The sequence below is a fragment of the Sander lucioperca genome, chromosome 7 (assembly GCF_008315115.2).
Source record: "Sander lucioperca isolate FBNREF2018 chromosome 7, SLUC_FBN_1.2, whole genome shotgun sequence".
NCBI lineage: Eukaryota > Metazoa > Chordata > Actinopteri > Perciformes > Percidae > Sander > Sander lucioperca.
Window position 1 is genome coordinate 32,221,362 of NC_050179.1, and position 103,705 is coordinate 32,325,066.

Sequence of the window (103,705 nt, forward strand, 5' to 3'; positions counted from 1 at the left end):
CTGTTTCTACTTTCAACAAATCAAATGTGAACTATTTCTCACATTTTTCACCTTCAGCTGCAAAGTGTGTGTGTCTGTGTGTGTGTGTGTGTGTGTGTGTGTGTGTGTGTGTGTGTGTGTGTGTGTGTGTGTGTGTGTGTGTGTGTGTGAGAGTGTGAGTGAGGCCAAAATCCACAATTCAACATTTGGTCCAAGTACTTTATGGCAAGCACCTCTTAAATTCAGACTTCCAGTACAGGCTTGTTGGCTGAGGATGTTCATTCCAGCATCCACTCTGCTCCAAAGCGAGCAGATCTTTACTGTATGACCCTGGTGATGAGTTGAGAAAAGTTTTTTCTATTACATTTTTTTTTCACCTGCTGAGACTGTCTGTTGCTCTCCGGTCTTTACAGACTTTTGCTTCTTATAGGTGAGAGGAGAAACCTAACACATACAGTATTTGACACAGGAGGAATTTAGCATTAAACATCATTTCATTCATTCATTCATTCGTCATTTCATAGTGGCACAACTGTCTGAGAACTTAATCTAGAAATGTAAACTTGAATTCTCATTGACTAACCAGTCTGGAATCACTCAGACAACAATGTAATCACTGTGAAAGGGCCGATAATCAGGACTGGGAGTGCTGGTGTACCAAAGAATTCCAGGGGAGTGTGATCACAGCCAGACTGGCGTTGAAAGCCCATATCTGTGGCTTAGTGGGGCACCAAAGTCCCACAAGGCCATTTGGAGGGTTGGAGGTGGATGTGGTATTTTTGTAAACCAGTGGGTCTCAATATTTTCAGCCAGAAAGAAGTTCAAGCCCTTTTGTTTAAACACATAGCCGGTGACAAAAGCATCTTCAAAAGCAAGCCCATAACATGCAACGAAATCAGCAAATTAATCAAAAAGAAAAATGAAAGGAAAGATACACATTTAACACATCTTAAAGTCATACAGCCATATTTGTAGTTCTTTGAGGCTTGGACCCAGCAGTGCTTCAAGCTAAAGGCTAATGCTAACATGGCAATTAAAGACAATGCATTTTAGTTTACCGTTTTAGCATGCTAACATCTGCCAATTAACGCTAAACACAAAGTGTAGCTCAGGCTGATGGGAAAGTCATTAGCTTTGCAGGTATTTTATACACAAACCAAAGTATTGGACAAAAATCCAATTTTGATGCGAAAATGGCACGAGGGGAAAAGTTAAAGGATCACCAAAGTTATTATGATTCATCCTGAAGGGGGCTGCAGAATGCACAGTGCTTGAATATGAACCAAATTCAGTATTAAGCCATACAATTACTGTCAAGATGTCATTAACTTTGTGATGGTGCTAGAGGAAAGGTCAGGGCACCGCCAAAGTCAGTAGGATTCATTATCTGGGAACCATGAATGCCTGTGCAAAACTTTGTGCCAATCCATCGAGTAGATGTTGAGATATTCTTGCATTGCCAGACCTTCCTCCACAGGAGTCTGGCTAGTCCACACAGCATTCCAGGATAGGAGAAAAACGTGCTCTGGTTTATTGGCATTTCTTTAAACCAATTACAATCGTTACGGGCGGAGCTGAGCGCTGCATGGAGCCCTGGTGCCTCTGCAAAATAGCCTCGGGAAGGAACTTGTTTTGGTGGAACGTGTACGTTCAAAGGTTGTTTTAGTCGATAGTCTAGCTAGCTGTCTGGATTTACCCTGCAGAGATCTGAGGAGCAGTTAACCATAGTCCTCATAAATCCACCTGAGTTTAGAATGCCAACACAAAGAAAGCGGAAGGCGACGGACATCCTGCCGAAAAGAGTGACATCTGGTGGAATTTCCGGCAGCACCAGAGCAATCACAGAATTGGAACGTCGTGGATATAGACTAATGTTGAGATATTTCCCAGGATAAGGGAAAAATCTGACCTGCTGGTGGTCCATCCATACAGAAAAAGTCAGGGATTCACCAAAGTCAGTTGGACTCATCCTCTGGGGATCATGAATGTATGCATAAAACTCCATGACAATTAATAGTTGTTTATATATTTTTAGTCTGGTCCAAAGTGGTGGACCGAGAGACCGACAGACCGACATTGCTACGCCTACAGAGCAACACCGCGGCTTCAAAAAACAGCTTGCATATATCATCTGACCAAAAACCACACCCTGACCTCACCCTGATGTTCCTACCTGCAGGTTTAACCCTTTTGTTGTCTTCCCGTCCACCATGAACTTGTTGTCATTCCGGGTCAAAATTGAAAATTAACTTTTTTTTCTGACGTTTCATTCGCTTTTTCTGATGCTTTTTTTTTATTCATGGTCAATAAACCTATTTTAAATGACATTATACCTAATTTTTTAGTTAAAAAAAGCAGAAATGATATAATATTTTGACTAATAGTAGTAATAGAATCAGACGATGTTGAGTGAATCACAGACTGGTTTATGTCAAAGTTTGGTCAGGATACTGTTTTAAAACCTTTTTTTTTAATAAAAACACCCAAAATTCAATGAAAGTAATTCATTTTACCTGCGAAGACTGTTGTATGGGTTCCTACAACATACATGCATGCATCCAAGTTATTTTGGGGCAATGTGGTTGAAAGAAACCCATATTTCTAAAATCGAAAACTTTGAAAACGGGTCAAATTTGACCCCAGGACAGCGCTTTAGCTCAGCTGTGCAAACCGTCATCCATCTGCGTTACTGCTGTCCGCATTTCAACACAACAGCTATTGAACTGGCACAAAGCAGACTACACCAGATACTGTCAGGAGGTGTGGAGATACAGTCTCACTCGTCCCCATCGTGCTGCCTCCTTCCACTTTCATGCACTGCCAAGAAGACATTTCTCACACTGATACTCAGATAGCTGGAGAACAGAGAGGGACACAATCACTCACCGTGGTATAACCAAAATGATACTTGCACACAAAGGTTGTGCTGCTTTTTTTTTTTTTTTTTTTATCTTAACACTTCATCATTCTGCATCTTTAATACCTCAACCTTTTCAGTGTCTTTTGAGTCTCCTGGTTGATTATTGTCCAAGTGAGAACCGTGTAATGAGTATCCGAGGTGACTAACCAGTGGCTGGGGGTGAGTCACAGAGCGGCCCCCTTTTCAGAAGCAGAGAAACTGAGTTCTCAATGCCCTTTTTGGGTCCCCAGAGGTGATGAGTGGCTCCAGTGTTGACACAATGGCGGGACTGCAGGCCATTCAAGTTCGAAGGCAGATTACAGGGCATTTAAAACCTCTTGGTTTGATCCCTCAGCGTGCCTCATCCTCCCAAAGCTGAAGCAGCACAATTATACAGCCACTGGTGCCGTCGGAGGGGCCTCACTAAGAAGGGACCTGAAAACCCTGTGATCATTCTGGGCTTCATCAATCATAATTTAAGTTTCTATGTGAAAAGCACAAGATATGTTTAGCATAGTGAGAGGCAACTGAGAAACAAATACTATGATCTCCTTTAAGTCCCTTCTTAAGACTTTCCTGATTTTTTTTTTTGTAGCTTGAACCTCCTTTGAACTGTCTTTTGAAATGTTTTTCCTTTTCATACCTACATTGTACATGTTTTTACACACCAGATACTTTGTATGTGTTTGTTTTTTTGAAAATCCTGATGTCGCTGGTCTGTTTTTATTTTTGCAGTTTTGTGAAGCACTTTGGAACGTTGATTTTGAAAAAGGCTCTATAGATAAAGATGTATTATTATTATTATTAGTAGTATTATTATTATTATTATTATAAATAAGGGCACTGAAAAGATTGGACATGTTTCAGATCTGTAATGATAGATACGGTAATAGCACATGGATTAAAGAGAAGGTGAAGATGGACAGAGTCAGGCTTGTTTAAGACACTGTATAGTACCGATGTGACCCCACCTTAACAAACACAGGGATACAGCGTTGGCATCACATGAAGACTGATTCTTGTAAAAGAGGTATGAATTACAGTCTTGGAGGGAGAGGGGAAGGCCACAGCATTGGGGAAGTACGTAGCCGTCAGGAAGCAATTTAGTTTGAAGGGTTCATTTTGTAGCTCAATGAGGGTGTAACTTAACATTACCTCACAAATCTAGCTGTGAATAACAACCTCGTTAGAAAAACACAAAGAAAAAGGTTGCTGTGATGTACCTGTAGGCATTTTAGTAATGTTAAAGTAGAGATGGAAGGTCTAATGAGGTATTACAGAACTGTCTTGTTTTCAGCGTTATAGTCTCTACTCCTGGGGTAGATGTAAGTACATTACTCAATTTCTATTTTAAATTTTTCCATTTTATGCGACTTCATGATTCTATGCATTGCTTTTACTAAGTAAGCAAAGTATGCAGGTGTTGTAAAATGGAGAATTGTATTCTCATTGGTATTACTACTGTACTATTACCCGAGTAAATGATCTGAAAGGTATGGAGCCCCTAAGGGGACATGACATGACTTTTTTTCTTTTCTTGTGCTTATAAGAAACTTTCTGGTGCGCACGATGTACTTTCTGGTTGCGTTTTCAGGAAGATGAATACCTCCTCCTCGACAGCCATTCTGACTGCTACTCAGATTGGTTCATATGTCCCTTTAGGGCAGGGGTATCAAACTCGCGGCCCGGGGGCCAATTGAGGCCCGCGGGATGATATTTTGTGATATTTTACTTGACATCAAAGTTTAGTTTCTGTTGTTCTGAAACGCACCTTTTTGCTGAGTCGTTGCGTGTGCCACACTTGCCACGCTTTTATTTTATTTTTTCACTTACGGGCTACCATAGCTAGTCTCGTGACAGCTTCCTGTGGCATTTGTTGTCAACGGTTGTCAAGCTAGCCAACCGTGAAGTACCTGGGGAAGTATCAACGTTGGTCACTTGGTTGAAACGTGTTCCTGGGTGACGGAAAATATATGCCTTCACCCAGTTCCAGTCATGTCTCTCTCAAAACGTGCCGTGAAGAGAAAGGTTGGTGACGAGCACAGGCAATTTCAGTGAAAGTGGGAGACTTTTTTCTATCGAGCACAGGGGCACCTCTATATGTCTCATATGCACAGAGAAAGTTGTGGTGTACAAGGAATATAACATCAGACATCATTACTCAACTAGACATGCTGAGGAGTATACAAAATACCAGGGAGATGAGAGAAAGAACCGGGTCGCCAAGCTTAAAAAATGCCTATTGAGGCAACAAGATTTATTTAAGAAAGCAAACAAAGAATACTTTTGTTGAATACTTGACGCGGCCCAGCCTGACCCACACTCTGCCTCGAGCGGCCCCCAGGTAAATTGAATTTGAGACCCCTGCTTTAGGGGCTCCGTATAAAGGTTCCTCCACAACTGAAGGCAACAAATACTGATGTTGACGTCCAGCTTAGAATTAGGTTTTTGTGTTTCTGCACCTAGAAGTGTCATACTGCATGGATCAGGAAGATGCAACGAACAAGACTTCTAGAACAGTCCTTTTAACCTACCAGACTTCCTTAAACCTTGTGTTATCTTTCCGTCGACCATGCAACTTTTTGTTTTTATGGGTCACAATTTAAAATGAGGGCGCCTGGTAGCTCACCTGGTAGAGAGGGTGCCCATATGCAGGGGTTCGACTCCAACCCGCGGCCCTTTGCTGCATGTCATCCCCCCTCTCTCTCACCCCTTTCATAGCTGTCCTATAAATAAAGGCCTAAAATGCCCAAAAAATAATCTTACATTTTTTTTTTTTTTTATTAAATTAAAACTTGTTTTTTGTCACTTATTCTGATGTCTGTTGATTTTTCCTGCACTTGCTTTTTGACATTTTTTGTTGTTTTTCCCCACGTTTTTGAACCTTTTTTCAACGTTCTTTCATAATTTTTTTGTCTTCAAATACTATAAAATTCAATAAAGCACCCAAATTCAATAAAAGTAGTGAACGGATCATTTATTTTCCATGTGAAGAGCGTTGAATGGAACCATTCACCTTATTGTTTTGAACAATTTGGGTAAAGTAAAACCCAAATTTCTGATATAGAAACATATTGAAAATGGGTCATATTTGACCCGAAGACAACAGGAGGGTTAAAATGAATTATTTGAACCTCCTAAAGCTAACAGTCATTTTACCATCTGTGATAATATTTAACAAGACTCTCTTTCTGTCTCACCCTCCCTCTGTCTCAGTGTGGCTAAGGTCTTGTTGTATTGAGTATTAAGTTACATGTTGTCTTTTTTTGCTGGCAGCGTGAAAGGGAATGAGTCACAGTGAAACTGATCTCATTCCTCTTACGAGCACAAAAAGTATTTTTTCTTTTTCTTTTTTAAACAAAAAGTCTTAGCTCGCCATCTAGTGGTGAAAAACGTGGCATACACACTGTGACAGCATCTGGTAATCACAGGGGCTTCCCCAGATTTTTGTGATGACAAGAAAACATACTTATACCCTAGGGCATAATTTCCATTGGGGACAGGGGGGACATGCCCTCCCCACTTTTCAAAATCCCGTTTGTGTCCCCCCCACACTTTCAAATGAGTTTGATGTTATTTTATTTATAAGTCTCGGTGATTGGCCCCTATTTTTAGCAATAAAGAAATTAAGACATCTTTTTCTTATACATAGTTTAGTACTTTTCTTTCAGGCATAATTTATTATTATGGTCAACTTCATTATTTCCTGGATTTTGTATCACCATAGTCCCCTATAAATGTATGTAGAAATGCAGGAAATGGGATTCAAATCGAAAAAAATAATTCTGCCGGACGACCCCCAGACCCCCTGTTTTGTGCCCCCCCAACCCCTATTTCTCAAACCAAAGTTACACCCTTGCTTATATAGGAAATCTAAAGATGGTCAGAAGTTTAGAAGGTTTTAAGCAGGCACTGAAAAAATGGCTCAAATGCCAATCTTAGTATGTTTTTTTATTACTGTATTGTGTTGATGGATCTATTTAATATATGTGCGGATGTGATGATTAATGCTTGATCTGCTGCCACTTGCCCCCCCCCCCCAAGGGACCATAATGGACATCCTTGACATGACTTTGTTTTTTTAATTTTCTTTATGGTGCAAAGCTGTATCGTATCTTATAACGAAAGGGTCAAATAAAATCAATCAATCAATATTTTCTTCATGGATGGAAGAGGAATGCTTTCTTTCAATAACTCTCGTCTATTGCATCTAATGCCGAGGTGCACTTGAGCAAAGCACCAAAACTCAGGTGTAAATGTGAAGGATTACGTTAACATGAAAAGATATTGCTGTAAAAAACATGCACGCTTAGTCAGGTTGAATTAGATAAAAAAGAAGCTTAATACAGATATGTTTAATATTAAATGAAAATCACTTCAATGTGCTTATTTGTGCTGACAGGACTGGTGCTGGCATATAGAGTAAGAAGGTTTTTCTGACTTGACACACATTAACATTAAAGACTGCACAATTTACAACACTAGATAACACCAAGTTTCAAGTTTATTTCATTTATATAGAACTTTAAAACCAAACAAGTGTTGCACCAAACAAAAGTTAAAAACCATGCAATCAGATACAAACAGAAATAAAAACAATTATGAAATCATGAAAGACTGGAGCCCTGCGTGCTCTGTGACTCTATTAGAATAACAAATGACTAAATGCTACAAATGAGAAGCCAACCGAAGAAAGTGTTCCTTGTTTTCTATCCAGTTGTTTTCATATTTTATCATTGTTTTCAATTGGATTCATGTTTCTTGACTGCTGCTGTACGTGCTTTTATCTTTCAATTTATTTATTGATCCCCAGGAGGAAGGTTTTGCATTACTGTACACCAGCACAAGAAAAAGACCAGAATGATAGATAAGAGAAAACATTTAGGAATAACAAATAAATGGCGTTAGAAAGCTGTACAGTAGGCTACACACTACCTTAGACCAGTGTAGGCCTACATGAATCAAATGTCGGTGCAAAACAATGCAGTGTCGGTGCAATAGTGCAGTTATTAACTTTGCAATATACACATCATTTGATTAATTACTGAATCATGCGAATGCATGATCTTTATTTGAACTATACAGAGCTACCTACCACCACTACTACTGCAGCTGCAGTCACTAAAAACACACACACACACACACACACACACACACACACACACACACACACACACACACACACAGTGACAGAGCATCAATCAAAACCATGAATGCTGAGCTGCTGAACCAAACTGGGAATCCACCCATGCGGTGACGTCACTGGGCTCTGACAAGCTGGTGGTGCCGGAAGAAAAGATGGCGGATCATGAGGAGCAGCTATCCGACGAGGAGAAGGTAAGAAGCCAATTTAATCACTAGATAAACTGATGCGGGGGGACGTTAACGCTCGAAATTTCGAGTTGCATTTTGAGTCTGTCTCTCCGTGCGTCCTGGCGTCGACCGGCTTGATTAAATGCGGAGAAAACCCAGGCCTCAGCAGAACCGCTGCTGCTTCTGCTCTTATTATTTTTAGCTCAACTTCCGCTCATTTGCAAATTCTGAAACGGAGGCTCCTTGTACGGTCCTGACTCAAAATAGGAACCGTGTACATTATAAATCCACCTAGCATTACCTCCCACACCTTTCTCGTTCGGTGGACATGTCGTTTCCCCCCCAGTGTCTCTGGTTGCTTGTGTTATGGAAGTTTTCACACACCTAAGATCGCTAGCTTGTTAGTTTAGCATAGCCACAGCCTGCTAGCTAGACTTACTAACACGCCCTTTTCGCTGTTTGATACCGCTTTTCTGTCGTTACACAAAAAAAAAATTGGAAGTGCTGGATTGTCAGATTATATTATGCAGAGCAGGATTTCATTCGCCGTGTGACAGCTACCATAGGTATTCTACACGCTAGCTTGCTAGCCACTGTACCTCTGATAAGTAACGTTAGCGTTTCACAGACAGTAAAAAGATGTGGGAACTATGAGCTCCAGTTGATCAACGACATGATGAAAACGACCCAACAATTAACGTTACAGTTTACAATCTGTATTCATATGTGCTCTTCCCATTTATCTAAAGCTATAACGGTCTCACGCCAACATTTATTTATTTTAAAAACTGTGTAACCGAAAACTGTTATGCAAACTCGGTAGTCAAGCTCGTACTGTTAGCAGGGTTTGTACCCCATTACACCACAGCTAGTGTCTGGCAGTACTAGCACTGTTCATTTTCTCATTTCCTTAAAAGAGCACAGACACAGCCAATACCCTGAGACAGCACGAGTGCTCAGCAGCATGTGTCTGCAGGAATCCTACTTGCATTTCATTTTTATAAATGGGTTGATTTATCTTTGCAATCTCTATTCATTGCACACTTTAGTCTCTCTGTTAAGCTTGGTTTGTCTTTTGGTTATGTACATTGGAAGCAGCTTTGAGAGAGGCGAATCAGTGTGTTAACTGCTGCTTGGATTTGTCATTGTTGGTCCGACTTTGTAGGCATACTTTAGACATCTCCATGAGCTGGGATTGCCTGTGATGTGTATTTAACATTTTTGAAAAAGGTTTTGTTAATTAAACGAGTCAACGATTACATACAAAAAAAGTCAGTAAATGGATAAATAGTAAAAAAACAAGTCATGGTTGCGGGCTTCTTGTCATTCTTAATGGGTTTACGTTTAAACATGTGTGCCTGATACCCTGTGTCGTGTCTTTTCTCACCTCAAAGCCAAAATTCCTATCAAGCTTGTTGCTATCACAGTAAACCATTATGTGCGTTCTTCTTGATAACTGGATATGCTGGTTATGTAATACACCATTCAGAGTCGTAACAAGGCCTGGCTTTATTTTCTTCTGTTCCACAGCAGCCTGAGTCACAAGTTTGTTAAAAGTTCAGGCAGCTCATTGACCCGCCGGTGTGACAGCGTCATGTTCATCAACACACAGGCATCAGCTGTTAGCGAAGCATTCAATTACAGGGCTAGGGTGTGTAGGCGAGCGACTGTGGCCACCTTGTGATTTTGTTATGTACTAGCTTCACCATAAATACAGTTTTCAGGTATGTGCTTCATTTTTTGTGCGAAGCTGTGGTTAAACTATTAGCAACTTTAGATGTTGGTGCTGTGAAAAGAGTGGGAGCTCTTTTCATCTCCCCACCACATTGGTTTCCACATTTGTCAAGCCACTACTTTCACTTTTTGACCAGACAATGTGATTTTGTTGAGCTGAAAGAATAAAAGTTGGTGACCTGGCAGGCTGACTGGTAGAGAAACAGGCACAGCCAATACGCAGTATTTAGCTGGAGGAAGCTGTTTATTTCCGTCTCTGAATATGATTGGTGCCGGACCAAGTGGGCTACGTTATGCGTCCATCCACTCTGTGTTGTGCTGTCAAAAGCAGAGTATTTCCATGCACACACTGCAGTTAGGTTTTGTACTTTTGAAGGCTGTCCCTACAGTGCACTAACTCTGAGCAATCAGCCATCTGCTCTGGCCCCCTCAGCCTTTATTGAGAAGCTCAGAGGGAGGAAATGAGCGTTTTCATCTGCCTAACACTGACAGTCGGTAATAGCTTGCAAAGTTCACTGCTAGTCGATTTTAAATACCTATTTCACTGGCTAGCCATGATTTGTAGAATAAAAGAAAAACTCCAAATAATGTCTACTAGTGACTAGTAGAGTGGCTAAAACCACCAGCCACAGCCAGCATCTCCTGGCACTCAGCTGTTGGTACTTTCTCACATTGAATGACACATCTGCAAACTTGTTTTTTTATTTAATTTTGTTTTTAAAGATTATTTATTGGGCTTTTTATGGCCTTTACTTGACAGGATAGCTTTAAAGACAGGAAAGGGGAGGGGGGGGGTTGCGACATGCAGCAAAGGGTTTTGTGTCGGATTCAAACTCACACTCTACTGGGTGAACAGGAGGTTTTCCTTGGTAGGAAGCCTAACTTGCTATGATGTGACAGTGACATCATTTTGAAAAAGAAATCAGCTTAGAGACACTGTTTTGATGGGTAGACTTTGATTTGGTAGCAAGATTATGTCTATCGAATACAATAAACGTCTTTTGAGTTTGTCTCCGTGAACGACTTCCTAAAGGTGTCCCAGGGGAGTGAGACATGTCTTGCCCTGTTGCTGCTGCGGCTGTCAGCGTCACTTTGCTATTCCAGAAAAAGACCCGAAAGCTCCCTGATGGGGAATTGCCGAAAAAGTCTCTTCCATTTGTAAATGATTAAACATCTGTGAGTCACAGATACCAAGTACTGCTCACAGTCTTTTTGAGTCATTTGGGCACTGGCCTGCCAGCTTCCTGATTACAGCAACGAAACCACACGTGGGTTTTGACAGGAAGCTGCCATGTGAAACAATGATCTGGTACATGGCAGAGTGATTGACAGAGAAGACAGACCCCGCTACCCACAACCTAGTTTTATAAACAAGTCAGCTGCCAACCTGGTTTCACTGTAACTTTCACCTCCATTGAGTAGCCTACACTATAGATATTTATATCTATGGTCTAAACTATCTTCACACAGGAGGTACATTTTTGCTGGCCTTTTTTGAAGTTGCTATATATGAGCAAAACCGAGGTGTCTGCAAAAAGTGGTTTGGTCAGAATCCATATCCATATATGAAAAGGCAATTACTCGAGAGGGGAAGATAGTATATTTATACTCTTAAGTTCTCCCCAAGTGTTATCGATGTGATGCCGCTGTTCGTTTCATACTCGTGCTGATGTGATCCGTCTTAAAGTGTAACTCTCGCCAAAATGCAACCTAGGGTCTTTTTGTGAATGTACTCGGGTACATTCACAAAAAGACCCTAGGTTGCATTTTGGCGAGAGTTACGCTTTAAGGCTGTTTTATGCTTCTGCATCGCCGCGAACCCCTCTCCGAAACCTCTGCCGTAGCTCGACACGCACCTCCCAAAAAAAATGTAACTTTGCGTCGAGCCAACGCAGAACGCCGAAAGGGTCGCGATGTTGTTTTAAGCCCCAAACGTCGTCTTCCAGGCAGCGCTGCCTGGAAGTCACTAGGATTAGAGGTTAGGGTTAAAGGGGTGGTTCAGAATTTTGGACATAGGACCTCATGTCCAAGTTAGCCAGTGTGTTATTTATCAGTGGAGACAGTTTTCAACACTTTTCATCCAGTCCTTCCAGTTGTTCACTGGTGCTAGGCTAGCTCAAGTCAACAGTATCTGCTAGCCTGCCATTAAATACAGTCTTACCCACTCCACAGTACACCTGAGGCAAATAAATTATAACGCCTAGTAGTAGCCTAGTACATTGGTATTGAAGCATTGGATTGGAAACTAAGGACTAGGCAACATGGATCACTTGTTGATCACCAGCACTGTCTGGGAGGGAGCAGGAATTAGCATATGTGAGTGTTTTTGTGATTCAGACTGTTTATTTTATTGAGGTGTGTTGACAGTAATGCTGAAATACCTGTGGTAAAGGCAGTTGCTGAGGAGAGAGTTTAAAAAAAATTATTTGCAGCACGCAAACTCAGTAAAGCATTTGAAAGTGTCCTGCAAACGTTAAAGAGCAGAGTTGGTCGTTTTCACTGGAAAACAAACAGCCAACTGGCTCTCTGAATAGCACCGCGGCAGGTAAAGTTTGCATAACAAGTCAGTTCACTTATTTAACTGTCAGAGAGGAAGGTAACTTGACACAGTGAGCATAGTGACACCAGGGAAATTGGCTTGATTCTTACCAGGGGCACCACTGTAAATAATGCATGTCGTCACGATACAGTAAGGCATTATAGATGAAAGCATCCACTAAATCCCATGTATAGAATAAAGCCTGTCTATATATTTAAGCTATGCATCTGATCTGTACAAAGATAGGATGGCAGAAACAAACTGGTCTAATACTACAACCTTTAGAGATATATCACCTTTCATGCAAAATTACAATACAGAGTGGTTAACTTAACACAATAAAGTAAAGAAATAAAAATGTAATACATCCTTTTTGTGATGGGAGATAGAAAAATTCAAGAGGTGTATTGTCATATGCACAGTAAAGACAACTTACACCATGCAGTGAAAAGCTTGCTTTGCCAGTCTTCCTTACACAACGAATAAAAAGAGGAGAGTCATACAATGAAGCTAAAAACAAAAAAGTTGTAATAAAAAGTTTGAAAAGAGATTTAAAAAAAAAAAGAGATAAAAACAGGATAAAGTGCACTGTGCCTAGAAAATATGTTCTAGTATAGCCCAACTTGCTTAATGACTCAGACAGTTACACTTGAGACCACAGCGGCCTCATTTGATTTGGGGGTTTTCTCAGATTTTCCAGTTTTTAAAGGTTTATTGCTCTCTGGGCAAGAAGGGTAATAAAAAAAAAAAAAACAAACCCTCAGACAGTAGTATAAAAGTATAATACTTTTAAAAAACGAAATAATGGTGCAATCCCTCATTTAAGTCGGGAGCCGTCAGAAACTCAACAGCTCGATATGCGTACCTGAGCTTGGCTTGTGTACAGCTGTGTTAGACCATAGGGATATAGCACAGTTAAATTCTGAAAACGCTGTGGCATCTTCCTTTAACTGAAGAATGCATAGACAGAGCAGAGGAGCGCTGTCTGTACGTGCCTGCAGAAGTGCAAGAGATCTGGAGACAATGGAAAAAAAACACTGTCTAAACACTCAGGTAGAGAACAGAGCCCTGGTGCCCTGTTTAAGTGCCCTATACAATGATAAATGTTGATGTGTAAAGACCAGTGGCTTTCCACCGGAGTGTCTGCATACTGGAGGTGGTAATGCAAGCCAGTGATATTCCTTATATTGCATAGCTGGCTGCTTGGGGTAAAATGACACTACTTTTTTCCCAGCACAGTGTTAGGATAAGTCGTTAGGGTTTAGGCTGAAGGTGACAAAATTTGAAAATGTCTGACCTTTGCAACTAATATCAAAAAAGACAGTAGCAGACAGCAATGCAGAGTTTTTTCACTGGCGCAGCTCTATACCTAAAAACTTTCGCATCAATTGACAGGAAAAAAAGATGATAAAATGATCTCTATCACGTATTACCAAGAAAATCTGAAGTCTCCACAAGTTAACATTAATGCTTGACCGAGATAAACTAAAACTGGTGGCTGCCTGGAAGGAAAGAAATCTAGGCCTATCTGAAAATCATGTGTGATTTGCAGTCTACGTGATTTGTAGTTAATCATGTGCTGTAACTTGCTTAATCAATGGTATGATATGTGAACCTGCAGCTAAGGCAGTAGAGCAGACCATTGTATGGGTGAAAATGAAGAACGGTGCTGGTATAAAAAGTGCCCCAGAAAGTCATTACGCTGTATAACATGGTGTCACAATTATTATAAAAGTCATGATCTTTACTTTTAGGAACTCCCCCCCCCCACCCCCCTTCAATAAAACTTCTGCTTCTGACATTATTAATGCCTAACATCACAGCCCTTATTTATTCAATATAATCTTGAGCCGACCATCTGCCACCTCCTCATTTTGATTAGCAGAGGAATATTTCTAGTTAGCCTACGGCTGCCTAGACGGTTCTCCTCCTCTCTCTGCTATCCCGCTGTGGTTTTATTCATAAATGATTGCACCCACACCCCAGCCGCATCAGACAGGTTTTCCTCTAAACTTGGCCCTGATTCTGCTGTAGCATTTCAAGGATCCAGAACCCTCTTTTTCCTTTCTATCTATGACATTGAAATGGATGCATGGCAGGGAAGGGGATCAATCCCAGGGAGATGATGAAGCTTAAAACGCCCGCGGGGCAAAAATATTACTTCAGTTTACTCCTGCTGTGTTTTTTGTACTATTATTATTTTCACGGCTCTGGATTGGCATGATAAGGCGATTTTGATGCCAGGATTAGTTTTAAGTGTGGTTTCGGTGCCAGTGGGTGTCATTTTGGGATTAAAAAAGGGTGCTCCCTAAGAGGTGGGATTGTGAGGTTGGTGTTGGGATGGTGCAGTGGGGGTGTCTGTCTTCTGGGTAATATGAGCATGAATATACAGTGAGCAAGTTGAAAGAAAAGAGACCAGCTGGTGTCTAGGCCAAGAGGGCACAAAGACACACGGATCCCACTGTGTGTGTGTGTGTGTGTGTGTGTGTGTGTGTGTGTGTGTTACCTCCAGTCTTATTGTTCCAGCTCCTTGATGACTGCATGCCAGCTCTAGAATCCACCCTCTCTTAGAAAGATAACGGAAGAGATAAAAAAGACCTTATTTCCAGCTAAAGAAAGACTTTGTCCAAGATCATGATGACGATGACTATAAGTGAGTCAAATTTAGATAACACTCACACACAAAATCACACACAGAAGCAATTGTCGGCCTCGCTTGCTGTCTCTCTGTTCCTGTGAAATGACCGGACTACAGTCAGTCCTTCCGTTTCCCTCAACTGCACAAACTTAAGCCCACTTCAGACGTTAGTGATATTGAGATACTTGCTACGGTTATATTTCAAGTGATGAATCGGCGAAAACACGTTTTTATTTCTTTGATTCACTGCTTTGTTCTAACGCTGCTGGGCGCTCCCTCTCTTCAGTTGCTCTCTATCTTGCTTGGCCATATAACCGTTATATGGTCAAGTTATATTATAACGTTACCGTGCAATCGGGCGGTCGTTGAGGCTCTGTCTAAAACTCTGCCATTTCAACCAGCTGTTAGTGACATAGAAATAAAATGGATCATGGATCATGTTATTTCTATAGTTTACAGCTGACCTTACCGGCTGACTTCTCTATTGGCTGTTGAAACAGGAGACGTCCCTTACGTTCTAAAACCAGCTTCTGCAACTTGAACTGCTGAGTCGCAGCGAAACCATCAGCTGGCTTGAGTCGAGCCGAGACGGGCCGGTTCAGACCGCTGCAACTTTTCCCTGCGACGTTCTAAAACGGTTTTGTCTCGTCGTGACTCTTCTGAACTGGGCTTTAAGCTGTGTGGATGTTCATATGTGTTTATGCAGCAGCCTAACGGTGCAATTTTCCAAAGCTGCAGCCTGCACCCTCCATAAAATATGGTTCATAATTTCTCTTCAGGGACAGATTTTCTGTGAAAATTGCAAAACTCATCAGTTCACTTGAAAGTCCCAGATATTGATATTAGACTTTAACTACTAGCACTAAAACAACACAATGGCTTTGGCTTAAAAAAAAAAAAAAAATCCCAGAGCCTGAAGTTACATCCTCAAAAAGCTTATTTTGTCTGACCAACAGTGAATAACTCAAAGCCAGGGGTGTAACGGAACACAAAATGACATTCTGGCTATAATGTGGATGAGAAGGAATTTCATACCATATGTGTTTTAAAACCTGCTTAAAAATGTTTTGGCGCTCAATACATTGATTGGCATTTGCTTAGTCAGGCTACTTGGGGAAGTTTGTCTCAGGGTTGAAGCACCAAGAACTTTGAGTTTAGTTAATAAAATTCCCCACAGAGACTCTTTGCCTTGAAGTCGACCCTTCATGTAGCACGTTAGCAGTCAGTGCTCAAGGCTAAAACTGGGTCTCAGAGCTCAGAAGTGTCCCAGTAGCCCGTGTCCCAGCGTAGCAGACTGCCACTGGAAGGAATCCTTAACCTCGCAGCTCAATGTTCAATTTGCTGCTCTATAGTAATTACCTCTGCAAAGGAGACCATGACTTTGGTTTGTCTGCAAGCTAAGATTCATATATAAGACTTTGATATACGTTTGCTCTAAATGTATTAGTTTGGGGTTTCTCAGAAACTGCCCAAGTACAACATTTATTCATCTATTTTCTTTGTCTCTGGGAAGGGAAGTAGTGCATGAAGCAGATATCTTCTTCCTGTCTGCACAGTAGGTTTGTGGTTTCACCACTCGCTGTACCATCTTGCTGTCCAGCAATATCTTACAATCACCAGAGCACTAGAGTTATATTTATTCCATCGATCCATAACAGTACAGAAGAAAAATGGTTAGAGGCAAACTTCTCAAACCTTGTTTGTGTCTAGCCTCACTGTAAACAAACAGGGATGATGTTTAACGTGTATCACCTGCAAAAGAAAAAGGTAGAGAAGTGAATGTACTTGTTTTTTATTTGTTTCATTCTTCCAATCTGCTATAGGAGGATGTAGGCTGTTGTCTCAGTGCATTCGTAGAACTGGTCTGATGTAGCCTACTTAGAAGAAGAGGAAGCATTAACTAGCTTTCAACAGTCAATGCTTTACTCATGAGCCGCTAATGGAGTATCCGTCTCGTCCTCCTCCTGTCAGGGACTCATTTTGAACCACATCGCACTCCCTTGGCTTCATCTCATCTCCTCTCCATGCACCCTAAAACAGTTAGCTGTCAGAGATGTGATTGTAAAACCATCCCTGTCCATTCCTTCACAGTCTTTACTGCTCTCTCCCTAGCTGTCGGCCCTACACAATTCATTCTGCAAGCTCACAAAGTGGTTCACAGTAGGATGGAAATATCTGTGGTCAGCACTCTTTAAGCCTAAGCCAATGTTTTAGGTTTTCAATGTCTTGAAATCAGATTTTATCCCAAACACTCAAACCATTTGCCATTCATTTTAGTTAGTGCTGTATCATCGCATTAATGTCATAGTTAACTCACAATTAATCGTACCTTTTATCTATTCTAAATGTCCCTCGATTTCTTTTTGTCCAATTATTTTTTCTCATTTTAATGCTCTTATCAACATGGAAAAGTGGATCGGCTTGCTTTGTGCTTTTGTCGCCTGGCTTTGACGACGGGGTGGAGAATTGGCATCAGCTGTGTGCTCGGCCATCAAGTGGTATTTCAGACTGGACGTGCTGCGATGATGGCTCAGTTCACAACGACAAAACACACAGATCAATTTGGTCTTGTCAACGGAACCATTTGGCAACTTTTTAAAAGTAAACTTTCCATTCAGAATCTTATCAGCATCCATTTCGGCGTCTCGCGCTCGCCATCCACTCAAAACATAACATTAGCCTACTACTCTTTGGCCGGCTCGCAAGCCCAAACAAGTGTGTGCGGCGTGCCTGTTGTTTTGTTTCCGGTCTAGCTAGATCCGGTGTGGTGTTGTAGTTTTTCTAACGTTACTAGTTGTTGCAACAGCACGTGAAAAAAAAAAACTACAAAGTTTGCTAGGCCAAAAAGAACGTTAGTCTCGCGATTTAAAAAAAAAAAAAAAAAAATGTACGCTGTTAAAATGGGTTTGCGTTAATAACGCGTTTAACGGACAGCACTCATTTTAGTGGTTTACCCAGACATTTGTTCTTGTCTTGTCAGGGTGGAAATAAATATCTAAAATGTCACAGTAGCCTGCTCAGATTTCCTCCACAACCTTCCGTGTCTCGACTCAGGTGAATTGGAAACTGGATTTCCCGTAGGTGTGACTGTATTTGTGTGTGTGTGTGTGTGTGTGTGTAATACGCTGGCTACCTGTAAAGGGCGTAGCCTCCTTCCCGCTCCAACCCGCGACCCTGAATACAATAATAGATGGAATAAGAGGTTCAGAAATGGGATTTGTGGATAGCATTACAGTATTACATTACATTGAAACAGCCAGACAAGACACAGAAAAAGCACAAGTGTAATGTTGTTATTTCTGACTCTCAGACCCAATGTCTAGCAGTAGTTACAGTGGTCCTGCTGAACGTACGCCCTATTAATAGACTTTATTGAAACCAGATCTGGCCATAGAGAGGGTTCAAACTTGTGTCAGATATTTGGACTAGTTATGGTGCTCTCAGTTTATCTTGTCATTTACACACCCTTATAAATGGCAGTTCTAATAGTTATTAACTGTTCCATATGTCTATTACCACGCTATACTTTTATTACCGGATTCTGTGGTGTTTACAGCCCAAGCTGGACTATTGACATGTATAGACAGGTTGATGGCGATCAAGATATATTTATTGTTTGAATCAGTTCAGTTCAGAGCTTGAGAAAGCCGGCATTCCTACTGGGATTAAGACAACCAGACCTCAACAGATGACAGTTTTTAAATCGGTTTTCTGGATTTAAAAATAGCAAGGGCTTACTGCACATTTTACTTATTTGCCCTTTTCCCTTAAGTACACATGTTGTTTTTGAGTTATAATCTCAGCCATCAGGGCCTGTTCCAGGAAGCAGCTGAATAAAACCCAGAAGAAGAATTTAAACTGATAACAGATAACTTTGGTTCACAAATGCGTGGACCTGCTTCCTGGAACGGGTCCCTGGAGGGCCTGGGAGACGCGCTCTCTCCGTACGGAAAGTCTGTTTACACTTCCTTCAAGTGTAATGAGGGAGACCCAATGCAAATTAGTCTTCCCGCGGGGATGTCAAGTCACAAACACGCTAACACAATTTTCCACCAGCTGTGGAAAATTGTTCGTATGTGTTGCGCGCACTCACACAAAGGCACACACCTCCCTTGTTCTGCGAATTTTCGATTGTTCAACATAAGTGGGTCATGATGATCTCATGACAGAGGATCAGACACATGCAGAGACTTTGATCTCAACATCACACACACACACACACACACACACACATACACATAGACATAGACACACACACAAACACGCACATGTTCCTCCCCGAGTGCCTTCCTTTCTCTCAGCATCGCTCATTAGCAAGAATCAATCTGTAGCTCTGCACGAGAGCCAGAGCACTTGTATACACACACTGCTAATAAGGGCCCAGGGGACGAACAGACACACACACACTCATATGAACACCTTCCCTGATGCACCACCTTGTAAGTCTGGGGAGGGGGGGGGGGGCTGAGTCACCGTACCCTGCCAGTGATAGAGAGGGGTAGAGACATAAAGACGAAGGGTGAGAGAAAGTGTGTACTAGAGTCCTCAGCACATTTTTGTGTCCTTATATGGTTGTAAACCATGCGGGGAAGGGAGGGGCCGTTGTCTCGCTGTCAGTTCGACATGTGACCTGGAAACAGGAAGTGTTGTAGTGCAGAAGAGAAGTGAGAAAGAGGAAAAGTTACTGCTGCTCAGACGCGCTTTATACGGAAAGAGACATTAAAACCGCCCCACTCCCCCCCCCCTCCAAACCAGTGACACAGTAACATTACCCCCTCTGTTGGCCGCAGCGTATATACATATATTCAGTGTTCACAATGTGTTTTAGGCACCACATTACTGTCCTTACAGTGGGCTAAATCTCCAGCAGACTTTAAAAGGAGTCAAAACTTTATTTCATCATTGAAAACAGAAATAGTGGTAAATTGTGTATTGCAAACTGTCAAAAAATGAAGAAAAATAATACATGGTGTCTCAGATTTTGGACAGTGTGCAATAGAGATTGATTCATCATGTTATGGTTTTCTTCCAGTCTTAACCTGGACCTTGTTTTTTTGTCTGCAGGTACGCATAGCAGCTAACTTTGTCATCCACGCCCCGCCAGGAGAGTTCAACGAAGTTTTCAATGGTGAGTTTCTCTTCCTCTATATAATGTACAAGTTAAATAAACGCTCGTAAAAAGAAATACTGGCAATGCAAAATGTGACGTTAGGCTACGTTCAGACTGCAGGCAAAAGTGGCCCAAATCCGATTTTGTGTGAACAACCAAGGTGGATTTGATGCGACTTTTAATAACCCTCGCTGCGCGCTCTCTCCCCGCGGGGAGGGGTGGGGCCCCCTGCTCCCAGTGCAGCTGTCAACCGGGGGCGGACTGTCCTCAGTGCGCCCCAACCACGTCGCAGAGTTTAACGCGCGCGCGAGTCAGAGGGTCGCCCCGTGGCGCAATGAAAGTGAGGGCCGGCGCGTGCCGGCTGATGTGGGATCCCGGTCCCTCGGGGTCGGGCGCACCACCGGCCCGTCTCGCCCACACTGTCGGGGAGGTGGAGCGTGAGCGAGGGCGAAGCCAGAGGAAACTCTGGTGGAGGCCCGTAGCGGTCCTGACGTGCAAATCGGTCGTCCGGTCACACAGACCTCTGTAGTGAATTTTCAGCCATAACCCCACAAAAGGCCAAAATATCAATTTGTCTCTCTTTCTCTTCATTCTTCTCCTCCTCAGCACCTGCTCATTAATGTTATGGCTGCCATTACACAAACATTTTGAAATAAAAAGCGAAAATGCTTACTTACTCCATAACCTCCCTAACTTGAGTGCAACAGCGTGCTGCGTCTGATGTCATTGTTATTGTTCTTTTGCGCATGCGGGTCATTTCAAAACCGCAAACGGTTCACACTGGAATCTGATATAGGCCACATTTTAAAAGGTAATGAGAACAGCCTAACAAAAAATCGGATCTGAGCAAAAAAAATCTGAATTAGGCATTAAGACTACGTGTGAACGTAGCCTTATTGCTCAGAACTGGCTCTGTTTAGATGTCCTGGTTGTCCCCTTAGGCCAGGGGAAAACAAAGGTCCAGCTGGGGACCTACATCACTCCTCTTCTTCCCCTCATCACCTTTTACCTCTCCACTGTCCATCATCTAATTACAGGCAAAAATGGCCAAAGTATACACATAAAAGAACTGGCTCTGCTTGAATATATTGTATGATTCATTGATTTTAGCAAGATATATATTAAGATGTATTGGTCAGGAAAGCACTGACTTATATACAATACAGTATTACAGCATGCATTGATCTCATTTGAAACTAAAGTATACATTTTTTTTCATTTTAAAATTGCTTGTTAGTCTGCAGTTTATTGTTGTGAAACTAGGCATTTTGTCACAATGCTCTCTCTAAAATTGTTTTTGCAATTGCTAAACAGGAGCTGAAATGGGAAATTGTTTCTGTTCATGTGCCGCTTTTCATTTGGCTGAAGCCACCTAGAAAGCAAAATGAGACTAAGGGCCCTGACACACCAACCTGATTATCAGCCGTCGGACAGTCTAGCGAGGTCGGTGACTCGAGTCTGTTCGGTGTGTTCCGTGCCTTCGTCCGTCCGAGGAGCTGTCGGCCTTCATTTTGGCCGACCTGACATGCTCAGTCGGAGACAGGGCAGTCGGGACTCACCCGGAAATGGCGAGCGGATGAGCCTCTCAAAATCTTTTAAACTGACCTTTGTCGATCTGAAATGAAGACGGATTCAGCGACTGCATGGCCTATTTCTCGCTTAAAATGTTTTCGGTGAACTATTTTAGTACAATATGAGATCGTATTCTGAACAAGCCGCCATGACAGTCTGGCTGTGAATTTCCAGAGAAAAAAGCCCCACGTGACGCGTTCATCCAATCAGCTGCCGGTTTTCATTTTCTGGGAAACAATACAGAGAAGCGCCGCCTGCTGCTATGGAGACGTATTACGTTTCGCGCACGCGCAGAGCGTACGCCCAAGTCGGCGTCGCCTCAGTGTGTTTTGAGGCATTTTTTCAGACGGCGGAGACCTGACTGATCAGTCCGACTGGCTTTTCTGCTGACGGTCGGCCGTCTGGTTGGTGTGTAACATCTCTGAGATGTTTTGGCCAAATTGTAGCTCACCCTGCAGCGCCAACGGTGACACCACACTGTCAAAGTAGTGCCCCCTTGAGAGAGAGTGCGTGTATGTGTTTGGCATCGTTAAAGCCTCGTACTGCCTCGATGAATGTCGTCACCTCGGAGGAGCGCCGGCAGGCTGTCTGTCTGCCTCTTATCACAGCCTGACAGCCACACAAACACTCTAAAATACAGGCCCCTCTTGCCACTTTGTCCCCTTTCATCTCTGTGTTTTTACAGCCTTTTCCACGGAGCTAATTTACCATGTCTGCTTCACTCCCCAGGCATAAATGTTGCAATGACTGACTGCAGGCAGCTTTGTCTTTTGTGTTGGTGTGTGTGTCATGTTCTCTCCTCTCCGTCTTCCTTTCCTCTCATAATCTCACCCTTTTTTTCCTCTTCAGATGTGCGATTGCTGCTCAACAATGACAATCTTCTCAGGGAAGGTGCAGCGCAGTAAGTCTCCCGTCGTGCACTATTTCCAGCTTTTGAAAAGTGTCTTTACAATTTGCAAAAAGACTTAATACTCTGAAGGGAAACATGGGTCACAGTTCAACAACCAAACCCCCTGTCATTCTGCGTATGGGTTTGCGTTTTTTTCTCCTTCCCAATTAATAGTGCAATATTTCATCTCTTAAACACAGCTGGTTGTCAGTTGTACCTAATGTTTGTGCCAGCTTTGTTTACTTTTCAAAATTTGATCTGGCAGTCAATGAAAATTCAAGAAAACAATTCTCACAGTCTTCAGATGTAGACTTAGCATGGCTTCAGTCTACGTCCATATTGCCCAAACACCGTCAGCATATACAGTGTCCTATAGACAAACATCTTTAAATCGAGAGTAGTAAGTATGTTTACATGAGGTACTAACTTTGGAGTGTATGAAGTAATATTTTGTCTCTCTCTCTCTCTCTGCAGTGCATTTGCACAGTACAACCTGGACCAGTTTACCCCGGTGAAAATCGAGGGCTACGAAGAACAGGTGACATTATAGTTCATCTTTGACCTGAGGTGATGGTGGCAGTTTAGAGGCTAAATGAAATGGGATGACATCATAGGTCCTATAAAGTGTGATTATTCATTTAAATAATTATTATTATAACTCCCAACACATAATTTCAGTCATGGTTGTTTATTGCTATAGTTGATAGTACAGTACAGAAAAGTGTAACTAGCTGAGATAAATGTGCAGTTTATAAACATTATCCATATGGGTTTACCGCTCACGTGTGTAGCAATACAAAACCATTACGGCTATAGTGTTTCTTTGTACTCATTCAGCAATAGTGCAGTACCACAACATGAAAAATAAACTATAGAAAAGTAAAACTAAGTCAGTTTTAGACCATTGCAGTTAATCTGAAATTCAACAAAAGTAAGGTATTTTTCCTCACAGAGCAGTATAGAATTACAATTGCTATACAGTCGTGTGGCCGGGTTGGCTCAGTGGGTAGAGCAGGCGCACATATACTGAGAGGTTTATGCCTCGACGCAGAGGTCCAGGGTTTGAATCTGACCTGTGACGATTTCCTGCATGTCTTCCCCCTCTCTCTCTCCTCCCTTTCTCACCTAGCTGTCCTGTCAAATAAAGGCGGAAAAGCCCAAAAAATAATAAAAAATAAAATAAAATTGCAATACAGTGTATAACACATTTCATATAATACTGCTTTGCAAATGTTAAAATGGTGGATAGGAGAGCCAATAGCATCATAAAGGGACCTGGAAACAGGAAAAGCAACAAGATAATTCAGTCTTCATTATTATTATTATTATTGCACTAATATTTTGGTCCCGTTGGCATTAAAGCAGACATGGTGGGGATTGGATTAAAGGATCAAACAAGTCCCAGTGGGCTTCCCCTTACTTTCATGGGAAACACACACAAACACGTCTGCCACTGTCTGTGCAGGTTGAACATGGTGGTGAACGAATGTGTCTGTGTGTTAGCTTCAGTAATGATTGCAGTGTCTTATGTAAAGATGTCATCATGTCCCTCTGCTCCCGCATGACGGGTTGAAATTCCCGAAAGTCTGATAAACACAACAGGCTGAGGATAGTGTGGAGATGAAAGATGGAAAGTTCTAGCTGACCTGTGTTTCTGTCTTCCTTTCGTCTTCATCCCCCCCCCTTTTTATTTTTTTGTTTTTCTCATTGCAACCCTTTAATCTCCTGCCTTCTGCTCTTGTTATTCATGTTTTTTTTGTTACTTCTCTTCTCCCTGTTGTTCATTGTCCTTTGTCTATTTGTTTACTTTTTTCTTCCTGCCTGCCTGCATGCCTGTCTGTCTTTCTTTCTGGCTTGCTCTATTCCATTTATCCATTCCCCTTTTTCTTCTGATACCTCCTCTCTTGCTCTTCAACTCACTCTCCTTTTTCTTGCTCATTTTCTTGACTTCTTTCTCACTCTCTCTTCAACTCACTCTCCTTTTTCTTTCTCATTTTCTTGACTTCTTTCTCACTCTCTCTTCATTCCTCCCAGGTCTTAATCACAGAGCATGGCGACCTCGGGAACGGCCGGGTCCTGGACCCCAAGAACAAGATCTCATTCAAGTTTGACCACCTGAGGAAGGAGGCCAGCGACCCGCGGCCCCATGACGTCGACGGCTCCCTGGAAGGCTGGAGGAGTGCTGTGGACTCGGCCGTCAGGGCCTACGTCAAGGAGCACTATCCCAGCGGCGTCTGCACCGTACGTCCCAGCCTGCCCCATAACCACAGTTGCAACCTTGTTACATTTTTCATTTGGTTCGGTTTGCTTTCACACTGCACTTGTTCAAACTCACCAAACACTGTAACACACGTCGCGCGATCGAGACGGTCGCTGGTCTATTGGACAGAATATCCAAAACTCGCCGACACCTCTGGTCTCAAAAATACCAAATTTATAACGTCTTGGGTTTTCTGGTTTTGCTTTAGTGTTTCTAATATTTTAGAAGAAGATGGACAATGAGTAGCTGACAGCGAGCGCAGTTGCTAGTAGCCAAGGAGGACACGGAGGATTAAAAAACATGACGGGCTCTTAAGAAGAGGTCATTATCTTCATTTGAGTTTCTGCACGGGAAAGTCACCGGACGCCACAATCTTCTGAACATAGCCATACTGAGAAATACAGAGAGAGTTGTGTGGAGCTGATAGTCTTAATTAGCTTTGTAGCAACTCATTTGGCAACGGCGTGAATGTAACGTTCATTAATATCAAAAAGTTACACACTAAAGCTTTAATTTATCTCCAGGGTGTTCACAGTGAGCAAAGACAAAAAGTCACCAAGTACTTATTTCAACCCGCCAAGTACAGCACAGGAAGTAAAGTTAGGCCAGTATTTTGAAATGGTTGCAGTCTGCTCTATAAAGCTTCTTTTGTGCTACTAATTTATTTATGCAAAGGGAGCAGTACAGTTCTGCTGCAGACACAAAAAGAGTTGTCTGTGAATTTGTTGTGTGTGGTTTGTCAAATGTCACGTTGTGTATATTATAGTCTGTCTATTGCAGGTCAGCATGAGCTTAATTTTGTAGCTGTTAACCGCAAACCACTGACGCATTGCATTGCTTCCGTGCCGGTGTGAAGTGGAACTTAAAAATGCTTTGAGGAGGAAAGCTCCTTGCATGTGAAATCAGAATATGTGTTTCTTCTCCCTTCAGATTTACGGGAAAACCATCGATGGACATCAAACCATCATCGTGTGCATCGAGTGCCATCAGTTTCAACCAAAAAACTTCTGGTATGTTTCAGACAGTTACTTAATATTCAATTTGATTTTACATTTTGCACGACTGGGATTTGTGACATCTGATTTATAATTTGTTTTGTTCTATGGGGAAACCTATTATTCACACAAAGTAGTACACTGTGTGATTCCAGAAGAGCCTCTCCAGTTCTAGGATGGAGTAAAGATGACAGCCTAGATTGTCGCTTTTACTTAAAAGCAAGATTTTCGGGTGCCCAGGTAGCTCAGTTGGTAGAGCGCGCGCGGTCATATATAGAGGTTTACTCCTCGACGCAGCGGCCGCGGGTTTGACTCCGACCTGCGGCCCTTTGCCGCATGTCGCTCCCCCCTCTCTCTCCCCTTTCATTTCTTCAGCTGTCCTGTCAAGATAAAGATTTTTTTTTTCAGAAATACCAACAGAGCTTGTAGAATTCCCAGCGATGGTTTCTGTATCAAAACTTAATTTTAAAAAGATGTTGAAATACTGAATAAGCTTAAAAAGCCTGAAATGCTGTTTGATATGTACAAGATGTTTTAAAGATAATACTTTTAATCGCCACTTAACTCTAGAGCGTTAGACTGTCGGCATCTCATAAGCGTTGTTGAGCTGTTTCTGATCGGGTTAATCTAATTGGATGAGAATGCACCAATCCTCTTTGCTGCTGGGTTTTACTGGGTTTATGTTGGCTGTAATGATCCCACAGCTCGTGTGTGTGTGTGTGTGTGTGTGTGTGTGTGTGTGTGTGTGTGTGTGTGTGTACTAGAGTTTAGATTCTCAGCACGAGCCCGACTGGACCTCGGGTCGGGCTCGGGCCGTTATTTTCCGCCACATCCTCCAGCCGGGCCCTTGATCAAGCAATTTTTTTTTTTTTTTATCCATTACCTTATTATCCTATTTGGCTGGGGAGAAAGCTATGCCATAATCAGAAATATTATAAATATATATATATATATAGGCTATATAAAAGTAACAAATGTGTACAAAAGTTAGGCTGCAGTTACAAAATGCAGCATGTGTCATGCGCGGAGTCTCCTCCTCTCGCACGCATCACACCGGGAGCTTGAAGATGTAAAGAAAAAAAGAAAAACAGGAGAATTAACTTTGAGCAAGTGTGGAGGAAAGTCGGAGGTATGGAAGCAGTTTAAACAAGTCGTGGGCAGTGACAACAATATGTTGTTCATCATTGTTTCTTTTTTTTTTACGTTTCTTCATTCAGATCCACTTGCGATCCGTTCCATTCTAAACAAACAGCGCAGTTTACAGGCTTCGTCCTTGTTGTATTATTCTAAACAGATTTCTGTAGTTCAAACAACTCTGAATTGTAGTTGAACGTCAGTTATAACGGCCCACGTATTAAAAAATTGTCGGGTTTAAATCGGGCTCGGGCTCATAATTACAGTTAATGTGTCGGGCCGGGCTGGTCTCGGACGCAACGTGCTCGGGCAGGTTCGGGCTTGATTTTTTGGGCCGATCTAAGCTCTAGTGTGTACTACCATGAGGAACCTGTTGGGGCAGATCTGTTATAAGATGAGGAAATATAACTGAAATTAAAGTGCTCATAATATACTTTCTTTCCCTTTCCTTTATTGTGTTATATATCTTTTTTGTGCATGTTATAGGTTTACAAAGTGAAAAAGCTCAAAGTCCACCCCAAAGGGACTTACCATCTCCAACAGAAAACACTGTTCACAAACTGCTCCAAACAGCTCTGTTGTAGTCCAGCCTTTACTTCAGAGACAAACGTGGTCACTTTGTAACACACATTATAATGCTCACCTAGCTGCTAGCGTGGCACATCTCAGACCAAGCTAGTTAGAACAAGGCCCCAAGAGCTCAGTTGTATTGCCATGTCCAGGAGACAGTGCAGAATTAAAACGTTACGTATGAAAGACTAATTTGTTAACATTTAAATAACTTACCACTCTGAAACGTCTTGCTTCAGCAAAGCTGGTTCGGGTTGTTCTGCCTGTGTTTCGGAATCGCACCCGCGGGTTTGTTTTGGATCACACTAGCTTGCTTGTCAGGCCCCGCCCAACTCTGCTTCTGACTGGCTAGTAGTCCTTACCTAGCTACTGCGCATGTGTGACTCCCAACAAAGATGGAACAGAAGTGAGATGCCTCACTCTGTAGCTAAAACAGAGAGCTCAACACACAGGGTGAAAAGAGGAGCTGCAGCAATGTGCAGTACAATAAAAATATGGTGTTTTTTGAAAATTAAACCATGTAAACCTATTCTGATATAACCTCTAAATACAATTATGAACCTGAACATGAGCATAATATGAGCACTTTAAGACACTATATTTTTCCTCTTCAATTTTTGATTCAAGGTGTATAATGTGCAGGGTTTTCCCTACCATTATAAGTTAAAAACAGTTTTTTTTTTTTTTTTTGCATCAAACTAACTAAAAGACTTTTCTCAGATCTAATGATTGTAGTTGGACTTCTTTAGCAAGTTTTGTCCTTAAGTTTTTTGAGTGTTATTATTATCTGCTCTAGCTTTTCCAACGTTTTAGACAACGATATAATAATATATATAATATAATAACGATCCAAAGCTATGTCAAATTGCATTTTTTTTTTTTTATTGAAAAACATCACTTTTTTTTAAGGAAAGACCCCTAAACTCATCTGCCAAATATGCGCACCTAAAACCAGTTACACACCGGGCCGATAATCGGCCGTTGGACAGTCTGGCGAAGTCAGTGACTCGAGTCTGTTCGGTGTGTTCCGTGCCGTCGTCCGTTGGAGGAGCTGTCGGCCGACCTGATGTGTTCAGTCGGAGACAGGGCAGTCGGGACTCACCCGGAAATGATGAGCGTGACTAAGCCTCTCAAAATCTGACGAAAATCTTTTAAACTGACCTTTGTCGATCTGAAATGAAGACACATTCAACAACTGCATGGCGGAAGCAGCAGCCAGATCCATGTGACGCGTTCGTCCAATCAGCTGCTGTTTTTCTTTTTTTTTGGGCCACAATACAGATTAGCGCCGCCTGCTGTTATGGAGACGTATCACGTCTCGTCGCTTTGGTGTGTTTTTTTTTTGACCAACTCGGGGAGACTGATCAGTCAAACTACCTTTTCTGCCAACGGTCGGCCGGCTGGTTGGTCTGTAAATGCCTTAAGTCTTCGACAAACCCAGGGAAAACACATTGTGCACATAAAAAACAAGAATATCTAACAGCTGGAATTCAAATATGAAATCAAAAATGTGTTACTTGAATTCAACCATTTTATGGGATCAGATTTGGTGTCATACAATGACATTATGAAACAAAACAAAAAACGGCTATTCTTGAAACATTAATACATGATAAAAGTCTCTTTCATATCAGATGATGCTAGCTGCAAGCAGGCATTTAATAATAGTCACATGATGCTAATGTATTAGTTCCAGGACAGGGATATTCTCTAGGTTAACTTAAGAGGGAATGAATGAGTTCACCATGAGAAGCGCTTTAGAAATGTCTGAATTGATGCTAATACTGCCTTTGTGTTATGTGATGATGATGACTATGGATTAGTGACAAATTAAAGGAAGGTGGATGAGTAAGGTGTTGGGCCAAAATGTAATAGATGCTCTAATTGTCTGGAACTCTGCTGGAGGATTGAAACACATTTATTCCAAAAGATATTCCTTCTTTGGGGTTTTGCTGATGGTGGTAGAGACTATGTTTGTCCATGTAGTTAGTGTGAAGGCCAGAACTTATGATTCATACCATTTTCATGCTCTTCAAACCATTCAGTGAACCCCTTATGTCTTCTATGGATGCATCTGGTTTGGTTTCTTTACTCATTTATTCAGGTTTTTTCTTTTAATTTGTCATCTGTCTGTATATTACAATAGATACGTTTAAGAAAATCTAAGTAGCATCAACTTAACTGATAATGTTGAATATACCATGATATATGAGAACACCCTGTTTCTTATCTCTCTTTGGATCTTTACAAAACTCAAGATAACGTCTCGCTTCTAGATCTTCTCAACTGACAAAAGCGTGGTAAATATGTGTTTCCTGCAGCAGACATGTAGCTTATTAGCAAGGCGAAGTTCAGCACAGTTGCAGGTTCAGTTGGGGTAGTTTTTTTTTTTTTGACAACTTCTCTAATTTTTGTCACATTGTCATACGTTATGGTATTAGAATATGCAAAGAGTGGTTAAAGTCTGGTTGTCCTCCTCTTTGCACAGGAACGGACGCTGGAGGTCAGAATGGAAATTTACTGTCTCCCCCTCCTCCACTCAAGTGGCAGGAATCATGAAAATCCAGGTATTTTGGTTCAATTCTTCCACTCTTTAAAGAGGTGTGTGTGTGTGTGTGTGTGTGTGTGTGTGGGGTACTGCGTAGCTGTGGTTCGAAACCATTCCCTATCACGGAAATGCACTATATAGCGTGTTCACCATTTTGTAGTGGTGTTCGAATTCTCCGGGTTAATTTCATTCACTATATAGTCCACTATAAAAACCCACAATGCACAGCTAAGTTGAGTGTACATACGATATACCCTTCATTTTACTCCCGTGTACCACAATGCAACGCAGTCGTGTTTTCCCGGAGGAGGAGAAGAAGGAGCAGAAGCACCCTGTGAAAACTGAAAAGGAAAAATGGAGCATGCCTTAATTTCTCAACAGTGGAAATGTAACATGCAGCATGCATACAACCTTTTTACTATCCTCCTGAGTGCTCGGTTTGTTTCAGGAACGTATAAGAGGTATTTTTGTTTTGTACGTGATGCTGGGCGCGCACGCTTCCGTTACACAAATATATAGTTCACTATTTAATAAACACTATATGGAATAGTGAATGAGGGAATGGTTTCGAACTGTGTGTGTGTTTGTGTGTGTGTGTGTGTGTTCAGATTACATACATGCTTTACTATCAAGTGTTTTCAACACATCGTCAGTCCACACCTACAGTAACTCACAAAAGTGAGTACACCCCTCACCTTTTTGTAGATATTTCATTATATCTTTTCGTGGGGCAACACTGAAGAAATGACACGTTGCTACAATGTAAAGTAGTGAGTGTACAGCTTGTATAACAGTGTAAATGTGCTGTCCCCTCAAAAATAACTCAACACACAGCCATTAATGTCTAAACCGCTGGCAACAAAAGTGAGTACACCCCTAAGTGAAAATGTCCCAATTGGGCCCAATTGGCCATTTTCCCTCCCTGATGTCATGTGAGTCGTTAGTGTTACAAGGTCTCAGGTGTGAATGGGGAGCAGGTGTGTTAAATTTGGTGTTATCGCTCTCACACTCTCTCATACTGGTCACTGGAAGTTCAACATGCACCTCATGGCAAAGAACTCTCTGAGGATCTGAAAAAAACAGGACAGGTTCCACTCAGAACAGGCCTCGCCATGGTCGACCAAAGAAGTTGAGTGTGCGTGCTCAGCATCATATCCAGAGGTCGTCTTTGGGAAATAGACGTACCAGTGCTGCCAGCATTGCTGCCGAGTTTGAAGGGGTGGGGGGGTCAGCCTGTCAGTGCTCAGACCATACGCCGCACACTGCATCACATTGGTCTACATGGCTGTCGTCCCAGAAGGAAGCCTCTTCTAAAGATGATGCACAAGAAAGCCCGCAAACAGTTTGCTGAAGACAAGCAGACTAAGGACATGGATTACTGGAACCATGTCCTGTGGTCTGATGAGACCAAGATAAACTAATTTGGTTCAGATGGTGTCAAGCGTGTGTGGCGGCAACCAGGTGAGGAGTACAAAGACAAGTGTCTCTTGCCTACAGTCAAACATGGTGGTGGGAGTGTCATGGTCTGGGGCTGCATGAGTGCTGCCGGCACTGGGGAGCTACAGTTCATTGAGGGAACCATGAACGCCAACATGTAGTGTGACATACTGAAACAGAGCGCGATCCCCTCCCTTCGGAGACTGGGCCGCAGGGCAGTATTCCAACATGATAACGACCCCAAACACACTTTCAAGACGACCACTGCCTTACTGATGGACTGGCCAAGCATGTCTCCAGACCTAAACCCTATTGAGCATCTGTGGGGCATCCTCAAACGGAAGGTGGAGCAGCACAAGGTCTCTAACATCCACCAGCTCCGTGATGTCGTCATTGAGGAGTGGAAGAGGATTCCTGTGGCAACCTGTGAAGCTCTGGTGAACTCCATGCCCAAGAGGGTTAAGGCAGTGCTGGAAAATAATGGTGGCCAAACAAAATATTGACACTCTGGGTCCCAATTGGGACATTTTCACTTAGGGGTGTACTCACTTTTGTTGTCAGCGGTTTAGACATTAATGGCTGTGTGTTGAGTTATTTTGAGGGCACAGCACATTTACACTGTTATACAAGCTGTACACTTACTACTTTACATTGTAGCAATGTGTCATTTCTTCAGTGTTGTCCCACGAAAAGATATAATGAAATATTTACAAAAATGAGAGGGGTGCACTCACTTTTGTGAGATACTGTAGATAAAAAAGCTTGTTCATTTTGGTCAATTTAGGATCATATTTGTCACACTCTTTTTACACATTGCCGGGGGTTACAGGTACATAATTCGCCAGTCTGTTTGTCACCTTGATATTATTGCTTTAGTATCTTCTGGAGTGTTTTTTTATAGACCTCTTGGGATTTCGTTGTCACCCACACCGCTTGTATTGCTCCTTTTCTACATTTAATTTTTATTGTTTTAGATTTGCAGAATGAATTTTATGTACCCAATAAAGAGAAACTAACACTTTAATTGTTCCAGGTCCATTACTATGAAGATGGCAACGTTCAGCTGGTGAGCCACAAAGAGGTCCAGGAGTCCATGTCAATTTCTGTGAGTATAACTGAACACGTTTTTTGTACGTGCACCCAGACAGACGAGGAAATGTGACGTGCTGTGACCAGAGCTCAAACTACAGAGACCCTGACCTCAAATATAGGCTACAGCAGTCCGCAAATTCCATTCAAGTCATCTCAGATATGACTGATAACATCTCAGATATTGAACATATTTTTACTATAGGTTTTGTTCATTCATGGTGACTGTACGTCTATAATCAAATCCATCCCAATTCTGGTTTTACTTCAAAATGCTGTGTTTTATTTTTATTAATTGTGTGTCTTATCATCTTTTAGAGTGAGGCTTCAACTGCAAAGGAGTTTGTTAAGATCATGGAGGCTGCAGAGAATGACTATCAGGTACGTAAAGATGAAAATCAGATATTCTGTGAAAAATGCGGATAACAGGCTGGTTGTTGCGGGAAAATACATCGATGTACATGAAAAGGATTAAAGGTTCTCACTCTTTCACACACTGAAACTTTGTTTTACTGATTTATCAGTTTTTGTACGACGTGCAATTGGCTTAAAATGAGACCTTGTGAAGAGCTCATGTTGTACTCTTGTCAGGATCAAATAATAAAATCCTTTTATTTTCACACTGAAAACATCCATCACAGGATGTTCCTCATGATGTCAAGTTTTTAGGCTAAGACGAATCGAAAGCTGAGTCATACTAAGGAATTTGGATGTTGTATTTAAATAGAGGAGCACGTTCATGGCCATCCATTCATTTGAAGGAAAAAAAGGATACATAAATTGTGATATTTTTTAATCTTATCTTAAAAACCAAACCAAAAAAAAGTTATTAAAGTGCTCATTATGCTCATTTTCAGGTTCATAAGTGTATTTAGAGGTTATATCAGAATAGGTTTACATGGTTTAATTTTCAAAAAACATCATATTTTTGTTGTACTGCACATTGCTGCAGCTCCTCTTTTCACCCTGTGTGTTGAGCGCTCTGTTTTAGCTACAGAGTGAGACATCACACTTCTGTTCCATCTTTGTTGGGAGTCACACATGCGCAGTAGCTAGGTAAGGACTACTAGCCAGTCAGAAGCAGAGTATGAGGGCGTGTCATGCTAGCAGCTAGGTGAGCATTATAACGTGTGTTACAAAGTGACCACGTTTGTCTCTGAAGTAAAGGCTGGACTACAATAGAGCTGTTTGGAGCAGTTTGTGAACAGTGTTTTCTGTTGGAGATGGTAAGTCCCTTTGGGGTGGACTTTGGGCTTTTTCACTTTAGAAGCCTATTGCATGCACAAAAAAAGATATAACACAATAAAGGGAAGGGGAAAAAGCCAGAAAGCATAAAATGAGCACTTTAATGTTTTAGTTCATCATGGTTTCCATGTTGATTACACAACAACCAGACTTTTCACTTGAAATTATAATTAAAATGCATTTAAATGATTTCTTAAATCTATTTTACTGATTATAATTCTCAACCTTCCTCTCTCCATCTTTGTGTGATTCCTTCCAGACGGCCATAAACGAGAATTACCAGACCATGTCGGACACTACCTTCAAAGCCTTACGCCGCCAACTTCCTGTGACGCGCACCAAAATCGATTGGAACAAGATCCTGAGCTACAAGATTGGCAAGGAGATGCAGAATGCTTAAAAACCGCAAAGAACATAACAGACAACGCCCTCCCCCTCCTCCTCCCAAACAACGTTGCATGACTGGATAGTTGTATCGTCTTTGTACAGAAATTAGAGAAACTGGGACAAAGAAAGGTTTTTGGTCTCACAGCCAGATGTCACGTTACACATTGGATGTCTACTTTTATTGATGTTATTTTGTTTTTATACAGACACTGTTAACTCCTCTGTATATTGTATCTATGATATGACGATAATCGCATTTGGAGAGATATAACTTGAGGAAATATTAACAAGACATAGGAAAAGGGGGCGAACACTTGTATGCAAAAACATCCTTATAAAATACAATATCACGTGTGCAATATTTATTGTTAGTGAGACCACGCCTTTTTATTTGACCTGCTGAAAAACGGTTTGAATTTGCGGTGATGATGGTAAAACAAATTAATTTTTGGGAGAATTTTGTCTGCATTTACAAAAGAGCTCAGATATTTTGGCTGTAAAGAATGACTCCCTTCACGGTTAATGTCCCGATATGGTCAATGGAAGGGGAAAAAAAAAAACAAAAAACTTCTTTGTGTTCATTGAATGGTATCTTTGGTACAAACAGTCACCACTGTCAGCCTCTCAATGTTCTTGTTCCCTCATTTTGGTACTTCCCTCACAGTTTGTCCTGTATGTGAGAGATCTCAAGCTCGCAGCGCTCCTGGCTAAATTGCCTTTTTGACTTGATATCGTCTGAACTCTCACTCAACGCAGTGAGTTCTGTGACCACTTAACAAGCTTAATTAACAAGTCATCAGTCGCTAAGTAATGTGCATAATGTCCAATTTACAATAAAATCAAAACGTATCACATTCTCCTCCAGTGCTTATTTTTATTTTTAAAAAAAAACAGAACCTGTCTGTATTATATAACAAGGCACATTGTAATATATACCTGTATGAAACATCCTGTCTGTCAGTTTGGTGATTTATTTCCATGAGATTAATTGTAATTCAGTCACAATTATGTTGCATTAAATGACAAATTTTCTATTTACTGACTCACTCATAATTTCTGATACCCTTATGATGCAGAAATGAAAAAAAAAAATTCAAACTCAAGGTGTAATATGAAACACTTTAAGTTAGGGTTATTTCACTGAATTTTGTCCAAAAAAAAACTGCATCCAGCAGATAAATTTTAGTTTGATATGACTGACGTCTGTGTACTCTGCAATCCTTAGATGTACAGTCTCTCGTTGCGCTAATATCAATGAAGGGCATCAACAGTGAAATCAAAATATAGATCATATGATGGAGGACGCTTTGACTCGTATAATTTAACACCGAATTACGCTTTTGCAAAAGCATGTATCAGGAGTGCTCATAATTAGCAAGTAGAACCTTCTAAAAATACCTGGATGAAAAACTTTTAGAAAACAAGACTTCCTCTGTGTGGTTTTATGTTTTCATTTATAGAGTCAAAGGATGATGAGAACACTACATGTAAATTAGTGCTGATCCCTGTTTTTAAAGCTATGAACTGCAGATTTGGGGTTTTATTAATGATTAAGACATTTTAAAGGCATTATAGTGCCATTGCTTTTAAAATAAGTGATGGCATTAGTTGTATCATAAATCCAACTGATGAAATATCAAAACAATTCATAACTGTGGTATGACATGTTTTGACATGACATGGCACTCTTTATCTGCAATAGCAAACATTTTTTTGATGCATCATTGAGGTTTATTAAAATATTTCCCCTGTGTGACGAAGAAGAGGGTCAGCAGGTGTTGGTCTGCGGTTTACTCTAAAGTACAGAAAAACAACGCATGCGCAGTAGGAGATGACAGTTACACATTGACAGTTGACCACTCGCTCGTCTCGCAATCTTAACCTGCGTGCATTTATGTATTTTTCGTTTATTATATAGCAAAACTATATCATTATTATTATTATTATATGATCCGTTTTGAGTGGCTGCATATTGAACTTGCCTTGACAGGAAATTCAGCGACATCTTGAGGCGGCGGGAGCTAACTGTCCAGGTTAGCGAGCCGGTGGCTAACTGGTAACTGTGAAGCTAACGTTAGCTAGCCAGCCCCGTTTGCAGACACGTCTACACACACTGTCCGCTGCTGCTGGATACTAGACACATGTTGAACTGGTGGTGGAAGAAATGCTAGCTACGAATAAGGATTTAACTGGCTTTCGCACGTACAGAAATTGAGGTAAGCTCATACACACACGTTGCTTTAACGATTCCCTAGACGCTGCCATTCACTAGTGCCTCCTCTTTAGAAAAAAAAGTTTGTTTCATGTTTTGCAAACGTTAGCCAAATATTGTTAGCAGTTAGCTAGCAGGATCAGTGGCTACCATTTAGCCAAGTTTAAATGGAAATCCTCATGCATTGCAAACATGCGTGGCTAATGTGAAATGCACAGTGGAGCATCAGTAAGATGTTCCGAGCTACCCTGTAGTTTTAGTTTTCCTTGCCAAGCACCATAAGCCAACTCAAGAGAGCAGAGCGTTGTATTGTTTTTAACGGTCTCCTTCATGAGTCAATGCAATATCTCTTATCTGGTATACTACAGCGTTTACAATGTCAACCGTGTCCCGGTGTTAGTACTTCATGCTGTCGGTTTGCCAAGTTTTCTCAGTTCTAACCGGAGAGTAAACCCCCTCTATAGGGTAGCATTTTTAAGCAATCTTTAACAAAAATATAAGCCCTTACTTAGATCCCAAGTTTACCACTGCTTGTTAGCCTTGTGGACCTCAAGTGTTTACCACTGCTGGGCATTCAATGTCGGCTCAGTGGTCTAGTTGGCATTATGTGTCGCCTTGCTCTCACAGCAGCAAGTGATGAGTCTCCTGTGACTGTGTGGTGCTGAGCAGCAGATGGAAGAATGTGCTCTTTCAGAAAGCCAGTTGGCTCGAACTAGAGAGGACAGGAGAGCACACATAGGCTACTTGAGAAGTCTTAATGGTAGTGTATGTATGTGTTGGAACTGAACAGTCATAACCAAAAGCATACACTAGGCGTTGGAGGTTTATGTGTCAGGTTTAATGTGGCATTCGTGCTGCTGACTCTCACCGTGTCCCTTCTTGCACAGGAAGAGTGTTAATGTACAGTGTGTATACTGCCGGCGCCTTCTGAATTGGCAGTTTGACAAACAACAGACCTTCTACATAAGTCTGGGAGAGCATGGGAGATGATTTTTTTTTAAATCATTTCTATACCTTCAAAAGTTACTAGAAATTGCTCCAAACCTTGATACATATTGCTGTGTTCTTGAGTTATGATTATATTACCTAATCTTTTAACATCTTACACCCTTATTATCATTAGCCATTTCCAAGCAATAGAAGTCTTTGGAGGAAAAACATACCATTTCTTAGCCCTGGAATTATAATAACCCCTATTATTTTGTGTATTACTTCTTGATTATGGCTAAAATTGTACTTTTTTTTAATTTGGTAAATATTGTGACTACTCTTTTATCACAGTTATTCTTTTTTTTAAATCCTTACCCCTAAACTGTGCTTATGGCATCCTATAAAACCATCTTAATTCTGTCAACCAGGCAGAGACTGACATTACTTTCTGCTGAGTATATAATAGATATAATAGATGTGGGGAAAAACATCAGCTGATCACCCAATACACATGCTGAAATGTTTCGGAGGCAGTTATATGTTAATGTCTTGATTAAATTTGTTGTCAAACCTTTCAAATAGTACGTTTTACTAAAAGATTCCTTCTTCAGTTTACGGTAAATTGCAAACTTCATCCATTGTAGTCGTACGTTTTGAATGAATGAGGTATTTTAGATGGTAGAAATGTCTTTTGAGAGGCCAATTTTCTGGTGAGTCAAAATGTCAATTATTGACACTATGTACAACAACATCCGATTTTCATAATCAAATGAACCCTTGGTTACTGCTGTGCTGATATGCCCCATTTTGCATTTCTGAACTGTGTAATGCGTATGTAGATTAGGATGGACGAATATGCATTATTAGATATACTGCGATATTTCCATGCTGCCACATCATTAGAGCAAAATGGAGTTTTCGACCTTGGCTGTGTATAGTTTCAGCATTTGCAACCCAAATCAGCTTTGACTAATGGCGTGCAGGTAATCACTTTCTGCTGCAAATGTTATCACCGGTAATTTCATAGTGAAATGCTGGGTGGACCTGAAAAGCCACAGCTACGTCTGGATCCTGTCCCGGCTGACCTTACGTTACAGATCTTAAACTGAGAGTGTTACATTCATGACATACTTTCACTTCCTCTTCCTCATTAACGCCAGTATATATTACAATTTTCTTTTCTTTGTTCCCCTTTACTTGATCTATGAACTGCAGGATCCCCCCCTCAAAACTATTAGCTGTTTATTACGTCAGCCCCTTTCTCCTAACTTGCCTCCTCCATTTTTAATTAAGTTAGTAGTTTCTTGCATTTCCCAAAATGACTTTTGGCATCCCCCAGATAACTTGCCTGGTCCTGTTGCAGGAATACACACCTTACGTGGCAATAGCTTTAATAACAGTAGAAGAGAGACCTCTTGTAATTAATATCTTCCTATGTGGTTGTTGAATATCAGTGTAAAATGTTTTTTGATGAGGTCCACAGGGAGACTGAGCCCTGAGGACAACATTTGACAGTGATGAATTACTCACTAACTTCAGTCAAATTACAATGGAAGAGTGCTGTTCATTAGGCCTGCAGCGACGCGTCGATGATGTCGACGCATTGACGTCAAAATTACGTCGACGTCGTATTTTTGCGTCGACGCTTCGCCACACACATATGTGGGAGACCAAAACATTGCAGGAAACAGCAACCTCCTCACAGAATTCCCAACAAAGCCCTGCAAAAAGCCCCATGAAAAGAAGAAGTCCTAAAAAAACAGCTCGCCCTTAATCATCGAGGGTATGGGAATACTTAAAATATAGTCCCAAGTACTAACGTTAGCTAAATTAATTTCATGTTTGTGTAGTGTGTTGTGTAGCCTGCGCACTTAGGTGGTGCTAGCTAACTATCTTAGCTCTCTGTGCAGTTTGTTCGTGCTAGGTTAGTAGCTAACGTTAACGTTAGCTAGCTACTGGCGCCTAGGCAGCTGTGTTTAGCTAACGTTAGTTATCATCTAATGTTGGCTTGAATGGTAGCTAGCTTACAGCTGCAGAACACAGCTATCTATAGTAGCTAACGTTAGCTAACGTGAACGTTAGCTACTAACCTAGCACGAACAAACTGCACAGAGAGCTAAGATGCGTTGGTTAGCCTAGCACCACCAAAGTGCACAGCTGCATTAGCATGTAAACCTACAGAATAGCAGTTAAGAGAGTCAGTTTGATTATGCATCAGGTTTTATGTTGGGACTGTTATATTGTGTTAAACAATCCAAGGAATGTCTGTACTGTGCACTGCACAGTGTTTTTCTTTTTTGCACTACAACTTGATTTTTTTGAACAAGAGAGTTATGTTGGTACTGTAAAAGAGTAAACAGGCTGGCCTTTCATTTTGTATAACAGTAAAATAATTATTTTATTTTGTGTAAAGCAGAAGATTTTTTGCTGTGCAAAATTGTTTAATAAAATATATTATTAAGAATTTTTTGGTATTTATTTGAGATACATTATGGTTTTTATTAATCGAGCAACAGAAAAATAATCGTTATATTAATCGTCCAATTAGTCGTTAGATTAGTCGACTAATCGATAAAATAATCGCCCGATTAATTGTTTAATAAATAATCGTTTACCCCCAGCTCTACTGTTCATTGACAACAGTTTAGCGTTTAACGCCACAGTTCCCTCCAGGCTCGTTACAAAGCTCAAGGACCTGGGATCAAACACCTCACTGTGCATGTGGATTCTTGACTTCCTGACAGTCAGGGTGATGGTGTGCGGACACACCTCTTCCACCCTCTTTCTTAACACCGGAGCACCCCAGGGCTGTGTTTTGAGCCCCCTGCTGTACTTCCTGTACACACACACACACCACTGTGTAGCCACTTTCAACTCCAACAACATCATCTAGTTTGCCGACGACACAGCTGTGGTGGGCCTGATCACAGACAGCAAATGTAGAGGACCTGACCCGCTGGTGTCATGGCAACAAACTACTCATGGATGTCAGCAAGACTAAAGAGATGATAGTGGGATTTTGGAAGAAGCAGGGAAGGACCTACACCCTTCTTAATATCAACGGGTCTCGGTGAAGAGGGTGGACAGCTTCGAGTACCTTGGTGTCCACAACACCGAGGGTCTGGCCTGGGCGCCGCATACTGACTCAGTGGTGAGAAAGGCTAGAAGTGCAAAAAGATTCCAACATTGTCAGTCTGGGATGGGTCAGTGACGCTTCTACATAAAGTACATGATCATCACAAGGAATGGTCTTTCAAAAATACACAAATAACCCAGGAAACTATAGGCATACTTTTTTGACATGTCACAGTGTAGTATGACAAATATTTCCACACTGACTGAAGTGTTACAATCCAATCCCAAATCAAGGTGCAGTACACAAGTCTAAAAATGAAAGGACATAAGGAAACCCTCTGAGTTAGCTTGAGAGATACAGTATGACACACACAGAGAGACACAGCACATATTCACCACAAAGCCAGATCAGACTGGTCAGGAACCTTTATTTAGAACCTGTGCACTGCTTTGGTAACATGATCTCAGCCAGAAATGTTTGCCCTACCTTCGACAGGCCAGGCTGCCCTGCCTGGAAAAAAAAAAGTCATAATGAAACTCTGTTTTTCATCCACTTTCTGTCTGCATTCAATCATCTGTACCCATTGAGAACATCCACATCAGAAGGCCTGGATCACCCTTTAGACATTTGCACCTTGAAGCACCCAAAGTGGTAATTCAAAGCAAACACTCCAAAGCCCTCACAGCTGGCTCCCTAATATCTGACCCACCATGCCTGTAAGGGCTCTAGCCAAGTGAGTGAAAGGCCGAAGAATGCTATGTAGGCACCCTGACTGTACAGAATGTCAAAGACACTCTGCTGGTTAAGTTCAGTGACGAGGTGAATCCAGGTAAAAGCCTGTGTAAATGTCTTCCCCTCACTAAATCTAAAGCAGTTGTGAAGAATGAGAGCAATAAGGATAAGCTTGGAGACTTAGAAACTTATAAGAAGTATGCCATTTTGGCGCGTTATCAAGACGCATAATCGTTTTTTAGCGTGTTTATCAATGCCGTTTGGCCTCCATTGACCTACATTACATGTGAATTATCGCTGTAGCGAGTAGTATGAAAGGACGGAGGTTGGTTGGGGTGGCGGATGGGTAAAACACAGGGCTTTTATTTATATATATATATATATATATATATATATATATATATATATATATATATATATATATAGATATAGATGGATATATATAGATATATATCTATATAGATATATATCTTCTTTTTTTTTAAATAAAGCCTTCCCCAATGTTCTTTTCCTAAACCCAACCGTTTATTGTTTTCCTAAGTGTGTGACGTTGGTCACCATTGTGGTTTTGTCGTTTTTTTTAGTGTTACTAAAGCCTTGTTCTTTCCCTAAACCGCCCTAAACCACACACGGCGACGCCACGTGGTGTGTATGGCGGTTTAGGGTGGTATGTATGTTTACATCCGCTGTATACACCGTAGACATACACATGGATAGCTCAAAATGCGCACAGATCACACATACATTTGGCTTTAGGAAAGTGGCATGTATGTTTACGCAAAGTCACGATGCGATGTTGGATGTAGACTGTGCAAAAGGGGCTGTAGCTAAGTAAGTGGAATATTTCTTATAGTTGGTACCATCAGAGTCATCTGAGCGTGTTGTGTTTTTAGTAAATGGAAACAGACCAGCTAATTTGATTTTGTTTTCCTTAAAATTGAATGCCTTGTGAAATAGACCAACTCATCAACAATGCCCACAATGCAGTCAACAAGTGTTTTTACGCAGTAGATTTTAGTCTTATAAGCAGTTCAAGAAACTAGCCTCTGTCTGCAGGACATAGTTGTTTTTTATTAGAACAGATGAGACTTCCAGAAGATAAGATACAGAAGATGATGACTTGCTACCAAATTGGCCAGCAGCGTACATCTTACACTTATCATTCACAGAAACATTTGTGGTTGTGGCAATGTCTTTCACAGTTTTTAAGTTACTATGGGACTTTTGACAAAGAAGCCGGGGATCGGCTGTTCTGTACCTGAAAATGAAATAATGAAAGCATAACCTTTTGTAGTCCCGCTACAGCAGAACACTGACTTCAAGTGATGGCCCTAGTAACCAATAGGAAAACAAAGTCTGCGCAATGGTTGGTTACATCATGCCAAATAGATTAGTTAATCAAACAAAGCAAACAGCCACGGCCAGGTGGTTATTTCACCACCCTGTCTTCCTCATCCTGGTTTTCTACTTTGCATACAAAGACAGTTTGATAAATTACCTTTCCAGTTGCCTGTATTTCAATGCATTTATGATTCTCCAGATTTGACTGCCTGCACCAATTTGAATCGATACAAAAACTATGACAAAAATGAACCTGGCTAAAACCAGACACAGTCTGCTTGAAGCACTCATCAGGTATGTTCTGTTACATTTATCACAATTAGGACCAATTAAGTTTTCTAATAGATTACATCTTTGACTTGTATTTTCTGTGCTGTGGCTGGTGGTTTTACACTTTCTGTTTGCTTCAGGTACTGTCTCCATCCTCTGTCAAACTTAGTCTCGTAGTCACAATATAGGACATTGTAAAGGCCTTTTGGTGTATGTAATTTCATGTCTATCTGTAGGGAAATCCTACTACACTTCTAGTCCAGAATGGTTGGCATTCCCTCGGGCTCTATGCACTTTAACGTGAGCAACGCTGCAGTCCAATATACTGGTCCAGTACATCACGAGTCTTTTGGTTCAATATGTTGTTCATAGTAGAACAGAGGGAATATACAGAAGGAAAAGGGAAGGGTACATTATACCGTTAAAATAGCAAAATGCAGCACAACATTTACTCAAGAAAAAATCGGTCAATCAGTTAGTAGTAGTTAGATAGTATCGCAACAGGCAGAGAAAAGTATTTCTGACTGCGAGTGTGAGCATCAAAACTCTAGTTGTGCAAGTGGAACTGGTTAGTGGCAGCAGGGAAGCACTGGTTGTACTGGACACTCCCAGGTGTGAATGGGTGTAAGGACACACATTACAAAATCAAATTTGGCATGTCGTCAGAGGCTGTTGACTAACAGTGCTTTGCGCAGGTGCCAATCTGTTCACTGCCACTGGAGGTTGGACCGTCTATGCCAGAAGGTGGAGTTTGGGCATGTGGTGAAAGAACACAATACAAGCTCTGGCTGTGCTGAACGTTACAGCCAATAAACCATGAGGAAGAGAATTTTCTCTTTCCCGTGTGAGTCTGAAGCAGGACACTGCTGGAAAAACAGATTATGTGCTTCGGCAAATGTGTCTACGCTAGAGATTTAAAAGAAATGAATCCATCCTTCCTGCATTATCCATCCCTGACTGCTTAGCTTGCCTGGCCTGGACCTTTTCAGATTACAAAGAAATAACTGAAGAAGAAGTGACTGCCCACTGCTCCTGTCTCTTAAGTTTTTTTTCTTTGTGCATTCACTTCAGTGGGTTTCTGTCTTTGGAGCCATTTATTGATGGTGCAGGAATGTTTTGTCAGGCCCAACATACACTAATGCAATTCAATTGCTGTTAAAGCACACAAAGCACATTTCTGAAAAGGACATTGGTTTCAGTTGTAATAGTAAATTTGATCCAGTTTTTGTTTATTGTTCTGACATTCATATCAAAGTGTCTCTGAGTCAGACCAGTAGACTGTAATTAATTTGATTTCATTGGTTGGCCATGCATTAGTGGACTAGTAATGGCAGCTCTGGGTGGCTGGAGAAACCCAGTTCCCCATTTTGACCAGTTGGTGTCAGCAGTGGCAGCCCCAGCGTTCCTGACCCAGTTAGCTGAGTGATGCCGCTGCGTTTGAGTTGTGACCCAGTGGAGGTAATCAAAGCCTCGCCGACCTTCCTTTTGTGAGTCTGGTTCCTCTGAAAGGCAAACGGGGGCGGGGGGTGATGATTGTCTGGTTCTCAAAAAACTGCCAATCCCTGCTGTTGTCTGCATAGAGGATGTGGTGGCCACAGTTCTTTTCTTATTTTTATTTTTTACACCAGCTGGCTTTGAGTGCTGTAAATTCGTTCTCATCACATCAGGAAATGACCGCCATTTAAATGCTAAATCTGACCACCACCAGCAAATATGCTTCTGACTGGGCGGTTTGTCAACTCTCAACAGAAACGTTTTTCAGGGGGGAGGGGGAGAAACCAACCAGCCATGATTTTGAGATCCTGACCTTTTCCTAAAATCTATAAATGCTAAACAGACTGGTGAATTTTAGGAGGCGTGAGACACAATGGCCTAAGCAAAGCAAAATGTCTGTTCTTCCCTTATTCTTTCTTGGAATATGTTCACATGTGTACCCACTTATTATCATTTCTTTAAAATGTCTGTGATTGATGCTAAAGAGTGCTCAGTCTTTGTAACAAAAGTCAAAGACGGGATGAGATGTAGGCTAGCTAATGACACACCGGCTAGACGGCAAACGTGAACATGGAACAGTTTGGTTCTTTGTGATGTTCAGATTTTTTTTGTCTCTCACCTCTTCTCATCTCATTTTAAACACACTTGTGCCAACATCCAGTCTTGTTGAGTATCTCAGCGTGGTCTTCTCTAAAAGACTGACCTTCTCCTACACCTCCTACCTCCCTTCTATCCTTCTCCTCCTTTTTCCCCTTGCCAAAGGATGGCCACACTCCTCTCACGCTTATTTTCAGTTGCCTAGCAACCAGGAGGAGATGCTTTTTTTCGGGGTGGTACTTAGGGATGGAAGCGGGGGCGGGGTGAGGAATAAATGTCTCATGATTGCAGTTCCACCGAAGAGAGGGGGTGAAGAGCACTGTTTTAAGTAAAGCATTCATTCAACGACTGCCTTGTTCCATTACTCAGTGTCTGACTCAGTTAGCACCCCCATTCACCTGGGCTTCAATGCTGTCATGGCGATGGGTTTGCATCCTAATTATCGACGTGGCAGTGAGAGCAGGGCCCGGTGCCAGTGTGTGTAACTAACTATAGGTCGTGTGTGACTCAAACACGCTTTGACTGAAGAGAAAGAGGCTGAAGTTGACAGTGAGGGGCTCTTCACTTGGTCTCTTCAGTCTTTTTTTTTGTTTTGCAAAAATGCTTGCTCTTCGTTCTGTAGCATTTCATTACCAATCCCACAATTGTTTTATGCAACAAATGCAATAAACATTCAAGGAATAGGCTATTGGGTAGAGGTGGGCGATATGGAGAAAATCAGATATCACGATATTCCTGACCAAATACCTCGATGTCGATATTGCGATGATATTGTAGGCATGACAATTGTGGCTTTAACAAAATGTTTTCACAATTAGATTTTAGATAAATAATCATCAATAATGTGGATATAATGACAAAGTGGGTAAAGGCAAACAATAAAACAGCTAGAACAGTCTGGTAAGTGAAGAAAATTACATTAATTTACTGTAATGCAGCCTTTAAAACCAGAAAAAGACAACCCTTATGCCATATCCCGATAATATGATTTTCAAAATCTAACGATATCTAGTCTCATATCTCGATATCAATATAATATTGATATATTGCCCAGCCCTACTATTGGGTTTACATTGATGCAGGATACTTGATTCCTCTTCAAAAAAGAACTGTCAAAATGGTGTGGTGGTGTTGCGTGTTCAAGTCTCTGAATACTCTGAATTGGAAAGCACACTGTGTACTGCCAGATGTCCGATTAGTTTATTCAGTTACTAAATTAGTTTAGATCGGAACAAGATTTCTATCGACATGTGCTGTTTGGGGGGGCTTGTTCAGACTTTATATTTATGAATTAAATAAAGTAATTTGAAGAGAACTGAGCACAGGTTGTTACTGCATGTGTTTTCCTCAGTGAAGCATGTGATGTTATGGCCTAAGATGCATTCACAGGTACTGTAGCAGCAGTACAAACACAGAGTAACACATTTTAGTGAATTGTTCAGTGGATCAGTAGCTGGATTTTGCATGTAGGGAATGTCCCGAGCCGATCCTAAGGATTGCTTTCATGGCCGATTCTGACAGATTTCAATGGATTGTATGGGCTAAAACAAAGCGGATCAAAATCTGATTGTTTCTTTACTGTACTCTACTGTGTTTTGTCCACCTCAGCCTGCTAGTGTTGCAGCACGCTTTCCTTAACGACAGCCGGCTCTATACTGCAAGCATTTTGTTCCAGTGATGCGAGTAAATGTGGGAAAAAAATATTTGCTTGCTTGACTCTCGTGATTGAAGCTCAGACCGTAGTGAATCTGTTGTCTTTGCAGGGTTCAATATTAACTTTTTCATCCACCAGCCAAATGGCTAATGAATGTTCACATGTTACCAGCCACTCAATAGATTACCTTTTGTTTTCTTGGCTGGTGAGTGAAGCGAATCTACCAGCCAATTGCCAGCATTTGGCTGGTAGATGGTGCTAATTCTGCGTTTCCTCTCTTGTTTCCAAAAAAAAAAGAAATTAGAAGAATACAAAACATTCAGCTAGGAGCTTCTTATTTTTAGCCTGTGCAGACTGTCCCATTCGCTGGTTAAAATAAACGTTGCTGGCAGCAGATCAAATCAGTTGTCCCTAAGTAACGTTGATTCTGTGAGTAACTTGATGGCAGGCCAAAATATAACGTCATTGTTGTCGGGTTTGTGTGCTCTCTGCAAGGCAGTGTCTGTCCTCTGCCAAAGATAGTTTATTAGGGTAAAAGAAGTTCCACTCTGTAACACCACACATGTCAGCAACAGAGCGATGTGTCATTTTAGGTAAATATAGGTATCAGATCACACTTGGTAATGGCAGATACCCAATATTAAATGATTAGATTGGGGTTGGGGTCAAAATAAACCTGATTGGGACTTTCTGTGATTTGGAGAAATGACTCCTGCCTTGCTCAGCTCCTGTGATGATCACAGCAGCACCATAGCCCTCCCTCCTGAGCTGTTGATCCCCATTGGGATCATACCACTACCAATCAGGGGCAGAAATTGTGAAAAGCTGACATGAGAGCAGATCATCACACTGAATAATATTACAGATGGCAGTGTATCACACAGATCCCAGTTCACCACCTCCTCACCTCTCAACGGAGTGTTTGAGAGAGATCCCCCTCGTGTCATTAACATGACCCCAGGAGACATGTTTGGTAAGGATGGAGGCAGTGCACTGCAAAGAACATTAACCTTACCAAGTCTTAAAATCTTAAAAACTGCCAGGTGGAGGAGATAGTTGCACTCGCTTGGGCACTAAATCGATATTTTATCGACATTGATATATTTTGGATATTGTCCTTTCCTGGTTTTGAAGGCTGCATTACAGTAAAGTGATGTCATTTTCTGAACTGACCAGACTTGCTAGCTGTTTTATTATTTGCCTTTGGATCGAGTAACTCATGGAGAATGTGATGTGTTAGATTAAGTAGGCCACAGCTTTTATTTCAATATTTCAGAAACATAGTCAGGGTTTCGCCCAGAAAAGTTGTTGAGCCCGGTGGCAAGTGTCTTTTATTTTATTACTATTTTTTTTCAACGAGGGCCCGGCTTGGGCCAGTCACAGACTGATGGCGGCATCAGTGTAGAGCCCGATAGTTTCTGTGATAACAAAATCATGGACGGAATCGCGAAACTGCGAATAAAAAAAAAAAAAAAGACAGATTCCATAGGGCCATCGGTGAAAACACTAATATTTAAACATTTAAGTTATTATAAATATTGGCAGATAACCAATATTAAAGGACTCTCATCAGGGACATCTATAATTTACACATTTGAAATATTCGGTCGGACGAACATGTTTGCAGTGGAGCACGAGTAGAGAAGGGGTCTCTTGGCTGTGATTGAAGGACAAAGACGTGGGGAGACGAGGAGGAGGAGGGCGGCCGGGTATGAGACACAAAAGAACAGAGGCCTCCGTCCGTACACGCTCCTCTATTCAGCAGCCGAGTAATCCACATGCTAGCTGGGTTCACCCCATTCTCAGTGGGGGGCCACAAGGACGTCCGGCTGACCTCCCATCTATTAGGTTAGCAGGCTGTTGGAAAGACTCACCACTGTACCCATTCATATGCTCAAAGCAGGCCCAGTGTTCGCCACTGCTGCACAGTTACTGGGTCATGCGTGCACTTTACTACATTAAAAAGGCTCCATACTCCAGTCTTCATCCAAGTTTTACAGTATGCATCAATAATGAGACTTATCACTCGCAGCATGTTCGCTACACGCACATCAGGGCGTCCATGCATCCTGAACGAGGCAGCAAAAACTTTGAGTCATTTAGATGTAGAGCTCTGAAAAGGATTCAGATGTCTTGAATGCAGCCGCCATGCTACATGCCGTGATTTGCGTGCAGTAATATAGCTGTGATGATTATTTGATTATTAGTGTGGATTACTAGTGTCGATATGCAGAAAGTAAATCAACTATTTTGATACGTTTTAGTCATTTTTTTAAAAGCAAAAATGCCAAACATTCTCCGGTTCCAGGGGCCTGTTTCACAAAACCAAGATAAGGGATTAAGCCGGGATTTCCCCGTTATCCTGGATGAATTTAGCCTTGACTCGGTTTCACGAAAGTGGAGGCACATAAATCACCATGGAGATTTATTCTGTGCAGCTAGCCTGCTCCTGACCAGGCTAACAGCCAGGATTTATTAATCCTGGAGCCTTTTCTGTTCACCCAGCAGTGGTTTTACCTTATTGTTATCAGCCTGCATTAAAATACAACAGGTGCATATTGCTGTTCATTTAAGTACTGTTATTATTTAAAGTTGTGACCATTCTTTTTTTTTAATAATTATTCATGTGACAGTCATCGTTACTGTTATATTGCTGTATGAAGACTGCTGTTCATATTGTTGTTAGAAGTATGATGAATATATTACTGCAGTTGTTGAGATAATTAGAAAAGGCTGATAACATTTCAGATGTGTTTTAAATGAAGTCTGTTACTAAGGGCAATACATACAATGCTGTACATTTCTATGGTTGACCAATGCACCTTGAATTATTTTAGTTGATTTTTTTTTTTTTTTAATTCTTTAAGAATAAGGATCATGTTTGTTCTGCTTCCATGTGCATTGTATTTGGCATTCTTAGCACACAAATTGTGTTGTCCAGTAAACTGGGACTATAATTTGGGAGGATTGTACAATTTGAAGAACATATCCTAATTGTACAATCCTCCCAAATTATAGTCTTAGTTCACTGGACCAGTAACTATCTAGTGATGTAGGCTACTGTACATTCATGTAACAACAGGGAGAGGACACCTCAATGGTTTTTGATCTTATATTTTGCCTGGGGGGAAATAACTGATGAATATCACTCTGTTCCATTCATGTTTACAGTGTGCATGGAATGTATCACTTAATTATCTTTATAGTTAGATTTTAGAGTCCAATTTCTTCAGTGTCTTTATTTTCTATGTTCATATATACAAGGGAGCAAGGCATATAATATGTAGAGAAGGAAACTCGTCCTCTATAAAAAGATTAAAAAAAACGCGAGAAAATGCGTGGCAGATAATAGCGGACAGACTGAATGATGGTCTAAAAATATACATTTATGAACTACTGCTCTTAACAGAAACCATTCAATGAGTCACTTGTCATTGGCAAAAACGAACAGTTGTACACTTTGCATTAAAAGCAAGCAGTGGAAGTTAATATGACTTAGGAAATTTATATTTTAGCTCATTAAAGAGAGAGGGAGAAACTGAGTGAAAGAGATATTTACGCATCATACTCTAGCATTGTAGAAAATTGATCTTCATGGTAAATTTCCTGAGTAACATTATCTTCTGCTTACTTTTAAGGCAAAGAGTACAACTGTTAATTTGTGCAAATGATTAGTAGCCTAATCCTTGAATGGAATGATTATGACGGTTTCAGTTCAGAGCAGTGGTCAGTTAATGTATATATTTAGGCTACTTACGCATTCAGTCGGTCCGCGATCGTCTGCTACGCTTTCTCTCGCTGTTTCATTACAGCGGCTGTGTTTCTTTTCTTTTTATACAAATAATGTTTTTCACGTCATCATACTTCCACAAGAAGCTGCTGCTCGCTCTGTATAAAGTATGTACAATGCGTATTCTCCATTTTGGCATCAGTACATCTGTGATCGACCTCGCGGTCTTTTGAGGAAAGCCGTGAACGTGCATCTGTCTGAATTACTTCAGCCTGGCTCGACCTAGTCGCTCCTCCTCAGCCTGGCTTGGCCTTTGTGAAACGCACCAAACCAGGATGCTCAGATTAGACTAGGTCAAGCCTCGCTTTATCAGTTATCCTGGATTTATATATTCTGCTTTTGTGAAACAGGCCCCAGCTTCTCAAATGTAATGATTTGCCGTTTGTCTTCGTCATATGTGACAATAAATTGAATGTCTTAGGATTTTTAGACTGCTAGTCAGAAAAAAACAAGCAAATTGAAGACATTATGATGGCATTTGGGAAATTGTGAATGCCATTGTTTTAACCTATTATTTAACCTTTTATAGACTGAATGATTAATCAAGAACATAATCGGATTAATCGAAAAAATGAAAAGAAAAAAAAAAAGCCCTACATACTAGTTTCATCAATATTAGGTTAGCGCAACGCATGTACAGCGCTAGGATGAAATATCGCTCCGGACGTCCGTCCCCTTCCGCTATCTCCGCTGTCTATTTTGCAAGGGCACCGTTGCTTCATCTGGGGCTTAGGATGGTTGTGATTGGTTTAAAGAAATACAAACAAACCAGAGCATTTCCCCCCCCCCTATCCCAGAATAGATAAGCGGTGCCTCGCGAGGTCTGTCTACACTGCGAGAGGTGAATGACGGCACCATAATAGCCATTTTACAGTCGCCGCAGCCAAGCTGGCGTGCGCCATCGTGACGTCAAAATGACGTAGATCTTGCCGGCGTGCCCGGATTTATAGCGGAGGTCTTTTTTTTTTTTCTTTGTTCAGTGGCGCGCGACAAAGCGGAAACAGGAAGCACGAACGGTCTCCTGGGCAACCGGATGCCAGGACTCTGAGAGTGACTGCAAGTCTCTCTTGTAAACTTACTGGGTTAAGATGAGTTCTTCTATGGCGAATGAAAGGCTTGATCCGACCAAGTAGGTCATCCAATCAAATCAAAGCATTGACGTCAATGCTGCTGCCAGTTCTGCCGTTGTTTACTTTTTTCTTCTTCTTCTAGTCCGTAGAAATAGCAAAGTCGGTAGCCTTTCCTCATTAGCGCCACCTCTGTTCAGGAGAAGACTGCAACTAGTGACCACCATATATATGGTATAAATAGTGGTATAAATATAAATAGTCACGGCGATTCCATGACGTCACATTTGCGCGCGCCAGCTGGGCTGCGGCTACTGTATAACGCCCTTAAGTGTTTTTCTTCCAGTTGATGTATATATGCTTGTTCACTCTTAAGTTTAACACAATGCAGATACCAGTTGCAAAATGGCAATACAAATATATTTTGTATTTGAGATTTTGCATCTTGCATCCATACAACGTTCAATTTCTTTGTTTCTACTTCAACTTCATTTAACTGTAGGCCTACTTGGTCAGAAATGGCTTCCTTCATTATTTTGGTTGGATATTTTGCTTTGCAGTTGGCGGAGGGGTCATAGAAATGATGAAAATAATTTAGCTCTGGAACCTGCAGATACTAGAGCATGCCACTTCCTCCATAATTCTGTACGTGTCACATGGATGGAAACATTGAAATGCACCACAGTACATGTGATGCATTTTGCCTGCATGTGGTATTAAAAGATTTAAATGTTGCCATCTGGGACACTTTTTTTTACAGTACCAGTCAAAAGTTTGGACACGCTTTCCCATTCAAGTGAATGAGAAAGCGTGTCCAAACGTTTTCCTGGTACTGTATATATCAATTTAGTCATTTTAAAACAAGGATTTTTCAAAGATTAAATTGTTCTCTTATCTAATAAATGCCTGTATTATTGTTGAATGGAAATTAAAAACATATAGCAGAGCATGGATGTGATATGATATAATATGACATATGTGATTTGATCTTTTTTTTTTTTATAAAGGGTTAGCGTTATGTATGTATGTGTTTGTGTGTGTGTGTGTGTGTGTGTGTGTGTGTGTGTGTGTGCGCTTGTTAACAGCAGGTAAACGCAGAGCAGTCTCCAGTGCTCTGCTTCATACTTCAATTTCAATTTGTCGAACTGACAGACTGCAGCCCCCTGCCCCCCTCGTTGCTCCTTCCAGTGTGTGTGTGTGTGTGTGTGTCCTGTTGTGTCTCGGTGGGCTTTTTTCTCTTTTTCTTTTTTTCTTTTTTTTTTTAGCTCCAAAGTAGACAAACCATTTTGATTGGCCTGCTTCCCACTCTTTTTCTCCAGTGTCCCTCAGCCCCAGCTGCCTACCTCCTCCCCCTCTGTATGTCTTTATCTGCTCCCCCCTCTTCTCTGTCATGCCCTTCTTTCTCTTTTTCATTCATTCCCTCTCTTTTACCACCTTTGTTTTCACCTCCTTGTTTCTTCCCTTACCACCCATTCCCCTTTCTCACATCTTTCCAGTTTCCTTGCCCTCCTTCCTTTTATTCACCGCTTTGCTGCTGCCCTTCCATCCTCTCTTTCTCTACTCTCGCACTCCCCTTTTTCTATCTTCCCCTCCCTTTTTCTCCTGTTTCTCCTCGTTTCTTTCCCCTTCTCCCTTTTTGCCTCCCTCGCTCTCTCTCTCTCTCTCGCTCTCTCTCTCTCTCTCTCTCTCTCTCTCTCTCTCTCTCTCCCTCCCTCCATCTGGCAGCAGTAGTCAGTCTTTTTACAGCTCTCCCTCTCCCCCTCTCTTCTGACGTCACTCTGTTTGCATAGCTATTGTCATATAGCGGAGCGGCAGTGGCAGAAGCTCTTCGCCACATTTTTGGTTTTTCACCCCCCTCTTCTCTCTTCCCAGGAAAAGTCTCTCTCTCTCTCTCTCTCTCTCTCTCTCTCTCTCTCTCTCTCTCTCTCTCCCCCTTCTCTCTCTGTCAGTAAATACTAATACTACAGTGGAATGAGAAGTGAGAGAGTGATGGAGAGGAGAGGATGAGGAGGAGGATATAGACTGCAGAAAGAGGAGAAATGCGATAGCTAGCCACAACCGCATCTCCGTGTCTGGATTTGACCACAGTTTGCCTTGGCTGTGAAGGATTTCTGCTTGCTTTTATTTTGTATTTATCGATTCATTGTTTTAATTTTTCCACAAGTCCTCTTTGTTTTTTTTTGCGGCCGGACTAACTGAGCGTGTGGAGGAGGGCTTTTAAAGCCGCGACGGATAGCGGAGTTGGGGGCATCTGGCCGTCTGGGAGGCAGCGACGGCCGGCTGGCTGCATTGTGTTGCTTTGATGACCCCCGCTGTGTAGCTGCCTGCTCATCAACCTCCCCCCCCCCTCTCTCTCGCTCTCTCCTCTCTCACCCTCCCCTTTCTTTCTCCTCTCTTTCCTCCTTCACCTCCTGCTCCTCCTCCTCCTCCTCCTCCTCCTCCTCCTCTCTCTCCATCACAGCTCCCGGCCCAGCCATGTTCGGCACAGAGTCCTCATGTAAGTACCACCAACACCCTCCCGCCTCCTCTGTGTTTGTCCATGTTTCTGTATCTTTTTATGTGTATGTGTGTGTGTTTCATCAGAGGGAAAGGAGGAAAAGGAAATGGCTAGGTTTTTTCTATTCCTGCATCCCTCCTCCTCTCTTCTTCCTGTTTTGCCTCCATGGTTGCTGGTGGCCGATTGCATGGGGAGAAATCTGGGACCTACCATTTTAGCACAGAGGGTCGGCACTACAAGCTAGCTGGTCACGCTGAGCTTGCCGCCTGCCTTGCGTTCTCTCACTTTTAGCCGTGCTGTGTGTCGGCGTGTGTACATGCAATCTCCTGTCTGTATGTATTTCAGTCCTCTTGAGTGTAATGGCGTGCCGGTTGAATGCTGTTGTTTAAGCGCGTCTTTGTGCATGTTTGCGCGCGCGTGTGTGTGTGTGTGTGTGTGTGAGTGAGCGAGCATGTCAGAAGATGGATGCTTTTGCCTGAGTTGCATTGTTTCCAGAAGCATCAGCCTCCCCTGTCTTCTTTCTCTAGCTCAGTCAGATTGCTGTAAGGTGTAAGCGTAGCAGTTTCCATCCATGGATGCTACCGAAGCTAACATAGCATACTGCTGTTGTGTGTATGTATGTGTGCACATGTGGGTCTCTAGGCAATGTGCAGCTCCTAACCTCCCCCAGAAGAGTCAGTGTTGATCTGTAGGTGGGCCGACGTCTCCAGGCAAATCACTCCCCCCCCCCCTACCCCACCCTCTCAAGAAAAACCTTTAACTTTAATCAATGATGCCTCAGTCCTCCCGCTACTCAATGCTTCAAGGAAGTCCAAGCTGATCTAATTGATTCTTTCATGGCTGCACAGTCCGAGCCGAAAGTAACTTGTTTTGTGACGTCTGACCAGAGCTAGCATGCGTACCGGCTGCATCCCAGACTCTGGTGTGTTCTTGCATCCTGGCTGGTCCAGTGATGGAAAGCTGTCATGCGCCACTTTGCCTCTGGGCAGAAATCTTTGTTAATGAAATGTACAGCTAATTGGATGACACCGTGGAGTATTCATGTAAGGGCAGTCTGGTACAGATCACAGCTTTCATTTCACCAAAACCTGGCTGAGGTTGTCTTGTCCTTGAGGTCGGAGGTTCTGAATTCTGGCCAAAATCTGAGGTCATTTGAGGGTCAAACATAATGCTTTCACTAGGTCAGTTTGTCCTCAGGGTTTTTTTTAGCTTGCTTGGTCCGTTTGAAAGATTATCAAGTAGACATTATAATGCCAACTTTTGGAAAGATCCTTTTGATATGAGTGTATAATTGTAGGGATTACGTTATGTTATAAGTTGTCTCTCTTTAGTAATCAAAGTAAAGAATAAATGATATCAAACTACGGGAAGTGTGTGGGGCGAGCTCTCCCAAATTTCTCTTAATGCTTAAATTTGCTTAGATGTTTAAAACATCTGTTTTAGCCACACTTGATATTAGATATAGAAGACGGAATACCATAATAAATATGATAATAAAGTAGCTTATTAATTCATGAAATTTTTCTCCTAAAGCATTAAAAAAAGAGTAGAGTCCATTCTCTTTATGTTTCACCTACGAATTGTACAGTAATTTCTACCTATGTGATCATAAAGTATTTTTTTCAAAGATGTGAAGTTTATAGACTTGTAGCAAAGGTGTTGGCATAGGGCTGTAAGTTTCTCCATTTTGTCACGTGTGTAGTTTGATACAGGTATTAGTGCTGGGCGATATGACCAACAATTTTTATCACTGTATTTTTTAAGATTTTGGCGGTTTCACGATATATCTCGGTATTTTCTTTCTTTTGCTTGACAGTGTAGGTTTATAATGGCTTATTCTACTGTCAGGAGTACGTAGAATTTAAAAACATTTCAAAGTCATCATGTTTACTAAAAGCTTTGATTACTAAATGGTTTGCTTGGCTCCACAACATTATACAATAACGTTATATGAAGGAGAATGCACGAAACAGTTACAGAATCTTAACTATTTTTATTGTGCAAACTGCAAAGTAGTAATATAAACTCAAATAAATACACATACTGTACATACCAACAACTTTAACATTGCTTTCTTTTCAAAACAAAATACTTGTAGCTTAAGATAGTTGTATAAACACTACCTTGACCACAGGTAACGTTATGTTGTGGTAGAAAAGCGAGCGACTGAACGTAGCTCCGCTGTCAGCTTGCTTCGGTGTTGTTTGAATAACGTTAGTAGTTTGGCGGAAGAATTTCGGCGAGGCAAGACATCTTACTGTAAATCCAGTGTTTTAGTCATTGCTCTGAACCCATCTTTCTCGGCGGTCTGTAGCGGGACCGTAGGTAGATTGTTATTGCGTTGAGGTGACAGGTCTTAACGTTAGCACGACGAGTAATGTTAGCACGACCAGTAACGTTAGCGCGACCGGCAACAACAGTGGCTAAATTATGTCGGATTTTTTAAAAACAAAAAACTTAGGAACAGCAGACGGCTCCTTTCTTGGGCACACGTTGTTCAGCTGTATCTCTGGTCTTTCTTTATCCTTTATCTTTCTTCTCTGTTCTTGAATGTGCAGTAGCGACCGGAGCTTCTCCCAGCTTAGTCTATATTCACAGCGTTCCACTTCCGGGATTGCTCCGTTGCCGGCGAAAATTCCGCCGGATTTCACTCTTTTCGGCCCGATGTCCGTTACCTTAGGCTTTCTTTGAATTCTTAACTCCGTATATGAGGACTATGGTTGACTGCTCCTCAGATCTCTGCAGGGTAAATCCAGACATCTCTGTCCAATCTGAGTTTTCTGTTGCACGACTAAAACCACTTTTGAACGTAAACATGTTCCACCAAAACAAGTTCCTTCCTGAGGCTATTTTGCAGAGGCACCATGGCTCCGTCCGGGGCTTAGCGCCGCCCATGACAATTCTGATTGGTTTAAAGAAATGCCAATTAACCAGAGCACATTTTTCTCCCATCCAGGAATGCTGTGTGGACTAGCCAGACCCTCTTTCGCAGCGCTGTGGAGGAAGGTCTGGCAAAGCTAGTTATGCTACCTGGCTAGCTAGCAGCGATAATGTTACCCAGCATGTAGTTTGGCGGTGTAAATTTGTACAGTAAATGTACAATTATTAGTGTTACAAATTGTTGTGTGCTATGGTGTTTTATCCTGTTAAAGAGAGTTGGTTGAGGGTTATTAATTAAATACCATGAGGGAACGGTACGGTACGCAGTTAACAGGGGTCCCTTGCTGTTTACCTCTGCAGTAGCGCTCTCTGCAGCAACATGCCGGTATTACGGTATATGAAAAATTCATATCATATGGGAAATTAATACCGGTATACGGTTTAAACCGACCGGTATACCACCCAGCACTAATGCTAGAAAATCATAGCTGTGCAGTATTTTAACCTAAAATTAAACATTAGTGGGTGGTGCTGCACCAAGGCCACAGTGCACACACAACATACAGAGAAGATAAATGAATGTGAACCAATGAGTAACAGTTTACAGGGTCTGATTTTACAAGAGTGTACACGAGTGCAGTGTTTGTATTACCTTTCAGAATATTACATTGAAGAAATAGGGAAAAGTAATTGCCTTGTTCATGGCAAATGGTCACAAGCTATTAACAACTTTTTACAACTAAGCTTGTTGTCATGATTACTCCGCTCCATAGTAAACTTACTTGCTGGTTGTGGTGCTTTCTGTGTGACCACAACAATATACTCAACCACACGATTAAAGTAGCGTATACAGTACACATCGCAGGTACGGTACACTATTATGTGAAACATAGTCAATCCCACAGTTCAAATGGATCTCACCTAGTGTGCGTTTATTTTTTAGTTTCTTCTTTCCACTCAGCTTTGTACAAATTAATTTATAGCTTTTTTGAGATTTCTCTTGCAAAAGACAGACTCGGGCAAACGCATAATGCCCATTCAGCTCTGTAGGTTTAGGTTGTAATCTTACCGTCATTTGTTGAAACACTCAGAGGTAAGTGGAGCTCCTTTTATAGACTATTTCATTGGAATTGCTTTGCTAGGAAACAGCTTGGGTCCCAGTTTATTTCCAAGAAGCACACACTGCATCAGCAAACACTGCAACAGGAAATTAACTTGGACAAATTTAGGATTTTTGTTTTGTTTGAGATGGTGAAATTGTGCCTTGAAATGGAACCCATCTTAAAGGTGATCTATTATAGCATTTTCAGGTTCATACTTGTATTTTGTGTTTGTATTAGCTTTATTGTTTTAAAAAAACACAATTTTTCTCATACTGCCCATGGCTGCTGCACCTGTATTCACACTCTGTCTGAGACGCTCTGTTGGAGGGGCGCCTGTCTCTTTGAGCCCCCCTCCCGAAAAAGCCCAGTCTGCTCTGATTGGCCAGCAGTCTGCATCTAGCTCCTGTTGTTGTTGTTGTTGTTGTCTCCGTACAGTCGGTGTCCGGCTTCAACAGAGTATACAGCAGGATTTTGTACCGTGAAAAACACCAATAAAGGCTTATAAATATGACACAACCGGACACGTTTCAGCAGCAGTGTGACCCGAAATTGGGGAGAAATTAACAACATTGGCAGCCAAGATTACAGATTTCCTTGGCGTTAGCACACATCTACTATATTTAGCAGTGGGCAGTAATAGAATATAGCAGCACTTTCTACCGCCAAAAATCACAGATAAAGGCTTCTGAACAAAATACTACCCGACCAGACATGTTGCAACAGTAATGTGACCCGAAATTGGGAAGGAATTAACAACACTGGCAGCCAAGATTACGTATTTCACTGGCGTTAGCATGCAGCTACATGCAGCAATGTTAACACCGCAGGAGCTTAAAAAAACAAATCACTCCAGTCCTGCCTGGCTGGAGCAGATGACCAATCATCGAAGGCTGGAGAAGGCCGGCTCGGTGTTGCGTGAAACTGAACCGAGAGTAGAAAAACTGTTGAAACCAGAGCATTCAGAACAGTTTGAAATCTGAATGTTTTAGCTCACAGGGATTTCTCTGAAATACGTTTGCCTCATTATTTGAAGCCCTGGCCACGTTGACCATAAAAATCCAACATTATAACATTATAGATATGACAGAAAATACAGAAAACCATAATAGTTCACCGTTAAAGATTATTCTTGAAATGTATAACATTTTTCGTATGAGCTGCTCATCTCCTGCAATCTTCTGACTTACCTTATCTGTTTTGTTTTCATAGCATAAAAAGCTTTTAGCTTTTTATGATGTGCTCTTCCCTTGCGATGGTCCAAGTCAAAGAGCATTAGACGCTGCACCAACAGTATGAAACGGTATACACCTCCTCTCCTAAATGGGCGTGGCCTCATTTGAAAGTGTAGTGAATGTCGTGTGGATGGTTATATTTGTCTTAATTTATAAATTTATTAATATTTTCTTTTGCATTAGATATTTACACAGCTAAAAGTCATATTTAGCCTTACGAACATTAGTTTTGTAAGGGTGTTTGCGAACGTTGAGCTGACGTTAGCTTCTCTGTGTTGCCAGATCTCGCGAGAGTTTGTTCCTGAGACTGAATCGGGTCTCAAACTAAGTTAATTTTCTCCTGATTTGTCGTTGTGAAAAATGCCATTTTAGTGTCAAAATGTTCACGAGATATGTGGCTTGTGAAGAATGGGTCCAATATTTACTTTGGTGACTTTGGGGTGAAAGAATCGCTCATAATCACGTTTACTTCTCCCATTGGAATCAATACACCATTGGAATCAATACACTGCATCATTCAATACCTCATGGGTGTCAGATTTGTGTATTTAATAAGCCAACTCTGGTATCAGGTATATCCAGATTGAGAGTAACAAAAACCTGGCAAGCCCTCACATCCTTGGTTGGAGTTCCCAACTACTGCTCAGCCTCACTCTAGAAGCACTTTAGATAATAGTATCATCTAAACAGCTAAAATGTAAAATTATTTATATATTTGCTTGTGTCATAGTGTCCTGAAATAAGCCATCACTACATTAATTTTAGACATTAACGTAATTACTGTGAATAGTGGAGGAAATAATGGCTGCCTCTATCAACCCCTGTGCTGCATTTGACATTGCGATTCAGTGTTCAGGTTTGGTGGGAAATGTGCCGAATTGCTTTCTGGCACCAAACAGCGAGGACTCTGTTCTCCACTTTCTCATTCTGGCAGATGGTGGAGGAAGCGAAAAGCCAGAAAAATCACTTCCAACGTGTTTATACACTTCAGTACAGCGGAAGATAAAACGAATGCAAATCCTATTTGTTTGCTCTTGTTATATCAAGTTATAAAAATGTATTCTACAATACACGTAGGACAGTTTAATCTACACTTCAGCTACAAATAGCCTTATATATCTACTGGTTATCCTCAATCAACAGACCCCTCCTTGTGTTTTTTTTTTTTTTTTTTTTTTTTTTACGATTTTAATGGAATTAAACCTTACTTATAAACAATAGGACAAATGTAAAGAAATATGTGGTACTTGCCAATTGATGCAGAAGTCCAAAAACGCACCACACTGACTCCAATGTGAGCAGAAACATCATCCACGGAACAAACTAGTGGCTAAATGCAATTACCTTGTCACACACACATTTCTAGACATTTGACCTCATCAACTGTCACCTCCCTGCCCCCATCTCTTATTTCAACAAACCAATCCAGGTGTGGGTAAATGGCGACTGCATTCTATCTTGTCGACTCTCCTTTGGCCTGTGTGTTAGAGGATGTTATGAGGAAGGAATTTATGATTCAGTAGATGTACAATAATTCTACACTTTATCAAAATGGAGGTCAGTACTTGCAGTTTCCTGGGTGGTATGAGATTTTGATTCCTGCCTGAAGCGGTATTGATTTTTTCTTTTAAAGTAATTTCAACTTTATCATTAGTACACACTACACAGCGACAGAAAGTGAGAGAGAGGGGAAGTGAAAACCTCAGGTTGGATTCAAACCAGTGACTTGTAGTTAAATGAAATGTGCCTCAGCCCATTAGTTCTGCAGCCTTGGGGCTATTGATTATCTGATGTCAAATTGTCTTAGAGGAACAGAGATCTTATTATCATTGATGGGAGCTGAAGGGGCCACCAGTGACCTACGGTGCCACTCCTTGTTCGTATTACTATAAGTTTAATACGTTCTTAGATGCTTAGATGGGTGGTGAGGGGGAGTGCATTGGGGTTTGTGAACTATCCTATGCTGGCACGGTGCTGTTGTTGTAGTGTATGAAGACTTTGGATATTTCTTATGCAGGGAGCATGCATTGTAGCAGGGCTGAACAAATCCAAATATTCAGATCCAGCCCTAATCTACACGTCTACACGTCAGCAAGCACTACACATGAATAAATGAATGAATGAAAGAAGACAAAGCCTTCAAAAGGTTTTCCTCCAGTGCAATTGTTATTTTTTGGGGGGGCTTTATTTGCCTTTATTTGATAGGAGCGATTAAGACAGGAAAGTGGGAGAGAGAGGGGGATGACATGAAGCAAAGGGCCACGGGTCTGAATTGAACCGGTTGCGGTAAGGACTGAGCCTTGGTACATGGGGTGCACGCTCTACCAGGTGAGCTACCAGGGTGCCCCTGCATGGCCAGTTTTAGAGTGTCAGTGTCTTTCGTAGCAGCAGTTCGGCATGGTGGATACTTGCAAAGACAATGGTTTGAACCTTAGCCCTTTGATTTTCTCGGTCGCCTTCCCACACCCTCGCCTGTTTCAGATTGTCTAACTGTCTCCTGGCTCTTGGGGAAATTGGGAGTGAGGTTTGAAAAAAAATATCAGTATGTGTGATGAATTTATATAATCAGCCTGAACCACATTCATGTACGCACATATTGTCTGATCCACTGCAAGTATTTATGGGCATTTTATACATTTTTATTACGGAGCAAACAGTAGAAAGATTACAGGAAATTAAGGAGCAAAGACTATCAAAAGCCAGGGAAATACAAGTTTGCAGTGAGCTGAGCTGACGTAGCTGTATTAAAGTTGAATATAATGCAGGCATAACAAATGGGGTCCCTGTCCTACAATAAATGTCAGCTTTCAAGTCTGGTTCACCTTTAGCTCTGCTTTAAAAGCTACTACAAATCTCTCCTCTAGCCCTATTATATACAAATAATCAATCAACGGTATATTTTTTTTTCATATTAATTCTATATTAATCCATAATCATTGACATATATGTTATTAATGCTGATCTATGCTGGTTTACATGACTTTCTGTGTTCCTGACATCAGAAGGATTATATCAGTTACGTCATTGTGAATGTGGAATCATCTGGTGTGAGCATATTCACAGTTTGGACCCTAAATAATCTGTAATATGCACTGTTACATGTGTGATGCAGTGGAATTTCAAACTCGATGAGGATTTTGAAAGTCTTCTTGGGTGTCCCTGTTCCCCCAGCCTAAAATATAGTGACGCTTGTCCACATACTCGGTGGAAACCTAAACACTACACTAACCAGGCTGTTTCTGTGTGAGATTATTGATAGATTGCCAACAGTATGCTTGCTGATAAGGATGAGTGCAGGGAAATGTAATTGGCAAATGGAGGTATGTTTGATTGTGAGAGGATTGCTGTAGGCCATACCTTATATCGCTCATATGTCTCCAACATTGTGCAATTGCTATTTCATCAATGGCCATTATGCTGTTTTTAAGCTGGGGTATTACTTTGTCTGTTGCCTAACAAGATCACATCTTTCAATGGAGGGATAAAGCACTGATGGGCTTTTAACTGTCTTGCTGAGTGTGTGTTGTATTTGTTTGTTGCCCTGTCTGTGCCCATGAGCAGAATAAGGTGCTTACTGAAAACGGCCATTTGATGAAAGCCAAACAGCACTCTGATGGCAATCAGTTGTCTCTGTTGCTATGGTAACCCCTCTAAGAACAGCAAAACAGCAGAGTGATCAGGTTTCTGTGGTAACTGCTGACTTTTGCTATTTTTGTCTCTTGAGCTCATAGTGGCTGTAACTTGACCGAGCCAAAAAGGAGGCTCATTTTTGATAAAATATTGTCAGTAAGGACTTTATCTTAAATCCCATGAAAGAGACACTAATGTATTCTCACGGATCATGACCTCTGATCTTTAAAACTCACTCAACAGATGCACGATCTGTTGGGTCGGTACTCGGTACGTAGCGTTAGCTCACAACGCCTTGTGTTTCCCGTAACTTTGTTTGAATTGTTCATCAGACGTGACATGAGAAGAGGGAGATTAGCTAACGTTAGCCAACCTATTTATAAAAAAATATCACATTCGAATAGTAATTTCAGCATTTGAATAGTATTGATTTTTTTACTATTGGAATTATATTCAACTTTCGGTATTCGTTCCAACAGCCCAGTGCAGTAGGATTAAGTAAACCACAGGGTGTTTAGACAAGATCTCAACTATTTAATAGAAAAGTCTGGAAACGTTTTACATCATCTAAAGTCATTTTACTGGCATTCAAAATCTCCATATATGGATCTAAGGCTGGTTGTGAAACTACTCAGCAAACAGGACCAGCTCCCAGGCCATTTGCCGCTGCCATCCATAACTTCAGCGGTCCACAGCCCGTGCCAACAGTAACAGAGCTCAGACTCTTGAGTTTTAATGATCAGAGGCTTGGCCAAAACCAGGGGAGGTGAGGTCATTCTGTTGCTCTTGAATTCAAGCTCTGCACGCTCACCCCACTTGCTATGTATAATGCTATATATCTTTGAGCATACTTAAATATATTTTTCTCCTTTTTGGCACTCCACATATTAAGCATTGGACAACCGATTTTGGGATTTCTGTGGGGTTAAATCCCACCAGGGCCACAAATAATAAACACTCTGCTCTCGCTCATGTTCTGTGTGCCACTTTGGCTCAAATTAAATGGCATTACGTGCGTCGTCTTTAACATTCTGGATCCTTTTAGTTAAATATATTTTTTTCATTTGTTTGTTTGTTCAATTTGTAATTGTTTGGTATTGCCATGTTCAAATTTAATAATTTAAAACATATAAAATGTTGAAATTGTAAATATTGCAACATGTTTTTTGGCACCATCAGAATATTGGTATTGGCATTTATAAACACAAGAGTACTTGAGCTTATTGAGTTGAGATTCATGCCTGGTAGCTGTAAAATCCCTGCTTGTCTGGATGATAATATTCCCTACTAACATAGTAAGTAATAGGCCTGACAGTAGCATTGATAAAAGATTAGAGAACTCAATGCGACCAGTTACATAAAGCAACAGAGTCCAGTGGAGCGTTGTCGATTAGTCAGATAAATTGGACCCTCCGCTGTGGATGGACGAGGTGAGGAATGAAAACATCACTGTTCTTGGCATACTCCCTTAGCCGTAATCATTATTTGTGCTTGGGCTACTGATGAGTGAGAGGGAGTTTTTGGGTAGCTTGCAGAATGAGTTTGAATATATATATGTGTAACACTCGGGGCTGCATGGTATGGACGGAATATTATTTGGCTGATAACACTCCTGTCTGCTTGGAGAGTAGGGCTGAACGATTAATTGCATTTGCGATAATATCGCGATATGTTAAAACGCGATTTCCTAATCACAAAGGCTGCGATTTGGTCACATGACTCGCGAGAGCAAATCAGTCTGCACTCCACAGAGAAAGCATCAACTTAGCACGCTAACGCTACACTGTACCTTGAACTGATTTCTGTCATTCAAACAACTCTGAGTTGTAGTTTAAAACTTTTACAGTCATTTTAATAAAAGGAAGGGTTTTATTCTGGTTCGAGTCCATACGTGCAGTTAATGAATACAGACACGCAGAACTGAAGGCTCGGTTGGCAACTAGCTCTGATTAGCGGTTAGCTCTGGTTAGCGGTTAGCTCCGTTATAAAGATATGGAGTGGAGGAGCTGCCACTGAGAGGGGTAACAACCAGACTCTGATAAATGACGTTCGGGGAGCTTTCACAGCAGCGTGGCCGCGGTGTTTCAACGGTTTTATTAGTACAGTTAATCCCACGGCAAGAACACCACACGGCAGCACGCAACTTCCCGAGGGGGAGGGGCTGGAGGCAAAAAAAAAATACACTGTTTGTGTGTGTGTGTGTGTGTGTGTGTGTGTGTGTGTGTGTGTGTGTGTGTGTGTATATACTATAATTTTACTTTTTTAACTGTCTAGTGTGTTGTTCATACTATAAAATGATTTATTGTTTGTCTTTGTTGAATAATACAGAAGACAAAGCTTAAAAAAATAATCGAATCGAAATCGCAATATTTGGGAAAAAAATCGCAATTAGATTATTTTCAAAAATCGTTCAGCCCTATTGGAGAGCATTTAACGGTGGATTTAAGGGGCCGACCACTATGCTGGAGTTGCTACAAAAGGACAACTTGTGATTTGGAAACCTCTTCCTCCCTGATGAAACAAAGAAAACGTCTAATTTCTCAGTTGCGTGATTGTATTCAAATTATAGGTCTTCTAGAGAAGGATGAATATATTATGGAGGCCATAATTTGACTAGTCTTTACTGTTCTTTTCAATCTGTCATCATGTTGGTGTTTGCGCTCTCCAAGCACCGCCGTTCAGCCGTTATTGTAGCAGCTGAACGGCTGCCTGTTTGATTTCTGGTGCAGTTCTAAGTGTAAACACCTGGATTTAACAGTCTTCGCTGGCACACGTTGGGATGATCTCACATTCGACAGCCCAGTAATGACCAGCCTCACTATTAGGGCTGCTAGATATGAGGAAAATATGCGATAACGGTGTTGAATATCATGATAACGATATTACTTGCGAAACCTATTAAAGTGTTCTCTAGTTCAGCATTTTTGCTGCTTTCAGTATTCTGCTAAAATACAACAAATCGCTTGTTGAATTTAAAACAAATGAAAGGAAATCATTTTCAACATTCTTTTATTGAACAAATTGAACATTGAAATGAATATAACAGGCACCACTAAAAAAAGAATGACAATTACATTTTAAAATGCAGTTTTTTGCCGATATTTTCTTTCAACTCACAAAACCAAATGTTAATTACGCCAGTTGATATCACGATGACGATTAAAAAAAAAAGATAAATTGTACAGCCCTACTTACTATTATTTAGTATTCTTGAGCTTCTTTGTGCATCTTCAAGGAAGCACAGTGATAATTGCATCAGTTCAGTGGCAACCCGTAAAGGAAATCACTGCATTTGTCATCATCATGTTCAAACGCCAACATAGAACTGCAGCTAACCTTGTCAGCCACTTAATTTCCCCAGGCTCTCTTCCATCCTTCTTCTAGTAACTCAGCGAGCTGAAGAAAGAAAGAAAAGGCCTTGTGACCAGAAGGTCGCTGGATCTAATCATTGGATCGAGAGGGAAATCCTGTGTCCGGTGAAAGAAAATGATAATATTTCACCCTACCCTAACAACTGCTGCTGAGGGGCTCTAGAGCAAGGCACTTAACCCCCATTTACTCCATTAAAGCTCATCAGTGGCCATCTGGAAGTTAACGGGCTGATGCTAGGAGAAAATACAAGTGTCCAAAAACCTGTCGCTTAACAACACTTTCTAGCTTTCTAGATGAATACAAACTATTTCCATTACAATAATCTCAGGACTGAAGGACTGAGCCTAGACTATCTGTAAATCTGCACTGAGGACGCTCCTTCATCCATTCTGCTGTAGGGTCATTTAGGGGTTGTCATGGTTACCTCTCCCCTTCATTAAAATCCATGTTATTGATTGGCTGGATTCAACTCCTATCTACAGACCCCCCCCTCCCCCCCTCCTGTATTTACTCTGCTGAGTTACTAGAGGGAAAACTGGACTAAGCTGGTTTACAATTGCGTTGGCTTGCTGTCACTCACAGAGAGCAGCCAATCAAAAAACAAACAAACAACCAGCCCCCCCCACCCACACACACACACACACACACACACACACACACACTAATAAATGTGCCCAATGAAAGACAGCTAGCTGCTGCTTAGAATGCTGAATGTACGTGGACAGCCAGTGGAGAAACACAATCTTCATTTCTGGTTGCTTTCTCTGTTTTTTTTGCCAAAGATATTTTTTATTTAAAAGGAGAAAAGGCCTGTGTGTGTGTGTGTGTGTGTGGCTCTAGTGGATGTTTCAGTGGAATGGAGGGTAAGTAATGGGATTTTGCTTCATTTGGTTTGCTGATGACACACTTTGTGTAGTCAGGAACTGTACGGTAGCTGTGTTTCTGATATTTTCCTTTGCTAATGGCCTTTGTATTGAGTACAGCAGGTGGCCCTGTACATTTTGTATTGATATTCATGAAGTGGACGGTTTGCTCAGCGAGTGGCCAAAGGCCTGCTGGCTGTGTGTGTTTGCGTGCTTGCCTCTTTATGTCTTAATTGTATATCTGTGTGTGTGTGTGTGTGTGTGTGTGTGTGTGTGTGTGTGTGTGTGTGAAGAATACACTAGCTGAAGCAGATATCTGTGTTTACATAGTGGCTTGTTGAGCCGAGGTAGATTAAGCCTGGGTTAGGGAGAGGGAACGTCATTCAATCTTTGTATTTATTTTCTGTTGTCCCATATGTTTGTTTTCTTCATTTACTTTTATTCTCTATGGTTTTGGAAAATAATTAAAAATCAAAGGTTGTTTGACAGATTGTGTCAGCCTTTGCAGCCTCCCACACATCATTTGAGTTGTTGTTTGAAAGAAATACAGCCAAGGAACTGCCTTATCATCAGCTAGCAAGCAAAGCAAAGAAAACTAATACATCTTTTTCAGTTGCTTTATTGACATAAAAGAACAAATTATAATAATGCCAAAGAATCTCAGGGCTCCACATAGCAATCTGTTTGTTGCATTTAATTTAGAATGCACAATAGACATTTAAAAATCAGAACAAAACAGTGAAAATAAATGAAGAGAACACATCTTGGAGAACAGTTATGCTATTTTCTAGGTGCAAAATTAAATCTGCACAAATCAGTAGTATAAACAAAAAGACTTGCCTCTCAATTTGTAGCTAGCAAAGACAAAGTTACTGCACTTTCTGGCAGCATCAAAGGTCACACTGAGGACAAGATAAACATTTTGGAACATTTTTACTAATTCAGGATAATATTGTGAGTCAAATGCAAAGTAATATTTAAAATCAGTGACAACTTAACACAACCTATTTTCTCCTGGGAGTCAGTTTATATGTCTCTCTTTGTAAGTGTTTGACTGCCAAGTCTTCATTTAGATAATGTTCTCTTGGATCTTGAATGCTCAGATACTTAGCAAAAGAGTCCAACATCAAATTAAAGTTTTGAAGTAAGATCTAATGCTGTCAGTCTCTTCCAAGTGTGCATCTTGTAATTTAGGCAACCCTAAATACACAATCTCTCTTTGAACTCTTGTTTCTGCACATTAGGGGAAAAGTACCACTTGGGCTCTACATCCATTGTTTGGAAGTATTTCTACTGACACCAAAAATAGATTACCAGAATTTTTTAATGAGAGATTTTAAGTTTGAGTCTGTTATCTCTCTCTGTCCTTGGACGACACACTCTCTCTTTTTTATTTCTCTCTGTATTTCCTTGTCATGTTCAAGTTAAGTTTGGGGAGCCTAAAATTGAGCAGCGCTGGTATTACAGCTAAGGGCGGCTGGGGCTCAGAAGGTAGAGCGTGTCTTCTTTTAATCACAAGGTTGGCTGTTCGGTCTGCATGTCGATTCAAAGTGTCCTTGAGCATCACACTGAACCCCAAGTTCCTCCTGATGGCAGGCCAAGCGCCTTGCATGACGGCTCCGCCACCATTGGTGTATGAATGTGTGTGTGACTGGGTGAATGATAGGGAAATTGTAGTCTCACTTTGCCAGACCTATCTCCACAGCGCTGCGAAGGAAGGTCTTGCAACAGGAGCATGCACTCCTGCATAGAAGAAGAAAAAAACTCTCTAGGGTTGTTTGCATTTCTTTATTATTTTAATTTTATTTATTAGTTTATTTCTCAGGGACCATGCACAGTTCAAGCCCTGTACCAGAGTTAGCTATACAGCTAATTTACATCTGTGGTATCTGGGCATGGGAGATAAATGGACAATATAGACAATACTATCAAAACAGATAGAAACTTAACAACATATAACAAGCATTACATAACGTATAAACCAGTATACAAAAATATATAATTTCCACGTTATAAAAAGATCAATGATCACTTAGTTGATTCGCCTTCAGCCAAGTCTTTAAGGACATTTTAAAACTGCTGAGACTTGCACAATCTCTAATGTGAAGTGGAATTAAGTTCCACTTTTCTACTGCTGTAAATGAAAAAGCTGATTGACCAAATGGACGCAGTGAATGTGGATCTGCAAAATAGTATCGGGAAGGAGCTTGCTTTGGTGGAACATTTGCACCCCGCAAAAGTAAAATCCACATACAATATTAAATGAAGTGAACTGTTCACACAGTACAGTAACATGAGCTATATGAATTAGCTGGATACATGGTTAAACGTAATTTACTCTTACCAGTGTATCGCCGCGTAGGGCTGGGCGATATGGAGAAAATCAAATATCACGATATTTTTGACCAAATACCTCGATATCGATACCGCAACGATATTGTAGTGTTGACTATTGGTGCTTTCACAAAATATTACACAATGAGGTTTTTAATAAATAATCATCAGTAATGTGGATATAATGACTAAGTGGGAAAAGGCAAATAATAGAACAGTTACAGCAGTCTGGTGTGTTCAGAAAATGACATCACTTTACTGCCTTTAAAACCAGGAAAAGACAACACTTATGTCATATTACGATATCCAAAATCTAAGATGATATCTAGTCTCGTATCACGATGTCGATATAATATCTATATATTGCCCAGCTCTATCGCCGCGTGTGTTTTGTCCATAGCAAATCCCCGCCGCTGAACCCAAAACGTCCCAGTTAGAGAGTAAATGCCGTAAACATATTCTTTGTAAATCTTTACAATCATTCCACGAACGAACAAAGCAGGCCTTCCTTGTAGCACGATCCAAATTTTCTTCAAAACTTGCCAGCGTGTAACGTTGCTCAGAGGTTCCAGTTAATGGTGCTCGATGTGACCGGAGTTTAAAGTAAACACAAAGAAAGAGGAAAGTGAGGGACATCCGGAAAATGAGCCCCCGTCGATCCAGATTAGGAAAATTGTAAAGCGCTTCTTCTGATGAGGTAGAAAGGTGCTACGTAAGTGCAGTCCATTTTCCATTTACAATGATGGCTTTTGTTGTTGTTGTTGGTGGTGGTGAACCAAAAAGCCTCACAATAATTACATCTAGGTTTGTGAGTAGCACTGGACAGTGAATGTGATCGATGTGTCCACATTGTTCATGCAGCTGGTCGTTAAAGCCTGCCTGGTTTACATTGTTTACACACAAACCTTTACTGTAGATACATGCATCTTACTAACCCTCACACAAACACAACCACACACGCATGTACAGTACACCCAACAACGCAGAATCTAAATGTAGCTACTGCTGCTGTGACAGATGCTGGCTACACTCCGCCTTGCTCAAAGGTCAGCGGAGGTAGTTAGACCCCGACAGACTCTGCTAGCAGCCACATCAGTCAGGGCCAGTCTTGCTCCCTAATCGGCCCTGCCAACACACATTTCAGGGATAAGCAGCCGAGTCGGAGTGACTTACAACTCGGGTTCGGATTCAGGTGGCCTGCAGGAGCTCCCAAACATGTTTTCTAGTGTTACTCACGCATTGCTTCTTTCAATCCAATGCTCATTTGTCCATCTTAACGTCTAATAAACTGTTAAGAAGCCATATGCACTTAGCAATCTCAAAACATGAAAACATAAACTGTCAAGTGCTCAAATCTCACAAGTGAGTAAATACGTAGTTTGCAGCGTTGCTCAGTTTTACAACACAGCAGCGCCCTTTGGTGACACTTGCTAATGACAAATGGGAGCTCCATATGTGAGCTATAAAACTCTGCAACCACTGCATCGCTGTTTTCAAAGCAGGAATTCAAAAGAAATTCAGTAGCTTGTTTGAACAGATGTAGTACAGCTGTTGATGAGCATGGTGAGATGAGCAGTCTTCAAATCCTGCCACTAATGCTGCAGGATTGAGGTCTTGACTCGGACTTGGCCACCGTACACATTAACATTGATGTTCTTAAGGTAATTCTGCGTAGCTTTATGCTTTCATTGTCTTTCACTGTTTTGTCTCTAACGATCACTATTAAACATTTAAGAGTGTTTGAGGGTGTTCACATCCAAAATGGATGGCCCCCAAAAACGAGCAAGAAGTGAAACTTCAGTACAGGCCTGTGTGAGCTACACCATCAACATGTCTGCTGGTGTCTGAGGGTTGGAGACTTCAGGCAGCCAGTGACCGCAAAGGATTTGCAAATATTAAAAAACGTTTGTGTTAACTTGTCCAAAATATACGTAGTTGCCCATAGAATTAGGCATCTTTGTATAAAAATGGTCACAGTTCTCTTTTGGAGATACATGTTACTGTAAGTGATCTGTCAGTTTGACCTACCAGAGGCTGTTTGTAGGGCAGAATATGCGTCAGCCTTTTCAGACATATGGTGGTAGTAACATTAAAGCGCAAGGGTTTTTCATGAATACATAATGAAATAGACATTTCATTTGTTCTCTTTTGTGGTTGAAGGACATAGACCTATGTGTGTGTTTGTGTGACTGTGCATTGATGAGAGTGATTGTATGTTTTGAATGTGTGCGTGTTCACGTGTCTCTCAGTGTGTTTTTATCATTCCGGTCAGGCCAGCAGTCTGCTGACTTCAGTAAAGGTCACATCTCCTGTTGTCTCTGCTGCCATTTAGTCCTCAGTCTGTCTGTTAGAATTTGTCCCTTCTAATCATCACGTTATTCAGCCAATGTTGGTGTTCTCTGGCTGCTTCCTTATAGGGCTGTGCAATTAACCAGAATTTTAATCGCGATTACGATTTCGGCTCCTAATGATCACAAAAACAGAATAAACGATTATTTTGCACATTATGTTTTGTTTTTTCACAGTTTTAGGTGTTTTCACTGTTGATTTGTTTAACTTTTTCACTGTTTTATAAGTTCAGTAATTGTAACATCTTTCCAAAAGTCAATGAGGAATCGTGTTAAATAACCGTGATTTTAATATTGACCACACATAATCGTGATTATGATTTTTTTCTCCATAATCGAGCAGCCCTACTTACTTACCAGTATAAACTCATAGGAGTGGTATCAGCCAAGAAGGTAGAGAAGTGAACTATGAAGCCATAAACAGGGTCACCAGTTTGAATATTGGCCAAGCAATCAACATTTGTGAATGACAACTAGTCTCCTCCCAATAAACAAATGGGTTTGGACTTATGCAAGGCCAGTGCTGAAACAATTGGTTGATTAATCAGTTAGTCATATCAAGTTACAGCTAATTAATTGGTTGCAAATTTGATTTAAACAAATGCCAGCTTCTTAAATGTGGGATTTGTTGCTTTTCTGTGTTTTATATTAATGTGCTCATATTATGCTTTTTGGCTTTTTCCCTTTCCTTTATTGTGTTATATATCTTTTGTGCACGTTATAGGTTTACAAAGTGAAAAAGCCCAAAGTCTACCCCAAAGGGACTTACCATCTCCAACAGAAAACTAACAAGTGTAGTGAAGCGGCTCTGTTGTAAAGGCTAACGTTGTTAGGTTACCACAATGACATCATGTTAGAAAGCACAGCCGAAACGATATGTCATAAACTAAGTAACAATAGTGTTAGCCACGATGCTAACGACATTGATAACTAAGCCAAACGGTGCTGCCACTACTATTTTAGTGATTTATAAGCAGATTGTCACGTTACTGAGACTACAGCTGTTAGAAGGTAATATATGAAGTCAAAGCTAACTCTGACAGCTGTAGAACAGCTAACATTAAAGTGCTCATATTACGCTTTTTGGCTTTTTCCCTTCCCTTTATTGTGTTATATATCTTTTTTGTGCATGTTATTGGTTTACAAAGTGAAAAAGCTCAAAGTCCACCCCAAAGGGACTTACCATCTCCAACAGAAAACACTGTTCACAAACTGCTCCAAACAGCTCTGTTGTAGTCCAGCCTTTACTTCAGAGACAAACGTGGTCACTTTGTAACACACGTTATAATGCTCGCCTAGCTGCTAGCGTGACACGCCCTCATACTCTGCTTCTGACTGGCTAGTAGTCCTTAGCTAGCTACTGCACATGTGTGACTCCCAACAAAGATGGAACAGAAGTGAGATGTCTCACTCTGTAGCTGAAACAGAGAGCTCAACACACAAGGTGAAAAGAGGAGCTGCAGCAATGTGCAGTACAACAAATATATGGTGTTTTTTGAAAATTAAACCAAATAAACCTATTCTGGTACAACCTCTAAATACAATTATGAACCTGAACATGAGCATAATATGAGCTCTTTAATGTAAATTGATTATTTTTGGGGTTTTGTACAAGAGAAGCCATTCGAAGATGTTTCTTAAGGCTCTTGGAATGTGTGATGGGTATTATTCACCATTTTATAGATTTAAAGATGAATTCAAAAATGATTGACAGATCAATAGATAATGAAAATAATTGTTAGTTGCAGCCTTATAGGCATTCCAGTGATTATCTCACCCAGAGAGAATTACACTGGGTGAGCAGGTAGGGCTTAGGCTTCCAGTATATTCAGTCAGAACTGCTTTTTGGATGGTCGAATAGCTCTGCAATTGCCCTCTCCCATACCTTTCTGACATTGGATAAGGATCCTCCCCACTTTCTGCAACCGACAATCCAACATTCACACCCACTTCACGCCATGGATTGTCCAGCTGTGCGGATGTAGAAAACTTACCGGGTTTTAACTTCTCTTTTTATCTTCATTTCTGGCACTTGAATGCCTTCCAGGAGAGACTGTCGGAAAATGTGTGCCGTTATCCAATGAAATCGCATCTCTTTATTAAAGGTGTATTTTCCCTCCGCCTTTAAGTGTGGCCATTTGTAGCAACCATAAACATTTTTGTTTTCTAATGTGGTCGAACAAGCTAGTTCGGATCGAGCTTAATCCAAGATTTACTCGATGACAACAGGACATATGGACACACAGTCACTGTTTGAAACAGCTGTATGAATGTAAGGATATTCAGATGCAGAATGCAGATCTTTGTTGGCAGAACCAAATAAAGGAAGATTAAAAATGAGTTGACTTAAGCTTGGCTAGCTGTAATCAGGGGGCTGATTTTAAAACACACAAAAGCCACATTTGCTGCAAAATGTCCACAGAAACAATTCCCTCTCCTCTCCTGCAATTTAAGTGTTCTAAGGTGCTTACATTCGTAGTGGTATTGAGTCTTTCTTTTTACATGCACATAATATTCCGTTTGTTGCCCTAATTCTGAAAAAGACAATATTCCGACTAAGCTGTTTACATGGCTAATGAAAGTGAGTATTCCACTAACATTCCTGTTTACATGTAGCCGTGCTAAACACGTGCAAAACAGGATTTTTTCAGAGTTCACCAGCGGCGGTGGACTTGTTGGACTGTGTGAACACAGCGTCTCTCTTTCATTTCTTCAACCAGCATCCTGAAAAGGTCGGCGTAGCGATGTTTTCGCATATCCAAAAACCTGTTGATATCCAAGTCTTTGATAATGTTTAAATGTAGCTGTGCTTCTCTTTCTTATCGGGTCTGCAGCCTTGCAAACTGTTGGCTGGTTGGTTTGTGTACAGCAACCATAGCAACGCACAGAGCTGACCATAAGCCTGCGGTGAAAACCCCGATTGAGACGCATATTCCCAATACGCTGTATACATGTCCAAACAGTGCCTCCAAAACCCGAATAATAGCGGAAAACGCTATATTCGGAAAAAGGCCTTATTCAGAATATCGGATACCGGAATATGCTGTTTACATGACCTGTATCAAATTTGGAATATTGTCATATTTGGAATAATAGTGGAATATTGGTGTGCATGTAAATGTACTGAGTGATGATTGCTTCATTCGCTGCACACAAAGAGGAGATAGAAACATGTCTCAGTGACCTATGTAGTACATGGCACAAGTACAGCAGAATCACTTCTATCTTCTACATCTATCTATGTAGTGTAAAGTGCAAGACAAACCATCACAACACAATGAACATCACTTTGTCCTAGTGTCCATTTACCTTTTCCAGCTTAACACCTCCTGTAAAAACATTCTGCTGACGTGATAGTCTCTCTGATCCACATTGCCATGAGACCTGAGCATCGTATTTCGCATCTGACTTCTCATTCCGTTCCTAAAGTTAATTGTGTGACATGGAGGCTTGATTACATTTTACTTTAATTTTGTTTGAGACTCAGTTGATCTCCAAATTGAGAAATCCTTGTTATAACTTTACCCGAGGATTATGTAATTAAATTACACAAGACGGATGAATGATTTCTGTCTGTGGGACTTGATTCCAGGACATCCAGTTAAGACAGGATCTTCTTTTCTAATCAGGCAACCCTACTAACGGGAATGAAATAGGGCCACAACTAACGCGTTTTAATTCATCAGCTGATATTTGTATCATTTAATTGTTTAGTCTGTAAAATGTCTCCAGATGGGGAAAAATGCCCATCACGTTTCAAACGGCTGTTTTTGTGTTTTGCACATACTGTAGGTCCAAATCCCCAAGGTATTCAATTTAAAATAATATAAAAGCACGACATCTTTGATTAATTGTCTAATCCTTCCATCACTAAGAACAACTATTTGATGCAAATTTTAAAGCTTTGATTGTTTTGGAAATTAAATCTGTGACTTTTGGATTATGGGCCATGCTGCTACATTGTTTCATGTGAATTGACTGTATGTTAATTGTGGCTACATTTTTTTGCCTTTAATGAAGTTGAGAGAGTCCTTTGCCAGCCAGACAGCAGTATCCTCTTATCAGTGCAAGCTGACAGCAGCTGTTAGCCCTGTTTGGCCACAGGCCATTCTGAAAGACCCTTTTCTGCTAGGACGAGAGTGTCCACTTCACAGCAATGAATAGCTGTCCAGCTGCACTTTAAGTTTATGTGTGTGTGTGTGTGTGTGTGTGTGTTTCTGTGTGGGCAAGACGCTGGGGTTCATCTGAATGGGGTCTTTGTCCCACCCTCCCTAACCTCAGTTGTGACTCCCCAGGAATTAACATGACAACCCATCACCGCCAAATGCAATGGTCTATCAGTCTAGCTTCATTTACTACAGCTAGGAGAATCCGTTAGTCCACACTCACATACACAATGTTTTCTAAATTCCTTACCCTTCTCTGTGACACTCAGCTCCAAGCCCATTGGTTCCTACTGGAATATTTAAAAACGGAACACAAATACTGTATATAGTTTTATATAGTTTTAAAAATGGATTCAGAATGATCCAAACTTTCAGCCAAATCTAGGCAGGGAAGGCCACCTGTAGCCACCAGCTGAAAAGATGGTGCATTTTGGCAGACCACCAAAGATCAGTTGAATGTCCCTCTTTATTACTGATAGACATTATACACTTTTCTTTTTGGCTGCCATTCCTGTCAGTTATGTGCTAGAGACTTGCTACACACAGAATGTACAGGTCAACCTTTCAAGCAATGAGACCGTTTAATCATTATCTAAATAGCTTATTTAGGAGTAAAAACATGAATAAATCTTTTGGCCAGGTGGACTGTAAATTTACTCTGAGCTGCCAATCTCTCTCAACAGTTAATTACTTATATGCGTCCACCCTTAGTCACTTAAGCCGGCCTTTTTTCCTTCGAACTCAGATTTCTGTGACTCATCAGTTTATCAAAGGATGCACTTCCTTACTGGCATCCAGCTTAACATGACCCAGGGTTCGACATTGGCCCGAAGTAAAACAGTATGTTGGGCAAGTTGATTGGCCAGACCGGAGCTGCTGTCCGCTCTCCTTCCCTCGCCGGGAGCTAGCTAGTAATATTAGCGTACGTCGCGGTGCCTCCGCCTCGGCCGGCAGCTGCAGCAACTGCTGTTTACTGCCGTCTGCTCTCCTCCCGGTAAAGTAGTCTCCTAGAAGCTGGGAGTGAAGCGGATGGACCGCGGGGTGCGCTAAGGGCTCCTGCACACTGCCTGTGTGGCGTGAGCGTGGCGTTTCTGTTGCGTGTCAGTTGCGTGGCGGCTGCGTGGCGTTTTCTGCGTCTGCGTTTCTTTACACCCCAGAAACGTGTCTGACGCGGCGCTGCTGCTGCTAGCCTTGTCTGCACATGTATGTTTCCCATTGATAAAATTAAATAATAGCATGTTCTTCAACTTTATTTTGTCAATATTTTTGTTTGTACATTTGTTTGCACATATTTCGATATATTTTTATATTTCAATTTCCTTTCCTGAGATAATAAAGTCCATGTTATTGTTTTATCAGAATCCAATTGAAATACAATTTTTAAAAATAAATGTATATCTGCATTTATGTCAAAACCTAGAGACTTTCAAACATCTAAATCTCATTTATTAAATGTATTTGTGTCAAAATGACATATAAACATCCTTTTGTATTCTATTTTGCCTGGAAACGCTTCCAACACGCTTGTGTGTCGCGTGAAAAATAGGCGTCGGTCCTATTTCTAGAATGCACACGTTTTCGGCGCGGCTCGAGCCTAAGACGTGCGTGTCACGCAGGCAGTGTACAAGCTCTAACCTGTTAACACGGGAGCCGAAATAAAAACGGACATGCCACGCAGCTGACACGCTCACGCCACGCAGGCAGTGTGCAGGAGCCCTAATAATTACTAGCTAATGTTATCTGCAAGGTGCTTCCCCAGTGCTGCGTTCCTACGCGGTCAGAACTTTTACAGTCATTTCAAAATGAATGCATAAAATAGCCCAGTAAACATGGCTGGGAAATATTCAGGTTACTACATTATGAACACAAGAGATGTTTGTGGCACTGTTGTTGCTTCATCCTAAAAGCAAAATAATGTCACAAGTATTACAGCTAAAAAACAACTTAGTAACACTCATTCCTTCCAACACTCAGGGCAGGAAACTAACTTGCGGCATTAACTCTAAATGCAGTCCACAGAAACGCAGGGCAGTATCCAAATAATCTGCTACACAAACTCGAAAAACATTCAGCCAAAATGTGTCATTACTATGGTGGAGGCTGGTGTTTCAGGAGGAGCATGCATCGGTCTATACTGCAAGACTTGATTGATATGGATCATTAATCAAGTTGTAATTTTCCAGTTCACAGGATCTGATATAACTGGCACTAGAGAATAAATTGTATAGAAACCTGGCTTAAATGTCAACGGATTGAAGGGCGATGAGAGCTGGTTTGGCATTTGGAATGTAATGTTTTTGTTTTGTTACGTTAAACCTATAATACTTCACTGCATTTTTAAGTACATTCTGACATCTATCACATTTCAAAGTCAACGAGGAGACTTGTACTGATTAGAGTAGTAGTAGCAGTCAATCTGTAGCTTCTTACTCGCTGCAGTAGCCAGAGTTCAAGGCTGTTTGCTGAGCTGATGATAATAGCTAGGCTCAGAAAATTACTACCAGCTACACAATAAGTCAAATGCTGGTAAATTGACTACTATTTCTACTCTATCAGCCTCTTTGCAGCCATTTAGACACCATCTAGATGGCATTTATTCCACACCATATGCCGTATTTCCAGGGCAAACTTTTGTAAATTGCTTGTGAATAGATGTATTTCAGTGGCCAGTCAAGCTCAATTTCCTCTCTGTTTTTTTCCCCACTGTGTATCTTCACTCTGCATGTAGTAAGGCTTACCCTGGTCCCCTGGTGCTGTGTAATTTCACGTCTGAGCAGCAGGGCTCTGTGGGAAATGCCAAACCCTGCGTGTGGATGCCGTCTTTTAGCACGAAACGTTTCATGTGTTATAATCACAAATGTCCTTGAATCTCTGAGTCTGTTTGATGTTTTCTTCTGTGTAGACATAACCTAGTTTTATATGGACATACAGCATTTGATTCTACTAATATATCTTCTGACATATTCTCCTTTTGGTAGACAAGATACTTTCTAGTATCTAATAGTAAGCTCAAACCCATCTTTTCTTCTTTTTGTGTCTCCTCTACAGTAAGCATGTTTCTCAACACCCTGACACCCAAGTTTTACGTGGCTCTGACGGGCACTTCCTCCCTCATATCAGGACTCATATTGGTAAGAAACTCTTTTCTTGTCTTTATATAATAACGCTGGCGCTGATACTAGTTTTGAAATGTATTAACTATATTATTATTATTATTAATCAGTTTGGTATCTGTACTGATTAGGAAGTAAACATTTTTCACAAAGCACAGATATGACTTGTTGAAAATAAGTGTTCTTCGATGTCACTTTACTAGAGGATGGATACCTGAACCGAGCCCGTCGGGACCCACCGTACCCGACGGGCCGGGCCAGGTTCGGATAGATATTTCGAAATGATGTTCGGGTTCGGGTCGGGCTCGGTCATATCAGCGCACACAGTGCGTGTCTGTGTTAACGTGCACTTGTTGCCCCATATGCGCTGATGCACTCATCTGTTGACATTTCCGAATGCCTTCCTACAGTTGCTTAATAAAAACGGGCTTTCCACACAAACAAACGTATGTGTCATTAGTATGAGAAAAAAACGAGATGTGTCGGACTCGGGCTGGGTTCGGACAGAAAATTGCGGCCCGATCCGCACTCTACACTTTACAATACTAAAATACTGTGGGTGTGACTCTTGGCTATTAACTTCAGTGCTTAAGCGCTGTTATACTCATTGCACATTGTTCTGGTGCATCAGCTAAATGTAAGCCTTAAGGTTGATGACTGTGCACTCTTACCTGACATTCTCATTCATAATGTTAAAATTAATTTTCAGCGGTGGCTCCCTAGGTGACTTCATGAGCCTGGATGTAATTTGTTAGGACTATAATCACAGGTTCAGAGGCCACAAGGAGCTGAAGAGAGAGGAAATCTATACTCATTTGGTCCTTCATAAGATGTGCTGCTAAATAATGGCAGCCTCTGGCATTGTCTTCTGACGTATCACACCATGCAACACACTTTCAATGCTTTTAGTGCTTTTCAAAGTACTGAGAACAGATTTTAGGTTTTTTTTTGGTGTGGGATGTGGCTAAAGATATAAATAGAGCTCTCTATCTCTGTGCATTAAACACTCAGCTGATTTGATTGCAGCACCTAACTGGTTACTAGTGGCTCCAAGTTGTTGACCTGCATATTGAGCTGCCACCTTTCCCCTCTGCTCCAGGGAAGGAAAATAGTGTTAAAATGTTTAGGTATACGTCAGTATTCAAAAACAGATAGAATAAATAAAGATGTGACAAATATCATCAAGGCAGGGAAGCAATATAATGAAACTGTTGGCAAGGCTTTTCCTACTTATGCTAGTTTGTATCTCTCTTTCAAGTTCCTCACAGAGACAGCCAACTGTGCAACAGTGGTTGGTCTGTATTTTAAAATAGCTCCTCTCTTAATTAACTCCCTCTCTTCCCTGCGGGCTATTTGCCAATATGCGTAGGCTGCTTAGAAAAGGTGTCGAGCTTTGCACATGCTCTGTGAGATGATTTAAGAAAAATGGAAAGGAATTGGTTTTGTATGAGCGATATTGGTCATTTTCTCTGTACTTGAAATTGATCTTAATGTCCCAATTAGTTAGTTTTCCACTGAAGAGTTAGAGATAAGTCACATCAAATATCACTTCCTCCCTCAAGCAGAGGCTGGCAGTATAACAGCTTTGCCAGATGGCAGTCTGTAGGCTACATTTAATAAAATACTGCTCTCATCAGTATTCTGGATGCTTTTCACACATTCAGTGATCAAAACGTAACATGAATGGTTCCTATAGCAGAACATTTTCAAAACCTTACTTTGTCTTTTTTCCGATATTCTTTGAGCAACATTCTCGCCTAATATTTATAGTCACAGTCTTCTGCTGTTTGCCACTAAACAGCTCCACCAGAGCAAAACAAGAAAAAAGATTATTTGGAACATTATGTTTTGCAACTTGACTCCTATTTTGTCTTGTGTTCTCAAGGGGAATTCAAAAAGTTGAACTGGGAAAGTATGGAGGGAAATTTCACAGTTCAAGGTGTTTTTCGTGATTATTTTTTTTAACTGTTCCACTGCTTTTTTAAGTTAAAAAAATGCAACATCTTTCCAAAAGTCAGTGAGTAATCAGGTTAAATAATCGTGATTTCACTATGACCAAAAATGATTTTTTCCATAATCGAGCAGCCCCAACTCAAACAACCAACAACGTGGTCTTTATTGAATGAAAGTCATATGAACAGTTCAATTAAAGATTCTCGACCTCTCTTCCTTTCTCTCTTTCAGATATTTGAGTGGTGGTATTTTAGGAAATATGGGACCTCGTTCATAGAGCAGGTGTCTGTGAGTCACCTGCGCCCCCTGCTGGGCGGAGTGGACAGCAGCTCCCCCAGCAACTCCAACACCAGTAATGGAGAGGCCGATTCCAATCGACAAAGTGTTTCTGGTAAGAGCTGATAGGAATATCCACTACAGACAGAAGAGCAGCGCATAGTGCTGTATGCAGCATCAGTACAAAAATAGGACAGCAGCTGATTCTAACAGCAGTGTTGTCAAAGCGTATTAGAACTTCGGCTCTGTTTTGTTGTTTGACATCATAGTGAACATTTCCCATCACTCACAACAGGGTACACTTTAGTAAAAACATGTTCATTTACACACACGTTTACCTCACATTTGATCAGCAAGTCAGGTACCAGGTGATTACAAAGTATTCCTCTATGAGATGAAGAAAATGTGGAGGGAGTTTTGTACCTTGAAGCATGTTTTTGTTGCTGCTATTTTATCTTGCTCCCATTTTTTTTTAAAGGGTGTTTTTTTTAACTCAATAAAAAATGAGACAAACAACACAAACCGAAAGATATATAGATATATAGATGGTGGTCATAATGACCACCATCTATATATTTAAGTGCTACAAATACGGCTGGCTCGGAGTCCCTGCTCACTTTAGCTTCTCCACTCTAGATCTCATCCCTTCGCAGGTCACTGTTGCAGTAATACAGAGCCCTTCACTTTGGTTCTGCTGTGTTAACTTCAGAAAGGAGAACTTAAAAGCCAAAACGTTGTAAAATGTCAAAGCAATTTTTCAGCTGTACTGCAACAAAACCCCACTGGCCCGCTGAAGGCAATGAAAGCATTGATTCTAATGTGTGGTTTTGGGAGAGGCTTTCACACTTAACTTATGTATTGTTTTTTTTTTTTTATAGAATTTATATCAAAATCATTTTGCTGCTACATATATAGACAGCCGTTAACACTTAAATGCAAAACTGCCATCCTGACATTTAATTAGAGACTGCCTCTCTGAGCTCATAGAACGTTTGTTTGTTGTGTTTGAATGTGTCACTTGGAGCTGTGAATCAGAAAGTATGCCAATATTTTATTAATAGTTGATCTATTCTTACTGTTTATGGAGCAGCTCCAGCTTTTGTTTGTAAAATGACACATCACTCTGCCGGCTGCTTCAGATTGTTGTTTTTAGGCACATTCTCAAACATGTTTGCAGCTTTTTAGCTGTATAGGAAGTGCATACATTCCCAAACATACAATGTTAGTAAGATTTTATACAGTATACAGCCTGTAGAATATTTAAAGTGCATTACTTTTTACCTGTTTGATCATTAATGACTTGTAGTATCTAACCTGATCCCTTTTCCACCCATTACAACAAAAGGAATATAAAGACAAGTAAAATCAAGTATATAATCATGACATAGCAAAACAGGATAAGCCTTCTGTTCTGATTTAAGTGTGTTTGCGAGAAGAGATTTACCGCACAGTCTAGGCCATACTCTGCCTGTTGAGGGACTAACATTGAACTTGTTAAACTACAGTAGACGAGATCTTAGAAATTGATGTCTGTCTGGCAATATCCTCCACAGTCACTCAGGGTGAGCTCTGCATAGCTGCTTCTTTGCTTTCGTTCTACATCAGTGATGCTTTGATCGTGGTTAATCTGTTATATGTGTATTTGCTCTCCCGTGGAAATTCATTCATTTCAAAAGAGGACATTTCTCAGTGCTGCATAATTCCTTTGGTTCCACTGCGAATAATACAGGAAAACATTTATCCTACATATGCATCCATAATACAGCATACATTAAGTGTCTCAGTCTGCTTTTTTACAGCAGCATTTGTATTACGGTATGTAATGAAAAAAATTGTATTAGCAGCAAGCTGAAGTTGCAGTGCAAGTTAAAGAAATGTTAATGATGTATAACCTCATCTAATCAGTATACTGTAATCTCTGCAAGTTTCCTCCAAAGGCTCCTGTTGTTGAACGGTTTGTGGAGGCATGACGCAGACTGCTTTTATTCTCAGCCAAACAACTTTGAATTAAATAGGATTAAGTGTCCTGTATTAAATCAACAAGCCATGATTGGGAAAAGAAAGGCAGTCTAATTATTTTGACCGTACTAATCCTCAGTTTTCTTGCTTATAATCTCCTGAGCGTAAATCCCTCCATTGAAATCAGAGTTGCAGGGTGGAGCGTATTGTTAATTCTTTGTTACAGCAGACGTCTGAGACAGTTTAGGTGAAGTCACTGGATTGATTAGTTATAGGTCTGCACTTGAAATGAAAGAATGTAGTATAGCATGAATTCAGAAGGTGTGTTCTGTGTTGGACGGAAAGCTTTGTGAAACCTTTCTTAATTTGTTTTTGGGGGGGAAAGGAGCCAGTTGAGGTGGTTCGGGCATCTGGTAAGGATGCCCCCTGGGCGCCTCCCTAGGGAGGTGTTCCAGGCACGTCCAGCTGGGAGGAGGCCTCGGGGAAGACCCAGGACTAGGTGGAGGGATTATATCTCCAACCTGGCCTGGGAACGCCTCGGGATCCCCCAGTCGGAGTTGGTTAATGTGGCTCGGGAAAGGGAAGTTTGGGGTCCCCTGCTGGAGCTGCTACCCCCGCGACCCGTTACCGGATAAGCGGACGAAGATGGATGGATGGATGGGGATTTAGTATTTCTCCTGAAAGTGTTTTTTAGTGGCTTTTCTACTCTTTATAGAGTAAAAACTTGCTTTGATTAAGACATGATGTGGTTAGATTACATTATTACATTACATGTCATTTAGCTGACGCTTTTTACCCAAAGCGACTTACAATTGCTATATATGTTAGAGGTTGTACGCCTCTGGAGCAACTAGGGGTTAAGTGTCTTGCTCAGGGACACATTGGTTGCTGTATCGCAGTCGGAATCGAACCCAGGTCTCCCACACCAAAGGCATGTGTCATATCCACTGCGCCATCACCACCCTAGATTTAAAGATAGTGGCCAGTGCTGAAATAATGAATTGATTAGTAGATTATTTAAAATCATTTATCAAGGCTAAATAGCAAACATTGGCTGGCTCCAGCCTCTCAAATTTGGGGATTTGGGGATTGGCTGCATTTGTCTCTGTTTTTATATCATTGTAAATTGAATATTTGTGAGATGTTTTGACTGTTGGTCAGACAAAACAAGTAATATGATGTCACCAAAGGCTCTTCATGGGCATTTTTCACTATTTTGTGATGTTTTGATTGAAACATGTTTTTGTTGCTGCTATTTTATCTTGGTCCCATTTTTTAAAGGGTGTTTTTTTTAACTATGAGACAAACAATACAAACAGAAAGATTGATGCCTTTAATCTTATGGTGGTCATAATGACCACCATCTATATATTTAAGTGCTACAAATAGGGCTGGCTCGGAGTCCCTGCTCACTTTAGCTTCTCCACTCTAGATCTCATCCCTTCGCAGGTCACTGTTGCAGTAATACAGAGCCCTTCACTTTGGTTCTGCTGTGTTAACTTCAGAAAGGAGAACTTAAAAGCCAAAACGTTGTAAAATGTCAAAGCAATTTTTCAGCTGTACTGCAACAAAACCCCACTGGCCCGCTGAAGGCAATGAAAGCATTAATTCTAATGTGTGGTTTTGGGAGAGGCTTTCACACTTATGTATTGTTTTTGTATAGAATTTATATCAAAATCATTTTGCTGCTACATATATAGACTAGGGGTGCACAAATCAGAAAATGTCACGATTCGATATCGATTTTTAGGCTCAAGATTCGATTCAAAAACAATTCTCGATTAAAAAAAACGATTCACAGTATGTAAATGTAGTTACTTTTCTCATGTGATTGCAGTAGACATACAATAAAAAAAAATGTGAATCGATTTTTTGAATTCTATGAATCGATTTTGAATTGGTAGAGCCTGAATCGCGATACGAATGTAAATTGATTTTTTTGCACATCCCTAATAAAGACAGCCGTTAACACTTAAATGCAAAACTGCCATCCTGACATTTAATTAGAGACTGCCTCTCTGAGCTCATAGAACGTTTGTTTGTTGTGTTTGAATGTGTCACTTGGAGCTGTGAATCAGAAAGTATGCCAATATTTTATTAATAGTTGATCTATTCTTACTGTTTATGGAGCAGCTCCAGCTTTTGTTTTGTGCGCTTTGTGTGTTTTCTAGATGAAACAATTAATAAATAGATACAAACGTTATCATTAGTTGCAGCCCCAATAGTCACTATTAAAGGGGTAATTCAGCAATTTTGTATTGCACTTCCATAAAGTTTGGGGTCTTGCGAGAGACAAATTAATAAAGAAAGATCAAGATCGATGTAGCAGAGGATATTCTGACCTTAAGTTCCAAGTCAAAAATGCGGCATCCTGCAATTCCCACAACACATCTGTATTTTCTCAAATCCATCCTTCCCAGTAGGGGAACAACATTCCCCAACATTCCGGTCTTTACACCCTTAGTATGTATCGCAAGTTATCTGTAAATGTTCCCCAAGTCAAAGCTGGCAACCCAGATTACACCATCAGGGGTTTCCTCCGCTCCTCCAGAGCCACATAACACATTATACCGTTTCCCTGTCTGTTAGGAAATGTAGCATACCTCCAAAAGTATAATATCAACATTTCAAAACCCCATTTTGTTAAATCCTGTATCCTACATTCATCTGTTCGGTGCCGTGAGCCAAAACGTGCTTGTGACTGTTTTCTGACAGCAGTGAGAGATTGTGTAGAAGCATGTTTGGTCACTGAGGAGTTTAAAGGCCTTTTCCCTGTCAGCTGTGCTCTCAAAGAGGTCGATTGCCAGTCAGGCAGCTGCAGGGCGAATGGCAGGATGCACAGTCGAGCCCTTTGAAATGTGCCGAGGAGGCTCAGTGTCGACTTTACCCTTGACACTCATCACCCGTGTTGTTCTCTCTCTCTCCGTCTCCCTTTTGCAGAATGTAAAGTATGGAGAAATCCGCTGAATTTATTTCGTGGAGCCGAATATAATCGGTGAGTGACTACCTGCATCTGAAAACCCTCTTGAGCTCTGGCCTCCTTTGTCTGTCCTCCCTCTTTTTCTGATTTTTTATGTCTTGTCTCTCGTTTGTTCTCCTAATCAGTTTCTTTTTGTGTTCACTCTCCTGCCATCTTTTCTGGTGTCCTTATCTGTACTTGATATACTATTTCTTTTCCCTCTCTTACTCTTTTTTTCATCTCACACTCTGTCATCTGTTTGGCGTTTCTCCTCAGTTAAAGTAAATTCGTTCTCGTTCTCCTCTATTTCCTTGTTTCATTTATTTTCTCTTCTGACCATCCCGTCTTTTCATTCGTTATCAATTCCTCACTTGACCTTTTTGTCTTTGTGCTTCTTCTCATCTATCCTCCCTCTCTCAGATTTCTCTTTCCTTTTCTCCCTTTTGATTTGTTCTCATGTCATTCTTCCTTTATTCTCTCGTTGACGTGTCTTGCTCCTGCTCCTCCTGTTGAGTCATGCTCCACTTTTCCACTTCTCGTGCTGTGGTTATCCTGTCATTTGCTCTACCTACCTAAGCTCCAGCTATTAACTTTGGCCAATCTCACTGAAGTGCAATACCCATTAAGTCAGCCCAACCTATGACTTGTGTACAGTCATCTGAACAACATCTAACATCTTACTAACATCAGAGCAAGTACATTACCTCAGGTCTTTCATTTTCTCTTTCTCTCACTCAGTAATAATGAACGTGTCTCTGTGCTTGTGCTCAGATATACGTGGGTAACAGGTCGAGAGCCGCTGACATACTATGATATGAACCTGTCGGCACAAGACCATCAGACCTTCTTTACTTGTGACTCAGACCACCTCCGGCCTGCTGACGCCAGTAAGCAAACACATGCATATATACAGTACATGTATCCAGGGCTTTCCACAATGATGTGCAGTAGCCAGAAAGTGGGAAAAAGTAGCCAACGGACACCCCTAGCTGGCTACTTTTTAGAAAACATTTTGGCCATAAAAGCCAAATTTGGTAGCCTCTGGCACATTCTAATGTCGCTCTTCCATCATTTATACTGATCTTAATTATTGCATTTTTTTTACATGAATTGTAAGAACTAGGCTTCTTGTATGTTTTAGCCCAGTATGTAAATAGCTGTTAATATTTAAAACCATGCCTATTTCTGCCTGATCAGAACTTTTGTAATTAAGAATAATTAGACCTTATTTATTATTTGTTATTTTTTATGACTGTAAGGTTTGATGGTTAATGTATTGTTTTACTAGAAACATAAATGCACTCGTACTCAGCAAAAATAAACAATGTTAATTTAAGAGGGAACATGATTTTTTTTTAAGATAATTTTTTGGGCATTTTATTGACAGGACAGCTGAAGAAATGAAAGGGGAGAGAGAGGGGGGAATGACATGCAGCAAAGGGCCGCAGGCAGGAGTCGAACCTGCGCCCGCTGCGTCGAGGAGTAAACCTCTATATATGGGTGCCCGCTCTACCAACTGAGCTATCCGGGAGCCCGGGGAACACCATTGTAATCCCATGTCTTATATAGCGTATTGGTTTTAAATTAAATTATTTACAACATAAACCTATGCCAAAAATAACTTGAACACAACAAAATGTGAATCTACTAAATCATGGATTAATAAATTTGCTTTGAAAAGGGCAACGTAAATAACGATAATTAATTCATTAATTCATTAAACCGATAAATGTCTGTGTGGCGTTTATATCGAAACTGCAGCGCTTTCAGTGGACTTATCCACAGTCGTCAAGTCGCTGCGACCGGTGTTTTCCAAAGTAGCCCGTCAAATGATGATGTCCCTTGTCTGTGCAATCATTGCAATTCTTAATTTGTTTTTGTCATCAATTATCTCTGAAGAAGACTCTCCGCTCTCTACTCGGCAGCACACAACCTCTCAGCTGAGCGTGTGCTCACACATTTATATGTGGGGGCGTGGCTGGTAGACGGATCAAGTTTTATCATCACACTCACATTGTTCTGATGCGGAGGCTAGTGGTCGTAAAAAGGACACGCATAAAGGCCAAATTGTTAATCAAAAATAAAAAAAATTATATAATAAAGGAGCCGGCTGGACTTACACGAGTATTCGGCAGCCGGCGCTTATGAAAAGCTCTCTGCGTCTTGATTTGTGTGCACCGATGGTAATATAATCTTAAATATGATTCTTTGTGTGTGTTTGTTTGGTGGCAGTTATGCAGAAGGCATGGAGAGAGAGAAACCCACAGGCTCGCATCTCTGCAGCACATGAAGCTCTGGAGCTCGAAGAGTGAGTTTACTTCCCTGTTTATTTTCCTCGTGTCCCAAAAGAGAAAAGCCAGACAAAATAAACATAATTGTATTAAACGCAAATATTTTTTTCTTTCTTGTCCTTTTAATTATTTGGTGACCCCTCAGATTTGTGTTGGGACCTGTTGGTGGGGTTAACTCCTTATTTTAAACTATAAAATTGCAGCAAAAAACCTATCTCACAACCTTGATTTTATCCATAAATCCACAATGATAATGAACACTGTTTCTTTAAGGTCAATAGACTTTAATGTGATCTAACTTGAAAGATTGGAAAGTGCAAGTTTTGTTTTGTTGGTGGGAGAGATGATGCATCTCATCCTAGATTGGCCCTTGGGTGCCTGCATCATTCATAGGGGAAGAAAACTTGTTTTCATGGCAGTGTAGGTTTATTTTTAGGAGCATCTGTAACTACAAAGGCACTGCAGAGGAATTGTGGCAGCGTCGTATGTTGCGTTCAGCTCATATCAAGGCTGTGACAGCAGGTTGACTCGAAGGAAAACGTCTTTGATCAGTGCTCTGTCACATGCTGCTTAAAATATGAGTCGTAAAAGCCGTTTTATCACCCAGAGATGCCACGCTGTGTAGACAAACCAGGATGCCCTGTATTTTGATTTTGTTGGTAAATGAATGACTGAATCCATTAGAATAAGATAATAAGTTAGTTTGTAATTTCCTGGTTAACAGATCCCGGTCCTCTCCTCCTCTCCTCTCCTCCTGTAGTTGCGCGACAGCATACATCCTGTTAGCAGAGGAAGAAGCTACAACCATCATGGAGGCTGAACGTTTGTTTAAACAGGCGCTAAAAGCTGGAGAGGGCTGCTATCGGCGCAGCCAACAGCTCCAACATCACGGTACACAGTATGAAGCCCAGCACAGTGAGTGGAAACAACTCCATCATGCTTCAAATTTCACAATATGGACAACAGTGGACAATAAAGTGATCTGTATGTGTACCTTATGTGTTTGTGTGCCTCCACCAGGAAGAGACACCAATGTATTGGTGTACATAAAAAGAAGACTGGCCATGTGCTCCAGAAAGCTTGGCCGAACACGAGAAGCAGTTAAAATGATGAGAGATGTAAGTACACAGCCTGCCAGCACCACACACACACACACACACACACACACACACACACACACACACACACACACACACACACACACACACACACACACACACACTCTCTCTCTCTCTCTCTCTCTCTCTCTCTCTCTCTCTCTCTCTCTCTCTCTCTCTCTCTCACACTCACTCACTCACAGTTAATACACACACTCTGTCTCTCTCTCTGTTATCACACACATTCTCTCTCTCTTTCAGTTAATACACTCTCTCTCTCACACACACACACACACACACACACACACACGCACGCACGTTCTTTGATTGATGGAGTTTAACTAGTGACAGTGTACTGTAACTGCTTAATGCTGAAAAAAGCTCTTGTCTGCTGACTGTGCATGTGTCGCCCCCTGTCCGGTATTACATGTAACAACAGTTGTGTGTTTTCCAGTTAATGAAGGAGTTCCCTCTCCTCAGTATGTTCAACATCCATGAGAACCTGCTGGAGTCACTACTAGAGCTCCAGAACTACGCCGACGTCCAGGCCGTATTGGCCAAGTACGACGGTGAGGGACTCAAACATTGTTTTGTTTTGTAACTGAGAAACAAATGTAGTAAGGCAGAACTTCTGTAGAAAATGTTGTTTTCTAACTTAAATTAAGTTAATTTGGCAGAAAAAAATGCTTAAAATCCAATTATATTGACAAAACAAATGTTTGAAATGTCATGGATTTACTGAAAACTGCACATAATCACTCAAGTGATTTTGTAAATGTAAAAAGTACAACCGACACTTGACTACACCAACCTACACATAGACATACAACATTGGTGTTTCCACACTGGTAAAGCTGTTACAGTATCTTTTATTCATCCATCATAATGCTCCATACAATATTTCAGGCGTAGTGTTGGAGTCATGTTTATATCAGTGAAAAAAAGCAGATCACACTTAACTGTTGGATGAGTGGGAAAAAAAACAACTTGATAGCAAAACAACCCCAAAGCTATGAAACCCAAACTCATTATCTTCATTCACAAACTCCTCTGGGCGGCTTCTTAAACGCAGCACCTGTAATTCCAAACGTCTGCTATGTTAACGTCTGCTAAACACGTCTCTGTCCATGTCTGCTTTATGTCTCCACAGATATTAGCTTACCCAAATCTGCAACAATATGCTACACAGCAGCCTTGCTCAAAGCCAGGGCGGTATCGGACAAGTGAGTATCGCTTTTCATCGTCTACAATGCTCAACTATTTAAGAGTTTAAAATAGAGCTGAAAATGGCCCGGGGAAGTGTTCAGTGTGAATGAGAGAACAGGGCTGAGTGCTGGTGTAGCAGTTATATTTTTCTCTTTGGTACAGGGCTGCCTGGAGGGTAGATCAGTGTTATTGTGAGTGTTTCGGTCTCCGGTCACCCAGAGGTTCTGGGTTATTTATGATCGCAAAACATAATGGTGGAGCACAGATAAAACCATAGAAATACAGTGTTTCCTTTAGGATTTTCTTTTAGCAGTGGAGGCAGGTCTGATTTTGACAATAAACTACATCAACAAAACAGTATGTAGAGTTAAACTGAACGGGCCCAGTAACCTCTGAATACTTCTACTTGTTAAATTGCAATGTCAGCAGCAGCCAATGGGGGGTGCATTACGTCGGCAGGATAATTTAAAGGCAACATACATTACAACTACATTGTGCGTCTGCCCTATTTCTGATACCGTGGCGGCAGAAAGTTTTCCATGGAGGGCCGCCACTACAAAATCAACATAGAGGAAACACTGAAATAGCCTTTTTCTTTGCCCATTTATAGATACATGTATCTGCACACAGATTATTGATATTGCTTTTTATTGTTTCATCTTTTTGTTTATTTTTTTATGGTAATTGTAGTGTCAAAATTGATCGTATAACTGTTAAATCTAACAAAAAACAAACAAAAAAGCATGTATTGGTGATGTACTGGAGTATTCTGCTGCTCTGGCTCTCACATGTACGTTCCAAGTCTTTTTTTGAGAAACAGACACTCTGTTACACGCCATGGATTTATGTGATGTTCTTACACAGAGCAGCCAGTCGCTCTGCTGGATTTCAATGTCTTTATTCGGCACAGTGGGAGTTATTTTTAAAATCACTTTGATCATATAGTGATGTGCAATCTCAATGAGATTACTGACAGGAGTGTGTGTGTGCGTGCAGATTTTCTCCAGAGGCAGCATCCAGGCGAGGGCTAAGTACAGCAGAGATGAACGCAGTAGAAGCCATCCACAGAGCGGTGGAGTTCAACCCTCACGTCCCCAAAGTGAGACTTACACACACACACGTGATCACATGCTCACCACACAGCTACTGCCCAGTGAAATTGTGAAAACCAATACTAATCCATATTTGAGTTTGTCTTTTTTTTTTTTTTTTTTTTTTTTTAAATAAACACATAATCAATCATTTTTGATAAAGAAAACTTTATTTACATTAAGATACAATATGCATACTGGGCTGGACATTTTATGGAACAGAGACACAAAATGATCAAACAGATCTTTGGCATTTCTGTACTGAAATTTACTTATCGGCCGAACCATACGGCGATATAGATACTTTACTGGTTACTTTAGTTTATATTTTATATATGTTATATTTTATCGCTTATTTTGACTTGCACTATTTTATGTTTAGATTCCCTTTCTTTTATTTTTTTTTGCTTGTGTGAAATTCTTTTTTATTTTTTATATGTTTAATTGGCATTGTTGGAGGGAGCCTGAGACTTAAGATTCTCATTGCCAACGGCTGCTTCCCTGTCATTGTTGTGCTCATGATAAATAAAGAACTTGAACTTGGTATATGAGTGGTAAGCTTAAATTGGCTGATAATAACAGACGTGCTGATGTACAGTATGGTTAAGGCTTTAGTTAATAGTTAATTACAAAACTCTAAAACAAAAACTGTTTCACTGAGCATAAAACAGCTCAGTACAACAGAAGCTACATAGTTAAAGAGAGAAAGTTAGGAGGAGTAGTCTGATGGTGGCTGTAAAACCTGTACACGTGTTAACAAACTCATACGTGTAATACTGTTGTATTAATACTGATAAGGGATGTAAATTCATCTGATTATGTTCCTGATGGATATTAACAATTATTACTGTTGAATAGCATTCATTAAGTAATGTTTTGTAGATGAATCGCAGCAAACTGAATTCATACTGAATCGGGGGGGGGGGACCTTTAGATTTCCAGATTATGAGCTCATGTCTGACTAAAGTGTTTCAAAGACAGCTGCTGTGGGTACAGTGTTGGATTAATCAGGTTGTAGTTGGGTTATTAGCGGTTTTCTTTTCTACACTCAGCTACACTTCATTTACCGTTTTGTTTTGTGTCAAATTCAGATTGACTGCCGTGTCTCTATCCTGTTCTTCATGTCTTTGTTCTCCTCTTCCTCAGTATCTGCTGGAGATGAAGAGTCTGATCCTTCCTCCAGAACACATCCTGAAGAGAGGGGACAGCGAGGCCATTGCCTACGCCTTCTTCCACCTGCAGCACTGGAAAAGGGTAGAGGGGGCGCTCAACCTGCTGCACTGCACCTGGGAGGGCAGTGAGTACACACACACACACACACACACACACACACACACACACACACACACACGTTCTTTCTCTCAGTTAATACACACACTCTCTCTCTCTCTCTCTCTCTCTCTCTCTCTCTCTCAGTTAACACACACACATTCTCTCTCTCTCTCTCTCTGTTAATACACACACATTCTCTCTCTCTCTCTCTCTCTATTAATCCACACTCTCTCTCTCTCTCTCTCTCTCTCTCTCTCTCTCTCTCTCTTACCACACACACATTCTCTCTCTCTCTCTCTCTCTCTCTCTCTCTCTCTCTCTCTCTCTCTTACCACACACACATTCTCTCTCTCTCTCTCAGTTAATATACACACTCTCTCTCTCTCTCTCTCTGTTACCACACACACACACACACACACACACACACACACACACACACGCTCACTCACACGCACACATTCTCTCTCTCTCCATTCACTGGTAACCATTAAAGAAGTAATCAGCTGTCTCCAACCCTTTGTTAAAACTCTCTGTTTGTGTGTTTGTAGCGTTCAGAATGATCCCATATCCTCTGGAGAAGGGTCACCTGTTCTACCCTTACCCCATCTGCACAGAGACGGCCGACAGAGAGCTGCTACCCAGTAAGAGACGCCCTGACACACACACATTTATACACGCACACAATATGTATTTATACAGTACAACGCAAAAAATATGATCTGATTTGTCAGTTAAAAAAAGACGTAGTGCTTCAGATTGTCCTGTCTTACATAGGGCTGCATGATATGACGGAAATACGCGATAACATTGAAGATGGCGATAACAATATTACTAAATAAAACATATATTAAAGGGTACTCTGCCTTTCTGCTGCTTTCAGTATACTCCTTGTTGAATTAAGCAATATTACACAAGATTTTACTAGATTACACAAGGGTTTGCGACGAGGTTCTTAAGCAACATTGAAGTGCCAATAATATGATGTTAAATTAAGACCTCTAGTTCAATATTGCGATTATACATACAACGGTGACCAACAACGTAAAAGTTACAATCAAACTGTTCGCAAGTAACGGATCAGAGCCGATATAGGCTTATTTTAACTGATCGTGGATCGGCATTTACACCGATTATCTTACTCCAGTCATTTACATCAGCTTGTAGTGATCGCCTCCTTTAATCACACACACCCTCCGCCACAGACACACAACCAAGATGGCGCGCAGCCACTCACCAGTGTCCGTCCAGAGAGTGTCTCATAGCTTGCCATCCTTTGGCAACAAGTAAAGAAAGTCTGTCTTTCTTAGTCATCCGTTTTACAGAAGCAAATTACTCCAATTCTCCACTCTTCTTAACCATACTTACAGGCTGTTATTCCCTGGAGCTGACATCTGAGTTAAACACGAGAAGAAAATCAAAGATTGACTATTAAGCACAAGAGCGGGGGAATATTTTTTTGGTTGTGGGTTTGCTGGCATCCTAGTCTTGGTTTGCCAGACCTTCCTCCACCGCTGTGTCTGGCTAGTCCACACAGCATTGGGAGATGGGAGATAAACGTGCTCTGGTTTATTGGCATTTCTTTAAACCAATAACAATCGTCACGGGCGGCGCTAAGCTCCGCACAGTGCCGCTGCAAAATAGCCTCAGGAAGGAACTTGTTTTGGTAGAACATGTGCACGTTCAAAAGTTGTTTTAGTCGTGCAACAGAGAACTCAGATTGGACAGATAGTCTAGCTAGCTGTCTGGATTTACCCTGCAGAGATCTGAGAAGCAGTTAACCATAGTCCTCAGAAATCCACCGGAGTTTAGAATTCCAACACAAAGAAAGCGGAAGGTAAAGGACATCCGTGAAAAGACATGCATCCGGCGGAATTTCCTGCGCCACCGGAGCAATCCTGGAAGTGGAACGTGGAGGATATAAACTACTGGGATCCTAAAGAGAACTGTTTTGGTGTTGAGAGAAAAGACTTATTTGCTGCACTAAGTTAAATGTATTAAGCTTAAGACCAAGACTATTTTAGTTACTTTGTTTACTTAGTTATTTTTGTAAACAAAAAAAATAAATGTGTGCAGCTGTATTATCTGAGCAAATACAAGTGTAGGATTGGGACTCGATTTCGGCAGATATTCAATATTTAAAAAATCCCTAAAAGTGGATGAGGACATCCCAACAAACTGTTTTCATATTGTGGGGCAAATAAAAAAAGCAGTAGAGATGATTTCTAGTCCCTCTCTCTTTAGTCAGCTGGACAACTTAAGCTAACGTTAGCTTTCTGTTATTGAACAAGTTGAACTGAACACAAAGGGCATCAATAAAAAAAGAATGAAAGTTACATTTTAAAGTACCTTTTTTAAATTTTTTCACTGATAATCTCTTTCAACTAACTCAGAAAATCCCCAAACAATAATTTAAAACCAATTTCTCGTCATCACAGCTCCAGCCACCAGTTCCTCTCTGGCATTCGCACTTTTGTCTGCACTCATGTTGGCCCACTTTCCTCCTTTAATCATGCACCAGTCTAATAAACCTTACTCGCACATGCGCAGATTCTGACCAATCAGTGGAGGCCTAACGGCAAGGCCTCTCTGTCTGATTGGCCAGAGAGTTAACAGCATGGCACGTATCAGACCACAGACAGAATGTAATACAGAAAACAATATTGCAGTCTTTCGCAGTGTGTTTATTGGGCAAGCTGACATCAGGATGACTATAAAAAACGATGCCCTTGTTTTTGGCTAAAAGTTAAAAGTCTTGATAGCCTAGCCTTAATAAATAAATCTTGTGTATTAAAGTGTATTTCATGATTATATATAATTGTAAAGGTGAATTCAAACAGTACTTAGTAATAAAAGTATTACTAGTAGTCACAGCAGCAGTGTCATTCAAAGAGACAAGTTGTAGGTTCATAGTAGAAGCTACACGGTGTGTTGACGTTTTGATTTGACCGTTTTGAGGACCAAGTGTGATTATTTGTCCGTATGTATGAGGATAATGTGGATTTGGTCTTGTCATTTAGAATAATGATGCTGATTTGAATGCCTGGCACAACAACTGAGTGGGTAAATCTGTCATTAATAATTGCGATGAGGGGACAAATTCCTTAACAGAGAGCTGATGCGGAGTGTGTGTCGTCGTGCTGTCTGCTCAGCAGCTCGTCTGTCTTCACGCACAAACCTTCATTTGATTAAGTTGGCTCCCAGCCACCAGCAGCAACACACTGCTGTGCGAGTGTCTGTGTGTCTGGCTGGGTAGTTGTATGTACACATACTGTAAACCCTCAATGTACTTAAATAATGGAGTTGTTTTTCCACTGAAAATTGCAAATACTTGGTTTTAACTAATTAGAAATAACTGCCTCATTAAACATGACCGACCCATAAATGACACTGTAGCGATAGCAGTGCTTCTTTCCTCTGATGCAGGAGCAGTGTGGCTCTCATACTGACTGTATGTTTGGATCCTGTATAGAGCTGTACTGTATGTAGTAACCTGATCAGACATGTCTGTCTGCAGACATACAGAGGAAGAGTTTTGCACTGAAGCTGTACGAAACCTGAAGTTTACATTTTTTTATTCACTGCCGTTTTCTTTAGACTTTTTACAGTTTTTTACTGACGCTATGGTACTATTCTCACAAGTATGTGGTAATATTTCACCACCTTAAGTACAAATAAACCAATAGATCATCAAAAAGTACCTCTTTTCCCAACTCTAAGTACATCTGACATTGACTGTGTACAAAACAAACCCATCTAGAACGACCAGTTTCACATTGAAATACACTACGGTCATACAAAGTACATGCATAACTTTGGATAGGATTTTCTTCTCTATTGTTAAAATACTTTTTACTAACACTGCTCATTGTCTATAACTGAATAAAAAAAACTCAATGAAACATTTGGAGAATATGCTGTATATATGGTTGTTTTTTGCCTGATATAGTCCACTGCAAAACTTTAGAATCACCACCCTAAAGCGTGATTCATGGTCCTGCGGAGTGATTAGCTACGATTCAGAGCGAGTAGCAACTCTAGAGTCACAGTGAGAGAAACAAAGTGTCTCCCCTATTCTTTCTGACCACGGGGGGAAATCTGTAGCAGGAAAAGTTAACCCTCTCCTTGATTTCATGTTGTTTATGGAGAAGGAGAACCAGGAAATGAGCAGGGGGAAATGCAACGCCACCAAGCCACGGCCGAGAGACGTACATCCCCGCAACACGTAGTTACATTTTTCGAGAGGTGCACGTCAGGCTACAACGTAGGGTCCGTGTCTCCACGTACCTACGTATTTAGCCACGCCGTAGATTTAATGCAGAAGCATAAATCACGTAGGCTGGGTAAACCCAGCCCGATCTCCCGGCGATTTAATTTCTCCCTGCAGCTCAGGCTGGAAACCTGTACATCTTTCTATCCTGCTTCCGTTACAAATCTGCGGGGACCAATCACAAGCTGGCTTATCCACCTGGCGCGCTATTGGCGGGTTTAACACGATGACGATAGAGAAGCGACGACAAGCAGCTTTTTGTTTACATTCAACATGGCAGCCACCGAAGCGCAGCAACCCGTTGATGCCGCTGTCGCTGCAAGTTTTCTCTGAAAACGGAACAGAAACTTGCCCTGGAACAATTCCTACAAAAGAAGGATGTATTTGCCTTACTACTGACCAGCTTTGGTAAAAGCCTAATTTACCAGCTAGCTAGCTACCAAAAGAATGGAGCTCAGCTCAAACCCCGTTGTTGCGGTCGTGTCACCGCTGGTTGTGCTGATTGGTTGAAGGACTATCCAATTGCGTACAGAGTCATTTGAACTATGCCCGTTGATCACGCCTCTTGTGCAGTAGAAAATACAGAGCAGACTCCCCAGACTAATGTTCAATCTTAAAAGATGGAGCTTGGTCTGGTGATAGCCAGACTATAAATCACGCTTAAGGTGGGAGATTTGTATGTGACCTCGGTGGGATTTGAACCCACAACCTTAGTGTTGGTAACTTACAGTAGTGCTCAAGAAAAAACTGTAACATATGATCAGAAAATTGTGCGATTATTATTATTTTTAGATTCACGTTTACAATCAAATGTTGAAATGGCTACTAGGGTTGGGTACCGAAACGCGGTTCCAACTTAAACGGTAGTAACGAGACCGAATAAGAACGAAAATTTCGGTGCCTTTATTTCGGAGCCTGACTTTTTTTTTTTTTTTCAGAAGCATCGCTGCACGGGACGCTACGTTACCATTAGCTAGCAGCTGGATTAAACACAATGGTTGAAATGCTGACAGCTTACGTTAAGCGGTGTAAAGTGTGACTGTATTTCCCTGTAGAGGATTCCAACAGCGTGACGTAACAGTCTGACTGCAGCTGCCGTTGTCGGAAAAACAACACAGACGGTGCGTTTACTTGAAACTCGCCAGCCTTGTGGTGCATTCAAAGTTATTGTAAAATACCCTTTTCCCATCTGGTGCTTGTTTTTGTTGTTTACCAGCAATTTACTGGTGAAATAAGTCATTGTTATAAATTATTGTTATTACATTATTAATCAATCATTTAATTTTGACCATATGGCCTTAGCAATAAACAAGCCGTTCTTAAATGTTGCGGACTGTCGTTTCGTGCTCCTTTTTTATATTTTATATTATATACATTATAAATATATATATTTCGGTTCAGGCACCGGCACCGTTTTAAAAGTATACATCATGTGGATCTGGCTGCGTCTGTCTCTTTTCCTTGATTGGTTAATTTCGGGGGATTCTGGGTTTTTTGAATGGCAAGTATATGCCAGTCTTGTACATGGCGCTCTTAAGGGGTCAGATGGTCAGTTCACTTCAGGTTTAGGGCTTTTTTTTGTGTCCACATCTTAAAAATTGAAACATTTCCTTAAAACATTCTGAACAATAAAGTTAGTCTAGCTAGTCATTAAGATAATGTAGAAACAGGGACTAAGAAATGTTTTTGTGTAAATGGTTGGTCAAAAAACTAACTAACCTGCGGTCACGAAAGTAAAATTTTTAGATGTATGTGAAGTAAATGTATAAAACTAACTGTGTGTGTGTGTGTGTGTGTGTGTGTGTTTGTGTTTTTTTTGTCCCACGTGGAAGCAGTGTTTCACGAGGTGTCAGTCTACCCTAAGAAGGAGCTGCCTTTCTTCATCCTCTTCACAGCCGGTCTCTGCTCCTTCACTGCCATGCTGGCTCTGCTCACACACCAGTTCCCTGAACTCATGGGAGTGTTTGCTAAAGCTGTGAGTACACACACACACACACACACACACACACACACACACACACACACACACACAGTAACTTGTTTGGAAGGTTTTCAGCGGAGAAAAAATACAGAACTTTGATTTTTGCTGCAAAAATCAATGAAAGTGAAATCTGTTGCTGTGGATGGTGTCCACAGAATGCATCGGATTGATTTGGTTAACCCTCTGACATTCTCTCTAGCACAAAACCTTCCTCTTAACCTGTGCTCTGGTTGGCGACGAGGGATCTTAAAAGTTAATAGCCTAATTTCCATAAAATCTGCCGGATGGAATAATATATAAGACCCCATGACCTTTCTTTATGGGCCACCCTCAGGTTGCACACGTTCTAACCTAACAGTCAGATTGCTATGAAATCTGCTCCACGGGGATATACTCATTTGGTTTTAACGGCCCTGGGACTTTTCCTTTTAAACTTTCTGTTTTGAAGTGTCTACAACTACAAAATGATCAGCTTGAATTATTTCACGTTTACCTTCTTTCTGTCTGTAATAATCCTTGTTCCTAGTTTCTTGGTCATCTTCTGATTCAATTTAGCATTTTTCAACTTTGACAGCCTTGAAGTAGATTAGTTGAATTGGCTCTTGTACTGGTTTTAAGAGCAGCAGCTGATATGTTTCAGGTTGGTGTGAGCTGCAGTCCCTCTTCTCAGACTGTATATCTGAAAGTCATTTAGTCACTGCCTGGTTTAGCCCACTTTAATCGTGTCCTGAACACATGCGTTTCCACTGCGGCCTCACACCAACAGATAACCATGCGAAAGAGTTTAGAAGTTGTTCATTTCTGAGGTTAAAAAGTCGTCTGTATTCATAGCAGCCAGTGGAGGGCGCTGAGGGCCCCCCCCCATTCCCCTCCCCTCCCTGCAGCGCTATGCTGCTCACCTGGAATGTGGGTGAGCTCACCCCATGAGTGTAGCTGTTGTTGAGGACGTCATCTAAACTACCTGACTTGATCATAAAACCCGATCGCTCAGATCCTGGGTATCAGCTAAACGCTTTCCTAAAGGGAAACTCTGCACCAAGTGTATTTGTATTGTAAGTCAGGTTTGAAAATAAAGGCCCTGCACATCCTCACAGGAGATTTAACAACTCTTACACCTTTTATTGTTATTATTGACACACTGAGTTAGGGAATTCCCAGCACAGGTTCTCCCAACTAGATTAAATAATAATGTGGAAACACACCCTAGTGTCTGTATGTTGCATCTTGGTCTTGTTGTGATTATGCTTAGTTGACAAATGGCAGAATGCATTAATATAATCACTATATGTTGTTTAAATTGGCTCTGACTTACTTTTAAATTATGACCAAATTTATATTTTTATGTTCCAAGAATCTTCTTTTCGGTAGGGATGCACCGATCCAACTTCTCTCTTCTGATACCAATTTAAATATCAGCCAACACTGAGTACCGGCCTGATCCCAGTGTTGTCTTTCTCCAATTTAACATCTGTGTTCCTCATTGCATGGAACTAGCTGGGGTCATTTTATGTAAGGTCAATTATGGCAAGGCTCTGCTGTGGAACTAAAAATGACTGACTTTGATTTGTGACAACTGTGTGCGCATTGTGTGTTTATTCGCTTGGAGCAAACTTCATACTGTAGCAATCTGCTTGTTACGTTATGAGATATATTGTGTGCAACACTGACATTTTGTCCCGAAGGTGGCAAAAGCAGAAAGGTCGCTGAACATATTCCGTCCTGCAGGTTGAATGGAAATGTGGATCATAAGGTGGTCCCAACATGGCCGATACCCTGATCCACTTCTTTTGGTGTATCGGAGCGCTGCGTCAGTACTTTTGGATTACAGGACGGTCTCCCCCTGCCCGCGCCCGCCCTCCCGCACAGATCAAACACACGGGACACACACCGTTACTTTGAAGTGCTCTTTGAAGCGGGAACAGAGATATGTGAGGCTGATCCATGCAGGTGGAGAGGAGACTCTTCATGGCTTTTATCTTCCATCTGACAAACTGGGAAGCTCTATGTCCCGCTGTTGCTCTGGTGGAGCCCCTATCACCCCTCGAGCCCCTCTCCCCTTCACCTCCTTTTCACCAGTTGTTGCCAAAACACCAACCTGATGACGAGGCCCGACAGCGAGCTGTTCTGCACTCACAGTAGCAGTCAGGCACAGACTGGAAATGTAATTTTAAGAATTGGGGATCAAATCTCCAAAATCCACTGCTGCTGCTAGTTTTGTGGTAGTTCAGGAGATAGTAAGGTGTGAAATACATGAAAGAGTCCCTCAATAAAATATCAAAGCATCTATTACTTTGTGTGTGTGTATACACACACACACACACACACACACACAGAGGTGGAGTGGTAATCAGGAGAGTCAGGACTTTTCCCGGTGGACCAGTAGTGTTTGGAGGCCGCGAGGGCAGGTCTTATAATAGTTATACTATACTATACTATATTATATTGCAAGTTCTTAGCAACACCATCCGGCGGCCTGGTGTGCGCCCGCCTATGTTAATATTAATGTGTGTGTGTGTGATTGTTGTTCTTTGTCTCCCTGTAGTTCCTCAGTACGCTGTTTGCTCCTCTGAACTTCATCATGGAGAAGGTGGAGAGCATCCTGCCGTCCAGCCTCTGGCACCAACTCACCCGCATCTGACCCAGACCGACCGGACTGGACCAGAATCAGACCCAGGACCAGGACCAGGACCAGGACCAGGAGCCGACCTCCATCCAAGACAGAAACAGCTGAACTGAAACCCAGAACGCTGCGTTGGGCTTGACTGACGCACCTTTGTGCCAAGATTAGCGAGTTCAAACCAAACTGAGGACGACGAGGGGAGGAGGCATGAAACAAAAAGGCAAAACAATGGAATCCAGAATTGGTTTTGACTTTATTTGATATGTTTGCATTTTGGGGGTTTTCAATCATTTAAAGCTGTTCTTTTGTTGTACAAAAAGAGGTGATCAATTGCCATCATTAAAAAAAAAAAGGTGAAAAGACAAAAAAATACAATAAAGGACTTTTTGTGTATTGCTGCAAGCCGGCTTCTTCCCGCCATTTTGATTCCCGCTGTGTTTTAACAGCTGTCACGCCTTCGTCCAGAGTGAAGTCTGAGTACAGCCGACAGCATCTGGCACCGCTGCTCAGTGAAAGTACAAAACACAACCTGGTAGGTTTTTATTGTTTATCTGTGGAATCTTTTGCATATTTCTTTTATCTTCTGATGTGTGTTTTCATTCACAAACTTAACGCCTCGCTCCACAGGCAGAAGAAGAGTTTGACCTGGATCCACCAGGCGCTGGTTCTCTGAAATGATGCGCTGATCTTAGCTTTGATTCCAAACTTGCATTTTTGTATTTCAGACACAAATACACAATATATTTTTAAGGACCAGTGGTTTTAGACTTATAAGCCAATTTATATTATTCCATCCAACGCATGTATACTTCTTATCAAAGAACAACTTTGGAAAACAAGCTTTGTTTTAGAAACTTGATAAGTTTTTCTACCGTTCCATTTCTGTACAACATGAAAATCAGCAGACGTGTTATTGATGAGTGAACATAGTCTGAAAAGGTATCAATCTATCTGATCTTAAACTGCATTCACAAGGATCAATTGTCATTTTAACAAACATGAATATAGACTTGATGGAGAAGGTTACAAAACTCAAACATGTTTCAACAGCTTGCTGAGCGAAGTGATTTTAATGCCACACAGAAATGAATAGAAAACAATGTGTTCTTGAAAAGTTGGACACATGCATCCAAAAATCTAAAAGTGTGCAGAATGCATTTGAAAAAAAGACTGGCAAGTATACATGATTTGTAGGTAAAGAGCTAAAACTTGAAAACACATTTTAAAGAGGTCTCACACTAGTCCAACAGGAAACACATGCAATCAGATGGTTGGTGTTTGTTGTTTTTTGCCCTGCTGGACATCTGCTACACCAATGTGGCCACATTTCCTAATCTCAGCCGTCAATTGGTGAGTACGAGGCCTGTGATTGGCTTGCACGGCCGGAAGTGTGTTAACTTTTTCAAAATGTGCAGTCTGCCTATTGGTTACAGATTATGTTTCCATACACTATACATCTGATCTGAATTTACACAACCACATATTTACATAAACAAACAAAGACCTGGCCGGTTTCACGGTGCGTGTGTGAAAAGCAAATTTTTTGACACTTACAGAGAGCGTTGGAACAAGCAGGTCGTCTGTTAAGCTAAACAAATTGAATGCTTTTGTGTTTAAATATGGATGCAGTGTGTGATGTACCGAGTCATTCATTCTGAGGAGTGGTACAGGTAACCAGTTAGTTACAGGCTCTT

General features: G+C 41.1%; 2 protein-coding genes across 10 annotated transcripts; both read left to right on the top strand.

Annotated features, from left to right (window-relative positions):
- Positions 1–8,087: 8,087 nt before the first annotated feature.
- On the top strand, positions 8,088–35,373 carry LOC116036291 (F-actin-capping protein subunit alpha-2). Its single transcript, XM_031279799.2, has 10 exons — positions 8,088–8,215; positions 20,167–20,230; positions 22,634–22,685; positions 23,148–23,211; positions 24,708–24,914; positions 25,864–25,943; positions 30,121–30,199; positions 32,651–32,722; positions 33,025–33,087; positions 34,211–35,373. The coding sequence occupies exons 1-10, from the start codon at positions 8,177–8,179 to the stop codon at positions 34,349–34,351; spliced, it is 861 nt and encodes a 286-aa protein (XP_031135659.1). The 5' UTR covers positions 8,088–8,176; the 3' UTR covers positions 34,352–35,373.
- An 861-nt stretch (positions 35,374–36,234) lies between these two features.
- On the top strand, positions 36,235–102,413 carry LOC116036272 (suppressor of tumorigenicity 7 protein homolog). 9 transcript variants are annotated; one of them, XM_036002783.1, is made up of 16 exons: positions 36,235–36,554; positions 53,963–53,998; positions 78,975–79,057; positions 81,224–81,383; positions 86,168–86,222; positions 86,958–87,073; positions 88,419–88,494; positions 89,202–89,392; positions 89,498–89,595; positions 90,014–90,143; positions 90,725–90,797; positions 91,777–91,879; positions 93,018–93,168; positions 93,692–93,784; positions 99,246–99,385; positions 101,934–102,413. In XM_036002783.1, the coding sequence occupies exons 2-16, from the start codon at positions 53,977–53,979 to the stop codon at positions 102,027–102,029; spliced, it is 1,587 nt and encodes a 528-aa protein (XP_035858676.1). In that variant the 5' UTR covers positions 36,235–36,554; positions 53,963–53,976; the 3' UTR covers positions 102,030–102,413. The 9 variants fall into 9 exon arrangements, with proteins under 9 accessions (XP_035858676.1, XP_035858675.1, XP_035858678.1 ...); XM_036002782.1 differs by having other exon boundaries at positions 36,236–36,554; positions 99,243–99,385; XM_031279752.2 differs by having other exon boundaries at positions 36,242–36,554; positions 90,029–90,143; positions 99,243–99,385.
- Positions 102,414–103,705: the final 1,292 nt, after the last annotated feature.

Coding starts and splice junctions, on each gene's coding strand:
- LOC116036291 (XM_031279799.2), top strand. CDS start 8,177: ATGGCGGATCATGAGGAGCAGCTATCCGACGAGGAGAAG. Junction 22,686..23,147: donor CTCAGGGAAGGTGCAGCGCA/GTAAGTCTCCCG, acceptor CTCTCTCTGCAG/TGCATTTGCACAGTACAACC. Junction 30,200..32,650: donor CAGGAATCATGAAAATCCAG/GTATTTTGGTTC, acceptor TAATTGTTCCAG/GTCCATTACTATGAAGATGG.
- LOC116036272 (XM_036002782.1), top strand. CDS start 53,977: ATGTTCGGCACAGAGTCCTCAT. Junction 87,074..88,418: donor CCTCCGGCCTGCTGACGCCA/GTAAGCAAACAC, acceptor GTTTGGTGGCAG/TTATGCAGAAGGCATGGAGA. Junction 90,144..90,724: donor CGTATTGGCCAAGTACGACG/GTGAGGGACTCA, acceptor ATGTCTCCACAG/ATATTAGCTTACCCAAATCT.